Source organism: Musa acuminata, chromosome BXJ3-5 (genome assembly GCF_036884655.1).
Source record: "Musa acuminata AAA Group cultivar baxijiao chromosome BXJ3-5, Cavendish_Baxijiao_AAA, whole genome shotgun sequence".
In the NCBI taxonomy this organism is placed as follows: Eukaryota; Viridiplantae; Streptophyta; class Magnoliopsida; order Zingiberales; family Musaceae; genus Musa; species Musa acuminata.
Window position 1 is genome coordinate 38,323,766 of NC_088353.1, and position 121,896 is coordinate 38,445,661.

Consider the following 121,896-nt stretch of genomic DNA (forward strand, 5'->3'; position numbering starts at 1 on the left):
TGAACATTATTTTTTTAATATAATTTAATAAATTATTAGTTTAGATCATTTTAACGACTATAAGACCATTATAATAATATAGAATAAATTCAAAATATCTTATAAATTACAAGACCTTTCTTATAATTAACATCCCATAAATCTATTGTCCCAAGCCACTTTGCCAACTACAAATCAAATAAAACTTAGAGATAGTTACAAATAATATTTATCAACTTTGTTTAATCTTATTTATGTAAAAATAATTTAATAATAAAATAATAATTATTGAATATTAGTCAGCATAAAAAAAAAACTCATATGAGAATTGAAATCATGATAAACATTAATCATGTCTTCATATGAAAAATAAATATTATTTCATAATTTTGAACATATACATGTGAATAATCGAATAAATATCCAAAAATAATAATTAGATTATATTTATTATATATAAAATTTTAATCAATAAGTCATATAAGAAAACTATAAAAGAAAACCATAATTTATAGTTTTTTAATTCTACATATAACCTTTATACAAACCAATCTTATTTAATTGGGCAAACCGGCTAAACATCAACCTAATTAAATTAATCAAAAATAAAAACAATCAAAATAAAGTTTTCTCAATTTTTTTTAATTTTTCATATTTGAACACCTGTTCGCCCTTTCCTTTCACTTCTACGAGCGCACCATTGCCTATAAACACTAAATTATCAACATAAAGTGCAATAATAATTATGTCTAAGCTTCCTTCTCTTTTAGTGTATAAAGTTATATTTCCTTTTACTCTTTATAAAGTATTTTGCATTGAAATAGCCGTCAATCTCACTATATTATTCGTGCGGTGCTTGCTTCAACCTATAAAGTAAAATCTTCAACCCATAGACTTTGGTTTCCTAATCTTTAATAGTAACTGATGGCTGCTTAACATAGATATTTTTTTTCAAACTTCATTCAAGAATACTGATTTCACATTAAGTTGATACAACAACTATCCAAACCATTAGAATCAAATTCTTGTTTAAACAAACTTTCATTTCCAATAACATGACACTTTTCACATATTTTTTCCCACTCGAATCAAAAGAGCCAGAAAATGTTCAGCCTTTTCATTCCTCACTTTAGTGTCAAGATGGTTCAATTTTAAGCTTTAGCAAGCATACTAATTCAAATCGACCACCAGCGTTTTTTTTTAATATTTTGCCGGACAAATTGGCACCCAAACATACTAGCGGACATTGCATCACATCTAGACTACAGGTCAAGTAGTGTAATCGCATTTTGAATGATAAATTCTCAAAATATCTACAGATAGCTCTATCATTTTCACATGGTAAATTTATAAATATTGAATACTCCAAAGATGAATTAAATTATCGACTTATTCATGCAATCATTTTACTATATGGTTGTAAGCATTAAAAGTTATAATATACTATTATTTTATCAAAAAAAATTAATATTAATATCTAAAATTAAATAATAATAATATATCTAAATATTATGATATGTACCTTTGGATACTACTTACAGGATTACTATAATCGATGGATTTAGGAATAAAAAGAATTTGAAAGAAGATTTATAATCTCTCATTAATTAATTTACGTGACTAAAAGGAGCTAAGAGAATATCTGTAATTTTTCAATCATATTATATATCTACACATCCGCATACTTGTGTATTCACGTGTCCACGTATTTAATTATTATATATTTTTTTTTAAATCTCTAGAAGATCTTATCTATTTATAAGCGAGAGATTTACGATAAGTAACTAGGAGAGTCCTTTCTATCAAGATCATCACCTAAGCAATATTATCATAATTGAACCTTCTTTTTACTAGCTAATAACCATCATTAAATTAGATAGACAATATAATCTAATAGTGGTTCCAAATACCTGAATATTTTCGTACTCATATGCCCTAAAAAACTGTGCCACTCCTTTTCCTTTTTCAGATATAAAATTAAAGAAAAATCAACTAGTTGACGGTAGAATTGGCTTTAATCTAACACACCATCCACTTGTTGATCTACTACGTTACGGAGTACCTATCATATTACATGGATAAATAGATAGCCCAACTCTTCAATGAGATGGCCCTTTCCATGCATTCTACCGATGATTGACATCATTCCATGCTATTAGAGTTCATTTACTGGTAGATGGGTTGCAGCCATATCTTATAAAGCACATATATTATCAGACGATGAGAAAGGAGGCCACGTAAATGGAGGGTGGCTGTTAGCATTGAGGTAGCCATGCACGTACGATATCTATCATCCGGTGTCTTTTTTTTGTTTGATATAGTTGGACATAAAATGATTTGCGATCGGCATCGGCATCAAATACAGTAATTGAAAACTAATTCAACCTAAAAGCGTAAAAAACAATAATAAATATATATATCCAATGTTTAATCCCATAATATATTCTAGTACATATTAGTATTAATAGCTACCGTAGAGTTTCAAAAAAGCATATTTACCATTACAAATGTTATTACAGATTATATATTTGTTTCTCCAAATATTAAGATCATGTCTGCGCAGAAAAATAGGCTAATCACTTTTGGCCATCGTTATCACTATGTGTTTAAAGTATAAATAAATAAATAAAATACCTAAAATATTATCATTAACGTAAACTAAAGTTTCAGACATATAAAAGCTGAAGGATAAAATTTATATTTAGAGGAATAAATTTGAAAATAGTTCTACAGGTATAAATTATAAGATAGACAATGGTGATGATGATGATTATTATTATTATTATTATTATTATTATTATTATTATGTAGTGTTGACTGTTGAGAGCTGGACCTTCCACTGACCATTTTTATCTACTAATTGATTTTGTGGATCGACTGTCACCCTCTCCTCCATGTTTGTCTCCCATGGTTGCATTTCCTTTTTCCACCGGCACATTTGAACCATAAGTTTAGACGACACGTCCTTTAGGACCCGTGCACACCAAGATTTTGTAGCGAACAAATTTGAAGTAAAATATTATTCTTTAATATAAGAGTAACAAGAACGATCCACGTATAGAAGGTAGAATTATTTAAAAATATTTATATGTGAAAGATATAGATGAGTTAAAAGTTAATCCCATGTTACTAAAAGATTAGAGGAGTCGAATTAGATATATTGTATATCTCAGTCGGTTTAATATGTTCTATTTTCGAACCCAACCATTTTGGCTTGAATCCTTTTTTTTTTTTGGAAAAAAAATATATAGAGTAAAATATAATGACTTGTAAATCAGATTCTTGGATTAACTAGAATGAAGTCTGATTTGTCATAAATAAAAAATAAGAAATGATTTTTTTTATTTTATGTATTTTTAGTACTAATTTATAAGAATAAATATGATACTTAAAATCATAAGTTATTATGAAACTTTGAAAAAGAGTTACTACAAGTAAGATGGGACTTAAAATAAATATATTTAAAAAAAACTAATTTAATTTTATTCTTAAAGATTAATCATAGAATCTATTTATTTACTAAAATAATTAATAAAAAAAATATAAATAAAAAATTACATATGGTTTTTATTTATTTAAAGAAAGCCTATGATAGAATTTTTTTAAATTTATAATGAAAGATTTTTAAAAAAATTATATCCACTAATTATATTGATGTTATTAAGGATATATGTGATAATGTAATTGTTAGTATTTGAACTATATGAGCATATAGGATTACATCATAGATCTATCTTAGCGAGTTTCTTAGTGTGGAATTATATTAGAAATATGTATTAACTTTCTAGTTTTTCATTAATAATGGATGAGCTTATTAGTCATTTATTGGACAGACGTATGTTATTTATTGATGATATTATTTTAATTAATAAGAGTCCAAATAAAGTTAATTATAAATTTTATTTGTGAAGGCAATCCTTATAAATTAAAGATTTTATATTAAGTATAACTAAAACTGAATAAATGAGATATAATTTTACTAATGCTAAAGAGGAGAATATAGTTAAGTTCAATACGCAACAAGTTCTTTCAAGTAAAAGTTTTAAATATATTGGATCATATTAAATAGCATAAAAAGATTAATGAAGATATTATTCATATAGTAAAAAAATAAAAGTTAAGAGACATTAAAAGTCTTTGTGATATTAAAAGAAAAAATTTTAAAGACAATGGTCAAATCAATAATGTTTTATGGATTTAAGTATTGGATAATTGAGAAATAATATATACAAAAAATTTGTCTTATTGGTATAAGATGTTAAAATAGATTTGTAGTCTTTAGAAAAGATTAAAAAAATAATATTTTTATTTATAAATAATTAGATATCATTTTAATAGATGATAAAATAAGATAAAATTATTTAAGATAATATAAATATACTCAAGATACTTGTGGATGTGATCATTATAAGAAGTGAAATAAATAATTACTATTAGTGATATGAGAAAATATAAAGAAAAACCTAAAAGTTATTAATGGAAACTATAAATAAATATTTAAATACTCTTAGCCTAACTAATTAGAATTTAAATAGTAAAAATCTCAAATAATTAGAATTTATTACTTCTTTTATTAATAATAATAATAATAATAATAATAATAAAAGTGATGATCATACCTTGCTATAAACATCCAAAGTCTTAATTCATCAAGACAGTTGACATCTTCAAGACAAAACGATTTGAGTTCAATTGAATTTTTGTCCAAAATACAAATTTTGGGTAGAGGTGCTCATATTCGTTTTCTTATCTTTCTTTCATTTTCTTTCTTTGGATTACAAAGCTGTTGTCTTTTACTTATTTGGTCAATTTGTAGTGCCAACAAAAGTCGTCCAAGCCTACTAGAATTGAGCATCAATTCGCTTGTATTGCATTAATTGGAAGTCTCTTATTTAACATTTTGTTTCTAGCAGCAATTTAATGGCGAAGAAAAAACTGAAACTTGGGGCTACTTCTAATCTCCTTTTGCCCAACTCTAGCTGATCAGAAACAAGCTTTTTTACATATCCAGGCTTTTATAGTACTGAATCTAACTCGTGAATTGGCCTTCTGCAACTGCTTCAGCATTCATGGGATGAACACTAGCAATGGGTTTTGTAACTCATGTTTATGTTACTTCAACTGCTCTGAACTAGTGGTTACTTGCACAATAGCAGAAAAGAAACTACACTTCCCCCAATAAATTTCTACAACCAAGCACACATCTCACATTTTGACTACATTGTGTCCTTTTGCATGCTTCCGCTTTCTCTGCTGATATCTCTGAGATGAAAGGTGGGGTGCTGGAAGTTCTTTTAGTGAGTGCTGAAGACCTCAAGCATCTTCATTTACTTGGTCATCTCTCTCTTCCACCATCTCTTTATCTGTGTCTATATTGATTGGTAGAGGCTTGTGTGTGTGTGTGTGTGTGTGTGTGACAATTAATGGATTTGTGTGCTACAGATTTGAAATTTCCCCAGAAAGAAACAGTAGCCTAACCTGCCTGGTTTTGTTTTGTGCAGGATCATCAAAATATTATGTGATTCTGCAATGTGGCAACCTAGTCTGTACTAGCAAAATCAAAGAAGGTGTGTGCTCTTTTTTGTTAATTCCTTCTCCATTAATCCACAGGAATGAAACTCTTGCTCTTTATCAAAGTTTTGCCTTCAGAAAATAGTTGGCCAGCCGTATTGTTTTCTAGTTTGTCCTTAGTCAGCCTCAAGCAAAAATAAGGATATCTCTATAAGGCATCAAAACTCAACTCTTCACCCAAAAAAGGAAAGAAAAGAGAAAAGATAGTCTCATCTCATCTACCTTTCAACAGCAGATGTCATTTGTCAGTCAGTACTTAAGAAACAGACATTTACTAGAACCTTATGCTAATTTGTTTCTGTTTATCAGCTAATGCAATTTTTTATTTCATTTATTAGGATTCCATTTGGATGTACATGATTCTTCTTATATTTGGTGTAAGATGTAAAAGAGATTGTATTATTCTGCAATTTTTTTTAAGACAGTCAAGTTGGTCAACACAGCAATATTTATACACTTCATATCTCAATAATTAAGATTAACACAGTTATTGTTTATAGGCTAAGGATGTTAATTCTGTATTTGTCAGCATGCATTAATATGTACCAACAAAAACATTTTAGTTACATTTACTGCCCATTAGAATGTGTCAGCCTTAAGACATCATATGCTAGTGGAAGATCTAGCCAATAGCATTTCTAATAATAAAATCACTCAGGAAAGGTTTGGTAAAATAGCTACCTATTGTAAGTGGCAATTAACCATAAGATTCCATGGTTTTATTGAACATCATACTTCTTTTATTGAAGACCACATAAATCATTTCATACAAATGCAAGGCTGTGGATAAGTTCCATAGCATATTCTCTTGTCGTTAATTTGAAACTAGAGATTTTTGCAGCATTATGTATCCTTCTTCAAATGCATATTTCAAACATGTCTAATGGAATTTTATCAATTCCTAACAAAAATTCCTCTTAAACGATATGATCAAACCATTTTCTATTTGCTTTTTTTATTCCTTTGGACAGAAAAGAAATTTGTTCAAACAACTAAATAAAAAAAATGAAACATTCACCTTAAAGAGTAAGTCTCATAGCATCACCTTGTTAAGACTTGTGCCTCTTTAATACTTCTCACCTGTGTTACAGGAGAAGGGGAAAAGGTTTGGTGGAATGAGAAATTCACACTCAAGCTATCTTCTTCAGAATGGAAAAACATGATGATGCTTAAGCTGAGGATGATGAAAAAGGACAAGTTCTGCGATGACCGCTCTGTTGGTGATGCCATGTAATATTTTTTCAACCTCACACAAATATTTCATACATCTTTACCAAGTACCAAGCTGCAAACTTTAAAATCTCAGTTCCGTACTAACACTGATCGGTGGACAGAATGATATCACTGGCAAGAAGATGATGACAGTCATCAAATGTACACATTGTCATTTAAATCATGGTTACACAACATATCATGATTTCATGCTTATCGATTGTGATGCAGAGTCTGACTAAGATTTGAGTAATTATGTACAAACTAGTTCCAAGACTTACTCCTATAAGCATGATGCAGAGTTTATCTGAGAGGTGTCCTGAAAGAAGGAAGTGAGAAAAGTTGCCTAGAGCTAAAGCCAGCTCCATACAATGTAGTCCTTGAAGATGGCACATACAAAGGCGAGGTGAAGGTTGGCCTTAAGCTCATCTCAGATGTAAGTACATAGGTGCAGAATCAATAGAAAGATAAACAGAACATTTTAAAGTCAATATTTTGATTTAAATGATGCAATTAGTTCTATGTGCTAACATATGGATGTAAATAGTTGTGTAAAAGTTGATCAGGGGGTAAATAGAGAGTTTCTGGTAAGCCATATGCAAGACTTATATGCATGTACATATTCATCTCTTCACTGCAAAATGTGCATAACAAAGAATGAAATATGCATATCTCTGCATGCTTTCTTAGAGTCCATCTCAAAAGGATGAATGAGAGGTAAGTTGACAACCATAATCAAACAGATCCATTCAGATTAATATTTAATGAGATGTTATTGATTTAATCCTCTTTGATAGGAATGCAAAATAAATCTCATAGAGAATTAGCATTTTCAAATGCATTCCTGGTTTATCTATATAGTAAAGGTTATCATATATAGTGAAAATTCTGCAATGGTATATGGAATTTATGATTGCATCTCTATGGCATATGTCAGTAACAATTTACAAACTTTTCTCAAGCAGCCAGTAATGTCCTTGTTTTATATATACAGGTAGAGGTGGATCTGCAAACAGAGAGAAGAGGATGCACAATAACTGAGAGACAACCACGTTCAATATATAGAATCATCCTCAATTATACTCTGCAGAGAATACCATGGGCAAGATTCCTGTTTCTCCACAATCATGCTACTAATGCAGACGGTAAGACAGATTAATAGATGACTCACCAATTTGGGCAAATCTTGATTCACAAATCCATATTGTTGTAATCAATGGAAATATTTTCAGTATAAGCATAGAAAATTGATGAACCAAGATAATCTTATTATAAGTACAACTTTGTTTGAATAAATGTCACTCTTCATTGTTTTTAAACAAATTAATTCTTGGACCAAGCATTTCCAGCTGGTGATAGCCAATGGCAGAAAATGCCACTATCATGGAAAATTAGCCATGGGAAACTAATTGATTGTCCAGCTTAGAAGTTTATTTAAGCCCTAAATGAAATTTCCATGTATAATTTGCATCGATAAGAAGAGTTAGGAGTTCTATTGTGCAATCACAGTGATACTACTTACTCTTAAAACCCCCTATAGGCAATCCTTTAGCAACTACTAATTAAGGCCACTGTTCCGAATTATCATATATAAACTAGATAACTATGAGCAACATATATTATCAGCAGGTTCTTCTTTTGAATATTTATATTGAAGATTTTACCAATGGATGTGTATGGAATCCCTATGGAACTAGGAATATCCAATTTTATATATATATATATATATATATATATTTATATATTTATATATATATATATATATATATATATATATATATATGTGTGTGTGTGTGTGTGTGTGTGTGTGTGTGTGTGTGTGTGTCTGTGTGTGTGTGGAAAGACTCAACTTCTATTGAGCAATTAGTAAGTTTTTTCAACATAAGGCAGTCAGTATTTAAATCAAAAGGCTAATTTATGCAACTCCCAAGCATATTTGATTTTTCTTTACTTTGCAGTCATATGACTGCACAACCCACACCCAATCAACAAGAAACTCTATCACGACCAGCACGACATATTAACAGCAACAAGTAAGTTGGTTTCCTAACTCACATCAAAGGATTGGCAGGTAGATGGTCAAAGTATAGAAGTACAAACATTGTGTTTAAAGATGTTCTCATTGCTCCTATTATTTTAGAAAAAGTGGGACAAAGAAATGCACAAGAATCTAAGGGAATGTGATTCATGTATCAATCCCAAAAACAGCATAGTTCATAATCAATGCAAGGTTAATATATAGAAGACTCCGACAAAAAGTCTTACAAGTAACTTAATCCTTCCACCTCCATATGTCTTTCACTTGCTCTCTGCTGAATTGGATTAATCCTTGTGGAATTCTCCAAGTAGCCAATGGACAGCTCATCAAGCCACCTCACCACACGTGGTGCTACTCGGAACTCATAGACCGGCCTGTTGCTTGAAACCACAACAGAACTCATCCCAGCACTGGCAGCAGCCACCACTGTGGAATCCGAGTTCCCAATCACAATGCAATGTTCTGATTCAAGATCAAGGAGCTCCGCTGCACGTTTGAACATCTCAGGGTCCGGTTTTCCCCTGCCCAAATCCTCTGCGGCCACCACACAAACAAAGTAGCCTTCCAAACCAGCAGCTTGAATTGCTTCTTCAACGCTCCTTCTGGGGCGTGCAGAGACCACTGCCATTGGCACACCGTAATCCACAAGTCTGTTCAAGAACTGTTGAGAGCCGGACCGCAAGCAATACTCACTGCCACGCAGATGCCAGTATATCTCTTCCTTCCGTGTGGCTAATCTTTGAAGCACCCAGGGATCTTTAGACCATCCAAGGACCTCTGAGATGGCCTCTTCGGTCTTCATTCCCTTGATTGACCTCAAGATGACATCCATCGGGAACTCTTTGCCCTCCTCTTCACACAATATAAACCACGCATGCGGCTCCAATTCAGGATCATCGTCATCCACAATGACTCCTTCCAATTCGAAGATCACTCCCATCGACCTGAAGCCTGTTGGTGGTGATAGCGGATCCGGCGACGAATCATCGGCCACGCTCGAAAGTGACCACAGCCAACTAAGGTTAGCTGGCAGCGCATGCCCCAAATCTGGAGGTAGACTATCCTGTTCCAGCTTATGTTCTTCCTCAGCGGGCTCTGAAGCATTCAGCCCACAAACTCGTAAGCTATTCGCAAGACTTCTTCTCGGACATGGCTTCGATCCAGCATCACTGGAGACAGTCCACTTCTTCCTCGTGCTGCTGCCGTTTCTGTTGGGAATTTCAGCGAACGGGTTGTGAGCAAGAGCGGGGTTACATGCAGCAGCCCAGCAGCCCAGCAGCCAGCCATCGCCGAGAAAGAGCAAGACGAAACCCTTGCAAATTCCTTGAAATCTTCCAAGATCAGCCTTGCGAAAGCTTCCACCCTTCAAACCCTTGACAGGCTCTCCCGCGCCTGTCTCGCCATGAAACAACGTAGGAAAGGACGACACTTGGCTATCAAAATCGAGTTCCTCGAACTGCTACCGATTGATATCTTGGTCCAAAGCCGACCTTGCTGTGATGGGCCTTCTGCGACTCGTACAGCCTGCATTGCAAGAAGTCTCGACTCAGAGCGAGAAGAAAAAGATGTCTTTTGAGTGTGTCGATCAAAAACGAGAAATAGTTAATGCAACATCTTATACCAAATAATGATCAGAATTAGTACATCAATGATTGATAAGGGTTGTCACAAAATAAATCTGTAATATGAAAACATTAAGACCAAGGATTTAGACATAATCTATCTTAGATCGAGAATAAGTACCTTTATTTGCAATGCTTATTTCGAATTGTATACGTGGATGCCTCCAATCCGTGCTTTAAGTTAGCCCCCTTCGCCTCTCTCTCTTACCACTTCCGATAAGGCTATCGTAACTGACGGAGTTATGTTCTCAAACATGTTAAAGCACAATAAGCCCAAGAGGGGAGGGAGGGTGGAATCTTAGATATTTTCTTCCATCAAGGTCAATATCTAAAATTTTTTATATCAATAAATATTGATATTTAGATTTTTTTTATTAGAATCTAATCATTATCTTTAATAAACTAAAGAAGATATAAAATAAGCATTCAAAATCATAATAATAAAATAAAATTTTATTTTTAAAATAATTTTACTTGATTGGATTATAAGTTTTGGAAAAATTAATTTATACGTGCATATTTTTTTAGAAAAAATATCGATATATCCATTAAATATCATAATATTATAATAAGTCAATCTATTAATATATGTCATTTGTGTCATTTGTGTTATAGTTTCTTTTATATACTATAACATCATCAATCCGATCGAATACGGCTCATAATAACTTATATAACTTATCTGGTTAAAATAATCATATTATCAAGTACAAATATAATATATATATATATATATATATATATATATATATATATATATATAAATTGAATAGCAAAAGCTATGATTATTTATGAAAATAATAATATCAATTATAATAACAACTTAGACAAGCATCATCATATTGTTAGGAACGAGTTGGCACTAAAAGAGGGGGTGAATTAGTGTAGCGGATAAAAGCATATCGGTTCGAAAAATCTTTATACGATAAAACCCGTTTCGGAAAGATATTAACTTTGAAAGCGTATGGAAGGGTGTGCAGCAAAAGTAATGAGGAAGTACAACGGTTTGTAATAAAGATAAACAGCAAAATAGAAATGCAAACCATTTTATAGTGGTTCGGTCATCGTGACCTACATCCACTCCACTTATTCCTCTTCCTTCGAAGCCACTAGCATCCACTAATGATCTTTTTTCAACGGACGAAGATCAACTACCCTTTTATAACACTCTTCTCCTTTTCGTAGGTTTAGGAGAACCTTTTACAAGCACACACTCCTATCTAAACAAAATTCTAAGTTTAAGCTAGAGGAGGGGATCTCTCAAGTAATTTCTACAGCATTTTCTTACTTTTAAGTTCTTTGTGCTTGTGTATGTTAACTAGGGATGAGAGGGGTATTTATAGGCCTCAAGCTGATTCAAACTTTGAGTCTAAAAATATCTCATCCTGGGTCTTCAATGTACGACTGGTGCCACCGCTTGTAGCCTGACACTCGGTGGTACCACCTCCCAGTCTGGTGGTACTACTACCTAAGAGACTATGTCTGGGCAGTACCATCGCCCGATAGCCTCGGAGACTGAGTTTGGGCGGTACCACTGCCCAGACTAGTGGTACCATCGCCTAACATAATCTCAGAGATTGTGCCACGACGGTTCCATCTGTTAGGTCACTGTTTGGACCTTTCACTTGGCCCAATATAACCCAAACTTGGGCCTAGTTAGCCCCTAATTGAGTTAGTCTAATTAAATTTTAAACCAACTCAATTATACTCTAAACTAACTCAATCTAAACATAATTGATTATAAGCGAATCCTTTGTTGTCCGGCATGTCATTGGTTCTTCCGGCGCTTTGTTCGATCATTGAGTGCATCGTCCTCTCCTTCGATGTATTGCTCAATCAGCATATTGTCTTCTCATAACATCTGATCTCCTTTGCGTAATATCCAATCTTCTTGGCTTAATGCCTAAATTCATGGATCGAAACCTTCTATCGACATGTTGACCGATCCTTCAGCTCAACGTCCAATCTTTTAACATGTTTACTCTGCCCAGCATCTAATTCCTCCTATTTTAATCGATTTGTCTCCTCTAATCGAAACTAGTCTTGCGTCACTCAAATGCATATTAAATAAACACTATCAATTGGTTTCATTATCAAAATCTGATATTCAACACGTATATATTATGGGTTAAAAAAAAGATTCATTATAAAAATATGTCCTTCGTGTATAGACTTTAGTTAATGAATCAATAATAACTAAAATGGTGCTAGGTTCCCAATTGATACTTTTTGTTTTTATATTTTTTCCTCTAACAAATAAGTAGTTTATCTTAATGTGATTGGAATGACTTGAGCACTTATTATTCTTTGAAAAAAATTAATATAGTATTATCATAAAATATCATCAAGGACTTGGTAATTAAATCGATGATACAAAGTCTTCAGATGAAATTCTATAACTATAATGCTTAATTTGTAGCCTCAAAATATTTCAGAAATTCAACTTTTGATGATATAATAATATATTGCTTAGTATTATTTTTGTAAAAGTTATCCTGCCGAGTACAAAAAAAAAGATATACCTTAAAGTGGACTTCCTATTATCGTGGTAACCCTTAATTAGCTTCTAAAAATCTTGTCACTTTTAGTTAATTGGACCTTATATAAATGAGCATATAATCTTTCATCCCTTACAGATATTATATTATTTTTTTTACTATTTTTCAATACTCTATTCCTAGGTTACTTGAGTATCTACCTAATATTCCAACTACCAAATTTGAACATTTGGTAGACTTCTAATTACACATGTACGAAATATCTTTCCTCTGATTTTTTTTCTCAAGTCATTTTAAGACACTGGCTTAAATTAAAATTTTCATATTTAATTATAGGTGTACCATTCACTTAACAAAGCTATGTATTAAATCTTTCTAAAACTTAGTCAATATTTCTAAAACTTAGTCAATATATCTTTTTTTGAGACGGTTCTAGTAATTTTTGAAATTGATCTCTTTGCTAATAATATAAGTTATCTATGCTAATACTATAAGTTATCTCAGTCATATCAACTATATAAATTTTTTTTACGAGAAAGTTTCTAATTTCGTGCAATAAACCAAGATCACTATTAATAAGTAGGATATACAAAACTAAAATAATAAACTTACTCTAACTAACCTTTTAGATATGTACATTGATCAATAACATTTTTATTAAGTATGCAGAAAGTAATATTATCATGAAACTTTATATATTATTATCTAGAAACTTATTTAAGGTATTTCTTAAGTTTAGAAACTAAATTTTCTTTTCTCCTTTTTTTCGAGTTGCTCCATATAAATATTTTTCCTTTTTGCGAACGCTTTTAGTTGTTCTATATAAATTTTTTCATCTAAATTTTTTTCAGAAAAGTTATTTTCACATTCATCTAATATAAATTAAGATCATAATAAGCTAGTAAGGCCATAACAATTCTTAATGAGTTATTTTTTGAAACTAAAGAAAATATTGTATTATAATCAATGTTTTCTTCCCGAGTAAATCTTTAGCTACAAGTTTAGCTTTATATCATTTTATATTATCTTTCGAGTACAGTTTAGTCTTAAAGACTCATTTACAATGGACTCTTTTATAATTATTAGATAATGCGATAAGTTCCTAAACACCATTTTGGTTCATTAATTTTAACTCTTTTTTTATGATATCATATCATTTTACAAAATTATTACTATTCAAAGCCTTTGAAAATATCAAATGGTCATTTTTTTTATTTTTATATTATAATCTAATTCTTATATATATGCCACATAATTATTAGAAATGATGTGTCTCTTTTCTCTTTAACATCTATCGATTATGGTTATTCTACAAGTTCATCAAGAATGATATTTTCATCATATAAAAGTTTTTCAATACCATCATGTTATTCATTTTTCTTAATTTGTTCAGTAATTTGAGGAACAATGACTTTTCTCCTATTGGTTTTACCATTTTTCAAAAATCTTATATTATCAAACTCAACTATTCTTGTACTATAGTTAGGAGAATAAAATCTATACTTCTTAGATTTTTCTGGATAATTAATGAAATATCCAAAAATAGTTCTTGATCTAACTTCTTTTCATATTTGTTAAAAACTCTTATCTCTCCTACACAACCTCAAATATATAAATGTCTTAAATTGAATTTCTTACCAATCCATGACTGAATGGAGTTGATTATACTGATTTATTGGGGACTCTATTCAAGATATATATAGCAATATTTAGAGCTTCACTCCACGTAGAGTTAGGTATAAAGAAAAAAACTCATCATACTTCTAACTATATCCATAAGGGTATAATTGTACCTTTAAACAATATGACACTTCTGATAATGAATATTGAGTATAAATATCTTATTTTTTTAAGAATTTAGTAAACGATTTTTTTTAAGAATTTAGTAAACGAACAAGGATTTCGACTTAATTCATCATATTGATCATAGAATTTATCACCCCTATCTAACATCAGAATTTTGGCATTTCTATTTAGTTATCTCTCAACTTCATATATGTACACCTCAATGATGTCAACATCATAAGATTTTTCATGTATCAATTATATATATTTATATCTTAAAAAGTCGATAATAAAATATCTTTCTCTATTAAAACATAAAATGTAGAGCAATTCACAAATATTAGTTTGTATAATCTCAAGGAGTTTTTTTCTTCTTATAATATTTTTCTTGATGTGTTTGGTTTACTTTCATTTAATGCAATCTATACACATATAAAAAACAGCAAGGTTTAGATTTTTTAAAATTATATCTTTTACTAGTCTCTCAATCTTTTCTTTCGAGATATGTCCCAAATGTGTATGCTACAAGTTGGAGGAATTTTTATTAATGGAACTATGTTTTATTCCAATATCCAATTACAGGGTTGTCAAAGTTTCTTTTAACTCAGGATTCAAATTAATTCCATATAAGCTATTATGTAGAATGTAGAACTAACTTTTATTGAACTATAAAAATATTAAGTTTTTTAAAACCAAAAGAAAGAATGTACCCTAATTTATCCAATTTAGAAATAAAAACTAAATATTTAAAAAATAAAGGAATGTAAAAAAGTATATTTAAGAGCCATCATCAAGTGATTTTTCTTGAGATGTAAGTAATAAGTTCTTGCTACTGCCACGTTTGTTTTGAGATAATTTTTTTATAATAATAAATCTTTTAATTATTTTTAACTTCTGAATTAAAATAAATCCATACAAATTATTAGTAATATAAGTCAAAGAATCAAAATATATTTGCCAACTATTAGAAAGGATTTCAATAATGTTTGATTTAAAATATACAAAGGTAAATGTTCTATCTCAGTTTTTGAACCCAGCATTATATTTAACATAATGATTCTTCACATATTCTTTCTTCTAAAACAAACGTGACACTTTATTGTGAATATTTTTTTTCTGAGTAAAATTTTTAAATCCAATGAGCTTCTTTGGTGGATAATACTTTATCTTTCTTTTTTTATTACTAGATCCTTGAGAACCATTGAAAATATCATGATTTTTTTTTGCTTTAATCTTAATTCCTCCTCCACACACTTATTAGTTAATTCATTCAAGTTTCATCGATTTTTATTTATATTATAATAGATCTTGAATGACCCAAATTATGAAGAAAATGAATTAAAAGTAAATTACATAAGAAAAGACTCCAACATTGATACATTAAGGTATTAAGCTTAGCAACTTTATTTACCATATAGAGAATATAATTTTTAATTCCTCTAGTATCATTATATTGAGCTGAAGTTAATTTTTTCATCAAGGTATCTTGAAATGCTTTTCAATAATTTTTAAGTATTCCACTATACTATTTGTTAATAAATTATTGATATTATTTGTAATTATTATTCTTATGAACATCAAATTAAATCTATTAGATCTTTTCTAAATATTTATTTCATTTACTTGTTTCATAATAATATTAATAAGCAATACAGGATAATAAGATCTAATTCTCAACTATAAACTAGGATGTTAGATGCTTGAGTATATAAGAAAAGAGAAAGAATTACTGAAATTATAAAATAAAAATAATATTAATGATTTTAGTTTTTAAATTATGATAAATTATTGATATTATCTACATTTCTTGCTTGAGTAAAATATTGACATATCTATTATTTACTTAAAACTATAATTATGAAGAGCTAATACTACCCGTATATCTTAGTGTTATTACCTTTAGGTATATAATCCTAATTTACGTGGCTACTAAAATAATATTATCCTTCCCCACCATATAAGTAATTAAAGAAGAATCTCCTTTAAGATTATCAAAATCTCTTAATTATGGGTGTAATTCATGTTATTTTGATGATCATAAAATTAATAAAAATATAAAATAAATAATAGATCATTTATTATAACATACATCTATAAGTCTACTAGGCCATTTTGGTGGGTACCAATCATATAAAACCTATAGATATAAATTATAAATAATATTTATTTAATTCTTAATTATATTATTATGTAAATTTTATTTAATAAAAAAATCAATAATTAAACATAAATTTTAATAAGCACAATAAGATAATAGCAACAATCAAGAATAAATATCATGCTTTCATGTAAAAAATAATAATATTTTATAATAACCACATAAATATCTAAAATAATAATAATCAAAATTTTTAAATAACATAAGCAATTAAATTTGACAATAATAAATTATGTCACATGGATAATAATAAAATATCTATCATTTATTTTCCATTTAATTTTGATAAAATTATTTATCAGATTTAATGACATTATTTTTTTATTATTAAATTATCACTGTTGGAAGAATAATGTCATAGCAGAAGGGTAAAAGAATAAAGGATATTAGCTAAAAATAAGCAACATAAAAGGGTAAAATTGGAATTTTGCTGGCCAAGGATGTTATTTGGAAATAGGCAACTCATGAGGACAAAATTGGAATTCTAATGATTGAGGACATCGGTCAAAAATAGTTAATTTTGAAGGGCAAAACTGGCAAAATGGAACCAAAGGATATAATTAGAAGGGGTAAAATTGACTTTGGGTGGAGTGGAAACCGTAAATCCCAAGGCCCTCCGGTCTCTGCAGCAGTTTTTGATGTGTTCCACAACCGGCTTCCGCTGACGCTCCTGCCAGCCACCGGCCACGCACGCTCTCCGTGGCCGTCCGACAACTTCCAACATTGCGGCGCATCCTTATAAGGGACCGTCGTCCGCTGCCGCGCAGCAATCTCGTCACCGCGGCCACTCCGTCGTATGATCGTCACGTGCCACATCCCATCGATCGCCGCCGTTGCATGGTCAATTGTGGCCGGTTCCTCAATGCGACGCCCGCATCGACGCTGAAACCCAAAGCAGATCCTTCACCGATATGGCTACCGGTTTCCTGACCCGTACCACTGTCTACTGCTGCCTAAACTTCATAGCCGCCAGTGCCGGCACACATCAGCGGTCGGGGTCCTACTACCGTGACGCTCGAGCCGTTGTCGGCAGTCGCCCACAGCAGGGGCGCCGCACACCAGCAGAGTAGCCATAGGAGACCGTCGCCCGTCATAGCGCCGCCGCATGCAGCAACGCTACGACCCAAAGCAGCCGTTGCCCATGGCCGGGCCAGCGACCACAGTAGGTCGTCGACCGATCGCTGGGCTGCCTCCGACAGCAGCGATGACCCCACCACATGCAGCAGGCCGTCGCACCCCACTGCAGCGACTGTCGACCAATCGTCGCACCTTCAATGACAAAATGCTGCTGACAGAAGTCCGCGGTTCAAACAAGCATGGCTTTCTAACATAGTTTCACCCGCGTTGCATCGTTTGCAAGCACACAATGAGCACGGAGGGGTAGACTTACCAATCGAACGTTAGATTAATTCAAAAACAACGTTAATCCGATATTAAAATAATAATTTAAAAGATTAATATGATCTAAACTTTTTTTTATGATTTAAGATAATTAGATTTCATTAACTTATGATCTGGATACCAATTGTTAGAAAATAAATCTTAATACGAAAATATTAATGCGAAGGATTCAAATCTAATCTATCTTATATCTGAAAAAAAAAAAAAGGCTCTTTATTCTGCATGCATATGTCGAATCATATACCTCGATGTTATTATGCCTTCAATCCCTACATAGAGCTACACCCCTTTGCCTCTTTCTCTTACCTTCTATAAGGTCATTATAATTGATAGAGTTGTGTTCTCAAAGTGTATATAAAACATAATAAGCTTTGCTTCTTTATAGGTGAGAGAAGGAAGAATCTTTTCTCCCCAAAGTACAAGACGAGCTTTAGGAGCAAGAGCTCGGGCTCCTTTCTGTCGACTCAGTGACATCCACCCTATGACTATTAAGTCTCTGGGTCAGAGATCGAGTCAAGTCCTATAGGGTTTCTGCGATTCAAGTCGATCAAGGACTAAGTTCTAGAAATGAAATTTTTGATATTCCCTTTCATTAAGATCTCAGAATAAAATTTAATGATTATCTTTAATATATCTTCTCAGTTAGGTTATGGGTGACAGATATAATTTACAGTCGTGTCTTACTCGATTAGAAGAATGTGGAAACAACATCTCGATGTCCAAAAACCTCGTGTCAGGAACTTTTCAGTAACTTGGCCACTAAATCATGGCATGACAGGTGACGAGGAAGATGGGATAAGGCGTAGATGTTAGTGTCAAGAGACATATAGGCAGGTGGAAGACGTCTCAGCCACTTCTCCTGTGGGCAATCTTTGCAGCCATCATGAGTCCCACTCGTAATGCTTCTTGTCTGCTTTCATATGTAGCGGCCATAGAATCATCCTTCGAGGGTTGATGTCAACAATACTCTCCTACTCTTAGCTTCACTTTCTTCCTTATCTAATGGGCATATGATCTCAGAACTCATCATAGAGGCAGTCATTTGCACATGCAGATATGTGTGCAGTTTGATATGGATAGTAATTACGATAAGACTCGACTGACGTCAGCCGACGCCTCACGCCTAGATCGACGCGACTGTACTCGGTCAACCGAATCGGAACACTGGCCGAGACACATTAACACATACTCAGGCTCGGTTCTTCACGCCACGCCAACCCCCATGTCAAACGCTATCAGCCTGCCTCCTGCAGGCGGGCACATCAAGTAACATCAAACTCTCCTATAAATACCCTTGCATCCTAAACGGAAAAGCAGAGACAGAAGGGTGGAGACAGAAGGGCGAGATACACACAAACACTTCTTCATCCGAAACCCCCTCCACATCTTCCTCTAACTTGATCATCGGAGGGGTTGGGTCGAGCTTCCCGACCCGACCTTTGTGCAGGTGCGAAGCTGAGGGTCCCCGCCAGACGCGCGGACGACGAGCCCCTGCCCGGAGGAGACGGCGACCCCGTCCCAATCGGACCATCACACCGGACTTGCGGGCTCGAGGCACACCCCGGGAGATCCCCGTCGTCCGGACCCGAACCGAGCCACGTTGGCCCCGAGGCCACGGCTCCCAGGTTGGTTACCGCAACATTTTGGTGCTAGAAGGAGGGCCCGGAATGTCGGGTGATCACCCGAATGGCTCACATTGCCCGAGCCCACCTGAGGGCGGCTTGCCCGCTTGAGTCGTGTCCCTCGGCCCGAGCCATGTCCCTCGGTCGTAGACTGCCAAGCCCACCTTAGGGTGGCTTGCCTGCCTGAGTCGTGTCTCTCGGCCCGAGCCACGTCCCTTGGTCATAGATTGCCGAGTCCACCTCAACGCGGCTTGCCCGCCTGAGTCACATCCTTTGGCCTTTGCCATATCCCTCGGCCACATATTGCCGAGCCCACCTCAGGGTGGCTTGCCCACCTAAGTCATCCTTCGGCCTTTACCAGATCCCTCAGCCACAGATTGCCTAGTCTACCTTAACGCGGCCTGCCCGCCTGAGTCACATCCCTCGGCATTTGCCAGACCCCTCGGCCACAGATTGCCGAGCCCACCTCAGCGCGGCTTGCCCGCCTGAGTAGTGTCCCTCGACCCGAGCCATGTCCCTTGGCCATGGATTGCCCTAGTCCACCTTAGCGCGGCTTGCCCACCCTGAGTCGTGTCCCTCGGCCCGAGCCATGTCCCTCGGCCATGGATTGCCCTAGTCCACCTTAGCGCGGCTTGCCCACCTGAGTCGTGTCCCTCGGCCCGAGCCATGTCCCTCGGCCATGGACTGCCCTAGTCCACCTTAGCGCGGCTTGCCTGCCTGAGTCGGGTGCCTCGGCCCGAGCCACGTCCCTCGGCCATGGACTGCCCTAGTCCACCTCAGCGCGGCCTGCCCGCCCAAGTCACATCCTTCGGCCTTTGCCTAATCCCTCGGACATAGACTGCCCGAGTCCACCTCAGCGCGGCCTGCCCGCCCGAGTCACATCCTTCGGCCTTTGCCTGATCCCTCGGACATAGACTGCCGAGCCCCCCTTAGGGCGGCCTATTGCCCGAGACCACGCCTGTGCGGCTTGCCCACCTGCGTCGTGCTACTCAACCGCATGACGCTCGAGACCACGCCTGCATTGTCTGCCTACTTGCATCGTGCTCCTCGACCGCATGATGCCCGAGATCACACCTGCACGGCTTGCCCACCTGCGTCGTGCTCCTCGGCCCCATGCTCCCCGAGACACACCTGCGCGGCCAGCCCGCCTGCGCCGTGCTCCTCGGCCCCATATTTTCGAGACACACCTTCTCGGCCAGCCCGCCTGCGTCGTGCTCCTCGACAGCATGATGCCCGAGACCACACATGCGCGGCCTGCCCGCCTGCGTCGTGCTCCTCGGCCCCATGCTCTCCGAGACACACCTGCTCAATCAGCCCGCTGCGTCGTGTTCCTCGGCTCCATGCTTCCCGAGATCACACCCACGCGGCTAGCCCGCCTGCATCGTGCTCCTCGGCAGCATGATGCCCGAGACCACACCTGCGCGGCCTACCCGTCTGCGTCGTGCTCCTTGGCCCCATGCTCTCCGAGACACACCTACTCGGCCAGCCCACTTGCGTCGTGCTCCTCGGCTCCATGTTCCCGAGACACACCTACACGGCTAGCCCGCCTGCGTTGTGCTCCTCGACTCCATGTTCCCGAGACACACCTGCACGGCCAGCCCGCCTGTGTCGTGCTCCTCGACGTCATCTTCCCGAGACACACCTGCACAGCCAGCACGCCTGTGTCGTGCTCCTCGGCTCCATTCTCCCCGAGACACACCTGCACGGCTTGCCCGCTTGCGTTGTGTTCCTCGGCTCCTCGACCCTATGCCCCAAGACCACACCTGCGCGGCCAGCCCGCCTGTGCGGCCAGCCCGCCTGCGCGGCTTGCCTGCTTGCGTCTTGCTCCTCGGCTCCTCCACTCCATGCTTCCCGAGATCACACCTGCGCGGCTAACCCGCCTGCGTCGTGCTCCTCGGTTCCATGCTCCCCGAGACTGTGCCTGCGTGGCCAGCCCGTCTAAAAGCTAAAGTCATGCCTCGGACTCCCGTTACAACGTCCGACGCATAGCTTCTTTCCGGGGGGGAATATGATATGGATAGTAATTACGATAAGACTCGGCTGACGTCAGCCGACGCCTCACGTGTAGATCGACGCGACTACACTTGGTCAATCAAACCGGAACACTGGCCGAGGCACATTAACACATACTCAGGCTCGGTTCTTCACGCCACGCCAACCCCCATGTCAGACGCTATTAGCCTGCCTCCTGCAGGCGGGCACATCAGGTAACACCAAACTGCCCTATAAATACTCTTGCATCCTAAATGGAAAAAGGGAGACAGAAGGGCGGGATACATACAAACACTTCTTCATTCGAAACCCCCTCCACATCTTCCTCTAACTTGATCGTCGGAGGGGTCGAGTCGAGCTTCTCGACCCGACCTTTGTGCAGGTGCGAAGCCGAGGGTCCCCGTCGGGCGCGCGGACGACGAGCCCCTGCCCGGAGGAGACGGTGACCCCGTCCCGATCGGACCATCGCACCGGACCGACCCCGCGGGCTCGAGACACGCCCTGGGAGATCCCTGTCGTCCGGACCCAAACCGAGCCGGGTCGACCCTGAGGCCACGGCTCCCAAGTTGCTCACCGCAACACAGTTCATCTTTACTTTGAACATGATGTGCTGTGACTCTTCTGCATCATAAATTCTGCATGTCTTATTCTAATTATTGAAAGGTGCTTGTAAAAGTAACAATGAACAAGAAACAATCATTTCTTTTGCATTTGCATCACCTTCAAGATTAAGACATGAAACAACTCAATGCTGCAATCATGTGGACAGGCCAATTGATCTCATTTGCTAGATTCCAACACAGTGCTTTCTCACAATGAAGCAATAGGTAGAAGTGCAAACATGCCCAACAAAAGGAAAGTATAACCCCTTATACATTTGTAAATATTTATGTATATCAAACCTAAATAAAGGTAGGTTGTTATATAACAATCATCATAATTTTTTTATCAAAATTAATGTGAAAAAGATTTAAATAAAGGGACCCTATCATTATCTGCCCAATCTCACACTTTGTTTTGGGGAGGTTGCTTCTCTCTGGTCATCTTCACCATGAATGTTTCCATTCATGTTTATCCAAAAGGGAAGGGAGTGGTGGTTCCACCAGATGATCTTCTAAGCACAACCTGCCTGCCAAATTGGCCAACAAGTGGCAGAAGTTGCACTCTTGTTTGACTCTTTATATATATATATATATATATATATATATATATATATATATATATATATATATATATATATATATATATATATATATATATATATATATACTTGATGTCTGTTACAAATAAGGTCTTCTGGTTTAGTCAAGAACAATCACCCTTACCAGTCTGTTACCTCTTAGAACTCAAAAAATGAAGTGGGTATCAAAAGATGGTGATTTTTTTTTCCTGCCTTGCAAAATGTAATCAGATTTGGAGGATCTAATCTGCAACTGAATATGTAACTATTTAGTCAACTAGAAGACATGATGTATTTCATAGAAAATAATATAAAACTATTTATACCTTAATATAAAACTATTAGATATGCTTTAAAGCCACTGAGTTCTTAGCAAATAATATAAACCTTAATGGATTATGTGAAACCGTTGATTGTGAAACCTTTACTGTCTTTAAGAGACAGTTCAGCAGCTGTTTGGGAGCATGCTTTAATCCTATAATATTACATAATAATATTTATGCTGCTGTTCCAAGCATTCCTCGTCAAAAGTTGACTTCAACATCTGTATCTTAATATCTTAAACTGAATTTGATTCTTTTTATCTCAGTTCTGAACCAATAAGTTATAAAGCTACGACTGCAGCCTCTTTTCCTGACAAAAATCTAGATTTGTTCTTACAGAAATCTTACTTTAGACTATGGATGATAATATCTCGTGTCCTAAAACTTCTCATGGGATTTCTCTCAATTATACTCTTACTCAGAATCATAATCCGACTTATGTATGCTAAAGCTCAAGATATTTTGTAGTTAAATGTAAGTTTGGCTGCATGATATGATCGGCATCGAGGGAAGGTGGGGCTGAAACTGGAAGCGTACTGTGGCTGTGTTGGTGGACTTCTGGAGCCCGTGAGGCAGAGGCGACACAGACGCCGAGACTCCCCGCGTCATGTTGCGCTGCAAAAGCTGCGCCGGTCTCGCCCCCACCGAGTCGCTGCAAGCGATGACGCAGGCCCCGACGCCCCCATTTAAGCCTCTCTGTGGGCGCTCCGAACTCGGAACACTGGGAGAGCTCGACGCTTCGCGCCGGGTCGGGACTCGGATCGGCGTGGCTGGCTCGGCGCCGCTTCCCTGGCCCGTCCGTCCCGCATCGGACGGCTCGGGTGGCCTCGCCTCGTCGCCCTCGGCGATGCCCTCGCCGCCCAGCTTCGAGAGCCGCAATACCGGCCTCGCGAGTGGATGGATAGTCGTGGGACCCACTCAAGGCATGACAGGTAATTTCGTCGGTATTTTGTTCATCGGTAGTAAAAGTTTTGCTGAGCCGACGGAGCACCCTCTCAACACGACGGACGGCGCAGAAAGCCTGTGAATGCATTCGATCTTGGCTCTCCATCTGCCTTAAGATCTGCAAAAGGATGGAGTTGGACGGTTGATATGACATCCGCAGGCACCGCTTTATCCATGCAATTTGATTGCTTAGATTACATCGAGGTGGACCTTAGCTGGCGGGGCCCAAAGAGACGGGCCACCGCTCCAGTCCCCTCGCGTACATTAAAGCTGGTGGGTCCCAGAGGCGGCGGGAGTCTGCTGCCTCGGAGCGAGCAGCAAAGACGTCGAGAGCCAATCATCTCAGGTTCGTTCCTTTGGATAATATCGCTCACTCTCTTGGGCGATTTCTCGGAAAAAAAAATCAATTTTAGATTTTTATAAGAACGTTCTAATTTAAAAAAATTAGATAATATATATTTTTTAAATGATCATCCTACCTTTATAAACCATCACTCTTGGATTACCGAAATCTCTCTTTTGTTCAATTGATTACTCTATATGTAATTTAACCTTGTTATTCCCTTCTTTCTCTCTCCCCCTCCTTATGTTCATAAGGGATGGCTCCATTGGCTAATCCTTCCCTTGATCATTTGTGCATTAGTACTCGAGTTGACCTCATCGACGATCTCTTTTCACGTATGTAAGTAAGTTTTATTGGTCATCCTCCTCCCCTCTCATAGTCATATATGACTCCAAGTGGATAGATCTTATCGATCGTCTTCTTTCCCTTTCTTAATCGATTGCTCCCCAAACTTTTCTCTGTATATAAATATTCTTCGTTATTCATCATCTTTTTTGTTCGAGTGGGTCTCTTGGTCTAAAAATGATGCAAGATGACAAAAATGACGTATAGAGAAGGAGGTGACAATGATTTGGACGGGGTAACATATAAAATATTTTACATGGTAGAGATATTTTTTGAGAAGTTTTCAGCAGTACTCGATGGAAAAAATTTAAACTTAGGGGATTTTATGAAAATTCGTCTTTTTTTTAATATTTATTTAATTTGTATTTTGTGTTCTTAAATAAAAGCTGGTTTTGTAATTATCCTATCAGCACCGTATCTACCGTACTCCGCACAGTCTCTCGCTCTCCTCCCCGCTTCTCTCTCTTTCTGCACTCTTGAGACGCGAGAATGAGCAAGAATAGTAAGACGGCAGCTGTTTCCTACTTCCGTTCTCCTTGATTTCTCTCCCTCATTTATGACTCTGAGCTCTGTCTTCTGCTTCTCCCGCTGACCCCTTTCTTTCTCTAGAAACATTTGCACGGTTAGAGGAGAAGAGGAGGAGAGGGAAGTTCAAGAAGCTAGGGTTTCCGAGTAATCGTCCGGGGATTTAACTGCACGGTTTCCTTATCTGGACCCGTCCACCAATCCGCTCCGAGCCTAGGGTCTCCCATTCTTGCGAAAGAAGGAAGCTTTCGAGCCTCTCGCTTTCTCTGCACCGTGTGTTGGCGTTTTCTGCGTTAAAGAAGAGAAGAGGAGAGATAAAAGAGTGGAAAAGAGATAAAGGTGGGGTTTTGCTAGTTGGATGAAGCTGAAATGACCTTTGCCACTGCTTATCTCTACCGCTTCTCTGTCTTTTCAGCTAGGCATCGTCTTCGGGGCTCCTCCTCCTGATCCGAGCCCTAAAATTCGGATCTTGGGTGGTTCGGGTAGGTTTTTCGCGTTTACAGTGTCGAGAGAGGGAGGGACAGCTCCTGCATGGACGGGAGAGATGCCATGGCCATCTCCGGCCCATCCTCGTATTACATGGCGCATAGAGGAATTCCTGGTCCCGGTGCTGGTTCGCAGCCTGGGCTGCATGGAGCGACGCAGCCCGGGGTTCGGTCGATGCTAAACCCCGGCTCGAGTCTGGCCGTGCCGTCCTCCGGGGTTAGTTCAGCAGCGTTTCAGGTGGAGTCTCCGCCAGCGGTCTCATCCCACGGCGGCGGCGGAGGTGGTGGCCAGGGCGAAGGAGGCAGCCAGGTGGAGCCGGTAAAGAGGAAGAGGGGAAGGCCGAGAAAGTATGGGCCAGACGGGAGTGTAGCTCTGGCTCTCTCGCCTATTTCGTCGTCCGCTCCTCCAGACACAGTGACTGGGTCAGGGTCTGGCGCTCCTGCGCAGAAGCGGGGAAGAGGGCGGCCGCCCGGCACTGGAAGGAAGCAGCAGTTAGCATCATTGGGTGGGTTAAAGATCTCTCTTTTGGCTTTCGTTTGCGAAAGAAGCTCGCTACCTTCTTATGTCCAGTGCCTCTTTGTTGGATGAGCCGAAAGATGCAATGCTACTTTTGTCTGATATGAAGTATGAATCATTTCAATTTGAGCTTTGAGCTTTTGGAGATTCATGGTTCTATTACCAGTGCTAGTACGTATGAGAATCTTAATTGCAGCAACGAAAGGAATCTAATACCATTGCCGTATATTTGTAGCTGCTTCAAAAGATAAATTATTTAAGGCGCTGTGTCTGTGATCAGGGAGATCACCATGTCGTCTCTACTTAAATAAGTTATCGCTCTTTTCCTTCCGTCTCAGGAACTAATTGGTTATGGTGGATACTGTCAGGTTCAAGAATATTATAATAGCTTTTTGTTGGGCATGAGGGAATGTTTTCTATTATTTAATTGCTGTAAAAATTGTATGAAGAATTCTTTGAGTTTAAATAATCGTGCAATCATTCTAATGGTTCATAAGTTAAGGGATGCTCATTAACTATACTTTCTAGAACATTGGTTTGGGTTTATTTTTAAGTGGTTTATCTTTATATGCCACTTGAACTGCCAGATTAGCATCTAAAACCTTCTTTGCTTGCTGCCTTTCGAAAGGTGAATGGGTTGCCGGTTCAGCTGGAATGGGTTTTACACCACATGTCATAACAATTGCAGAAGGAGAGGTATGAATTTTATTGATCTTTTTTAAAATGGACTTTGGATCTATTGGTTATGATTTGACTTCCTAGTTAATTCCCAAAACCGCAGATAATTCCATTATTTGTGCTTGTTGAAACACATTGCTTATTTGAATCAAGACAAACATTGTTTAATGATTTTTGTTTCCTGTGGACTGGTGAAATAGTTATTGTCTGCTTATGTTTATGTGCAACTTTTTATACCCTAAATCTGAAGCATGTTGTGGTAATGTCATCTACTTTAGGTACCCAAACCCAACTTGAGTATTGAGTATGTGTTTTTCTTCCTTGTACCCATTCCATCCAATTAATGGTTACACTAATTTGGCTTAAGCAGGTCAGGTAGGTGTGAGTAACCAGAAGAGCCTGACCTATTATCTAGGACTGAGAATGGTAGGTGCACACAAAATTTACCATATTTGAACCAAGGCCCAGCTAGTTACATAGATAACCTAAACTCATTGAATACTTGACTCGGTTATTTTGTTCTTATGCTAATACCCATTTGAAACTTGAGTAACTAATATAGCTTAAAAAGGTCAGTCAGGCACTAGTACTTTAAAAAAGCCAACCCACTGACATCCCTGACTAATGAATGGAAGTTTTGTACTTTACTTGCCACTGTTGTTAGGTTCAAGTATTAAGCTCTGTGAATTTAGCTTGATTTATGTTGAAGCATTTTCATATCTGCTTTTATGTGTAGCATAGTCCTCTGTGATATTTTTTCCCTTGTTCAACAGACATGGTGGTACATGGTTATGATATTTATATTAATTGTTCTTATGCAGGACATTGCTGCAAAAATTATGTCATTTTCACAGCAGGGACCAAGGGCTGTCTGTATCCTCTCAGCAAATGGTGCTGTGTCTGCTGTGACCCTTCGGCAATCTGCAACTTCTGGCGGCACAGTCACTTATGAGGTTAAGTTCTTTTAATTTTTTTTCCTGGAGCATTTATGTCACTTTTTATATCAATTCTAATATTTTTTTAAGCACTGTTGTGGTTTGCTTATATGACTTAAACTTGGAAGACGCATTTTACAAAAGTACTGATAGTGTGCATATCTTGTAGTTGAAATTAGAAATGTTCAAAAGTTTTTGATAGTGGATATGCTTTTGTCCTCAAATGTAAGTTCAATTTACTGAGTGAATAATCTGTGTCGGTTGCTGTTTAAATTGGGTGATAGAGATGAAGTGCTTTGAGTACTACAAGAACAAATTGTGAATTTTATACATAATTCTGGAAAGAAAAGAACCTATACCAGTTTATGCTCTAACGACAGGATCTGGTGTAACTTGATGATTTTGTTACAAATGGCTTGTTAAAAGTATTATTATCCTTTCCTTTCTAAGAGACTCACCTGACTTGTAATAATTCCAAGAACCTCAGTGCTTTCATTTGCAAGATATTTTTGACCAGTTATCTATGTCATCAATGAAGGTAGTTCTCGTAACAGTACTTTTCTTTTGATACTGCAGCTTGAAAATGAGAGTTAATGGGATGGCTTCTGTTGTATGACATAAGATAATATTTTGTGATTATGTTATGATCTCTATTCTTCAATTATACTCTTAAAAAGAAGAATGGTACTAAATATTGATATGATCTAGAGAAGTTAAACTTGAATACCCAGGGAAATAAAAGGAAACATTTATTTAATTTTATTTGGCACATTTATTTTAATTTTAATTTCGAAAGACCTCAGTCTTTCGAAATATTACTGGTAAATAGTTTTGATTCTGCCCATCCGTTTGTGAAAAACAACATTCACTGGTAGAAGAAAAAAAGGTGCACTATTAGCCAATTAGTATATCCAGTGCCATCCCAAGTGTCTGCTCCATCAATTCATTTTAACTCCTAAGATTTACTCAGGGTCAGATGAGAAGGATTTATTTAGATGTTTGCATGGCTCTTTACTGGAAAACAACCTTAACATTAATATCGTTACCTCTAAGCGGCAAATTATTAAACTGTGGTTGAGATTGATATATTGTATTAATTAATTAACAACCTGGAAAAAGCCCACCGGAAGGTAAAATAGTATAGCATGGCTATATGCACAAGCTGGCCCTTTGCTTTTATGTGCAAGTTGATATAGCTGTATCTTCGTCTAGTCTCAACAATTCAAGGCCCAAGTCTCATAAGGAAAGCGACTGATTTATGACAAAAGTGACACTTGACACCTCTAAATCTTTCCAATGTTTAAGTAGGTCAATATCTGAGCTACCAGTTACTTTCTTATGATGCAAATGGTCTTGACTTGTGCAAACCCTAATTGCATGTTTACCTTAATATCTCGAGTTACCTGCCCTCCCTTTTATTTATTGTTCCCTCCTTTTCAAATTCAATGCTTTTATGAAGTTGAAGAATAATGCAAGAAAAATAGGAAATCGAATATGGAAGAAATTCAGCATTTAGTGAACTTAAGTTGGATAGTTATACTATAATTAACAAGAGATTCTTATTCTTAATAAAATCGGTTGAAACTGCAATAGTGTAATGCTACTAACATGTTGTTTTTGCCCACTGTCATCACAAAATTTTCCTAAATGAGATCTTAGATTGATGGCCATTTGGAGGTTAATGAAGTTTCTTTCTACAACACCACATGTGTTTGCTTTGTGCTTTTGAAGCTTGTTGTATTCTCTGTTTCCAACATGCAATTTTAGTTTTGCCTTGCAATATGATCATAATGTGTTTAGGTTGTAAAAAAAAGGTACAGGGGAACTTTAGCTAAGTTGTTGATCTCCACATTTTCCTGAGTTCATGCTATTTAGCTTATGCAGAATTTTGAACTTGACCAGGGCCGTTTCGAAATACTCTGCTTGTCTGGCTCGTACATGCTGACTGACAATGGTGGATCCCGTAGCAGAACTGGTGGACTGAGCATTTCACTTTCGAGTCCTGATGGCCGGGTAATTGGCGGTGGTGTGGCAGGGCTGCTCATAGCTGCAACCCCTGTACAGGTAACTGCTGTAATCCTTAATAACATTCTCAAGTGTTGGTGTTGTCTGTCCATGTGTGTTCTTGGTGGTATTTGAAGCTCATCTCATACTGATCCATTCCTAGGTTAGCTTTGCCAACATATAAGGCATACAGTGTTGCAACCACATTTTTTCACTGCTGTACCTCTAAATTTGCTTTTCGCTTACCGAGAGATTAAAATGGAAAAAAAGAATAAAAAGTGTTTTCAAATCTTTAATCACATGGATACCTCTGCAATTGAACTCTAATTTTTATCTTCTTTTTCTCGGTACACTGTTCTTACTCCAATGTCAGTTACTTATCTGTTGTATAATCTGCACCTTTGTAAAGGTAATTGTAGGAAGCTTTATTTATGCTGGATCAAAAGCAAAGAACAAAGCAAAAGTCAGCAATGAAACAGGTGCTGAATCTGAACTTCATCAGGTTGGGGATAAGCAAAGTACTCCATACAGTGCGCTTACCAGTCAAAATCTTACCCCTTCTCCGGTCATGGCGGGATGGCCCGGTTCGAGGCAGTTGGATATAAGGAATGCCCACATTGATATCGACTTGACACGAGGATAGCTTGTAATTGTTTACTCAAGTCAAAATGGTGTTTATATGGGTCATCAAGTAGTGACTTGAACAACCACAGGTAGCAACATTCCATGAGACCTGCAGAACTCACATTATTTGCCTGTTTAATCTATCTTATTCTAACATGCTACGACCTCCAGATATCACCCCTCTGATGCTTGCCAGAAGTATTTGTTTTTTTGACTTAAAACTTCTGTATTCAAAGAATCTGGGCTGTGTATCTGCTTAAACTGGCAATGACATGTTATGCTTTGTCATGCTGCTACTTGTGATGGATTGGGTCTGTGCTGTCAATGTGTTGTCGAAAGAGACTTTCCAGCTTAAGTAGCTATTTCTGATGATGATGATGATGATGCACCTTTGTCATCTGTTTGACTTTTTGAAATTGATTGGACAGGCTTTCTGAAACGTGAAATTGTGTTAATATACAAGGCAAAGCAAACATAAATTGTGTTAATATACACTTGTTTCTGTGCAGTTCCTGTGTATTAAGCCAAATTTGTTTTCAGAAAGCTTAACAAACAAGAATTTATGTTGGACTTGTCTGTAATGTGTGTCGCAGGATGAGATTTTGGTTCCTTTTTTCTCCATGTAACAGGAAGAAACTAGATGTAAAACCAGCTGCGTAAACAACAAAAACAGGATGGGATTATAGCAAATCTGATGGGTTTTATGATGGACCTCTAAGCAACTTCTATACGGGCAGTATGCTACATCAAAATTTTCCTGTGATCTGATACTGCCATCTGCAGGCACTTGCTCAACAAGCAAGACAGAGTAGCCCGAGATCCATAGAACGACCGAGCTACTGGAGTGGTTGTCAACGTCCTTAATTAATGGTAAACCAGCATCGATGTTTGAAGACTCCTACACATAATATCACACAGCTTCATATTTCTCAGAACCAATGCACTGCAGATATTGTCGAACAAGAGAATTGGCATTCTGCCACACAAACGACAGGTATAATTATGTGCTTGGCTGTGTAAGAAACAAAATATGCCAATAGAAAAAACGATGGCAAGTCTATGGAAATTGTGAGCCAGTATGACTCGAGCTTGCTGCTTATAGCAGCATATCCAGAGAAGCTGGGTCGAATCGAAAGGATTCATTCTGTAATACGCAAAAAAAGCTAAGCAAAACCGTATTTTACGTACATAAAATAAAATTTCTCATCTAAAGATCAATTATCTGAAGTGCTTTCTTTCATTGGAATATTCAAAAGCCAGAGATCTAAGACGATTTGAATAGTCATGCAATCATTGTCACGTAAATCTAACAAAGGATTTAGTAGCAAATGCTGGAGCTATACCAAGATGATTTCGTGCAGGGGTGGGTTTGACAACGTAGCATTGTGTTGGCAATGAGCCCATGCCAGATGAAACAACCATCTTGTGACTGACTCTTCTTTATGATCAGCAACATGCCAAGCTAAGCTAGCAAATTATTGATGCAAGGGGAAGCTAAAACTTTTTAATCAAACATAAAAAATGATACATATAGAATTCAAAACACAATCTTAAAATATGTTTGAAAAATCACAAATCCTAAAAAAAACCCAATATATGCTTTAATGTTTTCATACACCTAAAATAACCTTTATTCGGGTTGAAATTTCCATGGTATTTAAATTAGATTTAGGATTTGATCATGTTGATCCTGACTCACATTGATTTTCTCGAGTCTCTCTTTGTCAGTATTTGTCATCTATTCTTATGGCTTAAATAATTGATATGAGAGTTTGAGAGCTTTAAATCTCTTGATCAAAATTTAGACCAAGATGAAAATAGTCTATCTGAAAGGTATGAAATTTGGTATAATTCACTAAAGTTAGTTCTGCTCCTATGAATTTCATGAATTGGGTTCTAAAAGATGTGAATTGAATCATTAATAGGTAAATAGTCTACCATCTTAAAGTTATTAAAATCAGAAGCATTGAACCTAATAGCACCTTCAAATTGTATTTATCTTGTAAAACTTGAGTTTCATATTTTTCTATATATCTCATATAGGTTATATGAAAAGTAGCAAAGGATTTTTGAATCCACAAAGGAATTCAGTCTCTTTAGGAGATTTACCAAAATCAGAAGACTTAGAGGGTAGTTTTCTTACAGTAGATATTAGACCTAAAATTATAAACTAGGCTTCTAGTTGTTCAAGCCACCTAAAAAATCTGTCCCACTAAACTTTTTAGGTTTAAAAGACAGAGTCATCAAAGGTTTTAAAAAACAATAGATATTAGATCTAAAATTATAAACTAGGCTTCTAGTTATTAATAAATTATTATTTATTAATAGAGCAGAAAAATAATTTGAATAGAATTTTTGTTTCAAACATCTAAATTATTTGTTATGCAGTTGGTTCAGAGCAACCAAATGTTACAAACAATAGTTTAACACAATATATGCACAGATGTAATTGGATCAGAATTAACAAATGTAAAATAAATTTTATGGACTAAGATGTAATAATTCTAATTTAAAACTTATTATTCTAATTCGAATTTTACTATTTAAATTACAAAATGCATTGAGGTCAAAAATGTTGCAATTAACAATATCTGTCATGAATCTGTATTTAGAAAAGTGTGAGTTTCTGTTTATAATTGATATTGCACAGCTTGAATATAAATCAGTAACTTAAGATTTCAAGAGGTCTAAGAGTTCAAATCCGAATCTGGACAAAATAAAAATAAACAGCTCAAATAGAATTGGACAGAAAAAGATTAGATTAGGTTTTTTTAATTTGAAAAGGTTTGTAGATATATACCAATAATAAGATGAGATTTTTTTTTAACTGATGAAATAATAAGATTAGATAAGGTTTAAATCCAAAAATACAGATTTCAGAATTCTAATCAGATTAAAAACAATCAAGAACAATTAATAATAATAATAATAATAATAATAATAATAATAATAATAATAATAATAATAATTTTTATGAAATGATAACCTAATTTTAATTTAGCATTAATAATAATAGTAATAACAATAATAATAATAATAATTTTTATGAAATGCTAACCTAATTTTAATTTAGTTTGTTTTAGAAAGTAATCAAACACATACAAATATTAAATATAAATAAATAAGTACTTTTTTATTATCGGGCAAGCATTCTATTTTATTGACTATACTTACATTGTTAAAATATGAATATATATTAATCCTCTGAATAGAACCAAAATAGGTATGATTGTTAAAAATAAAAAGAAGCACAAAAATAAGAATCCAAAAATATGACAAATGTGATAAGCGTATCCCTTAGACTCTCATGCTGAGAAAGTTATATATATATATATATATATATATATAAATTGTTTGCACATGTTGAGTTAGGTCACTCCAACATAAAGAAAGTTCAATAATAAATATTTTAGTTCATGTACTTAAACCCATTAGGGTTATATTTTGAGACTCTCATGATATATAACTCAATTTCGTAATATCCACTACAAAGAGAAATTTTTTTTTAAGTTTTCCTAAAAATTCATCCAGTCAATTTTTATCGACGATCGGGTGGTGAGATTTTTGTTAGATCATGCTGATTATTAATAGAGATATTCTAGGCTCTATGATCTTCATTATGAATGAATGATGGAGATCTAGTTTCGAGGTCTTTTTTATAAGGTTTTGACTTCTTAAATAGCAGTTATTCATTGATTATTCTATCACCGATCAATTTCCTTCGACTTTTTACTGAGTAGTTTTCAACCATTGGATTTCGTTAAAATTTTATTGGTAGGTATAAGGCTTTTGGTTATGCATTCTGAATAGTGAAGATCAGGTTTAGAATTTTTTGAAGTATCTCTTTTGTTGCTTCAACGAAGACTATACTGTTGGTTTTCTAAACAATTTTATCTCATTCAACATTTGTTATTTGTGGTTCAATTTAGCTGATATTTGGTAACCATGTTCTAGACTAGTGTTTCTTTAATATGAACGGTAGACATTATGTTTGGATGTGATAAACACTTTCTAATACTTAACAGTAACTACCCTCTATGATTTCCATATTTGTTTGATGAGTATTTGTGTTGTGGGTTTTGCATTTGTTATGAAATAAAATTATTTATGGATTTTTGTTGCTGTGAATAATATTTACATAGTGCAGATTTTAATTTAGATCAGAAGAGGTCTCATGGTTTTTATCTTTCATATTGAAGGAGTTTTTCATGTTAAAAATTATTTATATTCTTATATATTTGATTGTGATTTAATTGTTCATTGCTCATATACTCAATCAAAATAGCACTCCTAACATATTCATACAAATATTTGAAAATATTTTGATAATTAATTGTCTATATCCACACATATATATTTTATTTAAAAACAATGAGAGATCTTCTCTTGGCAAAAAAAAAGTTGCATTTACTTATGTTCTTATCTCAAAAACCCGAGTCTAAAAGATAAAGAGTGGGATTTTGAGCATCAATAAATTTGTAATTTTATAATATGTAGAAGATAGTGTCTTGAATCACATTATTAATAAGACAAACGCAAATGTGTTCTGACGTAAACTTGATTTTTTTGTATGCTTCAAGAACTAGTAATAATAAACTATTTTTGCTTAAACAAACTATGCGCTTGTAGTTTAAAGAAGGAAGCTCTATTTTTTTTATCACTTGAATGAATTTCAAAGTTGTTTTGATCATTTGTCTGTATGGATATAAACTATTGGTTGGAGGCTTAAGTAATACTGATCATGTTAATGCGGTTGAGAGTGTTGACTCTTCATATTTATGATATAAAAGGTTGAATCATATCAGTATAAAGGGATTTTATTATCTAGCTAAGAAGAATATACTTTTAGGGTTGGAAAGTACAAATCTAGATAAGTGTGTTCATTGTTTGGCTAGGATATAGAAAATGGTTTCTTTCAAGCATATCTTCTTTCTAGAAAGAATGAGCTACTTGAATTGGTATACTAATATGTTTATGGTCCTTTGAAGCTAAGGTCATTTGGTCGTACACTTTACTTTGTGATATTTAATGATGATCATTTTAGGAAACTTTGGGTTCGAAGTCAAAGGATAAGGTCCTTGATGTATTCAAGGAATATTAAGCTGTTGTTGAGAGAGAAACAGGGAACAAATTAAAATGCATCCACATTGATAATGGTAGAGAATATTGCAAGCCCTTTGATGCATATTACAGGAAGCAAGGTATCAGGGATCAAAAGACACCTCCAAGGACTCCTCAATTGAATGGTCATGCATAAAAGATGAATAGAATATTGATGAAGAGAGTCATATATGTGCTTACGGAAACAAAATTGCCTAATTCTTTTTGGGATGAGTTTGTACACTATTGTTCATGCTATTAATCTAACTCTACTATTGCTTTACAGGATGATGTTCCTAATAAGGTGTGGTATGGTAGAGATGTGAGATCCAAGTTAGATTTTAATATGAGATAGTGCATTGAAAAATCGAGGGTGACATTACATGTAAAACAAAATAACAAAAAAATAAAATCATAGATTTTTCATAGAAAATGTTTCATTGTCGTGTGAAGATTGATGCGTAAAAATCGTAAAACCAAAAAACTATGCATATATGAAAGATGTGTTACGTAAGGAGATCGTATTTCCCTAAAATCCTATAGATCTATGGGAAAAAATGAAGAAGGTTAACTATCTTCCTCTATGGCAATGATCCACATGGCAGAGGCTGCGAAGACGCTTCTCAAATCACTATACAATTCTCCTTTTCATGCGCACCACACAATCAAGAAGGGGTCAACCCTTCTTGTTGTCCACACATCCTAAATTGAAGTTATTGGCTGAGGAGGAAAGGGAGAAAAGAGTATAAGAGGTGGTAGCCAAAGGAGGTTGAGCCTATGACACTATAGTTCCCTCATATTTATAAAGGTCCTATGTCAACTTAACCCTAATGGATCCTACCATATTGGGTACTAGATCTCTATCCAACTACCCAAGCTTCTTGGATTAGTAGATCTCTACCAAATAATCTTTCATTGGCTCTTATTGGATCTTATTTATAAGATCAAATAATTTAGGGACTTATTGGATATCCAACAAGATAAGAACTCCAATAGATATCTCATATCCGAACTTCTACTCGTTATAACACCTACCATATGTGTGTGATCCTCTAGGCTCAATATTATACTGGACATCAGTCATACCTATCAAAACTCCTTCTAACTCAGTGAAATATCATCTCCATAATAATTCACTCAACTCATCGACTATGGACGTACTAGGCCACCACGTCACAGTCCCTAGATGATACAAAGGAATCTAATCCATTAGACCTATATATCCTTAGTCACTATGTATTTATAATCTCTCATCCATTTAATATCACAAAGATCGTATACTAGGCATGATGTTGTCAAGCCCAAACGGAATCTGCTCGATTCTCGTTCTAATCGGATTCTCTTAGATAACTTTTTTTCTCTCAATCTGAATGACTATGGTTAGGGATTTTCTTGAGCAATAATACACAGAATATTCTTCTCATAACACCGAAAGTGGATTATCCTCTATCGACACTCAACAACTCTCGTAAGATTAGTTACCATTCTCAATAATCGACTATGTTATATCTAGAACTTCCAAGCTTATAAGTCCAATATTAAAGAGTGGAATACTCATACTGGATAGCATTGGTGTCTTAAGTCTAAGGACCAGATACACTATTGGGATGACAGAATCGCTATTTGACAATGAGGTATCATCAACCATCAAGCATTTCATGAATGGATCGATTAGTGAACTCATTCTCCAATAAACACCTGGACTGTATCCTTAGTGTTCTCACATGAGCAACTATAAGACTAGTCACCTCCATTATATATATGGGTATACAACACACAAATTTATCCAGTTATCTCGATGTCCCTCTTGAGTAACCTATGATCAAAACTATTTATGATATATATTTTAAAAGTGAATCAGTCTCATTATCATCTCATTACGATCCAATTTTCATTATACAGATCAATGAATATTATAATATATGAAACAAGCGATATAAAGTGAGAAAAATATCAAATAAATAATAAGAAAAAAAATACGTTTCATATCATACGTGTCATCACTCATCTAATTAGCTTCCACGGCATATATGACTAACAATCTTCATTGGGTATGACGGAGATGCGTGTGGTTACAAATATTATGATGCAGTTTTTTTAGAGGATCAAACAATTGAAGATATTGGCAATACAAACAGAAAAGTCAAAGCCTCAAAGGAATAATAGTTTAATTGATTTAGATCCTACTCCTATGGTTGATCGAGGTGATGTACAAAATCATGATCGATATAATCGAGATGAACATGAAGTCATAGATCAGGTGGATACTCTTATTAATGGAATGGTTGAAAATGAAGTGCCTGAAGTTGCTCACAAAAGGTCTACCAGAATGCCTACCACTCGGTACTCACATAATTATTATATTCTCTTGATAGATGATTAAGAGCCAGAATGCTATGAAGAGGCTACTAAGAGTGAGCAAAAGGACAAATGATAACCATACTTTTGAATTAGTCAAACTTTCTAAAGATAAAAAAGCCTTGAAGAACTAATGAATTTATAGGGTGAAGCACGAAGAGAATTCATTTAGTCTACGATAAAAAGCTAGACTAGAGTTTAAATGCTACAGTCACAAGAAAGACATTGATTTTGGAGAGATTTTCTCACCTATGACAAAAATATCCTTAATTTAAGTGATCAAATGGATGTAAAACGGCTTTTCCATATGGTAACTTAGAAGAGAAAATTTACATAAAGTAATTTGAAGGCTTTATGATAAAAGAAAAACAGATTTATATTTGTAAATTGAGAAATGACTTGTATGGTTTGAAACAAGCATCTAGGCAGTCGTATAAGAAGTTTGAATTTATTATGGTTCTACAAAAAGATTACTTCTAATAATTATATTTTTGTACATAAATTCTTTAATAATGAATTTGTTATATTATTATTGTATGTTGATGACCTGCTTATTGTAGGTCCTAACTGATCGATGATTGATAATTGAAAAAAAGAGTTGAGTAAGTCGTGAAAGACTTAGGGCTAGCCAAGCTTATTCTTGGGATGAAAGTTATTCACATTAAATGAGTTTTTCAATGTGATTTTTATCTTTTACATTGAATGAGTTTTGCATGTAAAAAATTATCGATATTTTTATGTGTTTGATTGTAATTTAATTGTTCATTATTCATATATTCAAGATAGTGCTATTAATATACTCATAGGTGAAAAAAAAAATATTAATTATCTATATTCACATATATATTTTTTTATCCGTCTTTCTAAACAGCACACATAATAAAAATAACAATTGAGAAAAAGTTAAAAAAAAAGGTAAGGTAGAGAAGGGCAATATAGTAATTTTAATTTTAATTTTTTTTTGGTTAAATTGTTGTCAGAAAGGACACATTCTTGCATAGAAAATTTTCTTGCAGTTCAAGCCATATTGTTCTCGATGCTTAGATCTGTCTATAGATTTATAAAGGATATCAGAGGATTGCTAAAGCTTCGTGATGTCAACCTTTGACAAATATTAGCTTTGTGCTTTCCCAAAAACATTTTGCAGATTGAGGTTAATAATTAATAATTCATAGTAACTAATGGTATATTTTAGTCAGACAAAGTAGGATCAGCATGCAATTACTGGAATATTAGAGGAGTGCCAAATCATGTCAGCAAACAATTCTGTACGTATCCGTCAAGCTCTAATTTGTACACTTTTCTTTCAGTAATATGGTTAATGGTTAGTAGAAGTCCTAAAATTGTGCTTGGACTCGAGCATTTCTTCTTTATGCGTGTGATGCATGCTCCTACATTCTTCTTTTCTTATGATGGTTGGTCATATTGCTTTTACATGCCTCTAGTTTTAGTGCCTTTGGAATTTTCAGTGGTAGGAACGCTCGCTTAGTTCACTCCAACATTTATATCATAGAATGTCTGATTTATTAGAAAGTGTGTTTAGGAAGTATTTGAATACTAATGCTTTCTTTAATAACAACAATGATTGAACATATAAAATAAGAGTTCAAAAAAAGATCCGATTGGACTAATTTAATACAATATACCACAACAAGCCTTAATAATTATATTTATTTTAGATAGGTGGGTTATGACAGATGAACCAACCATGGATTTTCTTGTAATTAAAAATTATCAAGGATATAAATATGTATATATTTATTTATTTAATTATTTTGTACATGGAGGCGAGGATGGCGTGGTTAAAATATTTTGTACACCTACTGACATATTTTGTACATTGTTAAAATATGAATATATATTAATCCTCTGAATAGAACCAAAATAGGTATGATTGTTAAAAATAAAAAGAAGCACAAAAACAAGAATCCAAAAATATGACAAATGTGATAAGTTTGTTTTAGAAAGTAATCAAACACTTACAAATATTAAATATAAATAAATAAGTACTTTTTTTATTATCGGGCAAGCATTCTATTTTATTGACAATACTTACATTGTTAAAATATGAATATATATTAATCCTCTAAATAGAACCAAAATAGGTATGATTGTTAAAAATAAAAAGAAGCACAGAAATAAGAATAAAAAAATATGACAAATGTGATAAGCGTATCCCTTAGACTCTCGTGCTGAGAAAGTTATATATATATATATATATATATATATATATATATATATATATATATATATATATATATATATATATATATATAAAGAATCGATTAAATTGTTTGCACATGTTGAGTTAGGTCACTCGAACATGAAGAAAGTTCAATAATAAATATTTTAGTTTATGTACTTAAACCCATTAGGGTTATATTTTGAGACTCTCATGATACACAACTCAATTTCGTAATATCTACAGAGAGAAAAATATTTCTAAGCTTTCCTAAAAATTCATCCAGTCAATTTTCGTCGACGATCAGGGCGGTGAGATTTTTGTTAGATCATGCTGATTATTAATAGAGATATTCTAGGCTATGTGATCTTCATTCTGAATGATGGAGATCTAGTTTCGAGATCTTTTTTATAAGGTTTTGACTTCTTAAATAGCAGTTATTCATTGATTATTCTATCACCGATCAATTTACTTCGACTCTTTACTGAGTAGTGTTCAACCATTAGATTTGGTTAAAATTTTATCGGTAGGTATAAGGCTTTTGGTTATGCATTCTGAATAGTGAAGATCAGGTTTAGAATTTTTTTAAGTTTCTCTTTTGTTGCTTCAACGAAGACTATACTGTTGGTTTTCTAAACAATTTTATCTCATTCAACATTTGTTATTTGTGGTTCAATTTGACTATTATTTGGTAACCATGTTCTAGACTAGTGTTTCTTGAATATGAACGTAGAGATTATGTTTGGATGTGATAAACACTTACTTTCTGATACTTCACAGTAACTACCCTCTATGATTTTCATATTTGTTTGATAAGTATTTAAGTTGTGGGTTTTGAATTTGTTATGAAACAAAATTATTTGTGGATTTTTATTGCTGTGAACAATAATTTCATAGTGCAGATTTTAATTTAGACCAGAAGAGGTCTCATGGTTTTTATCTTTCATAACGAAGGAGTTTTTCACGTTAAAAATTATCTATATTCTTATATATTTGATTGTGATTTAATTGTTCATTGCTCGTATACTCAATCAAAATAGTACTCCTAACATATTCATACAAATAATTGAAAACATTTTGATAATTAGTTGTCTATATCCACATATATATTTTTTATTTATTTTTTCAAACAAAGTCGTATTAGAGTTAAGTTATTATTGTTTTTACTTGTTTGAATTATGGAGGCCAATTTGGGTAGAATAGTCTATTTAGATGGCACAAACTATCACAAATGGAAAAAGAAAGATGAGAGATAAAAAAAGTTGTATTTACTTATGTTTTTATCTAAAAAACCCGAGTCTAAAAGATAAAGAGTGGGATTTTGAGCATCAACAAGTTTGTAATTTTATAATGTGTAGAAGATAATATCTTGAATCACATTATTAATGAGACAAACACAAATGTGTTGTGGCATAAACTTGATTTTTTTATATGCTTCAAGAACTAGCAATAATAAACTATTTTTGCTTAAACAAACTATGCGCTTGCAGTTTAAAGAAGGAAGCTCTATTTTTTATCACTTGAATGAATTTCAAAGTTGTTTTGATCATCTGTCTGATATGGATATAAACTATTGGTTGGAGGCTTAAGTCAATACTGATCATGTTAATGCGGTTGAGAGTGTTAGACTCTTCATATTTATGATATAAAAGGTTGAATCATACAAGTGTAAATGGATTTTATTATCAAGAATATACTTTTAGGGTTGAAAAGTATAAATCTAGACAAGTGTGTTCATTGTTTGGCTAGGATATAGAAAATGGTTTCTTTCAAGCATATCTTCCTTCTAGTAAAAATGAGCTACTTGAATTGGTATACTAACATGTTTATGGTCCTTTGAAGCTAAGGTCATTTGGTCGTACACTTTACTTTGTGATATTTAATGATGATCATTTTAGGAAACTTTGGGTTCGAAGTCAAAGGATAAGGTCCTTGATGCATTCAAAGAATATTAAGCTTTTGTTGAAAGAGAAACAGGGAACAAATTAAAATGCATCCACATTGATAACGATAGAGAATATTGCAAGCCCATGCATATTCAAGGAAGCAAGGTATCAGGGATCAAAAGACACCTCCAAGGACTCCTCAATTGAATGGTCTTGTATAAAAGATGAATAGAATATTGATGAAGAGAGTCAGATATGTGCTTACGGAAAGAAAATTGCCTAATTCTTTTTGGGATGAGTTTGTACACTATACTCTACTATTGCTGTACAGGATGATGTTCCTAATAAGGTGTGGTATGGTAGAGATGTTTCCTATGACCACCTGTGTATTTCGTTATAAATGTTTTGTACATATCCGGATCCAAGTTAGATTTTAAGATGAGGTAGTGCATTGAAAAATCGAGGGTGGCATTACATGTAAAACAAAATAACAAAAAAATAAAATCATAGATTTTTCATAGAAAATGTTTCATCGTCGTGTGAAGATTGGTGTGTAAAAATCGTAAAACCAAAAAACTATGCATATATGAAAGATGTGTTACCTAAGGAGATTGTATTTCCTTGAAATCTTATAGATCTATGGGAGAGGATGAAGAAGGTTAACTATCTTCCTCTATGGCAATGATCCACATGGCAGGGGCTGCGAAGACGCTTCTCAAATCACTACACAATTCTCCTTTTCATGCGCACCACACAATCAAGGGGTCAACCCTTCTTGTTGTGTAGCTAAATTGAAGTTATTGGCTGAGGAGGAAAGGGAGAAAATAGTATAAGAGGTGGTAGCCAAAGGAGGTTGAGCTTATGACCCTATAGTTTCCTCCTATTTATAAAGGCCCTATATCAACTTAACCCTAATGGATCCTACCCTATTGGGTACTAGATCTCCATCCAACTACCCAAGCTTCTTGGATTAGTGGATCTCTATCAAATAATCTTTCATTGGCTCTTATTAGATCTTATTTATAATATCAAATAATTCAGGGACTTATTGGATATCCAACAAGATAAGAACTCCAATAGATATCTCATATCCGAACTTCTACTCGTTACAACACCTACCATATGTGTGATCCTCTAGGCTTAATATTATACTGGACATCAGTCATACCTATCAAAACTCCTTCTAACTCAGTGAAATATCATCTCCATAATAATTCACTCGACTCATCGACTACGGACGTATTAGGCTACCACGTCACAATCCCTAGATGATACAAAGGAATCTAATCCATTAGACCTATATATCCTTAGTCACTATGTATCTATAATCTCTCATCCATTTAATATCACAAAGATCGTATACTAGGCATGATGCTGTCAAGCCCAAACGGAATTTGCTCGATTCTCGTTCTAATCGGATTCTCTTAGATAACTTTTTTTTCTCTCAATCTGAATGACTCTGGTTAGGGATTTTCTTGAGCAAGAATACAAAGAATATTCCTTTCATAACACCGAAAGCGGATTATTCTCTATCGACACTCAACAACCCTCGTAAGGTTAGTTACCATTCTCAATGATCGACTATGTTATATCTAGAACTTCCAAGCTTATAAGTCAAATATTAAAGAGTGTAATACTCATATTGGATAGCATTGGTGTCTTAAGTCTAAGGACCAGATATACTATTGGGATGACAGAATCGCTATTTGACAATGAGGTATCATCAACCATCCAACATTTCATGAATGGATCGATTAGTGAACTCATTCTCCAATAAGCACCTGCATTGTATCCCTAGTGTTCTCACATGAACAACTATAAGACTAGTCACCTCCATTATATAGATGGGTATACAACACACAAGTTTATCCAGTTATCTCGATGTCCCTCTTGAGTAACCTATGATTAAAACTATTTATGGTCTATATTTTAAAAGTGAATCAGTCTCATTATCATCGCATTACGATCCAATTTTTATTATACAGATCAATGAATATTATAATATATGGAACGAGCAATATAAAGTGAGAAAAATATCAAATAAATAATAAGAAAAAAGAGTACGTTTCATATCATACGTGTCATCACTCATGTAATTAGCTTACAGGGCATATATGACTAACAATCTTCATTAGGTATGACGGAGATGAGTGTGATTACAAATATTATGACTCAATTGAAAAGAAGCTTGTCCGTGATGCGGTTTTTGTAGAGGATCAAACAATTGAAGATATTGGCAATACAAACAGAAAAGTCAAAGCCTCGAAGGAATAATAGTTTAATTGATTTAGATCCTACTCCTATGGTTGATCGAGGTGATGTACAAAATCATGATCGATATAATTGAGATGAACATGAAGTCATAGATCAGGTGGATACTCCTATTGATGAAATGGTTGAAAATGAAGTGCCTGAAGTTGCTCACAAAAGGTCTACCGGAGACTAAATGCCTTCCACTCGATACTCACCTAATGATTATGTTCTCTTGATAGATGATGAAGAGCCAGAATGCTATGAAGAGACTACTAAGAGTGAGCAAAAGGACAAATGACTACTGTAATGAAAGAAGACAATCATACCTTCGAATTAGTCAAACTTCCTTAAGACAAAAAAACCTTGAAGAACTAATTAATTTATAGGGTGAAGCATGAAGAGAATTCATTTAGTCCACGATAAAAAGCTAGACTAGAGGTTAAATGCTACAGTTAGAAGAAAGACATTGATTTTGGAGATATTTTCTCACCTATGATGAAAATATCCTCAATTTAAGTTATTCTAGGTTTGGTCCCAAGTCTTGATTTGGAAGTTGATCAAATGGATGTAAAAACGGCTTTTCCGTATGGTAACATAGAAGAGAAAATTTACATAAAGCAATTTAAAGGCTTTGTGATGAAAGAAAAAGAGAATTATGTCTGCAAATTAAGAAATGACTTGTATAGTTTGAAAGAAGCATCTAGGCAGTCGTATAAGAAGTTTGAATTTATTATGGTTCTACAAAAAGATTACTTCTAATAATTATATTTTTATACATAAATTCTTTAATAATGAATTTGTTATATTATTATTGTATGTTGATGACCTGCTTATTGTAGGCCCTAACTGATCGAGGATTGATAATTGAAAAAAAGAGTTGAGTAAGTCGTGAAAGACTTAGGGCTAGCCAAACTTATTCTTGGGATGAAAGTTATTCACATTAAATGAGTTTTTCAATGTGATTTTTATCTTTTACATTGAATGAGTTTTGCATGTAAAAAATTATCGATATTTTTATGTGTTTGATTATAATTTAATTATTCATTATTCATATATTCAAGATAGTGCTCCTAATATACTCATAGGTGAAAAAAAATGATAATTAATTATCTATATTCACATATATATTTTTTATCCGTCTTTCTAAACAGCACACATAATAAAAATAACAATTGAGAAAAAGTCAAAAAAAGGTAAGGTAGAGAAGGGTAATATAGTAATTTTAATGTTTTTTTTTTTGGTTAAATTGTTGTCAGAAAGGACACATTCTTGCATAGAAAATTTTCTTGCAGTTCAAGCCATATTGTTCTCCATGCTTAGATATGTCTATAGATTTATAAAGCATATCAGAGGATTGCTAAAGCTTCGTGATGTCAACCTTCGACAAATATTAGCTTTGTGCTTTCCCAAAAACATTTTGCAGATTGAGGTTAATAATTAATAATTCATAGTAACTAATGGTATATTTTAGTCAGACAAAGTAGGATCAGCATGCAATTACTGGAATATTAGAGGAGTGCCAAATCATGTCAGCAAACAATTCTGTACGTATCCGTCAAGCTCTAATTTGTACACTTTTCTTTCAGTAATATGGTTAATGGTTAGTAGAAGTCCTAAAATTGTGCTTGGACTCGAGCATTTCTTCTTTATGCGTGTGATGCATGCTCCTACATTCTTCTTTTCTTATGATGGTTGGTCATATTGCTTTTACATGCCTCTAGTTTTAGTGCCTTTGGAATTTTCAGTGGTAGGAACGCTCGCTTAGTTCACTCCAACATTTATATCATAGAATGTCTGATTTATTAGAAAGTGTGTTTAGGAAGTATTTGAATACTAATGCTTTCTTTAATAACAACAATGATTGAACATATAAAATAAGAGTTCAAAAAAAGATCCGATTGGACTAATTTAATACAATATACCACAACAAGCCTTAATAATTATATTTATTTTAGATAGGTGGGTTATGACAGATGAACCAACCATGGATTTTCTTGTAATTAAAAATTATCAAGGATATAAATATGTATATATTTATTTATTTAATTATTTTGTACATGGAGGCGAGGATGGCGTGGTTAAAATATTTTGTACACCTACTGACATATTTTGTACATTGTTAAAATATGAATATATATTAATCCTCTGAATAGAACCAAAATAGGTATGATTGTTAAAAATAAAAAGAAGCACAAAAACAAGAATCCAAAAATATGACAAATGTGATAAGTTTGTTTTAGAAAGTAATCAAACACTTACAAATATTAAATATAAATAAATAAGTACTTTTTTTATTATCGGGCAAGCATTCTATTTTATTGACAATACTTACATTGTTAAAATATGAATATATATTAATCCTCTAAATAGAACCAAAATAGGTATGATTGTTAAAAATAAAAAGAAGCACAGAAATAAGAATACAAAAATATGACAAATGTGATAAGCGTATCCCTTAGACTCTCATGTTGAGTTATATATATATATATATATATATATATATATATATATATATATATATATATATATATATATATATATATATATATATATATATATATATATATATATAAAGAATCGATTAAATTGTTTGCACATGTTGAGTTAGGTCACTCGAACATGAAGAAAGTTCAATAATAAATATTTTAGTTTATGTACTTAAACCCATTAGGGTTATATTTTGAGACTCTCATGATACACAACTCAATTTCGTAATATCCACTACAGAGAGAAAAATATTTCTAAGCTTTCCTAAAAATTCATCCAGTCAATTTTCGTCGATGATCAGGGCGGTGAGATTTTTGTTAGATCATGCTGATTATTAATAGAGATATTCTAGGCTATGTGATCTTCATTCTGAATGATGGAGATCTAGTTTCAAGATCTTTTTTATAAGGTTTTGACTTCTTAAATAGCAGTTATTCATTGATTATTCTATCACCGATCAATTTACTTCGACTCTTTACTGAGTAGTGTTCAACCATTAGATTTGGTTAAAATTTTATCGGTAGGTATAAGGCTTTTGGTTATGCATTCTGAATAGTGAAGATCAGGTTTAGAATTTTTTTAAGTTTCTCTTTTGTTGCTTCAACGAAGACTATACTGTTGGTTTTCTAAACAATTTTATCTCATTCAACATTTGTTATTTGTGGTTCAATTTAGCTGATATTTGGTAACCATGTTCTAGACTAGTGTTTCTTTAATATGAACGGTAGAGATTATGTTTAGATGTGATAAACACTTTCTAATACTTAACAGTAACTACCCTCTATGATTTTCATATTTGTTTGATGAGTATTTGTGTTGTGGGTTTTGAATTTGTTATGAAACAAAATTATTTATGGATTTTTATTGCTGTGAATAATATTTTCATAGTGCAGATTTTAATTTAGATCAGAAGAGGTCTCATAGTTTTTATCTTTCACATTAAAGTAGTTTTTCACGTTAAAAATTATCTGTATTCTTATATATTTGATTGTGATTTAACTGTTCATTGCTCATATACTCAATCAAAATAATACTCATAACATATTCATACAAATAGTTGAAAAACTTTTGATAATTAGTTGTCTATATCCACATATATATATTTTATTTATTTTTTCAAACAAAGTCGTATTAGAGTTAAGTTATTATTGTTTTTACTTGTTTGAATTATGGAGCCCAATTTGGATAGAATAGTTTGTTTAGATATCACAAACTATCACAAATGGAAAAGGAAAGATGAGAGATCTTCTCTTTGTAAAAAAAGTTGTATTTACTTATGTTCTTATCTCAAAAACCCGAGTCTAAAAGATAAAGAGTGGGATTTTGAGCATCAATAAATTTATAATTTTATAATGTGTAGAAGATAATGTCTTGAATCACATTATTAACGAGACAAACGCAAATGTGTTGTGACATAAACTTGATTTTTTTGTATGCTTCAAGAACTAGTAATAATAAACTATTTTTGCTTAAACAAACTATGCGCTTGTAGTTTAAAGAAGGAAGCTCCAGTTTTGATCATCTGTCTGGTATGGATATAAACTATTGGTTGGAGGCTTAAGTCAATACTGATCATGTTAATGCGGTTGAGAGTGTTGACTCTTCATATTTATGATATAAAAGGTTGAATCATATCAGTATAAAGGGATTTTATTATCTAGCTAAGAAGAATATACTTTTAGGGTTGAAAAGTACAAATCTAAACAAGTGTGTTCATTGTTTGGCTAGGATATAGAAAATGGTTTCTTTCAAGCATATCTTCCTTCTAGAAAAAATGAGCTACTTGAATTGGTACGTTAATATGTTTATGGTCATTTGAAGGTAAGGTTATTTGGTCGTATATTTTACTTTGTGATATTTAATGACGATCATTTCAGGAAACTTTGGGTTCGAAGTCAAAGGATTTGAGGAAAATCCTCTCTCTTAATCTGTATATAAAAGGGATATGTTAATGTATTCAAGCTAAAGTTATTTCAATAAAACTTCTTCATTTCTTATTCAATAAAGATTATACAATAATTATTCATATCTTCTATTCTTTTCTTCATAGTATCAGAGCTACTTGCTTAGAGCAAGCTCTCTTCTCGCTGTCGACTCATCTGTTGCTTCTTCACCTCCAGCGATAAAAGAAAAAGCTTTCTACTACTGCTTTTCCTACTGCTTTTCCATCGTCAGGCCATTGGTGCGATAAATCTTTCCTCCTCGACGAACGACAACTATCTTCTCTACTGCCACTCTGCACCAACGTTCGTTCCCTTCCGCTGGCGTCTCTGGTACTACACTCACCAGCATTGCCCCACCTTTCCTCCTTTGCTGTAGCCTTCTTCTCTATTGTAGCATCGTTGCAGCTTCCTCCTCTACTGTACCTATATTGCAGCTTTCTTCTCTCTCCTCTGCTGCACCTCTATTGTAGCTTCCTCCTCTATTATAGTATCGCTGCAACATCGTTGCAACTTCATCCTCTACTGCAACATCATCCTCTGCTGCAACTTCCTCTTATACTGCAACTTATTCCTCTACTATAGCATTCCTCTTCTACTACAGCTTATTCCTCTACTACAGCATTGCTATAACTTTTTCTATTACTGTAGCTTTCTCCTCTACTGCAGTTGTCGCCATCACAGTCGCAACAACAACAACAGAAGCAGTGATATGCTTTTGCCCTACTCACGAAGCCTCTGACTCGTAAATCATTATTTGCATCGATCCAAGATTAGTATCCTTGACATGAGCACCATCTTGCGGGGGCATGATAGAAGATACTCTTTTAATCTGTATAAAAAGGATATGTTAATATATTCAAGCTAAAGTTATTTCAATAAAGCTTCTTCATTTCTTATTCAATAAAGCTTATACAATAATTATTCTTATCTTCTATTTTGTTCTTCATAAGGTCCCTGATGTATTCAAGGAATATTAAGCTTTTGTTGAGAGAGAAACAAAGAACAAATTAAAATGCATCTATATTGATAATGGTAGAGAATATTACAAGCACTTTAATGCAAATTACAGGAAGCAAGATATCATGCATCAAAAGACACCTCCAAGGACTCCTCAATTGAATGGTCTTGCATAAAAGAGATAAACAGAATATTGATGAAGAGAGTCAGATATGTGTTTACGGAAGCAAAATTGCCTAATTATTTTTGGGACGAGGCTTTGTACATTATTATTCATACTATTAATCTAACTCTGCTATTGCTTTACAGGATGATGTTCCAAATAAGATGTGGTATGGTAGAGATGTTTCCTATGACCACCTGTGTATTTGGTTATAAATGTTTTGTACATATCTTTTCAATAGGGGGTGGCGTTACATATATAATAGAAGAACAAAAAACATAATCATAGATTTTTCATATAAAATGTTTCATCAAAGATTGGTGTGTAAAATTCATAAAACCAAAAAACTATGCATATATGAAAGATGTGTTACCTAAGGAGATCGTATTTCCCTTAAATCCTATAGATCTATGGGAGAGGATAAAGAAGGTTAACTACCTTCCTCTATAGCGATGATCCACATGGCAGGGGCTGTGAAGACGCTCCTCAAATCACTACACAATTCTCCTTTTTATGCGCACCACGCAATCAAGAAGGGGTCAGCCCTTCTTATTGTCCACATGCCCTAAATTGAAGTTATTGGCTGAGGAGGAAAGGGAGAAAGGAGTATAAGAGGTGGCAGCCAAAGGAGATTGAGCCTATGACCCTGTAGTTCCCTCCTATTTATAAAGGCTCTATGTCAACTTAACCATAATAGATCCTACCCTATTGGGTACTATATCTCCATTCAACTACCCAAGCTTCTTGGATTAGTGGATCTCTACCAAATAATCTTTCATTGGCTCTTATTGGATCTTATTTATAAGATCCAATAATTCAGGAGCTTATTGGATATCCAACAAGATAAGAACTCTAATAGATATCTCATATCCGAACCTCTACTCGTTATAATACTTACCATATGTGTGTGATCCTCTAGGCTCAATATTGTACTGGACATGAGTCATACCTATCAAAACTCCTTCTAACTCAGTGAAATATTATCTCCATAATAATTCACTCGACTCATCGACTACAGACGTACTATGCCACCACGTCATAGTCCCTAGATGATACAAAGAAATTTAATCCATTAGACCTATATATCTTTAGTCACTGTTTATCTATAATCTCTTATCTATTTAATATCACAAAGATCGTATACTAGGTATGATGCTATCAAGCCCAAACGAAATCTGCTCGATTCTCGCTCTAATCGAATTCTCTTAGATAACTTTTTTTCTCTCAATCTGAATGACTTTGGTTAGGGATTTTCTTGAGCAAGAATACATAGGATATTTCTCTCATGACACCGAAAGCGGATTATCCTCTATCGATATTCAACAGCCCTCGTAAGGTTAGTTGCCACTCTTAATGATCGACTATATTATATCTAGAACTTCCAAGCCTATAACTCTAATATTAAAGAGTAGAATACTCATATTGGATAGCCTTAGTGTCTTAAGTCTAAGGATCAGATACATTATTGGGATGATAGAATCGCTATTTGACAATGAGGTATCATCAACCATCTAATATTTCGTGAGAGGATCGATTAGTGAACTCATTCTCCAATAAGCACTTGCATTGTATCTCTAGTGTTCCCACATGAATAGCTATAAGACTAGTTACCTCCATTATATAGATGGGTATATAACACACCAGTTTATCCAGTTATCTCGATGTCCCTCTCGAGTAACCTATGATCAGAACTATTTATGGTCTATATTTTAAAAGCGAATGAGTCTCATTATCATCTCATTACGATTCAATTTTCATTATACAGATCAATGAATATCATAATATATGGAACGAGCAATATAAAATGAGAAAAATATCAAAAAAAAAAAGAAGTATGTATCATGTCATACGTGTCATCACTCATATAATTAGCTTACATGACATATATGACTAACAATCTTCATTGGGTATGGCGGAGATGAGTTTGACTACAAATATTATGACTCAATTGAAAAGAAGCTTGTCCGTGGTTTTTGTAGAGGATCAAACAATTGAAGATATTGGCGATACAAACAGAAAAGTCAAAGCCTCGAAGGAATAATAGTTTAATTGATTTAGATCCTACTCCTATGGTTGATCGAGGTGATGTACAAAATCATGATCGATATAATTGAGATGAACATGAAGTCATATATCAGGTGGATACTCCTATTGATGAAATGGTTGAAAATGAAGTGCCTGAAGTTGCTCACAAAAGGTCTACCGGAGACTAAATGCCTTCCACTCGATACTCACCTAATGATTATGTTCTCTTGATAGATGATGAAGAGCCAGAATGCTATGAAGAGACTACTAAGAGTGAGCAAAAGGACAAATGACTACTGTAATGAAAGAAGACAATCATACCTTCGAATTAGTCAAACTTCCTTAAGACAAAAAAACCTTGAAGAACTAATTAATTTATAGGGTGAAGCATGAAGAGAATTCATTTAGTCCACGACAAAAAGCTAGACTAGAGGTTAAATGCTACAGTTAGAAGAAAGCCATTGATTTTGGAGATATTTTCTCACCTATGATGAAAATATCCTCAATTTAAGTTATTCTAGGTTTGGTCCCAAGTCTTGATTTGGAAGTTGATCAAATGGATGTAAAAACGGCTTTTCCGTATGGTAACATAGAAGAGAAAATTTACATAAAGCAATTTAAAGGCTTTGTGATGAAAGAAAAAGAGAATTATGTCTGCAAATTAAGAAATGACTTGTATAGTTTGAAACAAGCATCTAGGCAGTCGTATAAGAAGTTTGAATTTATTATGGTTCTACAAAAAGATTACTTCTAATAATTATATTTTTGTACATAAATTCTTTAATAATGAATTTGTTATATTATTATTGTATGTTGATGACCTGCTTATTGTAGGTCCTAACTGATCGATGATTGATAATTGAAAAAAAGAGTTGAGTAAGTCGTGAAAGACTTAGGGCTAGCCAAGCTTATTCTTGGGATGAAAGTTATTCACATTAAATGAGTTTTTCAATGTGATTTTTATCTTTTACATTGAATGAGTTTTGCATGTAAAAAATTATCGATATTTTTATGTGTTTGATTGTAATTTAATTGTTCATTATTCATATATTCAAGATAGTGCTCTTAATATACTCATAGGTGAAAAAAAAAATATTAATTATCTATATTCACATATATATTTTTTTATCCGTCTTTCTAAACAGCACACATAATAAAAATAACAATTGAGAAAAAGTTAAAAAAAAGGTAAGGTAGAGAAGGGCAATATAGTAATTTTAATTTTAATTTTTTTTTGGTTAAATTGTTGTCAGAAAGGACACATTCTTGCATAGAAAATTTTCTTGCAGTTCAAGCCATATTGTTCTCCATGCTTAGATCTGTCTATAGATTTATAAAGGATATCAGAGGATTGCTAAAGCTTCGTGATGTCAACCTTTGACAAATATTAGCTTTGTGCTTTCCCAAAAACATTTTGCAGATTGAGGTTAATAATTAATAATTAATAGTAACTAATGGTATATTTTAGTCAGACAAAGTAGGATCAGCATGCAATTACTGGAATATTAGAGGAGTGCCAAATCATGTCAGCAAACAATTCTGTACGTATCCGTCAAGCTCTAATTTGTACACTTTTCTTTCAGTAATATGGTTAATGGTTAGTAGAAGTCCTAAAATTGTGCTTGGACTCGAGCATTTCTTCTTTATGCGTGTGATGCATGCTCCTACATTCTTCTTTTCTTATGATGGTTGGTCATATTGCTTTTACATGCCTCTAGTTTTAGTGCCTTTGGAATTTTCAGTGGTAGGAACGCTCGCTTAGTTCACTCCAACATTTATATCATAGAATGTCTGATTTATTAGAAAGTGTGTTTAGGAAGTATTTGAATACTAATGCTTTCTTTAATAACAACAATGATTGAACATATAAAATAAGAGTTCAAAAAAAGATCCGATTGGACTATTTTAATACAATATACGACAACAAGCCTTAATAATTATATTTATTTTAGATAGGTGGGTTACGACAGATGAGAACCAATCAAGGTTTGCCGTACCGGACTGTACCGCCCGGTACGGGCGGTACGTATCGGTCCGACAGGCCAGCGGTACGCGGACCGCTCCGTACCGTACCGACACTGTATCAGTGCACAGTAACACTGTAGCAGTGTACAGTAACACTGTAGCAGTGTACAGTGCTCGGTACACGTGAGTGTACCGCTCGGTACACCTGGGTGTACCGAGCGGTATACCGTACCGTACCGATACCGAGCCCGGGTCGAAACGCCAGTACGGTACGGTACGGCGAACCTTGGAATCAACCATGGATTTTCTTGTAATTAAAAATTATCAAGGATATAAATATGTATATATTTATTTATTTAATTATTTTGTACATGGAGGCGAGGATGGCGTGGTCAGCGGCTTAGTGACCGCAATCCAATTTGTGTGGACTGTCCATCACACCGTCGATCACATCTACTGTCGCATCTTAGCCATCCATTAAGGAGAGGCCTCGGGATGTGGGAGGGGCCATGGAGCCCACATTGACAAATTGGCTATTAGGATTCACTCTTATTTCTTCTTTGACTCTCTCAGTGATAATTACATATTATATTCCTTTTTTGGGCATATGAGCTGTTCGAATCATCATATGAGCTGTTCCATATCCCAATTTTATGGGGAACACAGATAATTACATATTATATTCGTTTTTTCAGCATATGAGCTGTTCCATGTCCCCAATTTTATGGGGAACAGAAACTAATGATATGCTATAATATTCTTCTCCCTCCCCCATGGACGACACGCACTTGCTTCTTTAATCGACCACGGAGGAAGCGTTCTCTTCTTGCTTTCCTTTGGTGGATGACGTCGTGCTCTTATCGACAGAGACGCCAGCAGCGTCGTGAGTCAGCCCGCCCTTCTCGGACACGCCACTGTTGGACCGAACCGCCCTTGTAACATTCCAGGAGTGACATGGCAACCTTGCGAAAGCCTTACCTTCCGCTACTTAACTCGTGGGTAAATGGAAACAATTCCACCGCCTGGTCATGCGCCTTCTCGTTGCCCGATCGATTCATCGGGAAAGGGTCAGAATTGGAGTGCGAGGAAGGGAAACGGAGATCAACGGCTTCTTGTTTTTACCCACTTTCGTACATCCGTTTTTGATTCGGTGAAGAGATGGAGCCCGCTTGGGTCCACTTTCCATTGCAGTCTGGAATTAAATCGTATGGGGAGACTCCTAACGGCTGAGCTTTCCAAAACGGAATTCCCTTTCCCTCTAAGAAACGGCATGTTCAACGTTCGTTCCCTCTCTCACCTTCTATATATGAAATTGGAAGCATCGAGCTCCCACGCGCAACTCAGAGAAGGAGAACACAAATCGTACCCCGAGACGACGCCATCGGATGGCAATAGCTACGAAAATCCCCACAAAAATCCCCCAAACCCTCGTCGCCCGATACCTCTCCTCCGCCTCCACCCTTGCCGATCAGCTCCCCGAGGCCCCCTCGCAACCACCGGCCCCGACACTCGACCTCTCCGACACCCGGCAACTATTCGCCTCCGTCCCTACCGCCACCCTCCTCCGGTCCCTCGCCAACCTCTCCACCCTGGCCGCAGGGCCGATCGTCGACCTGGGCGCGGCGGCGCTGCGGGCGGCTGCCGCGGCGCCGGAGGGCCGCCTCCTCCCGGCCGCCGTCCTCGGGGTGGCCCGCGCGACGGTGCACCGCCACTTCTGCGCCGGCGAGGGGTTCGAGGAGGCGGGCCGCGCGGTGGAGGCGATGTGGGCGGAGCAGGGGCTGCGCTCGATCCTGGACTACGGGATGGAGGACGCCGAGGACAGCGCCGCCTGCGACCGCAACCTCGACGGGTTCCTGCGGACGGTCGAGATGGCGTCGTCGCTCCCGCCCATCTCCGTAAGTAGTTTACTTTTGGAACAAGGAATTCATACTTGGTTAATCGTGGAACGACACCTGTTGGTTCCAGACGTTTCAAACGGAGAAGCGTGTTTTGGTAGAACGGAATCTTCGTAGTATAAATTAATTTGGGAAACGCTTCTCTACTTATGGTCGTCAATAATTTGATGGTCGATTCAAATTGAGATGATGGAGATGCTATCGTTTCAAATTCTCATTCAGACCACCTATGAAGTTGTACGTAGTTTTCAACCATTACCGGATCAAGAGGGGTAAAGACCATTGGAGAAGGAAAATAGATTAAAACATGAAGAGAAAAATTCCAGTTGAGTCCAATCACTTTCATCGATCGCATCGTTGAAGTGAAGTTTGAAGTGAACCAATCAAATCCACTAATTGCATTGTCCAATAATTTTTGTTCTTTCCTCTTCGCATAATATACATGATTACTATTGTTCACATCATAATTGCAATGGTTCTACACATAATGGCGCTTCATGTTTATGAAAAAAGAAACTGAAAACCTTCATAATAAATGATAATTCTCTTTCTATTTCCTGCAATACTAGCTTAATTATCTGAGAGATTTAGAGAATGCGTTGAATTCAGACATAAGACTCCGAGCAAGTGATAAGTTCCAATTAGTCTTGTTCAGCTAATTTCAGAGTACCAAAAAAAGATCAAAATACTTGCTGAAATGCCAACTAGCTGATTAATACTCCCAGTGTTCATGTCATGTATTCAAATGACGATGATTTATAGTTCCAAAGGACTAATGATGCTAACATAGTTTTTATGATCAGGCAAGTGTGTGCGTGAAGATTACAGCACTTTGCCCCATCTCCTTGCTCGAGAGAGCCAGTGATCTATTGAGGTGGAAGCAGAAGGACCCCACATTTCTGCTTCCGTGGAGCACCCATTCATTTCCCATTCTTTGCGACTCCAGCCCTCTCTATCTCACCCCTTCAGTGCCAGATCCTCTGACAGAGACCCAAGAGCTTGATCTCCGATTAGCCCAGCAAAGGCTGTCAAAGATCTGCCATAGGTGTGCAGAAGCTGGTATCCCGTTGGTGATCGATGCAGAATACGCCTCGCTGCAGCCTGCAGTTGATTACTTCACGTACTCAGCAGCAATACAGTTCAATCATGGAGACCAACCTATGGTCTACGGGACAATCCAGGCTTACTTGAGGGACTCCAGGGAGAGGATGGTAAACGCCGTCGAGGCCGCGGAGAGACAGGGGATCCCTCTGGGGATTAAACTAGTGAGAGGCGCTTATCTAACAAGAGAGACCAATCTGGCTCTATCTTTGGGTGTGCCGTCTCCCATCCACGGGAGCATCCAGGAAACACACCAGTGCTTCGACAATTGTGCTGCCTTCTTGCTGGAGAGGGTCAGGAGGGGATCCGGTGCAATCCTGCTTGCCACCCACAACGTTCGATCTGGTAAGTACAGAGAACACAGGGAGTTGGAAGTGTAGATCTTGCGTTGATGGTGTACCGCTACTGTGTCACAGGGCAAGCCGCTGCAGCGAAGGCAGAGGAGCTGGGAATCGGAAAGGAAGACCAGAAACTGCAGTTTGCACAGCTACTGGGGATGGCGGACGGGCTCTCTCTAGGACTCAAGAATGCAGGTTTCCAGGTGAGCAAGTACGTGCCTTTCGGGCCGGTGGAGCAGGTAATTCCATACCTCCTCAGGAGAGCCGAGGAGAACAGAGGACTCCTTTCCACCTCCACTGTAGACAGACAGCTCATAAGGTTTGTGGACTTGGTTACTTTGTTGGATGTTTCCTACTTCAAACTTGTAACAGCGCATTGCTGCATGTACTACAGGAAGGAGCTCATGAGAAGACTTGCAACTGCAGTTGTTGGGAGGACTTGAAATTACACAATTTTTTTTTATTTCTCTTTTTTTTTAGAAAAAAGAAAGATGGGGTTATTATCACCCCATGACAAACATGTTACTAAAGTATACTAAGAGAATGTATGAATAGCGTAAGTAATAGAAGATTCGATATTGTCATTTCCTAAGTTGAGTAGTATATGAAGATTTAATTGCAGACACATATGCCTTAAAAGATTGTTGTTTAGAGGTAACCGAATGCTTACAAGCTAACTACTTACTGCAAGATAAGGATTTACATTACTGAGTCAAAGACCAGAAACCAAGATTAGAGCATAGCCAAGACTGCTTTGCGGTATCCCCTCCGGTCACTCCCATCATATTCTCTCCTTCAGTCCCTTGTCTCCTCAATCCTCATAAACATCACAGCTTTATTTTTCTTGGAGTAACTCTTCCTCCTCTCCCCCCTTTAATCCTTTTAACCTACATTTTCGTTCTCCTTTGTCGATCTTCATCGACACATATTGAAGATCAACCATGGTGAGCTCGCTTTTCTGTCCCGAACACGGGATGAAAGAATATGTCAGTAGGTGTTCCTCAATGGGGATTGATCATGTTTTGTGTCGTTTGATATATAAGGCGAATTCTTCGTTGGGGACGGCAGTGAATGACGAGTGCAAGCTCAAGTTCTTGGAGCTGAAGGCCTAAGAGGAGCTTCAGGATCATCATCCCCAAGATCGTGGAGAAGCTTGGCCAACCAAAGGAGAGCTACGAAGACTTCACTGCATCGTTGCCGGGACGAGTGTGTTGGGTACATGGCCCCTTAATTCAGCATACGGTAGACCTTAATAACGGACAGATTATATCAATTATTAAAATCTATTTTTTAATTTTTAATTTTTTTTTTGTTTTGATCTATTTTAATTAATGTGATTTTGACCATAGACCACTTAGGTCTTTATAGTTTACTCATATTTAAAATAATATTTATATTTTAAAAATATAGCACATAAGTTCCTCCCGTCAAATTTAAGTTATAGACGTTAGAGTCTGCTTATGTGGTATGTTGATTCATAATAAACTATTAATATAATGATACATATAATTTAAATTTAAATAAAAGGTCTATTTTTGTCTTTGTGATTTTAGTCATAGATCACTTAGGCACTTATGGTTTTGTTCGTGTCTAAAATAATCTATATATTTTTAAAAATATAACATATAAGCCCTTCCTATCAAGTCAGAGTTAACAGATGTTAGAGTTTGCTTATATGCTGACTCATATGAAGCTATTAATATAATAGCATACGTAATTTAAATTAAAAAATTGAGATCATCATCAATAATAGGAGGAGCGTCATCATGGAAGTGACCACTAGCTATAGCATCAAGATGTTGTTTCCTAGTAGGGTATCATACGCACACAGCCCCTCCCACATTAATAATAACAATGGTCTCTTAGTCCCTCTTCCTCTTCTTGGGCGTCTTCATCCCCACGGCCTCCCACTTTGTCTTCTCTTACATTCCCACCTATCACGCTTACCATATGGTGGTCCAACTCCCCTCATCTCTACCTTTGGCTTCTCCTATCTCTATCTCTTCTCCTTAGACTATCGCTATGGCAGCTGTTGCTTCTTCTTCCTCGATAAGATAGATTTAAAAAAAAAGACTTAAATTACATATGTCATTAATTAATAATTTATTATGAGTCAGCATATCACATAAGCAGCCTCTAACGTTTGTAACTCAGACTTGACGAAAGGAGTTTATATGCTATATTTTTAAAAAATATAGATATTATTTTAAACATAAATAAAACTATAAAGATTTAAGTGATCCATGACCAAAACCACAAGGGCTAAAATAAACCCATTTTTTCAAACCTAAATTACACGTATTATTATAGTAATAGTTTATTATGAGTCGACATGCTATGTAAGCAAACTCCAATGTTTGTTAACTCATACTTCACGGGAGGGACTTATATGCTACATTTTTTAAAATATAGGGGTTATTTTAGACACGGGTAAACTATAAAGGCTTAAGTGGTCAATAACCAAAATCACAAGGGCAAAAATGAACCTCAACCAATTTTCTTTTAATATAAACTTGTGGCGATTAGGACAAAAAAAAGGGGGAAGCTGGTTGGGAGAAACCACAATAACGACAGTGAAGAGCAGAGGAACAAGAGAAGAAGAGAAGAGAAAAAGATGAAGACAACATGTATAAAAACCACAATGTGAACATATTTTAGGCCAATTATGACTTTATATATAAAGCTTAGTTAACTTAAATATGATAATATATCAATTGAACAAGTTATATTAGTATGGTATCTAAGGAGGAGTTCCCTCTTCTAAACTTACTAAACTAAGACTACATATGTCATAGATAATAAATCATCAAAAGAGTCATATCAAATGTACCATTGCTATAATTTTAAATTAGGATGAGAATTGAAAATAAACCTTTTTATATTCTGATATAAGTTCTCGCTTGGTCAAGTCGTGATTCCTAAGTGATATCCCTTCATTAGGAAAATTAGATAGATCAAATTAATTTCATTATATTGAGTTGACATTCAAAATTGATCGTATCAAGAGGATAAGGGATCTCTTTATCTGATCCTTATATGATTTGTAAATCAATTTAGTTTCTTACTATTTATTATATAATATATATATATATATATATATATATATATATATATATATATATATATATATATATATATATATATATATATATATATAAAAGTTATGATCCACGAAATAAAATTGAAGAACTAATGAGATGAATGACATTATGACATTTCATCAATTCATTAGCAATAAAAATGTTATCATGAACATTACCTTGTTGGACAAAGGTAGATTGTTCTTTAATTAGTAACTTAACTTATCCTTGTTGTCCATTAACTAATATCTTAACTAGGAGCTTGTAAATTATATTATCATTGGATTTGAAGTCTATTATCATATTAAGATTATCCACCTTAGATATAAAAACTAACAAAGTTCTACCCGAGTTATTGTTTTGCCAAACAGGCAATAAAAATTAGAAAAAAAAACCTTGCTATACCTTGAGGTTTTCCTATTAACTTTTATAATATTTAACGTTAAATCCATTCAGACTTCTTTCAAAATCCATTTGATTAAGAGCAATATGGATATCCTCAAGAGTAAACTTATGACTGGTTGCATTTCTCTCAAAGTTCTTTGAGTTCAAGAGGGAAGAAACATCATTCTACAATATAGTTAATATGAAATGAAGCAATCATAAAAACTATAAAGAATATAGTTATTACTAGAGATACAATCCCTATTATCTAACGTATTAACTTAATTTTCTAAAAGTGACCACCTTATGGAAGAAAAAAATGTTCCTATCTCCATGGAATTAATACAATCTTCCTTGGTAAGGAATTTGTAGACTTTTAAGATTTCATATGAGTTTCTAGCTTTGTATCATCTATCAATGAGAAAGATAATGATTGATATTAGTTAACTTATGTAAAACTTTACTAAGGGGTTCATCAAGGAAATATCCTATACCATACTAGTCATCTCTCTAACCTTAGTAAATTGCAACCAAGAACTTCTAAATCTAAACATCCTACACGTGTTTTCTTTTAGAGTTGCCAACCCTAATTAATAAGAGAGTATGGTGAACCATAAATTGATCATATAAGAATAGTTAACTAAGACATTATCAAATCTAGTTAACACTCGAAATTTACTAAGATGATTGGTGCACTAAGTATATTTGCTATCATGATAGTAAGATCAGACATTGAATAAAAAATCATGATAGATTGAGATAATAGGAAAATGGCCTCACTTTATCATCAATAAGTAAACTACATAGATCACTATAAAAATAACCCATGGAGCCTACAATCTCCAAGACTAAATGTTGAACTCGAAAATTTTTTTTATATGTAAGCAAAGTTCATAGTGTAAATAATAAAAAAATTTCTTACCTGACTCTTCTATTATTAGGTTTGAACTTAAGAACTTTTATTGACCATATGTGCTTTGAAGTTGTACTTGTACTAAGATACCAAGATTTGATCGGATCTCTTGTTTGTTGTTAGAATTTACTCTTTTAGTCTCAACCTAGTTTTCTTTTATATGAACCACATGTTGTCCTCCTACAAGTAAGTCTCCATATTCTATGATAGAAGAATCATGATAAATATAAAAATAATTATTGAGGTTTTTGGGAGTCAACGTAGCCTTGTCGAAGACCTCCTCAACTTTATGAGCCTTCTTCTTCTTCTTCTTTGCATGCAAATAAAAAAACAAGTAGAGATTTTATTCTTCTTCTTCTTTGCATGGCAAATAAATAACCTTCTTTACAAACAAGATTGATGACTCATAAGAGATCTTCATTTATTATTCTTTGAAATGCTTCCATCTTGTTCACCAACTCATCAAGAGTAAAGCGACACCAACTAAAACTTGGTTATCATCCTTAGTTGAGAGCTCAAATCTATTCGTAACAAAAACCTAGAATTAGCCTAGAGGAAATTTGATATAAAAGTATTGGGTTGAAGAAATTCAAGTGACAAGCTCAAAACTTAAATCTAAGTGGAGCAATCTCAACCCCCTCTATTAGGGGTTAGAAGTTGACTCGTTACGAGAGTAAATTCAAAGGACTAGCATTTGATTAACTAAGGGTCCCCAATGATCACTTCAAGGTGGACTAAAAGAGATATGAAAGCAAAACAAACCAACTATAAGATGGATTATTTGCACTCTAATATATGTTTTCCAAAACTTGGTTAATTTAAGAAATTTTAATGAAAAATTTTTATAAGCTTTTGGAATTGAGAATGCATCCCTTGATGTAAACTTACAAATGAGTGAAGCTAACAAAATCTCCTTTTTTTTTCACATATAAACTATTTATCTTAGCTTCCATACGATAAGCTAGCTTGAAATCCATATTATCGGAGTGAAAAAAGATAAAGGAAAGTTTGAGAAAAAACCATAAAAAAAATCACACATCTAAAAGCAGAAGAATAGATAGGGTCATCTCCTATTAGTTAGTTGCTCTATTTTAGATATTTTCTAAAAAAATAATATTTTAGATATTATGATTTTTTTAGATATTAGTTTTAATATAACATTTATATTCGTTAGCTTTAATTTAGAAAAAAAAGAAATTATGACTAAATATAGTTAATATTAACTAATTAAATTAAACAGATATATATATACATATCTAAATTATTTTTAACATTTTTTTATAATTATGATGAGGTTATATAAGATATATAATAATAATAATAATAATAATAAAGGGTAAATATGTTAAAATAAAATTCTTCATTTGATATATATATATATATATATATATATATATATATATATAGGTTAAATAAATGTTTGAGCAGCTTATTCCACGTTCGTCGGCTTTGCGGTCCGGTCGTAGTTGTACACCGCGTTACGGTCTCTCTCTCTCCTCGACTTGCTCTATCGATCTATCTATAAATATACACCCGCAAGAAGAAATCGTTGAATCCGTCCCTTCATCCATCCCTCTCTCCTCTTCCCTTCTCTAGGGTTTCCAAATCCACACGCTAATTTAGGTTGCGAATCCATCTTTCCTGTCTTTACTTTGTAAGGTTGTTTTGTTTTGTGTGGATTTCATGCGATCGTGTTTGAATTGCGGTGAATTTTTCCTTTTTTTTGTGGGGGATCGTGCAGATAGGACCTAAAGATGTTGGAACAGTTGCTGATCTTCACGCGGGGCGGGCTGATACTGTGGGAGCTCGGCAACGCGCTCAAGGGCTCCCCGATCGACGCCCTCATCCGATCCTGCCTCCTCGAGGAGCGCTCCGCCGACGCCGCTTTCCACTTCGACGCCCCCGGTGGCGGCGCCGCCTACACCCTCAAGTGGGCCTTCGACAACGACCTCGGTCTTGTCTTCGTCGCCGTTTACCAGCGCATCCTCCATCTCCTTTACGTCGACGACCTCCTCGCCGCCGCCCGTCGCGAGTTCTCCCAGATCTATGACCCCAAGCGCACCTCCTATGGTGATTTCGATGAGATCTTCCGCCAGCTCCAGAAGGAGGCCGAGGCTCGGGCGGAGGAGATGCGGAAGTCCAAGCAGGCCGGCCGTGTCCCCGTTGCGCCCAGCAAGAAGCAAGCCCCTGGTGGCGCCGCCAGGGGCTCGGGGAAGCAACGAAGCAGTGGTGGCGGCGGCAATGGTGGTGGTTCCGGGAAAGATGAGTCTGATGGCGATTCAGGAAAGGGGCGTTGGTTAGCGAATGGTAGTTCGAACGGGCAAGAGAACGGAATTAAGGAGAATTCTCGCGCCCCAAATACTGTTGTAAAGGGAAAAGAGAACGGAGCCCCAGACATTGGGGCTTTCGATGTAAATAAGCTACAAAAGTTGCGATCCAAAGGTGGGAAGAAGTCGCATACTGGTGGCGGTGGCACTAAGGCTGCCAAGGCAGAGCCGACGAAGGCTGTGAAGAAAAATAGGGTTTGGGATGATTCGCCTTCCGAGTCAAGACTGGATTACACGGATCCAGCGAATGAGAGAGGGGAAGGGCATGCCGAGGTTGTGGCAGCAGATCAGGGAGAGAGCATGATGGATAAAGAGGAAGTCGTGAGCAGCGACAGTGAGCATGAGGAAGATGAGGAATTGGAGAACGAGAAGCCTGGCATCAAGAAGAAGGGGTGGTTTTCGTCTATGCTTCAGAGGTAACAATTTCGACTTGGATGCCTTCTTGTTTCAATTTAGTGACTATTTTGGTGTGCATATTTCACCTGTTGGTTTGTACTGTCAGTTGCTTTGATGGGATTCATCGTCTTCCCTGTTTAAATAGGCTATTTATGATCGTAAGGGCTTTTCCAAACACATTACTCTTAGTTACTCTGGACATGACTTAAATGTCCCAGATCTTTCTATCTCTTTGTATGGTTCCTTATCAACTGATGCTCATATAGCTGAATAGTTTTCTTGTATGTTAAATGTTGCATGTGGAACTATTGTTCTTTTTTATATCAGCATTTCATCCCCTTCTGTAGTAATGTCTTATTATTTAATTTAATAACTCATCTTTTTTTATAATCCAATGTTGAGCTGTAGATTGAATATTTTGATTCTTTTCTTGTTGCATCATTCAAGTGTTACCCACCATATTTGAAATTTCATTTTCTGTAAATTCAATGGATTAATTATTATCATCAACACATTCAACAATGTATTAGGATGCCTGACAGAATTGCCCTAGCTGTTCATTTCAGTGCGTTGGTCATATTTTATCTATTAGAGAGATAGATCAGCTTTTTTGTTCTTTTATTCATCAGAATTGCCAGATTGTTTCGTGAGACTTTATGGAGAGCTCAAATGTCTATCATCCCTAACTCTATGTAGCAGATATAACAGATCACTTTTCTGGAAGAGAAAATTGTGGGGTGGTGCACAAGGTTGCCTTTTGGTTCTTGTTTATTTTTGCTTGATTATCTTAGAGCTAATCATTAATAAGGACAAGAGTTTCAAGCCACTCGAGGAAATAAAGAATCTCAAGAAATATATTTCAAAGATGTAGGACAAGTTTCAAATAGGTTTTTTCTCTTACTAATGGGATGGATACTACTATAGCAATAACAACAGGCCATTCCAATTGTTTTGGGATTGAGCTAATCATCTTCTTGGATCTGTTCTTGCCATTGTAATTTGTTGAGGGCAGCATCATCAGTTAAGTTACTGGAACCTGCTGATTCATTTGTTTGGGACCTGGCATGCTTTAGCATAGTCCATGTAGGTCCATCTTTCCTTGTGATGGATGTGGTGTCTCTGGAAATGATAAACATGAATCTGATGATAAATTATACCTCTTCCTTTCAAGCATTGATAGAGTGTTTCAAATTCCACTGCTCTTATTTAAAGTGGGAGATCTACATAACCTTCAAGCTTAACTTGGTATAGAGGTTTCTTTAGAAAATATTTCTTTTAGATATATGTTTGCTAACTTATATGAGATCCTAGAAACCATGTTTTGGCTTACTGCAGATTTTCTTCTCTGTCAAATGATGGAATTAAGGTTAAAATTACATTGCATATAGCATCCATTCATAGTTGCACAACATGGATACTCTTTCTGGTGCTTAGTCTAGAATTCCATGTCTACATTCATCAAATTAATGTGCTTGTGGTGTAAATAGTATTATACCCACCATAGTACTTCTTAGTGATAAAAAAACAGAGACTTTGCAATAATTAGTGATCATACCAGTGATTTTGCTATTAAAACAATCTTCAGATCCACAGTGGTCTTTCAGTTTGTTTCTTTTACAACTTTAACTGCTAACTCATACAATCTCAGGCAACTGCAATTGACAATTAATAATTTGTTTGGTGAATTCTCTTGGTTTCAGCATTTCAGGCAATGCTGTGTTAGAGAAATCTGATTTGCAACCAGCACTGAAAGCTCTCAAGGACCGGTTGATGACTAAAAATGTGGTATGTGGCTATGTGCTTGGTCTCATGTGCTTGCTGCTCTTTTGCATGTACATGAAATTATGATGCTTGTTTGAGCTGGGTTTGCTACTGACTTTGGCTTAGAGTTACTTTATCATGGTACTTTTAGGCTGAGGAAATTGCTGAAAAGCTTTGTGAATCAGTAGCAGCTAGCCTTGAAGGGAAGAAGCTGGGCTCCTTTACAAGAGTTTCTTCAACAGTCCAGGTTTGTTGACCCTGTTGCATTCTTTGTGTGTGTGTTTTCTGTTGCAGGTTCCATTTAACGGCAGGTGTCCTGCAGAACCTCATATGTTAATGTTGGATAACATTTGCAGACAGCTATGGAAGAGGCGCTTCTTCGCATTTTAACTCCAAAGCGGTCCATTGACATTTTGCGGGATGTCCATACTGCTAAGGAGCAAGGAAGACCTTATGTTGTTGTTTTTGTTGGTGTCAATGGAGTTGGGAAATCTACTAATCTTGCCAAAGTAAAGCATATTTCTTTTATATGCCAAACTCAACTAGTATTGTTCCATATCTAAGGTATCTTTTCTCTTTTGTAGGTTGCATACTGGCTTTTGCAACACAACATTAATGTCATGCTGGCAGCATGTGATACATTTAGGTCAGGTGCTGTTGAACAGCTCCGCACACATGCACGCCGACTCCAGGTATGCTATGTTTCTCTCCTTTTATCTTATTTTATTCATGGAGTGGTGCTACTGTTCTCTTAATCTTGTTGTTTTTTTACTAAAGAGTATGCCATCTTTCCTTCGTTTATTATTGTTTGTTGGTAGGAGCTTGTTATATGCATAGAGACTGTCAAAGATGTTCACCAGACAACTGTCTAGCCACTTTCAGAAAACATGTTTGAATTGTCACAATACCTGGTGTCTTTCTACCAAAATAGCATTGACTGGTGAACCTTTCTTCTCTGGTTTTTGTGTTGAACACTAGGTTAATATTTAGGAGATGTATTGCTTTCTGGTCAAGTCAGGTAGTCCAATGATTAAAATTAAAATAACATTAGCCAACAGACTTTGATGCACATGTACAAGTAATATTCTGATTTTGGTGCAACACGAGCAATATTACAATTTCAGTGATAAGAAAGTTGAATGGAGTAACATTGTGATACCTAAAATGCTTTGCAGATTCCTATATTTGAGAAAGGCTATGAGAAAGATCCTGCAATTGTAGCTAAGGAAGCTATCCAGGAGGCTAAATGCAACAATTCAGATGTTGTTCTTGTTGATACAGCTGGCCGTATGCAGGTAAGATTGCTTAGTTGTTTGAGGACCATTTAATTTTCTGAACACTTTGGAGTTGTATTTTCTGTAACCTTCTTCCTCTCACATATAGGATAACGAGCCACTCATGAGGGCACTCTCCAAGCTCATCAATCTCAACAACCCAGATCTGGTTCTTTTTGTCGGAGAGGCATTGGTAGGAAATGATGCGGTGGATCAGTTAACAAAGTTTAACCAGGTACTACTGTATGTCAACTATTTTACTCCTGAATATTGCTGGCTATTTTGCAAGAATACCTATTTCAATCTTAAATTTACATGTTTGGACTGTCCATATTACTTTGTTCAACATCATTGCAGAAATTAGCGGACCTGTCCACAGTTCCGAACGCCAGGTTGATCGATGGCATCCTGCTCACCAAGTTCGATACGATTGACGATAAGGTTGCCATCATCAACTGTTTGCTGTAAAAGTTGCTTTTACATATAGCGTTTGTTACCCATTCTCTTTTGGCTTTTGTAACTAGTGGAATTTTTGTGCAGGTTGGAGCAGCTCTTTCCATGGTTTATGTTTCTGGAGCTCCTGTGATGTTTGTTGGTTGTGGCCAGTCCTACACAGACCTTAAGAAGCTCAATGTCAAGTCCATTGTCAAAACTCTGTTGAAGTGAATGTAATCTGTTTGCTCTCTCATCATCGTTTGCTACTCCTGCATGAGTTTTAAATCTCCCATGACCTCATTTCCTTGACGTTGGAAACATACGAATTATATAATATCTTTAGGTTTGGATTCATTATATTGTTGCCTCTTTGTTAACAGAATTTACTTCTATCTTTAGGTTTGGATTCATTATATTGTTGCCTCTTTGTTAACAGAATTTACTTCATTCTTTTGGTATCAGAAACTATTTATGGCTACAGAATCTTTGCTGTGGAAACTACATTGCAACTACTTACAATTAACTTTGTTCACTACATTGGATTACCGTCTACTGTGTCATTATTGTACAACCCACAGCGACAATACGTTGGCACCACATTCTGCTGCCTCTTTATTACACCTCATTGTCAACTGCACAACCAGAGTAAAATGTGAAAGAGGAAAGAGAAAGGTGGTATAATGGTTACATATCATAAACATGATATATCTATAGATGTATAGCTCATGCACACATCCAGGTATGTCTACTCGTATCATAAGAGACGAAAGGAGTTGATGCCTATGGGGAGTGCCAATGCCAATCACTCAATTATGAATGAATTGAAACTCTGGTTGCCGAATTGCATTCCACTTGCACATGCATGTCTTTTGTGGTTGCACTGTATCAATAGACCAAACTTTCCCTTTTTTTTGTTTCTTTTGTTTTTTGTTTTGTATTTTGTGGGGCGAAACTTAAGAAAGTTTCAAATGGGTACCCAATAGCGATCGTACTATAATGAGAGGATTGTTCGACCTCTCCGTCATCGCACTCAACTTCTTACATATAGCTATATGAATAATTTTTAATGGCTGAGTTCTACAAAGCAAATGTTTACATGATGGTTGTAGTGAAAGAATTTATTAGATTCATCACGAGAATATCAAATTTTTTAGTGCCAATATCTAGTACAATTTATATGAGCGTGAAATTAACATTTAGTAATAGAAAAAACTTTTAATAAAAAAGAAGTAAAATTCGATCGATGAGTTTGTTCTATGGGTACAAGGTTAGGGATGACAGCTGATTTTGCTAAATGCAATATTGGAAAAAAAAAAAGATTGGTTCTTAAAGAAAGACTTTAGCTTACTTAAATTATTGTAAGGCCTTAACTATTAATAGTAAGATTTTGAGATCAAATTTCATCCTCACCATTTATCTTAAAAAAAAAAAGATATTGAGGAAAATTTATATCTTAGGAAAATGGCTGCTCTTCTTCTTCTTTATTATTATTATTATTATTAGAATAACGATGAGTTTCCATGAATTTATTAATAAATGAGGTAAGCCTCCATTTACTTGTGTCTTACGGAAACCAGTGGAGTCAGCAGCGTGAAGAAAGGAAAAAAGAAACAGAAAAAGCTGGCTGTCGAAACAACAAATGCAGAAGCGGACAATTGGATTGTTTGTTTCGTAGCTGATTTCATTCTTCCTTGATTCAATAAAGAAAGAGAATATTTTAAAGGTGTCGAAAAGTTTATCTCTCGCGGATGGCCAATGAACCTTTTTGACAATCGCCTGTTGTCATCATTCCCAAACCTGACTCGCTGTGTATGTGGCATGGCCACAATGTCAGCCAGAAAAGTCCAGCGTTCACTCCATCCTCCTATCACGAATCTCCAGAGGGTCCAGCTTGCGTCGGCAGTGTATGAGGATAGCAGAGTCCCTACGGTGTTCAGAATGAACAATGGAACTCGACACCTTTTAAAGGTACCAGCAGGTGACAGGCTCCCCCTCCCCTTCCTTTTCCCACCTTCAGTGGTTCATTTCATTTGTTAGAACTCACCGGAGCCAGTCATCGATCTCCTTCCTCTTCAGATGGCACAGGTTTGTGTGCATCATTCTTCATGCTACTTTTGGTAGCATGGATGTAAATGTTGTGTATGTGTTGCTTAGCTTTCATCTCTGTTAATTTTGGGATCCACTGGTTCGAACAGCAAAAGGTTGTCTTGAAGGTTCTGGCCATGGTTGATGACAAAACCAAGCAGAAGGCCATCGGAGCTGTGGCAGAGATTTATGGTATGTTCCTGTTCTACCTCATATTCCATCAAGCATCATCATTCCCTTTCATATGATGGTAAATCATTGATGCACTAAAGTAGATCAAGTAGGAGCCTTTCTTCTGGTTGGAGCACCAATCAATATTTGAGTTCAGAAACTGCAAAAGGATTTCTAGCTTATTGCACATGTAATTAGGATAGCAGGGATGTTAATGAAGAGTTCAGACCTTACAACAGAGGTTGCACATAAAAACTTTACAATATTGGTTTAATTACATCAATCAAAATATAAATATAGCCTTTGATTTGGACTTTTGGTAAGTTTTCTTTTCTTTTTCTTTTTTTTCGTTTTTGGTAAAACCAATCCATGGTTTTATCAGATCCTCTGGCTTTTCACCTACCAATGAAATCTAACATTAAATAGATTACTATTTTTGCACCAGAATAAGTAGTACAAGAAAAGTTGCATCTCTGCTACCAACAAAATGAGAACAAAACAAATATTATAGAAAGAATAATGAAAAATGAACTCACAGTCAGTAATATGGTCTTCCATCTTAGTCTATTTTCACTAACTTAGCTGATTTCTTCGAAGAAAATTATTTTGATAATGCAAGATATAAAACTAAATCGTCTGACATTACCTCCATCAAAGTGGCGCATAAATTTACCAAGAAAACTTGTTTCTTTCCCAAGATATGAGCATCTTAGATTACTGAGACATGTAAACTATTATGGGCTATCCATTAGATACGATGTGATTCTTGGCTCAGGCATTGATTTCATAGAAGCTGATCTGAAGGAGCAGAAGATGACCATCATAGGTGAGATGGACACAATTGCCATAGCTAAGAAGTTGAAGAAGATGGGAAGGATCGATATAGTATCAGTTGGACCGGCTAAAGAGGAGAAGAAAGAAGAGAAAAAAGACGAGAAGAAAGAAGAGAAGAAAGAAGAGAAGAAAGAAGAGAAGAAAGAGGAGAAGAAAGAAGAGAAAAAAGAAGAGAAGAAATGAATGATCAAGTGGCAGCACGTCAGCATGGTCTTTCGTCACAATAAACCGAGGAGCTATCCTATGTCTCGTTAATGGCATCAAGAAATCGTCAACATCTTGCATCAAAACCATCCTCAAATCTTTTGAGTTGCACATCATAAGAATAACCCCCCCCTTGGAAACATTTTGCTGTAATGAAGAGCATCCGTCTTTGAAATAGCCTTGATATGCTCATGCGTTGCTTACATAGTGTCCATCTATGAATGATAGGCAGCATGGATGTCAAAACTCTCACACAGTGTTCTTGGCAGCAGATTTATACAGCATTTTCTTCCTCCTCTCTGTGTTTACGTAGGTCAGTTTGATTCAGCAGTAACCATGAAAAGAAAAGGAAAAAAAAATATTAACCCTAATCACAACAAGCTTCATAAAGAAATTGAAATGCACAACTGAGGCAGCCACTACAACCAGACACAAAACAACAAGCTCAGACGCAATCGAATTTATCTGTTCCTTTTTGCCCAGATGCAAACAGCTTGACAAATGTTGTGCTCGAAAATGACAGCTTAATTAATCTACATTTTCCAGGTTGTATGTGCAAACCAGTTAAGATTTGACATTTTGTATATATATATATATATATATATATATATATATATAATACACATGTGTAAACTTGTCATTCATCATGGGCTTGTCTTCAAGTTCAGATACCTGATTGAATTATCAGAGAAGCCAGCAGCGAGGTGTCTGATCCACCGACTAGTGTTTAGCCCTCGAGAATAAGAAGGATCTGCCCTCTTCTACGGTAGCAAATGAAAGATCTCTTACTTCAAATCAATAGGAAAATGATGGCTATAAAATGGAACTTCCTGCCAAACCATCCAACACCAACAGAAAAAAAGGAAGAAGAGGAATTATTTATTCTTTATGCAAGTAAATTGATATATAGATTTATATAACTTTTTTTTGCAGTGATAAGCAACGAAAGTGAGATTAAGTAATGTAGCTGACACCTTCAAAATTTGTAGGATAAAACCTAAACCCCTAATAATCTAAGGCAAGTTAATTTGATGATACATCCATAAACAGGTGGCTAGAAGTGATTCACTTGATCTCTAAGGGTTTCTTGACTTGCATTATATGCCAACATCACAAAGCAAATCAGTGTTAACTAATGTAGGATGGTAAGATTGTGTATGAGGTTATATCCAAAACAGGATGTTTCTGGTCCTAATCAGTTTGGTTTGAAGCATGGAGAACCCCACGAACTCTGCCAAGGACAGACATACATACGTAAGTCCACCAACAAGGGATCAACAACAACATGCCATTCCCCCCAGAAGTGCTTCGTTCCACTCGACTACTCTCTGATCTAATCGCAAACAAAAAGAAATAGATCGGTGTGTCGGCCACAAAATCCATTAGCGGCCGACGACACTAACCAGAAACTTATTGCAGTTGTTGGAGTGCCGTCTTCGTGGACATCATCAAAGTTGGCTTCGTGCTGCACGGTTACCCACACGAATCCATCTCTGTGAGAGTCTCTCAGATTTTGAGATGTGTTCTTGAGTCGACGCATGAAGCAAACCAAATAAAAACAGCACAGATGTCGGATGAGCTGTTGATAAAAACTATCAAATGAGACCAGAAGATATTGTGTAGGGCAGCACAAAACCATGACAGATGTGTTTCACAAGTCATAAGAATAAAACATAAAATTACTTTCAATCTTGAACTCTAACCTTGTTACAAAGAGATACAAAATGTTGACAGTCTAAATCGGCAGTAAACATAAAATCTGTAATATGTTGTATTAAATACGAAAATAATTTTTTATGTAAATCAAATAATTAGAGCTGATTTAATGATGCATACCTTTTGATGTTATATGAAAAAATGATCTTTGTTTGATGTATCGTCTTTAATCTAAGATCGATGTAAATATGCAAAAAGGAACTAGATCATTCTATCTCTTTCTATCCTTTAAAGAATTGAGAGAAAAACTACAATTCCTTAATTGAGATAATCTTTATATTTCTTCTTATGTTCAGTCCCTAAAACTTATGTCTATTTATAGGTGATTTTTCTTATGTTCAGTTCCTCTATTTATAGACGAGAACAGAGAGTTCAGTTCCTCTATTTATAGACGAGAACAGAGAGTCTAGAATAAATAATTAGAAGAGTTCCTCCCTGTAATTCTATTGAGGGAAATCCTCCCTCCTAATTTGTATAAATAGGAGAGGAATATGTTAATATATTCAAGCTAAAGCTTCTCCAATACTTCTTTAATAATTCTTTTAATCTTCTATTCTCTTATATTCTATTCTTTCTCCCCACATAGAGTCACCTTGAAGGCAATAAAATGAACCCTGCAAAAAAGATGAACTTGCGATGGAATCGAGTGGCATCTACCACCTGACAAATAATTATATTGATCACTCGATGAAAAGAGGTAACCCATACATGTATGCACTTACACAAAATAATCTGCTTTATTTCAGTTCCAAGTTCTTGCTCGATCCTATACCTACAATCACACAATAATTCCTCTATCAGAAGGAATAAGAGTAGGAACCAGAAAAAGAGGTATTAACAATTCTAGGACTGGTAAGATTGGATACAAGTTAAAGTGGTCTTTGTAAGTGATGAGATTTGCTGCTAAACAGAGGTGACCAAATCTCCCAGAACGACCAACATAACAAAGTCAGAAACAAGCCTTAAAATTGTAACAATTCATGGAAAATTCCAATTTGAGAATGCCATGCATAAGACAACCTATGATTGTTGATGCAAGCAACCAAATAGTACAAATTATGACTTCTTCCTCTGAGCACTTCAAGTTAGAAATTATGGACTGCTAGCCAACTTAAATAGAGTAATAGCATATATACAAACACGTACGATTGTAGCAATACCCAATGGAGTTCTTAGGGAATATCAATTCCCCTAGCAAACAGATCTGCAAAATCAAGGGAAAATCCTTCAGAAACCAACAAAACTTTTGCTGGTCTTTTGCTTTTCTCTTTCCTGCTAGATTTCAAAGGTTTAATAGTTTAGGCTTATTTGTCAGTGGAAGTAGGAAATACAAAACTGTTCTTTACTCCAAGAGATTGCTTTCTTTTATTCCAAGAGTATAAAAATAAAAAGAAGCTCGCTACCATAGAATCCTCTCCATTTAAGTTTCCTCAAGTTAGTGATATGCAGCATTTAGGTGGTGGCAAATCACGCAGAACTTTGTTTGATACCAATTTGCTTTCTTACACTGTTCCACAAGCGTTTCTTCAGTCGACTAGTATTCATGCATATATATAGTAATTAAGTTAACCACCTCATATCAGGTAATCTGAACAACTAAAAGTATTGATGTAAGCCATAGTCAACATTGACTTGTAAGTCCGGAGAAATACAACAGTCACTAACAAAGGCTTTTAGTAAGAATCAATTATATTCCATCATCATTCAGTCCTTTTTCAAATCACAATTATAATGTTGTTGGGGTGATGGCTCGTATTCAGCCCATGTGGGCTTTATCAGCCCATAGCCAACATCCCCTCTTAACCTAACCCTAATTAAGATTAGGGGGGTATGGTGACTGCGTTTTAGAGGCAGATTAAAGCTATAAAAAGGTAGCAACGAGACAGATCTTTGGAGCCACGAGATTCCAAAGAGAAGAAGAAGAACAAGGCAGAAAAGGAAGAGAAAGAAAGGGAAGAAGACAAGGACAATGCAGAGAGACTGTTCTCAATCATCTAGCAGTGTTCTCATCTCAGGTTAGATCAAATCTACAGTAGGCTCTTGCTGTGATTACTTGGGAGGTTTTAGATATTGTGGGCAGTGACATGATCCTTGTATCCCAGTTATTCTCTTGTGGTTGTTGCTAGGGTTTTGGGCAAGAGATTGAGATTTGTACATTCATTATTCTTATAGTGGATTATCTCTAGTTTGCCCCGTGGTTTTTACCCTTCACATTGAAGGGGTTTTCCACGTATATCTTGGTGTTCTGTTTGATTGTGTTTCCATTTTATTCCGCTGCGTATTTTGGTCTTCTAGTATTTGTTCATATACAAAGGTTATTCCTGTTTATATCCCCATCAACTGGTATCAGAGCGGGGTTTTAGTAATTTAATTTTTTGTATTTGAACATGGAGGCCAGTAATATTTCTCGCATGATTAGTTTGAATGGAAATAATTAGATGATATGGAAACCAAGAATGGAAGATCTCTTGTATTGCAAAGATTTGTATGGACCTTTGCAGGGGGATAGTGCAAAACCTACAACTATGACAGATGATGAGTGGAAGAGGTTAGATCGAAAAACAATTGAGTTTATTAGACAGTGGCTTGATGATAGTGTCTTTCACCATGTTTCTACTGAAATTTCTGCATATTCTCTTTGAAAAAAATTGGAAAGTCTCTATGAAAGAAAAATAGTTGGCAACAAAGCTTTTTTGATCAGAAAACTTGTGAACCTAAAATATAGAGAGGGTGCTTCTATTGCTGAGCATTTGAATGAAATGCAGAGTATTACTAACCAGTTATCCTATATGAAAATGTCTCTTGATGATAAGTTACAGGCATTGTTACTTCTCAGTTCATTACCAGAAAGTTGGGAGACATTGGTGGTTTCCCTCAGTAATTCTGCACCAGATGGTATTGTCACTATGAGTCAAGTAACAAGCAGTTTGTTGAATGAGGAGTTGAGAAGAAAGAGTTTAGCAACATCTCAGAATGATTCACAGGCACTTATCTCAGAGAACAGAGGAAGGTCAAAGTCTAGAAGCAGTTCACGTATGGGTAGGAGCAAGTCAAGATCAAGAAAAGATATTGTTTGCTATAACTGTGGTGAGAAAGGACATTACAAGAACCAATGTAAGCAACCTAAGAAGAACAAGAAAAAAGGAAAAGAAGTGGAGTCTACAGAGTCAAAGAATAATACTATAGCTACAGTGCAGGGTGGTGATTATTTGATTTTGTCTCCTTCTGATGATATTTTTTCTTGTGTGTGTCAGGATCTTGAGTGGGTGATTGACACAGGTGCTTCTTATCATGCTACACCACGGAGGGAGTTTTTTGCTACATACAGGTCTGGAAACTTTGGTGTTGTCAAGATAGCAACTATGGCACAGCAGACATCATTGGCATGGGTGATATCCATTTAAAGACCAACCTTGGCTGCAAGTTGGTACTTAAGGATGTGAGGCATGTGGTTGACTTGAGGCTGAATTTAATTTCAGTTGGAAGACTAGATGATGAAGAGTATAAAAGCAGATTTCACAGAGGGCCATGTAAGCTCAGTAAGGATTCTCTTGTTATAGCTAGTGGAAAGAAATATCATACTTTGTACAGGTTACAGGCTAAAGCTTATGGTGAGCAGTTAAATGCTACAGAGAAAGGCTTCAGTATGGAGTTGTGGCATAGGCGATTGGGACACATGAGCGAGAAGGGGCTGCAAGCTCTTTCCATCATTGGCATGGGTGATATCCATTTAAAAACCAACCTTGGCTGCAAGTTGGTACTTAAGGATGTGAGGCATGTGGTTGACTTGAGGCTGAATTTAATTTCAGTTGGAAGACTAGATGATGAAGAGTATGAAAGCAGATTTCACAGAGGGCAATGGAAGCTAAGTAAGGGTTCTCTTGTTATAGCTAGTGGAAAGAAATGTCATACTTTGTACAGGTTGCAGGCTAAAGCTTATGGTGAGCAGTTAAATGCTACAAAGAAAGGCTTCAGTATGGAGTTGTGGCATAGGCGATTGGGACACATGAGCGAGAAGGGGCTGCAAGCTCTTTCCAAGAGAGAGGTATTGCCAGATCTCAGAGGTATACATATAAACCCTTGTATTGATTGTTTGGCTGGTAAACAACATAGAGTTTCATTTGCTAGTGTTGCTTTGTCTAGAAAAATGCATGCCTTAGACCGTGTTTATACAGATGTATGTGGTCCTTTGAGGACAAAAACTCCTGGTGGGTCTGTTGATGTTCTTGGTATAAGTGGTACACTTTATTTTGTCACTTTTATAGATGATTTTTTTCAGGAAAGTTTGGGCTTATGCTTTGAAGACCAAAGATCAGGTTATTAATGTCTTCAAAGAGTTTCATGCCAGGGTTGAAAGGGAGACAGAAAAGAAATTGAAATGCATAAGATCAGATAATGGTGGTGAGTATACGAGATTGTTTAATGACTATTGCAGGTCACATGGAATTCAACATGAGATGACAGTTCCTGGTACACCTCAGCATAATGCAATTGCAGAGAGGATGAACCGCACCATCATGGAAAAGATCAGATGTATGCTTTCACAGGCCAAGCTACCCAAAAGGTTTTGGGATGAGGCTTTGAGGACTGCAGTCGATGTGATCAACTTATCACCATGTACAACCCTAGATGGTGATGTTGCAGAGCATGTATGGTCAGGGAAAGATGTTTCCTACAGGCATTTGAGAGTGTTTGGTTGTCGCGCATTTGCACATATTCCAAACAATGAGAGGTCCAAGCTGGATGGTAAGTCTAAAGAATGTATTTTTCTTGGTTACTCACATGATCAGTTTGGTTACAGACTTTGGGATCCAGAAAAGCAGAAGGTGTTCAGGAGCAGAGATGTGGTCTTCTTTGAGGATCAAACCTTTGAGGATTTAAAGAAGAAGGCACCAGCCAAGACTTCTGTAGAAGGATTAGCAGATTGTGACCCAGTTATTCCTCCAGTATATCAGGGTGATGGGGGAGATGTGCAGGAAAATAATGTAGAGCCTGATGTTGATTTACCTGTAGGACATGTTGAGCAAGAAGAAGTAGGAGAGCAAGTTCCCGCAGAATCTCAGTTGAGAAGATCTTCTAGACAACGTCAACCTTCCAGAAGATACTCTACAGATGAGTATGTGATGCTTACTGATGCAGGTGAACCAGAGAGTTACCAGGAAGCAATTGAGAGTGAGCAGAAAGAGAAGTGGTTAGTTGCTATGTAGGAATAGATGGATGCTCTTCAGAAGAACCACACTTATGATTTGGTGCTGCTACCAAATGGAATGAAGGCATTGAAGAACAAGTGAGTTTTTAGGTTGAAGACTCAAGAGTATTGTTCTCAACCAAAGTACAAAGCTAGATTGGTTGTGAAAGGCTTTGGTCAAAAGAAAGGTATTGACTTTGAAGAGATATTTTCTCTTGTTATTAAAATGTCTTCTATTCGTGTTGCTCTTGGTATTGCTGCTAGCCAGGACTTGGAGGTTGAGCAGTTAGATGTGAAGACAGCTTTCCTTCATGGTGATTTGGAGGAGGAAATTTATATGGAGCAACCAGAAGGCTTCAAAGTCAAAGGTAAAGATAATTTTGTCTGCAAGTTGAAGAAGAGCTTGTATAGGCTAAAGCAAGCTCCAAGACAGTGGTACAGAAAGTTTGATTCATTTATGACAGAAAATGGATACAAAAGAACGGCTTCAGATCATTGTATGTACATCAAATGGTTTGGTGAGGATTTTATTATTCTCTTACTTTATGTTGATGACATGCTTATTCTTGGGAAAGATATGTCTAAAATTGACAGGTTGAAGAAGGAACTGAGTGAGTCTTTTGCAATGAAGGACTTGGGGCCAGCAAAGCAAATACTAGGCATGCAGATTTCTCGTGACAGGAAAAACAAGAAGATTTGGTTGTCACAAGAGAAATACATCGAGAAGGTATTGGAAAGATTCAGTATGAGCAATGCTAAGCCATTTGGTTCTCCTCTTGCAGGTCACTTCAAGTTGTGTTCAGAACAGAGTCCGTCAAGTGATGAGGAGAAGGAGAAAATAAAAAAGGTTCCTTATGCTTCAGCAGTTGGAAGTTTAATGTATGCAATGGAATGTACAAGGCCGGACATCGCATATGCAGTGGGTGTTACTAGCAGATTTCTTGCAAATCCAGGCAAAGAGCACCGGGCAGCAGTGAAGTGGATTTTTAGATATCTCAGAGGGAGCTCTAAGGTTTGTTTAAGCTTTGGAGGTGGACCACCTGTGTTAACAGGTTACACAGATGCAGATATGGCAAGAGATATAGATACGAGGAAGTCTACTTCAGGTTATGTACTTACTTTTGCAGGGGAGCTATGTCATGGCAATCCAGGTTACAAAGGTATATTGCTCTCTCTACCACAGAAGCAGAATATATTGCTATTACAGAGGTATGCAAAGAAATGTTATGGATGAAAGAATTCTTACAAGAATTGGGGCTAAAACAGGAAAATTATGTGGTGCATTGTGACAGCCAGAGTGCCATCCATTTGTGTAAGAACCCAATGTTTCATTCCAAGTCAAAGCATATAGATGTCAGATACCACTGGATTCGAAATGTATTTGAAGAGAAGCAGTTGCAGCTTCAGAAAATTCATACAGATGACAACAGAGCAGACATGTTGACGAAGACCTTACCAAAAGAAAGATAGGAGATATGCCGACAGTTGGTCGGTATGGCTTCACATTGAGGAGTCATGGGACAGCCTCCCTTATGGGCTGAAGGGGGAGGTTGTTGGGCTGATGGCCCATATTCAGCCCATGTGGGCTTTATCAGCCCACAGCCCACACTCCCTCTTAACCTAACCCTAATTAAGATTATGGGGGTGTGGTGGCTGCGTTTTAGAGGCAGATTAAAGCTATAAAAAGGCAGCAACGAGGCAGATCTTTGGAGCCACGAGATTCTAAAGAGAAGAAGGAGAACAAGGCAGAAAAGGAAGAGAAAGAAATGGAAGAAGACAAGGACAACGCAGAGAGACTGTTCTCAATCATCTAGCAGTGTTCTCATCTCAGGTTAGATCAAATCTACAGTAGACTCTTGCTGTGATTACTTGGGAGGTTTTAGATATTATAGGCAGTGACGTAATCCTTGTATCCTAGTTATTCTCTTGTGGTTGTTGCTAGGGTTTTGGGCAAGAGATTGAGATTTGTACATTCATTATTCTCATAGTGGATTATCTCTAGTTTGTCCCGTGGTTTTTACCCTTCACATTGAAGGGGTTTTCCACGTATATCTTGGTGTTCTGTTTGATTGTGTTTCCATTTTATTCCGCTGCGTATTTTGGTCTTCTAGTATTTATTTCTATACAAAGGTTATTCCTGTTTATATCTCCATCAAATGTCTAATTATTAAACTAGTATATGTATTAGTAGTATTAGGGGAAGAAAAGAAGGAAGACCGAAAATCAAAAGAAAATACTAAATAAGTATTTTGTCTACTTTTGTGTCTCCGAAGAGAAAATACTTTCTCCTTCCGATCTTTATTGCTCAAAAGAAAATACTAAATCGGATTTTTTTTTGGCTCTAATACCGCTGGTTGAGGAGAGAGAGAAGTAAAATAAATAAAAAAACAAAGATCAATCAAATAATGTACCAAAAAATTAATGCAAGATTAATGTGGTTCGACAAATTTCACTTACATTTAAACAGAAAATCAAAATTTTTACCATGTACAAATCAAAATCAATCCATCTCCCTTGAGTTATCCTTACTTAGTATAAATTTTCATGCACTTCATCTCATATAAACCTCAAAGAATTTATACATTTTCTTTCACCCAAACCCTAAAGAGTACCTCTTTAGACACCATAAGAAGAAACTCAAGTACACTAAAAGTATTCTTCATTTTTTGTTCTCCCCATGAAAACCCAAAGATACATAAGATATTCATAGAAGAACCAAACCTTAATTTTCAAGATTTTCTTCAGAACTCTTTGTAATAGAATTTCTTATCATACTAGGACATTAAGTCCAGAAATCCTAAAATATTTACTAATCCCAAAAAATAGCTAGAAGGAAAAAAGTTTGAGGAAGTAACGGCAAACCTACGCAAACTAGATTCCTGCATGCACCATTGGGGAAGTCATGGAAGACCTAATTCGGATGATCTTGCAACATTTTAGCATGAACGTAGAAGCAAAAGAACAACTAAGTTCAATAATGTTCTTTGCTAATAGCTCAACCTGATTAACAAAGTTGCGGTTTGATTGATTTGAAGCCTTAAGAAATAGTGCATGTTTCCATCATTAAAAAGAACTACAAACAACTTAAAATATTTAAAATATTAATTTTTAAGAACTAATCTTTGATAAAAGAGTATTAAGGCAGTGGACCTTCTGCCTTTCCTCCACAAAAAGAATAGTATTGAGTTATTCCCTTGAAGGTAAGTTCGTCCATAAGATTGACTATATATGGTTTAGAAAGATACCTGTCTTTAAAATCCTTCAGTCACAGTGAAGTGAATGTTTCTGAGAACAGTAAAATCTCTCCGTTAGCAGGAAGGAAACGTATAAGCTGCTCTAGAGACACAAGTTTGTCTGCCTACAAAAAGAGAGATGCATTTTTTTGTATGGAAAAATATGCAAGTTCATATATTTTTCTCTGCAAAAGACATAAACAGGAAAATATGTACATGTAAAATGGACAGTTTGTTCTCAGAAGGAAGTCATATTTCCCTTTGAAAAAGCCATACAGCAAAATGAATTAATAACTATGAAACATACATAGCACAGCATTTCTCGCATGTAAAATTATCCAGTGGCCTGTAGAAGCTACTTGAAAAATGCACACAAAACATAATTAGTAAGGTATACACTCATAACTTATACCAAATACTAGATGCCAAGGATTGTCTACACTTGTAATATAAAGGTAGATAAAGGTATCACATATAGTTGCATTTGGAATTAAGATTAGGAGAACTGCAGCACATTAGTCAACTACAGAATTTAGAATAAACAAGATAGCACCAAATACTTCCCAAATGGACAACCAAGGAAAAAAGACTGTAAGCTAAATGAAAAAGGTGGCTTTGAACTCATCAATATTGTGAATCATGTAACAAGAGATCACGAGAAGCAATAATAGTAATCGAACGAAGAAATGATCATAAATTACTTGAAAGAAGAGCACGTTAAGAAAGTAAAGGACATGTCAGATAAGAATAAACAGTGAAACACACATAAAATGGCGATAAATTATTGATGTATGTATAACTCGGTAAAGAAGTAAAGAGAGACGTTAAAATAGAGAGAGAAGGAGACTAGAGGAGAGAAGATGTAATTCTTTTTATTCAATCAAATGATTCATCCGTAACTCGTATACTTTTAGAAATCTAAACTATAGCTTCTACAATACCTAAAATGAGTGTAATTAATACAAAAAGAACCCTTAGGTTAGTACCTAAAATGACTATTTAATTTTTAACATAATTTTTAAAAATTTTAGATCAACTAATTGATGACTTTCTATTAATTTTTTTTGTCTAGAATAAACTTTTACGAAATCCTTATAAAGCTAAATGATTCTCTATCATTCTCCCTCGATGAAAATGAACTTGATCTCCAAGAATAATCTATAAGGTATTAGTCCAATAAATCTAGCACAAAGTCACGAAGTTCCTTCAAAGTAATCCAAGTTAAGGATTTTAATACCATTCCACCGGTCCACCGATATGTAGACCTCCTGCTACCGAGCAGCATCAATCTTTTGGCCCCGTATTGGGTGATACGAGATTGTATCAGGCGGTAACAATCAAAATAAAGCTCTCACGGAAGAAGAAGTTATTGATAGAAGATAAGATTTTCCTAACTATACGAGGAAATTTCTCTATTCTGTTGAGGAAAATCCTCTATTCTGTTAGGAAAATCCTTCCTCCTAATTTGTATAAATAGGAGAGGGAACATGTTAATGTATTGAAGCATCTTCAACTATTCAATAAAGCTTCATTTAATATTTGTTTTTATCTTCTATTATTTTTATCATGGTATCAGAGCCACTTGCCTAGAGCAAGCTCTCTTCTCGCTGTCAATTCATCATTGTTCTTACTGTCAATTCATCATTGGTGCGACAAATCTTTCCTCCTAGGTAAATGGTAACTGTCTTCTCCATTGCCACTCTGTGCCAACGTCCGTTCCCTTCCGCTACGGCATCTCTAGTGCTACTCATCAGCTCTGCCCCACCTTTCTTCCTCGTTGTAGCTATTTTCCTTCATCTTCTGCTACAGCTTCCTCTTTTGCTACAGCTTCCTCCTCTGTTGCAGTTTCCTCCTTTGCTGTAATAGCATCACTGCAACATTGTTGTAGATTTCTTCTCTACCGTCGCAGCCGTCGTAATCGCAACCACGACCAACGTCGTTGAGAAAAGCGAAGCTTCGCTCTTGCCTTCGGCCAGCGACCAACGTCGCTGAGAAAAGTGAAGCTTCACCCTTCGGCCAGCGACCAACGCCGTTGCATTCCTAAGAGGCTCCGTGGTCAATCCTCATCTTCCTCACCGCGGTAGTCTTCGCTGATCTGCCAACATTCGGCAGACTTAAGGAGAATGAAGGGAACGCCTATGCCATCACAGAAACAGCAGCAGCAGTAGCGATCTACACTTATCTTACTTATGAAGCCTCTCGCTTGTAAACAATTCTTTGCATTAATCCAAGATTGGTATCCTTGTCAGGAGCACCATCTTGCGGGGGCATGATAGAAGATAAGATTTTCCTAACTATACGAGGAAATTTCTCTATTCTGTTGAGGAAAATCCTCTATTCTGTTAGGAAAATCCTTCCTCCTAATTTGTATAAATAGGAGAGGGAACATGTTAATGTATTGAAGCATCTTCAACTATTCAATAAAGCTTCATTTAATATTTGTTTTTATCTTCTATTATTTTTATCAGTTATCTCCCTCATACCTTGACTCCTTCGCTTCTGGTGTCGACCTCCCTCGTCGACCTCATCGTCAATAACCACAACCACTTGAAGAAGCCCTCATGGAAGAAGAAACTACCTCCGTCTAACCTTGACTCCTCCGCTTCTAGTCTCGATCTCCCTCATTGACCATGTCGTCAAGAACCGTGACTGCTTGAAGAAGCCCTCGCAGAAGAAGAAACTACCTCCCTCCAACCTTGACTCTTTTGCTTTTGGTCCCGACCTCCCTCGTCAACCTCATTGTCAAGAACTGCAACCACTTGAAAAAGCCCTTGTGAAAGAAGAAGCTTCCTCCCTCCGACCTTGACTCTTTTGTTTTTTTGTCCTGTCGCAACTCCCCTCGTAGCGATGTCTTCGAATGATGGAACTCGACCTACCATCGCCTTCATCTCTCATTTCTACTGAAGATGCCGAACTCAAAGAGTTTTATATATTTTTTTTATGCATACTGCTTGGTATGCCCCTGCGTACCATTCGATACCTTGTACCATGCCATACTAAGCAAAGCTCAATGCACCGATACAATATAAAATTAAAAATCTTGATCTAAGTGGTATTAGAAGCTGGATAATCACACTACTTGACAAAAAAGTATTAAGTAATTCTAGCATATATCTAAGATAACGTATTTGATGACACTTCTCCATATCAACCTTACGGAGAACAACATAAAGCGGTTCGATTGCTATTATAATTTCATTCACAAACTCCCAAAATCTAGAAGATAGAATTATCTTCTTTACTTTTTTTTCATCACTTGATTTTGAATATCGTGAATCTGACCAATCCTACAACATCAGTATTGCCTTGAGACTATCTCTTTTCTTAGATTGACTTTAATCGATGAAATTTATAATGAACTAAATGGTGTTGAGTTAGAGTATCTCACCATTTATAAGCTTTTACATCAAAGAGTGTATCCAATAATGATTGTATATAAGCTTTATTATGGACTGTGCCCTTGCCACACATTGTCTTACTAAAGCATAATCATCAAAATAGAGAAACTCTTCATTAAGCTGGTCTTCTTGAAATTAGTTTCATAATCAATCATAATTTAAACAATGTATTATGGCTCAATCTCCTCTATCATAGTATCCATTAGGTTCTCTACGTAGTTTGTATCTTGAATTTTATTTGAAGCATTAACTGACTTGTGAAATATAATTCTTTAGTTGTAATAGAAAAAAAAATTGATGATGCACATTTTTGTAGGTTCGATCTAACTATCACTTATTAGTGTTATCTCATACTCATCCGACTACTTTTTGAAGGATTTGGTCCAAGCATTTAGTTTTGTCACATCCTCATCTAGATAAATATTATGTATCTCCTTTGGTGTAGGAGGTTAGATACTCGTGTTAGCCTTTTAGATTGAAGACATATACTCTGATAATAGGGGCCTTGAGTTATGTGTGTTGGAATCTTGTTAAAGTTGAACTACTTTGTTATTGTTTTATCAATATCCCACTTCTTTTCTTTTGGATAAGCATCATCAATTCTTGTCTATTTTACTAATTGTAGAAGATAAGTTTGCGGATCAATATCAATAATTTCAAATGCTGCCCTCTTGCCAAGTCCTCTCATGAAACCTCGAATTTAACCCTATCACATACTAATAATCCTACTCAATTGAGGGGTAGTGATTACCTTATGCTGTCACTCATCTAAAAGTGGTGTAGACTCACTACCACCGCTATACTCTTATTCTAAATTAAGTCATCGATGTCTCATTGCTTTCTCATATATATAATGATACTCTAGTGATGCACGAATATTAATGATAAGATTTAGGTCAACATCATCACCATAACTTTCGTATTAATCATATATGGGTTCCTGCAAAGTCTGCTTGTATTCTTCTTGTTCTTTGAGCTTTCATAATTTATCTTAAAGTACTATATGGATCTTTTTATATTTTGTAACATTGGAATACCCACCAACCAAATGTTACTTTAGTTAAGTGATTCATCCACCTTGACTGATGTAGTCAATATGAATGCATTGTCAATGATGTCGGTTATTGTCCAAACAGTGGGCATGATCCCAAGCATTATCATATGTATATTCCTTTGGTACCGTGTTCCTATAAATATTTATCAAATTAGTAAATTATGATTAGCCCTAACTATCATCAAATTTGAAATAACAAGCTATGATTATATATAATGAATTATACTTTATCTAATATAAACATGTGTTTGACCCTAAAAGACATCAACTACATATAATTGACCAAACAACACTAATTATGCTAATCACATATTAAAAACCTAGGATAATGTCTAATTAACCCTACTTTGCCACTAACCATATGTGTTTGACCCTAAAAGACATTACCTACATATATTGAATATTGATGAAAACAATATTAGATCTGCTAATCATAGCATTAAAAACCCGTGATAATGTCTAATTAATCCTATTTGGGCACTATAAACATGTGTTTGACCCTAATTTACATTAATTACATAGAATTGACCCAATACAAGTCTAATATCAATGAAATTAGCATTAATTCCACTAAGTACAGTATTGAAAACTGTATTATTACCTAATTAGCCTTATTTTACCACTATAAACATGTTAATCACCCTTGATAACTATATATATTAGAGATAATCTTGTTATAAATTAATAAAGAACTAGTACAGGAATACATACTTTTTTTAATAGAGTAATTCTCGAGGTGTTAGATAGCTGTAAACCTCCCAAACGAGTCTACAATCACCAAATTTCAGCTTTGATTAAGTTGAAGAGTGAGAAATAGTGAGAAAGGAGTTTACAATCACCAAATTTCAACTTTGATTAAGTTAAAGAGTGAGAAATTGTGAAAAATGAGTCTGAAATCACCAAATTTCAGCTTTGATTAAATTGAAGAGTGAGAAATTGTAAGAAAGAGAGTAATTTGAGTAAGAATGAGTTAGAAAAAGTGTAAGAATAAAAGAGATTGAAAGAGGGGAGAGAAATGAGCTTTTAAACTCATTCAAATGATGTTAATGGTCAAATTGACCATTAGAACTAGTTAAATTAAGGTTGTAGGATCAAATTGATTGAACTCTGACTATTACCGATCGGTACAAGTTGATAATAATCAAATTTCAGACATATCACCAGGAGGGGATGTATTACTCGATATACCCCCTCGGACACAAACCACTTGGTTTAGGGTGGTCCACATTCCAATCACCCATCAGACCAGTACATACATCTCATAACATATCGACTCAAGTGAAATGACATTTCTCAGTTTAAGCCTATCAAAAATTGAAAGGCTTGACCCGTCTTAAGCATTTTTATGTACCGAGCATTATTAGTAACACATGATCACTTAAAATCATAAAAAACATTACGTTTCAAGGTATTACAGTTTTTTTTTAACACTAGTATTATTTTGTTTAAGCTTTCTGATCTTGTTTTAGGCTGAATTACCTATATTTGAATATATATATATATATATATATATATATATATATATATATATATATATATATATATATATATATATATATATATATAAGGTTTGACTATATATATCTAATTCATATAAGGTATTAGGCTATTGATACTTTTAGGTATATATAAATAAAATAGAGAGACAATCATAGAGAAAAGTCAAATTATTAGATCTGATGGGACTAATAAATTTTATGATAGTTATGATGAGCTCAATCATAATTCTAGTTCTTTTGTAGCGAAATCTTTATGCTTAGTGTGTTTTTACTAAACATGTCACATAAGAATAGAATTATTTAAAGGTAAAATCGTACTCTTATAATATAATTAGGAGCATAATGAGTTTTTTTTTATACTCAAATCAATTGGAGGTAACACTCTAAATATGGTTCTGTATATCTTGAATATGATTTTTGGTAAGTCAATTCCATCAATTTATTTAAAGTTATGGACTAGTAGGAAACCCGATTTGAAATATTTATATATTTTTAATTGTTCTGTAGAGATAAGAATATTTAAAGCACATGAAAAAAAATTAAATTCAAGGACTATTTTTAAATATTTTATTATTTATCTAAAAAATTTTAAAAGGATACAAATTTTATTATTCTAAACAAAGTATGAGGATAATTGAATATGGTAATGTATGTTTCCTAAAAGAATAGTGAATCAATAGGAGTTTTTAAATATTAAAATTTAATTTTGATATTAAGGAAATATAAGTTCATATTTTTTATCATTTTATATTCGATAGATTATTGTTTCTCAAATCACTAAAAGAATTGATGTGGATCAATACAAAAATAATATTAATGAACTCCCACATGATATTGATGTCATCACTAATGATCTTATATAATAATTACAATCAATAGCTTTAAGAATATCTGAAAGGAAAATATGATTTACTATTTTTTTATTATATAGCATATCTACAAAAATCATATTATGATATAAGAATCAAAAGATCCTTTATTGTTTTCATAAGTTATGAAAAGTAATGATTCTATAAAATGGTATGATGTAATAAAATAATAATTAAAATCAACGGATAAAAATGATATCTAAGAACTTATCAAATTTTTTAATAATTATAAAATAGTCTATTATATAAATATGAGTCAAAAAGTAATATCGAATAATATAAAATATAGACGTATGGTTAAATATTTTACTCATAAAGAATGCACCGATTATAATAAGATATTTTTTCTAGGTTTTTAGATAAACTCATTAAGAATCATTATAATATTAGTTGTTCATTATGATTTTGAATTATATTATATGGATATGAAAATAAGTTTTCTATATGAGGATATAAATTTATATGTATTAACCTACATGATTCGTAAAGAAAATTAAAAAATATAAAATTTAGTATATAAATTTAAGAAATCCATTTATGATCTTAAATAAGTCTCTAAATAATGATATATAAATTTTCCTAATATCGTTACTTTCTTTAGAATTTAAGAAAATACTATTGATCTATATTTGTATTTGAAGGTTAGTATAAACTAATTTATTATATTAGTTTATATGTAGATAATATTTTGCTTACTAGTAGTGATCTTAAGTTATTATACCAAATAAATAAATTTCTCACTAAGAATTTTAAGGTAATTAATATAAATAAGGTAGTTTATATTATTAGCATTGAGATATTTAGGAATAATTATCAAGATTACTAAGATTGTCTCAAAAATAATATATTTAGTATATAGCTTTACTCAGCAAATGGTAGAATTAAAAATTTTAGTCAAAATAAGTATTCTTAAAATGACTTCAAAAATAATTTATAAAGAAAATATTCTTTATATATACGCAGTTAGAAGTTTATTATATGCTCAAGCCTATACTAGACCCGATATCAATTTTGTAGTCAGAATATTATATATATATATATATATATATATATATATATATATATATATATATATATATATATATATATATATATATATATATATAATTAGATCAACTTAAAATAATAATATTTTCATATGTTAATTCTATAAATTAGATTGATAATAGGAAGTCTACTTTATGTTTTATATTTATTAGTTGAAAGGATAATTTATAGAAAAAAATAAGTAATGCATTATTGTATTATTTATAATAGAAATTGATTCGTGACAAACTTTGAGGCTACTAATTAGGCTTTATGTTTATGAAAATTTATCTCAAGACTTAGTATTGTTAAACTTAATTACCAAATCACTTAAAATACTTTGTGATATACTGTAACAATTTTATTTTGTAAGAATGACAAGTACTCTAGTAGTTTTATACATTATGATATAAAGTACTTTATGGTCAACAAAAAAGTTCAAAAATAATTAATATCAATTAAAATTTGTGTTTCACTATATTGATTATTAATCCATTCACTTAGGACTTATGGCCTATAGTATTCGAAAAAAAATTATGATGTATATTTGAGTGAACATTATAATTAATATTCTTATTTATGTAATTAAAGTTATTTATTTTTATTGTCCTGTTCACATTTATGTATGCATATATTATGGTCGAGTGTGATAATAGGATTGTCTTGACAAGATAAATTATATGGATAATTTTAAATTATATTAGGAATGACTAATAGTGTTGTATTACATTAATAGTCAAATTTAATATGATATTATTATATTTATTAGATTTATTAGTTTATTTTATAAAATTTGTGTGTACGTGTGAGATATTTTAAAAAAAATTTACAATACAATTAAGTAAAATTATTTTTTAAATAAAATTTTATTTTCTTTATTTTAATTTTAAATTCCTTTTATATCTTACCAATTAATGAGTCATGTGAGAGAATCTTAGATTATAAGGCTTTACCTAATTAAGTAAGACGTATTATAGATATAATTGGATTCTAATTATGATTATCAATCAATAGAAAGAAATTCCAATTATAGTATGATTCCGTAGGAGATACCTTGATCGGAGAGATTTTCCTAATTATTTATCCTGGATCCTCTGCTCTCACCTTTAAAAAGATAGGATCTCTCATGAATAAAATAGCCCATTATTGAGAGATTACAAATTTTCTCTTATTTCTCCTTTATCTATAATCCATTGCTTATAGCAGTTCGGTAAAAAATAAGAAGAGAGGAGAAGACAAGTCTAATTCATCTTTTAGATCGATATCGCAGCCTTCAGATTTGATGACAGTGTAATTATAGATCAAATAAAAGCTTTTCGAGTAGTATCAAAAAGGTAAATATTGTAGATTTAATATATTATTATTTAATTTTAGCTTCTGACATTAAAATTTTTTGTATAATAATAACATAATCATAATTTTTATGTTTTATAAATATATCTATATGTATAGAAGACTTAGAACTTCATAAGATTCGGACAATTGAAATATTTTTTTTTTTGTGCTTGAGTTAGTATCCTTGCTAAATTCAAATATAAAAGACTTGCGAGGATGTGAGAAAACATTTTGAGTGTTTTTTACTTTGGGCTATAAAGCATGAAAAAAAAAGAAAATTTTTGGGTTTATATAAGAGGATTAGAAAGGAAATTAATTTTCATTCGTGTAGAAAGGAAATTAATTTTCATCATCGATGTGATAAGAAATATCGAACCACATAATACTGACATTTTTATAATTTTCATTTAATTATTGATCTTTTGTATTGTTTTTTTTTACCTATATTATCTTTCAATATATTTTATATTATCTTTCTCCTACATGTCTTCGTTGAGGCATATGACAATTGTGCTTAACCCAAAAGAACTACTTAACCTTTGTCAAGTTCTGGCAAGCCATGACCAGCTTACAATCTTTACTAGCATGCTTTTCTTTAAAAATGAAGCATGCAGGAATAGTATTGCCTTCGAAGCTGTCAGAGTTAAGATTAGATATACATCAAGTTATTGTTTATTGGAGGTAGTTATTTTTACTAGTAAATTCATTCCAATCCCACCTTAGCTATTTACAAATTTTTGTTAAAACAATAATTTTTTTAATTAAAGTTTTTTAATCAGATTCATAAAAAATTATCGATGCTATGGTTCTTAGATATTATAGATTAGAAAATTTAAATTACTTTTCTTTTTATAAAAACATGTGAAATTTAGGATCCTCTAATTACATTAAAAATCTCAAAACTTGCAAGACTAAGGTACAATTGTCTGCTTATTTATAGATTTGCAAACACAAATATAATAAATAAGCCAATAGGTTCCTCCTTCTATATGTTAACTTTCAGAGTTTCATAAAAGAAAAATCATAATTTAATATTATTATAATTAAATTATTATGATTTCTTCAAAAACTGGCTCCAAATTCTGCCAGGAACCATAGAAACTGCATGTAGTTTGCAGGCTATTTTTGTGTCCACTTAAAATAGGACTAGGAATTGACAGGACATAATAGAATAGATTAAATTTCTTATATTAGTTCTCATCCTTCTCTTGAATGATAGAACTTTTCTCTTCCCTCATGACAGAAAAGAAATTGAACCTATCCTGTGAAATTTGTATATTTATCCTGCTCTTATGGAGAGTTTAGTTCATTCAAGAGAAGAAAAAAAAACATATATTTATTCTCACAAAGTTCATATTTACCCTTATAAATTTTGAGACAACATATTTGTTCTTGTAAACATTAAAATTAGCATACATCCAGAAAATTGAGATCAATCATATATAATTATGCTTAAATATAGCCAATTCAAATTAAATATATAATATAAATTTTCTAAATACTCTAATATTTTATAATTGTAATAAGCCTTTAAAGAGTATTAATGTCATTTAAGGCTTTAGGTAACATATATGCAAGTTTTTAGATTTTGTAAGGGCATATACAGCCTGCATATATATGCAGAGGGAGGGATATATAACGAAATTCACTTATGTTATATATATATATATATATATATATATATATATATATATATAAAAGAAATATAATAATAAAAAATAAAATAAAATAAAATCCTTTTCCTCTCCTCATCAGTTTGACTGAGTCTTGTGGTCTGAAACTTGCATCCCTCCGGTTTCACCTCCTACGTTTCCTCCCATTCTCCCATATTTCTTCACCCACTTCATGCAAAAGGTTAATAATCTTGGTTTTCGCTTGGCTTCCTTCGTTTGTGATTGATTGCAGGAAGAACTCCTGGAGTTTGGTTCCTTCACCATGTCCTTCAGTGGCACCCAGGACAAATGCAAGGCATGCGAGAAGACTGTCCATTTCATCGATCTCTTGACCGCCGATGGAGTCACCTATCATAAGACCTGCTTCAAATGCAGTCACTGCAAGGGCACTCTCTCGGTACGTCTCGATCCAGAATCGGCAGAGGTGGATATTTTCGCATTAATCATCGCATGCACTCTACTGTTTAAGATGTGTCTGTCTCTCCCTAGATGTGCAACTACTCTTCCATGGATGGTGTCCTCTACTGCAAACCTCACTTTGAGCAGCTCTTCAAGGAGACAGGAACCTTCACCAGAAAGTTTCCTACAGGTGTTCATCGACCCTTCGTCTCTGATCAGATACATGATGCTTCTTCAGTGATCTAATAGCGTTATATGTAGGATTATTAGATTTTCAGTATTGATGCTAGGTTCATACATGATCTCAGGTACAAAGTCTGGAGAGAGGAATGAACAGGTGAGGCAATTCGATCATGCATGATTCAAACTCTAAGCAGATGGTTATCTGATATGACCTTGATCTTACCAGTCCAAGGCACCAACCAAGATCTCCTCCATGTTCTGTGGAACTCAAGACAAGTGTGCCACCTGCAAGAAAACAGCATACCCCTTGGAAACGGTCTGCTCTACCCTCCCATATTACACGATAAGTAACCACAGGTGAGAGACTTGACGAGGCTCGTTTTGCTGATGCTGCTTGTGGTGGCAGATGACCATGGAAGGAGAGTCGTACCACAAGACCTGCTTCAAGTGCTCCGTCGGCGGCTGCATGCTCACGCCTTCGTCCTACGCCGCGCTCGACGGCATCCTCTACTGCAAGCACCACTTCGCGCAGCTGTTCATGGAGAAGGGCAGCTACAACCATGTGATCCAGGCTGCTTTGGAGAAGCAGAATGCTGGGGAGCAGCCGCCGTCGTCCGAGCCAACGCCTGAACCCACCGAGGACCAGGAGCAGACATAAGGGCGTGAACACAGCGAGAACATTAAACCTCGTCTCTTCTGTTTGCCTTCTTCCTCTCCCTCTCACGAGAAAAGATTGGTGTGTTTCTTCTTTGTTTGACTTAATACCGTGACAGATGCAACAAAGGAAAGAATGGTCAACTTCAATTTACTTGATGTGTTTCATGCTTAATATAACGAATGATCATTGGAAATAAACGCAGCACAGAAATCTGTGCTACTTGTATGCCTAAGAAACAGTTCTTTTCTTCTACTAGTTGAGGGAACATGATTGACCAAAAAATAAATGCTACTTTTTCATGCCACACTACTTTTACGTTGAGAGTTCATAAGTTTCATACGGATCGCAGATGACTTTACATTGAAAAATTAACTAAAATCTTTTCATGTGAGTATTATTTACAAGTTTTCTTAAATTAACTCAAATTCTTACGTATAGATCTTAATTTTTCATGACTGACTTTGCATCCTTTGGGGTGAGAGCTATAGCATACGATCTCTGATGTCTAAAATAGAGTAGTAAAAACCCATGAGACAATGGTGGAATCCTTAGGGTAGTGAACTAACTACATTCTATGCATCAGATCCAAAGAGGTTTCAAGTTGACCAGCCAGAGACCTTTTATCTAATAATGTTGCTCATCAGTTTGACCCGTGGATATCCAAGTCACATTACCCAAGTGAGGTAAGATGGACTACGTAACTCAGGTTAAACCATAGTTTGACTAACTGAAGAAGATGAACTACCCCATAATAAAGTTAAAGAAAAAGATTAAAGTTGGATAGGTTAAATGATTGAAGTTAGATTATCCAAGGGAACCTGATGAGATATGTACTATAGGTCAACTATAACAAAATATATTTTTGCCTACGTATGTAAATGTCTACATGTTACTGTAGTATCTCAACTGCAGTATTATATTGTTTCACTCCACCATCGTCAATCGTAAGAATACATCATGCTTCATTTTACAAAAATAACTATAGTAATAGATCATGTGAAAACAATCAGATAATTTTGCCCAATGGAAATAATTGCAATAAAAGATAGATTTTTATGGAAAATGATTATGTTTTATCCCACAGACGACAACTACAGTAATAAATTATATAATATATAAGATGATTTATCTATGATTACACTTTACAAGTAATTTCATAAAAGACTATTAGATTCTTTTATCAAAAATAGGGTTCATATTATTAGTTCGGCAAGCCTTATATAGTCTCGAGAAAATCAAGCTTGTTATCTTCTATTATAACTACAAATAAGGGCTTGGGTTTTGAAGCTAGATCACCACAAGAAAACTTAATTGTTTACTTTAGGTTTTTTTTGTTTAATAGTTTCATGTGTTTTATGGTCTAAGAATATTTTCATAAGACATTTATAATTGTCCTTTTTATAGTAAAGTTTTACTCTTTCTTCGTCCGTGGATATAGGTCAATTGACTGAATCACATAAATCTGGGGTTCTTGTCTCTTTTATTTTTTTGCTTTATTGTCTTTATTGAATTACCAAATTACCATTTCTTAGGGCCAGCTCTAACACATATATAATTAATCATAGCCAACTTCAAATGCAAATTTTCATATAAGTTTGTGGTAATATAATGTGAACAAAATTTTACAGAATAATTTTTCATCTGATCCCTCAATTGACAGCACCTGAATAGAGAAATTAATGATAGTTAGACAATCTTAATTTCTATACAATGATATAAATGTTGAGAAGGAAATACAACATAAATCACATAAAATTGATCATTTTATGAATAACAAAAAATATCATCACAAAAAATTATGTCCTATACAAGCTACATTATTTTTTTTTTTTAGCAACATCACTTGGTTGAAAAAGAACATCATTTAACTTCAATTTTACTAATACAATCTTCAAGATGTTTTTGTTAAATTTGGGTTAGATAGAACTATTGCTAAACACACATCATTTGAATTCAGTTTCATGAAGTTTTTCTAACTTTAGTTCTAGATTATAGTTCTCTAGCTTTACATCAATAATTACATATTTGCTGTTCATAATTTTATGATGGTCAATGTATATTTTTCTAAAAAACGAAAATTTAAATGCTTCTTAAACAATATATGACGGGTATCATCAAAATAAAATAACAATGACTCACATACTTTCTTTTAGTTCCTCTTCGTGTTTCCCACGCTATAGGTTCTTTCTCCCATTCCGAGATCTAGAGAAATGAAAGCCAAAAAAATTAATTGCATAACCTCCATTTACCTAATACGTGATCCTTTATATACAATGAGCAACAATATGAGATTTATTTTTATATGACAAACAACAAGATAGTAATATTCTCAAGAATAAGAAAGAAAAAAAGGTTCATGGAAATTATTTTTGGTGAGTAATTTAGTATGAATGAATGTTCAGAAATGAAGTAGATCAATAACTCACAAGAAAAAATCTTAAAAGAGTGATAAAGCATTATTAGTTAATTTGCTCGTTCACCATCCAAATGCACGAAATGATGATATATTAGGCACCAAACTCACTACCCACCATCCAAAATGGTTTTGGCTATCAGAATTCTTATCCCTAAGAACTTTTTATTACTAAGAAGATATAACAATCTTTTGGTATAAATAGTATGCTTAATAGTGAAAAGATCTCTAAAGTCTAAACCTCTAAAATTCTTAGGAAAGATAGCTCTACTCTAAGGAAAATTTCTAAAAGCCTTGATGATGTGCAAACGTATTTTGTTTGAGATATTCATATTTATTAAAGAATGCATGTGTCTTAAGTTAATCACCGAGTTGTTGATAACAATTTTTCTGGCTTGAGAAAAGAAAAAATTGGATCGATCTTGTATTCGACTCGGCTTAGAAATTTATCTACCAGAACTTATGGAATCTTTTAGAGATTCTACTAGTTGATAGGAAAGAATCTAAATGTTTCATAGGCCAATCCCCAATAGAGATACCCAAGAAAGTATAAATTCTATGTTTGTCATCACTACTATAATTGGGTGGAAAATATAGATTAGATGTAGATATATTAACCTTTAGATTTGTGATTGAAGAATATAAATTGCTTAATTGATGGAGTTGCATGTGGCTTTATTTGCTCTAAAAATCAGTAAGACGTGATCGACAAGCATAAGGTGACTAATAGTAATCCCTTTGATTTGAAAAGGGAAAATTTTATTTCGAGAAACCATATGGTTGAATATGCTAGAGAGAAGTTATTAGGTAATAATGAAAATATAAGAGGGCAAAGGATCACCAAGATGGATCTCTTTGTATCCTTGGAATCAATAAGAGAGATGAGATACAGGCATAAATCCAATTAATGGAACATTGTGAAAAACGATATGTCAATAAATTATATTAAAAGCTTTAGCAAGATCAATCTTGATGAGAGTAAGAGGTTTAAAGCTTTTGGAAAAGATCAATCTTGATGAGAGTAAGAGGTTTAGAGCTTTTGGAATGCCTCGGGTTAACTCATTGGCTATAAGAATATTATCATGAATGTTTCTACTTGATATGAAAGTCAATTATTTTTAAGATACGAGATTGTTTAATAGGGGGTTTATGATAATTGGCAATAACTTTCGAAAGAAGCTCGCAAAGAAAATTATAAATAGCAATAGGTCAAGAATCTTTTGTTTTTCAATAGTTATCTCGTTTTAGATAGGGAAGACAAGGAAAGTTCCCTCCTAACCATAGGGAATGTGAAAGGGACTATGGAATTTGTTGAAAGCATCAAGTAGATTAAATTTGACTTTGTCCGGAAGAGAGTTTTAAAAGCTCGACAGCAAAGGAATCTCGTAAGGGATTCAAGATTTCGATCATCTTAGAGATTTATAAAAGGAATGGACAATTTAGTAGGAAGAGGAAAGTTATTGACAACCTCCTTAGATTGCTAGAGAGTTCCATAATAATATGCAAAGACAACACCAATGTCCTTATTGTTAGTTAAATTAGATCCGTCTTGAGATTTGAAGGCAAAGCATTTTATTTTTTTCACTTTTAAAATAGTTAATTTATGAAAATATGTTATATTTTTATCCTCATCACCAACCCATGGGGTTTTAGCTATAGTCCACCAATAAATTAGATTTTATTAATTTAAAACTATAAGTTTATTATTAAGAGATTCAAGCACAAGATATCAACATCATCGATAATTGAACCTTTGTGTTTAAGGTCTAATTGGAAATCAAAGTTTCAATATTGAAAAGGTTACAATGAAGGGAGGACATTGGACAAGGTTGATCATGCCTAAGAAATCATTTGTTTTGGATAATATCAATGAGACTAGAGTCTTCGTCCTAGTGAGTCGAAAAGAAGAGGATTATGATAAGAGAAGATCTTGGGATCTATTTTTACACGAAGTAAAACGAGCTAGAAAAAGAAGAACGATTAAAAGAAAAGAACCTTCCACCGATTTTATTAGAGGCATTAGAGACACATTAGAATCACTATATAAAAACAATATATTTTCACAAATTTCAACTTGAGCAAGAAATTTCGAAAAATCATTGCTAAAGGAAGGATTAAGTGCTAGCAAAAAAAGAGGTTTGGATCTCTTTGACAGTAAACAATTTTATTCCTTAGCTATACTTAAATCTTTTTTCTTTTCCTACAATAAGGAAGTCTTTATATATTTGAATACTTTTTCTATAAAACAGGGTTTCCAATAATCATACTTGTTAAACAAAAAAGTCTTGTGTATTTATATTCCTAGTTCCACTAGTCAAATTTTAAAAAAAATATTTAATATATGATTCTTGAGTGAGAATAATCCTTAGGAACCAGTGACCAATAACATAATATTTAATAGTAATACTCCTTTTACAACTAGTTAAATCTCGAATGGATTCTGCTAAGCTTTATAGCTTAGACTTGCTTTACGCTCCAAAAAGAAAATTATATTTTTTAGATTTTGATAAGGGATAATTTGATCGGTTGAGCATTGGTGTGGCTCATAGCGTACCTATAAAGTTTCGTCCTTTTCAGAACAATATGAACTCTAAAAAGTACTCTAAAAGTAAGAGAGATCTGACGAACTTATGAATCCTTGGTTCTTGTACTCCTGTGAGACTAAATGACCTGACTTTTAAATAGAAAAGTTTTTCTTTAGGTTTTTGGAGAACGCTGAGTTGTGTGGAAACGCTTGTCGAGCTTCCTGTATATGCTACCAGCCATGCAATTTAGGGACGGAGGAAAAATCACGTGCTCCTGGAATTTCCATCGCGTACTTTGGAGGTCGCTCTCGAGACCAAATCAGTGCCTCGTCACCTTCTGTGGGTCCCACGAAAGTTTGGTCTCCCTGAGTTGATTGAGGGCCCACCCCGGCGATGAGAAAACTTTGGGGGTGGGGTGGGGTGGGGTGGGGTCCCCAAACGAAGTACTATCCAAACTGCTTTTCCGCACGTGCTTCGTGACGAATCTTGACGCAACAAGGGCCAACGAAAAGGAAGGGAAAGTAACGGGGCTTCCCCCACCCCACCCCCCCTCCTCTGTTTATTTATTTACTTATCTATTTATTATTTTCATTTTTTTGACCCGTTAATTCCCCCTCTTCTTTTATCGCATCTTTTCTTTCTTTGGTTCGTCCCTTCTCGTCCCGATCGCAAACCCCCGCCCCTTCTTTCTCCCGGCCCCGTTCCTCCTCCGCTCGCCGCCGTCGTCCGCCGCCGGCGATCCCCTACCCGTCGTGCGAGGTAACGACTTCTCTGCCCCTCTCCTTCCTCTCTCTCCCCCTCTCTCTCTCTCTCTCGTTCCTCTTCTCTCCCCTCGCCGTTCGCTGCTCCCGCTTCGGGCCGGGCGCAGCACCCCTCCTCGCTCTCTCTCTTTCCTTCCTCGACCTTATGCAGCCGTTCTTTTCGGCTGCCGAGCTGCCGGTTGAATAGGCGATGACTCTGACGCCCGTTGATCGACGGAATTACAGATTCTTGGACGGTGCGGCAAAATCTTCCGCGACATAGGTGAAAACAATATAGGGTGAGGAAGAAAATAAGCGGTTTTGGAGCAATAAACGCTTGTAAGTTCGATCGGACTTCTGATTCATTATGAATCTTTTGAATGTTCTCCTTCTTAATGTTCATTATTTTTAGAATTGTTTGTATCGAAACAATTGATGTAATGGACAATCTTATTCTTCACTTCATCTTTTGCTCGAATTGTATATTTTACAATATAATGACATTTTAGACAAATTAGACCATCCATCCCTTTGGGGCTAAATCTGAGCCCTAATTTCACCTGCTTGTCCGGCTCCCTATATAGTATTGATTCTCCCTGAAGAATGAGCGAGATTGCCTTTCGGGCTTAACTTGAAGATCTCCACACCTTTTAATAGAGCATCAATAGCTGAATCACTTGTCTACGAATCAGGGCCCAGCTATTGCCAAAGAGTGTCTGCCTTTTGCGGGATTGCATAGATATATCATCATATAGGCTTTTTTTTTCCCCCTTTCTCTTAGACAAAATTATCGTAGTTCCGTTTGATGCATGGATTTTAAGTATGTTGGGCATTATACTAACAAGTAACATTCGCTATCACTGTAAAAATATTTTAATTAAAGAATACTTAGCAGCAGCAAAATTAGTGTACCATTATCAGCTCTTCATCGGACATGTAAATTCTGGATGGTATGAACAGTATTTAAGATCATGATCTATTGTTTTATTATTTGTATAAACTAGAAAAATCTTTGGTTGGATCGTCATATATGGGCTCGCATAAGTGCCTAATTAGGTAGTGAAACATAGGATCCACATCAAATTTTCATGAATTGTAGAATCTTCCATGTTACTAAACTATCTCTTATTATCATATTTATCATTTACCAAGTAGGTGTAATGGAGTTGTTGAACAGTATGTTACTTACATCTGAAGTGTTAGATGCCACATTTGCAGTTAACATGAATCTTTCGTTAGTCACATTTCCTCCTCAAATCTTCACAGGATTTGAATTATAGAGTTTCTCATGTTCAATCTACACGGTCAGTGTGACAAGAATGTAGGCTTCATGTCCACAATATGGCAGTTGAGAGAAGGGAGTTCTGTCAGTGTAGTGGATCACGTTGGCACCATCAATGTGGAGAGGTAACATAGCTCCAGTGAGGCAAGTGGTGAGAATAAAGGTCTTCTTGTATAAGGCAGTGGGGAAGATTGGTTAGGCTTTGCAAGACACATTGTGCTTGAGAAATGTCCATTACGGGGAATGGTGATGTCGATACGGTGATGTCAACTGCCCAATTTCAGTGCTCTGGGAATTTAACGAATGAGAGCTAGGAAAGAAAGAAGAAACTTCAATTTTATTATGATGAACTGATAGAGCCAATAATTGTTTCGGCAAATAAGAGAAGGAATTTTTACATCCATAATCACATTGAATGACTTGAAATCAAAGGTTAACACAAGTACACAGTTCCGGTAAATAAAGAAAAATAAGGAAAAAGATAATAGCACTCTTTTTTTATTCATAAAGCCATAATGACTTGTATAAATAAAAAGAAAAATCATTTAGCCATCTAGGAAATGCTTAAGAAACTTTGGAGTGAAATTGAGGTAAAATATTGTTGGCTAGCTGACACCCAGGTTTATGTTTGTACAAGAAGAGCATAACCCCATGTGGACCCTTGAAAAGTTAGGAAGTTCCTAACTTTTTATAAGCTGGAGATACATTCTGGTATGCTCATCACATCTGCTTCGTCAACACTAACCTTGATTTATTATGGTTAAGTAATGTATTTACATACTAAATTTGAACATGCTTATTACTTTGGCCTCATCATTTTCCTATTACTTTATCCATCTCTATAACCACCAAGGAAGAAACAAAGAGAAGGAGAAGAGAGGTGAAGATTGAAGAGTACGAGAATGTAAGGCTGGAGGAGGAGAGGTAATTTTCTGTAGCATGTAAGAGGAAAGGAGAGAGGAAGAAGAAAAACAATAATAGAAAATTCATTTAACCAGTCAATAACTACGCAAGAACTGCTGATTGACATTAATGTAATTTATGAAAGTTAAACGAGTTTATAGTGGTACGAATAATATTTATGATTATGGAGAGGTATATAAGTAATTCATGTCATTTGGTACTTGCAGGGTAGACCTAATTTTCCCTCTAAGGAGACTGATATTTTGGATTTTAACATGGTATACATGAGTATAGTTCTTTTACAAATTTAGCTAGTGACGATTGATAGTTGGAATTATGCTTGAAGCACCTTTTTTTCAAAATAAAAGCAACAAAACTTGAGGTGTACAGTCTTTTTTTTTCTAATTTGGGGAAGGAAGGAAATAAGATATGCACAAAAATGCTATTGACGCATGGGACAGGGGCTAATAAAAAAAAAAGGCAAGGAAAAGATGCTTGAGAAGAAAATATGCTAGAAACAAAGTGCAAGAAAAATGGTGTAGGAAGGAAGAAAACTACATATTCATGTGTGTATTTGTTGTGTACGCACACAGCCATACACCAATATATATGCATTTTTTGGAGAAGTGGGATAAACATGATTCTAAAAGATGCTATACTGCACTAAAATTGAGTAAATTCAACTTACAACCAACAAAAACCTTGAATGATTAATCTTTCTTGGAGTATGATGGATCATGAATTCTTAACAATCATTAGATATTCTGCCCCGTTTCCCATCTAGAGATATTCACATATTTGAACATCAGTAGGAGTGTAAGATCTAGGGCCTTCTTTGTTTGCTTCAATCAGGTTTTATGATTCATCCTTACTATTGATATGCATGATGTGTTTATTTAGTATTTTTGGCAGTTTTAAATTGTCTCTGAATTTATGCCACTTTTAACACTTCCTTTTTAGTCTACTTCTGTAACTACCTTAAGATAAATCATGCATGTTCATTTTGTAAGCTGTGCCCTGCCTACTGTTAGTTTATGGTACTTGTGAGTTTAGCTTGACACTTGGTGAATCGAAGTATCTAATCAAATGTCCATCTTTTCAGATCATCAATTTGGTAAAGATGGCAGACACCAAATTCATTGGCAAAAGATGGGAGGAAATGGAGACTGATGTCTTAGTGAAGATATTTAAGGAGTTGAACATGATCCAACTGGCTCCAGTTTCCCGAGTTTGCCGTTCATGGCGCTTGGCTTGTTCAGATCCATTCATATGGAATACCCTTGATCTAGGGCTTCTGCAGTCCAACTTTATCCAGACAAGAGCATCACCATACATATGGGTGGACGAAAGATCTGATAAGAGGCTGACTCGAATATTGCGGGTGGCTATGGCTCTTAGTCGTGGAAACATTACATCCATGATATTTCATTTTAATTTATACATGAAGGATGACCATCTTAGTTACATATCTGAATGGTAATATCTTGCCTTGCTTTTTTAATTTATTTTTTAATTAATTTAATTGATATCAGTTAAAACTTTCTAGGTCTCCAAATGTTATTTGCTAAGTGACATATTGGCAAATTTGTTTGATCCTATTAGTGGCACTCGGCTCACCTATAAGCTACCAACTATGGCCCACATACTATTCAGTATATTGGTTATCCTTTTTCCATGTACAGCATGATTGAATGGCTAGCATCAACCCATTTGAACCTGCAGGTTTTCCGCATCTCTTTTCAGGACAAACAATATCTAGCATGGAGCTTCTAGGGTAGATTTTACCTTTGGTTATGCATAACTGTGGTGAATTTCAAATTCTCTAGGTCAATTTTTTTTTCGTAATTTCTATTAAAATTGAAGGATAGCAATCCATGGAGATCATCAGATATTGTTGTTTGATTTATAACACATTTAATGGTTTATATTTTGAGTAGTCACAATAAAGTTCTTCATTTGCAACTTGGGTGATTAAGGTTCAACTTGTAAGAATAGCTTATTTTTTCCTTCCTAGCTTTTACATGGCTAAAGACGCATCCTCAGTATGTGTTGTTACTATGACTTTGTCAGGTCACCTCATCTTAGAAGACTAGTTATGCCTGCTTGGAACCGCATCACGAAAGTCGGAATATGCCAAGCTATCCGGAGATGGGAGAATCTAGAATCACTTACAATGCCCAGCATTGCCCATCCTCCATACATAATGGAGGAAATAAGCAGGAGCTGCAAAAATTTCTCACAACTCAAGGTTATGGGTACATTTGACATGCACTTTGCATCTGCCATTGCCACAAATCTTCAAAAGCTGAAAGTATTAAGTCTGCGGTGCTCGATAATTACGAAGGAAGCCTTGTTGTATATCTTGAATCGCATGGATAATCTGGAGGTGCTCAATATATCCCACTGCCTTCTGCTTGAAGCCCTCGCAACTTCTGGACGGAAGCAGGTTCGTTCCGAACTAGACCAGTCCATCCTTCAGAAAGCTTCACGGATACGAGAATTCTTTCATTGCCAAAGCAGCTCATGCACCACATGCAAGAGAATGATTGAAGACGAAGGTCTGATGAGATGGTATCGGTACGAGGACTGGTTCTGGCGTCGGGATGAAGTGAGCACCCTTGATCTCGGAGACTATGGAAAGTTGTTTGGCAAAAACTGTGTGAACAGCTTGACTGCATAGTGATAGTAGTTATTCTAAGAATTTAAGTTCATTTTTCAGAAGCTTTACAAACATTTTCGTAATATTGTAATGAACAATAATAGTTTTGACTGATAATTTGTTGCAGTGTTCTCCAGCTGTATCAAGTGAATGCTAACGGTGATCAGAGCTTGCATTATTTTTGGGACCGGTAATAGTGAAAGCCCTTTTCAAGTGTTAGTTTTCCTGATAAGCTAAAAAAAAAGGAGAGAGGGATTTTTTTTTTCCGATTTATGTGCTTTTATCTTAAAATAATTATACAACAGGTTTAAGGCAGCACGTGGAATTCACATGCGACGGAAATCATACTCTACAAATAGCATCTCAGTGGAATTTGTCACGTGCTTTGTAAACTAAACATTATTTGTGCTTTAAAATACCCTTGTATCCGGACGAGATACAAGGGTATTTTAAAGAACCTGATAGCATACCCTAAAAGCATCGGATCACAACCATTATGACATGCCCTCACGACGTGGCCACATCCTATTGGGTAGTGACAAGAATTCGGGAGCCTCCGCCTTCTCCAATTGGATGCTTCCGCGTCGCGACGGTATGAACGCAACATAGACGCGGACAGGACGGGAATGTAAAGGCACGGTTTAGAAATCGACACCTCTTTTGATCACATCTCGGCCGTCCATCACAAGATGCAATAGGGAACTCAACTCACGTTACCCTCATTTCCTATTCGTTTCGTACTCCTCACCGACTCCGCTCGAGAGCAGGGGAGAGAGAGCGAAGGCGGTGGCGGTGGCGGAGGCTTGGGAGGTGGCACCTTCTTCACGGTGCTGGCGATCGTCACGACGACGCTCTACCAGGTGTCTGTCGGGGTCCTCCATCGCCATCACCGGAGTCCGAGATCTCGAGTGTGGTAGAAATATTTATTATTGGTATGAATAAATCAAAATAAAAGAAAAAAATTCAGTCGGTCAAACTAAGGTTTGAGAGAGTCTTGTAATATTAAAAAAAGAAATAGATTATGGCTCGAGGAGTAAATTTATAAATAACAAATAAACTTCACTCTCAAGCTCAAGGAACAATCTTTTTAAGACATTTCAGCTCCTTATGCATGACACTCAAAGACCTCAATCTATTCTCCGACGATGCTCCTTTTAATAAAAGTAAAAAGAATATAATTATATCAAATCAAATATATGATCGATCCTTCCTAAAGAAAGATAATATTTTGACTTGATTTGAATAATAGTATTTTTTATAAATAATATTCTTTTGTTAATAAAATTTTATCCTAATAAATATAAATATTTATAATCTTGAATATTTATAATTTTTAACCTTAAAAAGTGTCTTTTAAATAAAGAGAATAGAAAAAGAAGAAAGAAAGATAATATTTTAAATATAATAAATAAAAAATAAACTACCTTTACCTCAAGGAGCAAACTCCAAAGACGAAGAAGTCTCACACCTTCTCGCACATACATAATGCGATAATTTCATCGGTAAACAGCTATAGTTTCATACCACTTATACTAACATGGGAAGTACTCAATTTACTGATCTGATCTATTCTTTGACATAACAATGTCCAAGTATAAGAAAAAAATAAATATATGATTATAATTATAATCATAATTGTAGCAAATTAAATAACAATGCCCTTTTGATAAGTCCAAGTATAAGAAAAAAAACAAAAATTATAATTGTATCAAATTAAATATATGATTTGTCATTTCTTCGAATAAAATAATATTTTTAACTTTATTTGAAGAATAATCTTCTCTTCTTTTTTGATAGACTTCTATATTCTCGTGGATATAAATCTTGAAGATCTTCAATCAATATCTATAATCTTTCATCACAATCATAATTTAAATTCTTTCTTTTTTTTTCTCCTTAAGTAACCTAAAAATTATGAAATTTACAAAAATATCTCTAAACTAATTAAATTTATTCAAATAAAATATAAATTAAATATCTTCCATATCGTACTCTTTTACTACATAGCAACTTGTCTCAAGTTCATATAATTACGATATGAATTGATCTTGATTATAGATTATTTTGGCTAAACCAAAGATTTTTATACCAAATCCGATATAAACATGTACTCTCGATTTTCTTAATAGATGAAAACGAAAGAAAGATAATAAATAAAAGATAATTACTAGATTCACTCTAGCTCACTGAGCGAATTACTATGATGAAAGTCTCGTATCTCCGTACGTCTTACACATCCCCCAAGGTCCTTGAATAATTCTATTCAAAAAATAAGGAAAAACTCAATTTATCCACTCTGCGATAAGAGATTATAATGTTCTAGCAAGGATCAAGTACAAAAAAAATAGAAATAAAAATATAATTAAATCAAATCAAATATATGATCTATTGTTTGAAGATGATAATACTTTTGAAAACATAATCTTTCCTTTTTATGATATTATTTATTGATAGACTTCCATCCTCCTAGATACAAATTTTTAATATCTTCAATCAGGAGATCTAGTTTTCAATTATCATCATCATTTGACTTGTTCCATTTGCTTTCTTTCTTCCTTTGAGTTCAATAGAAATGACCTGAAACTTACAAACGTTCCTCCCAATTTAAGGTTTTAGTCTTACTAAAACATAACAATAGAATCCCCAATGCTAAAATATCCTAAACTTTCTGAAACCCACCCAATCTTTCCATGGCCTTAGAGCTAATAACATTAATTTTTTATGATAATTCATTTATTAATAACTTCCATTCTGTAGGTATGGAATTTTGTTTTAAAAATTCGATGGATCCTATCCATTTGGTTGGATAAATCCAAGTTCCTAAATGGTTGGTTCGTACACAAATTTTGGTAACACAGGATTCAACATCTCACATCAAATGCCCTGCATCTTTCAGAGATCCAATGGTGTTTCATCTAGTGGTCAGCCTCTCAACATAAATGCTGAAGTCCTTATTTCTAACATCCTTGATTGCATGTTTTGCCTTCTCTTAAACTTGACCTATAGATCTGTATGTTGCCTTCTCAGGATGTTCTATGCACCTGGTGGACCATATGCCACTATAAATGATGGTAAAGCTGCAAGTAGAGCATTGACAAAGATGCCATTTGAACCAAAAGATCTGACTGGTGATATACCTGGACTTGGGTGCCTGTGACCGATGGATCTGGTGGCAATACCTCTGAAATGACACAAACAATCACAGAGATAAAAGGGTGTCTGACTAAACCTCTTTAATATTTCTTTTGCCCATTGCCTCCCGTGATGGTACTTTTGACATTAATAAGATGTGGTTCCTTCTTGCTTTAATCTACTCCTTGCAAGGTAAGCAATGGCTAAATAAGTTTCCTCAGGTATAACAGGTGGTGAACGAATTGTATAAGATGGAACTTCCACCATACATGGACATCAACGTAGCAAGCATAGAACAAGGAGATATTTGCCAGATAAATAACAGCTCAACAGTGAAACATATTAAACTCTAATTTTGCCAACTTATTATCCCTTTTTCTTCTCATCCTTTTCTCTAGAGCAGATTTCCAGTATGACCAATTTTTGCATATGATGTCGACATAAAACATAGCATCTCCAAATCAGTGCCTCAAATAAAAACAGAGCAGAAGGCAAGTTATTTGTTATGCATAATGTTTCTTGGCATGCAAATAATGCAGTTGCAGGATAAGAAGAAAGGATTCAATTAACATACGGAACATTACGATTACACTTACAGGGAAATAATTACCAAATGACGTATGACATGGCATGCACAAGTTTTAAATAATGGTATTTCCACCTTACATGATCGTCACTGTGGCAAGCCGAGGAGATATTCGCCGAATAAATAGCAGCTCATCATAATATACACTCAACAGTGAAATACGTGAACTCTTATTTCCCCAACTTATTAACCTTTTTGCTTCTCATCTTTCTCTCTAGCGCACTCAGCTTAATTGTATGGACAGCGGAGTGGGGAAGCATTACAATGTTTCATTTCCAGTACGTCTATTTTTGGCATATGATGTCAACATAAAACACAGCATATTTAAATCAATGCCTGAAATTAAAAAGAAAAAATGAAGGCAAGTTCATTGTTTGTAAAACTTAAATGTTATTGGCATGCAAATGAGACAGATGCAGGGAAAGAAGAAAGGATTCAAATTTATATACAGAACATTGAGATTTACACTTGGAGGGAAACAATTACCGAACACACGGTAATATGTTTCACAGAATACTTACCTGATCTGATCAGTACCTGAAATAACAATGTAGTCTGTCTTACATCAACTCAGTGCCTACAGGATCGACAAGGAAATGTAGCAGAAGAGCTTTTCCCGTGATAGCATGGAACTTCAGCTTCCACATCTGCATAACATTAAGCATTTTAGTCCTAAAAAAATAATGTTCTTCGTATCCAGCAATAAAATAGAACGATTGGCAAGAACTTCATAGATACACAATAGGTCTCCTATGAGTCGAATCTTTCAAGATTCTTTTACAGTCACCAATAGAGAATGTAGTACCATCCTGTATTAAAAGGTTTCTCAGGAACATGGTTGTGCAGCAGCCGACTATTATAATAGATGACTGGGGTCCTAAAATGAAGCTAAAGAACTTCAAATATGTGATTAAATTATTAGGTGTGCATAAGATAATCGACAAATTAGAACCTATGTGGCAAGTAAACATGGACATAAGACAATTGATTCAGATGCCCATGGCATCTTCTGTGATCAAATTTTAAGGTTACAGAGTTGTTTTTCTTTTTCTTTTTTGCATAAAAGAAGAAAAGACCACTGGTACATGCCCAACCACTTCAAGCTAGTCTGAAAGAAAAATGATTTGTTCATATCAAGGATTGAAATATTGTACCGTATCGAAGTTTCAATATTTTCTTGGTACGGTACGGTATACCGAGCGGTATACCGTTATATATATATATATATAATATTTTATTCATATATCTATTTATTTATATATCTATATATTTATATATAAAAGTTTTAAAAAAATGTGCGACGTCGTTGAGAAAAACAAGGTGACGTCACCTTTATATATATATATATATATATATATATATATATATATATATATATATATATATATATATATATATATATATATATATATATATAATTTGGCGACGTCGCCTCTCACTTCTCCCCTAGCGGGGCGACATCGCCGAGGTGACGTCGCCTCGTTTTTATATATAATTTTTTTTTATATATAAAAGATTTATATATAAAATATTTTTATAAAAGGTGATGTCACCCTTTTCGGCGACATCAACTTTATATATATATATATATATTTATATATTTTCCCTTCTCCGAGCGACGTCACCTTTTTCGACGATGTCGCCTTAAAAAAAATAAAATAAAATAAAAAATTTATACACACACACACATATATATATATATATATATATATATATATATATATATATATATATATATATATATATATATATATATATATATATATATATATATATATATATACCTTCAATGTCGTCTTTAAAAATAAATATATATGTCAGTGATTTTAAAAGCATTATGCGCCAAAAGACACCAACGTCTAAAAACGCCCAAGGCCCTAGGCGCTCGCCCAAACGAAGCGAGGCACTAAAATATAAAAATATATAATATAATTATTTAAATAAAAAATATGCTATTAAATTAAGAAAATTGGGTACCAAATCATAATAAATAAATCATAATAGTATATTTTTATTTTTTAAATAAAAAATATACTATTAAATATATAAAAATTAATAGTATTAAAATTAAAAATAATATATTATTAATCTAATAAATAAAAATACTATTATTAGTATACAATTAGTAGTATACTGTTAATATATTGTTAACAGTATAGTGAGAAGAGTGTGAGAAGACAGAGGCTGCTGAGGCAACGGCTACGACACCAAACAACAGCCGTAGTTGGAGCAGGAGCGGGAGAGGCAAGCAGCGGTGACAACGGGAGTGGCGAGTGACAGTGGGAGTGGCGAGTGACAGTGGGAGTGGGAGCTGCGAGCGGTAGCGGGAGCGGCGACAATAGCGGCGAGCGACAGCAACGACGAGCAGCGATTGTGGTAGCGGCGAGCAGCAATTGTGGCAGCGACGAGTAGCAACAGTAGCGACGAGCAGCGACAGTAGAGAGCAGCGACGGTGGAGAAGAAATCTCGGCAGCAAAATCGCATGTTATGGTTGGGGAAGTCGGGGAAATCACGAGAGGGTGCATGATATCAGTGATTTAGTTGGTTCAAAGCATTGGAGACCAACCAGACCTAAAAATCTGGTTCGGTCGCCTGGTTTAACCTAGGCGCTCGCCCGAAGCGCTTGGCACTTGGGCTCGGGCGAGCGCCCAGGCAGCGCCTCTTTGAAGCGAGGCACCTGGACATGAAGCAAGGCACTCGGGCCTCGCCTCGCCTTGCCCGAACGCCTAGGCGAGCGCCCGAGCGCCTATTAAAATCACTGATACCTATACCGTCCGGTAACGGGCGGTCCGTGTACCGATCAGTTGACGGACCGATACGTACCGCTCGATACGGGCGGTATTATTCAAAACTACGTACCTTGTATATATATATATATATTTATTTATTTATAAAAAAAAATATCACCCGGTAGCGAGTTGTCCGCATACTAGTTTACTGTCAGACTAGTATACCGCCCATATCAAGCGATATCATTCGAAACTATATACCTTGATTCATATAGCCTGCCATTTAACAGTATTGTTGAGCATACAAACTGAAACCAACTGAATGATGGTCAATCCAGTCATTTGAATGCACAGGGCATAATAATGCAAAAATGCTTTTACCTACCTTAAGAAAGGACATCAGGTTGAAAAGGAAATATAGGACAGAATTGGCCCAACACGATGTAATTCTGATTCCAGTGACAATTATAGAAAACATATTAGTATGCAATGTAGACAAACGTTCGACTGATGATAGCCAAATGGGTGGGACGACATTATAAACACAAGTAAAACAAGAGAGAATCTAGTGAATGGTTAAGTGCTCTTACATCCTTGTAGATGGGGCTTTCTGTGAATATCTTGAAGGCTTCAACTGCACAACACCAAACCACAATGAAACATCAACTAGTAGCCATTACCAAAGTCATCATCACATCTGTCTGAGAGTGGTTTATAGACCCTGTTCACTAAATCCATCACTGAGCAGGCACCTTCACCAAGCATGTCTATTTTCAAAGAATATGAGCAATAGATTTTAGTACACTTACATGATGGAAATCGCATCACTGCAGCATGAGTGTATTCACTATCTGCAACATTGAGATTGCAACCTGGTTTATCATTATACCAGAAGTGTAAGATATATTTGCTTCATCACAGTTAAAATGTTTCACAATTTTCACAATATAAAGTTAAAAGGAAGAAGCATATGATAATTATTGCATTTTTTTACTGACAATATTATGTCTAAAACAATTTAAATTATTGTTCAAATCAAGTTGTCATCTAAAACAGAAGCCAGGCACTTCATAAAGCTAATTGTGTTTCATTGGAAAAATAATGTAAATGTAATCATTCATATAAACTGCTGTTCCCTTCATTCTTAGATTTTGGAACTGATCAGTCTTTATCAAGCCAAATCCAAATGAGTTTTATTTGAGCAAAAAAGCTGATTCTTGAGGCCATCCACCAGGGGCCAGACCAGAACCATCAGAAACTTCACACCTAGTAAGGTTTTAATGAATGTCAAGTAAGGTTTTAATGAATGTTCTGAAGTGATCAGGACAGAACCTTTTAAAAGATATGAAAGTCCTCATCTATGTAAGAAGTATATATAACCTTATATGACCTCACAATAGAAGCAAGAGGAAAGAGGATAAGAATCATAGAACATCAGATAATATTATATAATATGCACGCAAACACACAAGTTATCTAAAACCAATGACAATTAAGTCTTAAAACCATGGTGAAGCTTGCCAAACTAGCTTCACTCCAAAAAGACAAAATACATCTAGTACCAAAGAGTTGACCAAAAATTTGGTTAGTCCAAAGTAAAAAAACAATGATTTGGCCTATAGCATAACACTGCCAATGTTGGTCCCAAGTCCGAACGAAAAGTTAGAGGGTTGCATTAGGTCACTAACAACCAACGCAAAGCTATTTTCAGATCTCATAAAAGTGGATCTTAACCGATTTCAGTATAGAGCTAGGTTGTCATACTGAAGTGACGCCACCTTCACCACCTAGGTGTTCCAAATTGAAAACGGTGGGCTAGGAGGTCGCCCAGAAGCGACCCATCACATCGACGCTCGAATATGGTGCTAAGTAGGCAAGGATTCTCTCAATATTCTGGATCAATAAGAGTAAAGAAATTAGTCCAAGAATAGAGGGTTAGGTTTGCAACTTGGAATATAGGAACACTTTCAGGGAAGAGATTAGAATTAACAGACATTATAATCAAAAGAAGAATAAATATTATGCTTACAAGCAAGGTCCGCCATACCATACCATACCGGAGTTTCGACCCAGGCTCGATACGGTACGGTACTGGTGTATCGGACAGTATACCAGGGCGTACCGATAATTTTATATTATTTTTGTATACTGTAGCAGTGCTACAGTGTAGCACTGTAGCACTATAGCGGTACCGGGCGGTCCGCATACCGAATACCTGTCGGACCGGTACGTACAGCCCGGTATGGGCAGTACGCTTCGGTACGGCAAACACTGCTTACAAGAGACTAAGTAGGCATGAAAAAAGTCTAGAAATATAAAATTTGGTATATTTAAAAAGTTAAACACAATATAGTGTAGGAATTTTTGTTGATAAGGACATTAAAAACAATGTTGTAGATGTAAAAAGATTTAGAGATAGAATTATGGTTTTAAAATTTGTGAAAGGATAAAATGTTTTGAATGTTATTAGTCCTTATGCACCTCAAGTCGGATTAGATGATTAAACCAAAAGGAAATTTTGGAAAGCTTAGATGATGTCATTCAAGAAATGTCTATAATAAAAAAAACTTATAATTGGAGAAAATTTTAATAGTCATATAGGAAAAACATATAATGAATATAAAGGGGTGCATAAGAGCTTTGGTTATGAGGAGAGAAATGAAGATGGTGGTATGATTTTGAATTTTGCAACTTCGTATGATCTTATAATTGTAACTACTCACTTTAAGAAGAGAGAGAGACATTTAATTACTTATAAGAGTGGTCACAACTGTAATCAAATAGACTATTTTCTCATTAGAAAGATAGATAAAATTATAAGAATTGTAAAGTTGTACCTGCTGAAGGTTTAACGAATCAATTTATATTGGTGATATTAGAAAATGGAAGAAGAAAAAGATAGTAGAAAAAATTACTAAGACTAGATACTAAAATTTTAAAGATGATAACTAATAAGATTAAGAGCTTAGCAAAGGAGATTCTTGGTGAAACTACAGGTAGACATACTCTTAAGAGAGAGTTGGTGGTGGTGCGAGGAAGTTCAAAAAATAATTTTTACTAAAAGATCATGTTTTAAAGTTGAAAAATTATAAAAATAAAAAATTTAAAAGATATAAAGAATATAAAAAAGAGGCTAAAAGATAGTTATCATAATAAGATATATAGCTTATGATAATTTTTATAATAAATTAGATACTAAAGATGATGAAAAAGATATATATTGAATTGCTAAAGCTAAAAAAAGAAAGTGTAAGGATTTAAGAAATATTAGGTGCATTAAGGATGAAGATCAAAGAATGTGTATAAATGATAACGAGATTTAGAAAAGATGAAAAAAAATATTTTTATAAATTATTTAATCAATATTCCACATAGGACTTAGATTTAATGATAAATAATAGTGGTAGATTTAATAATCAAAGATTTATTCATAAAATTAGAGCTAATGAAGTAAACGATGCATTAAAGAAGTTGAAAATAGCTAAGAGTGTAAGGTTTGATGGTATCCCTCTTCAAGCTAAGAAAAGCCTAAGGGACAAAGAAGTAGCTTAATTACCAAGCTTATTTAATAAAATCACAAGATTTGGGAGGATGCCTAATGAATTGAGAAAAAGTTTTCTAGTATCAATTTCCAAAAAAAGGGCTGACATACAAAATTGTTCAAATTAAAGAGGAATTAAAATTATGAGTCATACTATGAAACTTTGGAAAAGAATTATTTAAAGTAGGATAAGACTTGAAACAAATATCTCTAAAATTCAAATTAGTTTTATGCTTGGAAGATTAACCATAGAAGTTATTTATTTATTAAGACAATTAATGGAAAAGCATAAGGAGAAAAAGAAAGATTTACATATGATTTTTATTGACTTAAAGAAAGCTTATGGGTTCCTAGAGATTTATTATGATAGGTTTTAGAAAAGAAAGGTGTATCCACTAATTATATTGATGTTATTAAAGATATGTATAATAATATAACTACTAGTATTAGAACTATAAATAGTGTGTCTAGTGAGTTTCCTATTAGCATATGATTATACTAAGGATCCACAAGTCTCTATCTTTTTACATTACTAATGGATGAACTTACTAGTTACTTATATAATAGACCTCCCTAATGTATATTATTTGTTGAAAATATTATTTTAGTTGATGAGAGTCTAAGTGAAATTAATTATAAACTTGACCTATAGAGGCAAGCTTTAGAAACTAAAAGTTTTAGGCTATATAGGACTAAAACTGAATATATAAAATGTAATCTTAGTGAGTCTTGAAATAAGCAAGAGAATATAGTTAAATTGGATGAACAATAAGTTTCTCTAAGTAAAAACTTTAGGTATCTTGAATCAATTATTTAACAAGATAGAAAGGTCGATTAAAATATTATTTATAGAGTAAAAACAGGATAGATTAAATGACGAGGGGCATCAAGAATCTTATGTGATCATCGGATACCTTTGAGATTAAAAGAAAAATTTTGTAAGACAGTTGTGAGACCAACAATACTTTATGGATTTGAGTGTTGGATGGTTAAGAAAAAAATATATACAAAAAGTTTATTTTGTTGAGATGAGAATGATGAGATAGATGTGTAGAGTTGCTAGGAAAGATAGGAAAAGAAATACTATTATTCATAAACAACTAAGAATTAATTTAATAAAGGATAAAATGAGAGAAAATCATTCAAGATAATACAGGCATGTGATGAGGAGACCTTCGAATGCGATAGCTAAAAAAGGTAAAATAATTAATGTCAATGATACGAGGAGAGGTAGCGGAAAATCTAAAAAGACTTTAATAGAAACTATAAATAAAGATTTAAGTACTTTAAACATAACTAAACATATGACTATTTACAGATCTCAATGGTGGCAAAAGATCCATGTAACCAACCCCAAATAGTTGTGACTTACGACTTTATCATTATTGTTGTTGTGGTATTTAGCCTATAGCATGTCTACCTAATTAGCAGCACCTAATCACTAAAATAAGTTATGGTGGCCAAGATCACAACACAAAATGACTGGAACACCAAGGTAGAATGCAGAAAGAAAGCATGTAAATCGAAAATTAAACATACCTTGTGTTGCCTGTACAATGTCTGAACCAAAATCCAGAGTCAAGTTCCATAGACTAGCTAATGCATCTTCTACAGCATGTTCTGGTGCAGTCTTGGAAATAGACATCAGAAGCATGCACTCAACACCATAGTTGAACTCCTAATAAATCATACAAAGCAAGAATGTTTCCAGGTACCAGTACAGAAGACTTGTCAAATAGTATGTAATGCTGGAAGTAAATTAATTGAGAACTGCTAGATGATAAATCTGGGTAAGACAATCCAAGGAACTATGGGTATTTTATGACATTTTACAACCATAATTCAACAGATATAAAATTCAACTGCAAGTAGTTTCACAAGTGTCCTAGAACAGTTGATAGTTCTTCACAAGTGTGAAGCTACACATACAGAATACAATCATTAAAAACAAATATCTGTTCCTGAACAAATCCATCAATATTGAGATAACTAATGAAGGATAATAATATCAATATTTGCCAAGTCATAGATTTTATATTGAAATTGTTCCAAGATAAGATCTGAAAATTTGTTATCAAATGTTTTAATAACTTGTGCTGCAGTACCTGCCATACAGCCTCCAACTATATTAAGTCCAGAACATCCACTTACAAGTATTAACGAGGAATATCACAAATATGTATCAACCATCAATCACTTTAGTCTTCAAGTAATGCTAGGCCATAGAAATTAGTTGCATTATTATCTGTGACATACCGACCCATAACTTGAGTAAGGTTGGATGTTTATTTTGGTTGTGCTATGGTCATATGGATGTATGTAATCCATCTCAGATAGAGCAATCAAAGATTTTACTTTTTCACATGGTGTCAGGCCATGACTGGAGTGAGACCAGGCCATAGTCCATAGGACTAATTCCTAACAATTCAAATAATCAAAGCCTAACATTCCCATTCTGGGAGGTTACAATTGTACCAGAAAAAGGTCATGAAAGTGGTTCCTAGGTTCCAAAGTAATCCCAGGGATTTATAGATTATCAATAACTTTCCATCTTTAGATGTTTGAAAGTTGAAACAATCAATAGTATTCCACAAATTAATTTTCCATGCTTCTTTTAATAATTACGGTTTTGTTGTTGTTGCCTTATGCTTCTTTTGATCTACTACACAAATTGCTTGATCTTAGATGAATTATAAGAGGTCTTCCCGCTGATCAATGATATTAAGCTGCAATTTATATCACAATCCAATGATTGGAATTATCCTTGCCTTTCTCTTGAATAAAATTTTTGTATTGCTATGAAAGTGTATAAATTTAGAACCACAAATTGTACAAATTTATTCCTTACTCTTACAAAGTCAATGCTTTTTAATTGCAAGCCAAAGCTATGAAACCCAACATTTCTGTCTTCTGATGTACACCTCTTGTGTTTCTAGTTTCCAAACTAAAATAAATCTAAAAACTGGACTGAATGCCCAAAACCTTGAATCATCAGTTATTGTTTAGAATTTATCCCTTCAATGAAGGAATGCATGCCATACATTCATAACGTTCTGTAGAAACTGTTTAACCTTCAATTCTCACTTATTTGACCTCTTGCTAATAACCTGATCTGAGTATAAATTGCATCAAGTCTAAATCATCAATATCCAAGTAACCTACTTCCCACTGCAATCCTTCCATTTCATTAATCTCTCACAATGTAATAACATGTTGTACTATGAGAAGTAACTAAATTTCAAGAAAGGCATTATAACTCTTATCCGGATAGTTCTGGAGGTACTTCATGACATGCTATAGCTTTTGCATATCAAATCCTGACTAAACTGAGCCAAGAAAATGTTCCTGTTGTGATTGTCGATAGCTTCACCAGATATCATTTTTCATAACCAAATAGCTTTTGTCATTATGCTTACAGCTCAAAAATAGCACATAACTACTACCTTAAATATATATAATCCAACAAGATCAAACAGTTTGAGCAGGTAAATGATTTACATAACTTCAAGTTCACCTAACCTCTCCCCTCCGGAATATGGGAATGATATCATCCTCTACTTCAGATTCATAATCGACAGAAATTGATCCCTACAACAGCCAAAGAATTATAAGTGTTACTAGTAGTAGCTTCAAAATACAAGTACTTTCATGATAGTCAATATTGATTTAAAGAAAAATGAAATAGGAAATGGAAAGGTGATTACATGTTAGGGCATACATAGCAATATGGAGTGACATGTTCCTTAAGAATTCTGGAATAGTAGGAATTTGAGTAAAATTTGGCAAGATCTTCTTTTCTTTGGAAACGCATGTATACTGCATGAGTAAAATTATCAAGATTTGGGCACTCTATACGACCTGCGATAAAAGAGACTATAAGTCACCATGGTTATGTTTTACAGATCTCTCTTATGATTGTTGTACATGAAAAGGAAATGGTATGCTTTCACCAAGAAAAAAAGAATTTGCACTATACTTGATAGAACAATATCATCAAGCTGATCTAATGGTACCCCACCTATTTTTTAATTATTTATGAAAAGAGATAAAGAACTCCATAACTAATTACATTACTATCCAAAGAGATCCAAAATATCTACTTAAGAGCCCTTGTGGTCTTCTAGTCATGTGATAACTAATGAAAAGACTTGATTAAACATTCCACACTAATGAAATAACTTTTGCTCTTTGAAATTCTTTCTACAGCTGAAAGTCTTTTTCTTACCTTGTCAGTTCCTCTACACCACATCAACAAAAAAAATGATGCATACAATTTTGACAAGATAAAGCTTCTAAAACTTGTGTTTGTGTTGGAGCTACCATATTGATCATCCTCAAAAGTGAGTGACACTGAAGTGGCTACTAATTAACAGGAGAAATTAATATTCTCATGGTTCAGTCTAATTTTTTTGACAAATAAATTTAAAAATAAAAAAAGGAATCAATCAACATTCTTTGGTAATGCCACATCACGAATGTTATAGGCTACAAAAAAAAAAGAACAAAAGTTACAAGTAACCAGCACATGAAATAGAAAAGAACTATCAGATGTCACCAATAGTAGAAACAAACACAGGTCTGAGCATGGTACTAATAAAAAAAACATATGGAATTAAGACAACATTTAACAAGGGAAGCATCAGAAGTCTGACCTAATGATATTGCAATTATTCCACTCATCTGATATTGAGATGTGTAGAGATAATCAAGCATGTCCTTTTCCTCAACATCAGATAAATTTTCCTTTGCTCTCAATAGAAGAATATGCTCGACGATATTTCTGTAGGAGTTAATAAATTACATGCTTCATGCATTTAAAATCTCTCTAGAGCATAAAAAAGTTATATTTCTATCATTAGAAAGCTGAAAGTAACAGGCACAGGCACAACATCTTAAGGCTCAATGTTTAAAACCCAGATACATTTTCTGGATGCCTTAGAAGCAAACACATTTTAAAAGGATATGACAGTAAACTTATTGATTTTATTTTTCCTACAAAGATACTCTACTCAAGCATCCAGAAACCACAGGATTTGTAATATTTAATTATTAAATTAAATAAATCAAGTGCAACTTTAGTATTTTGAGAAAAAAAAAAGAGGAATGCAACTATAGTACTAAAACAGATGGACAAGAAATTTTCGAGAGCAAAATTTTCTCCATTCTTAGAATCGTTGTTCAACAGAACAACGAGACTGAAGAAGATATAATATGAAGAGTCAGAAGGGGATGATCAGAGTGGAGAGAGGTTGGAGTGTTTGTGATCACTGTTTGCTTTTTTTATTATAAAAACAGTGTAGACAAATATTTAAATTTTGGGCAGAAAGAAACAAATATATCTTTAGTGGATTGTATTGCAAAGACAAAGATGCTAAGATGGAAATGGAGTATTATCTGGAAAGAAAGACAAAAATTGAATTCATGAAGAATTAGAGGAAGTGCCAACAAAAACTAAAATGAGGGAAATTAGTTCAAAGGAGACATAACAGCATTGGTGAGGCAAGCCAACAAGAAAGACAAAAATTGAATTCATGAAGAATTGGAGGAAGTGCCAACCAGAACTAAAACGAGAGAAATTAGTTCAAAGGAGACATAACATGGTGAGGCAAGCCAACAAATCAATTCATATTAATGGTGTAAAAGAGGTTGAGGAGGGTTTAGGATGCTTAAATAGGAAAAAAAAGAAAGAAATGTTCAGTTAGTTGGTAGCAAAGATTGAAATATCGTACCGTACCAGAGTTTCGAGATTCGCTCGGTACGGTACGGTACTATATATTGAGCAGTATACCACTCGATATATATATATATATATATGTAAAAAAATTTGCGACGTTGCCGAGAAAAACGAGGCGACATCGCCTTTATATATATATATATATATATATATATATATATATATATATATATATATATATTTATTTATATATATATATTTATTTATATATATATATATAAATATACCGAGCAATATTATTAGACATTGAAGACCTCGGTTGTTAGTGATATTGCTCACAAAAAGGACACTTGCATAGAAAAACTAAGAAAGAATCTGGTGTATGTTAGTTCAATAGAGATAATGCACTTAATAAAACTTAATGGCGAAGAAAGAACCATGCACAGCTAGTTGTCGTGATCACCATTGTTGTTATTGTTGATGTTGTACTATGTTCAAGAGAAACAAAATTATCATACATCATGATGATCCAGAGCAGCATGTGTTTTCTAAATGCCACTGAAATTACACAAGAATTTTGCAATCTTGATTCAGCTGTGACCATGACAATTGATGCAATCTTACAGGAAGGGATTTAACATTGACACATAAGCTCCCCCCTGGCTAACAATATAGAACCAACAAACTCAAGAACTTTGCTATATTTTCTAGATCCTGATCGTTATTAATAATTTTGGCAAGCCAGAAAAGGTTAAAGAAAAAAGGATTTATTCATCCTGCTACACAGCATCTTGTAAATTCATGATGTTTTCATCTTCCTTCCTATTTACCTGGAATTCATTTACAAATATATTTATAGATTGCTTTCTTCTAGTGAGATATCTCATTTTTATCTTCACAAGTCAAATCTGATCATTGTATGAAGCTTGCTTAACAACAAACATAGCTCATAAGTTTAAACTAATACTATCTCAACCGATTTAGAGATGAGCTAAAGGTGCAGATGCTGATGATCAAGTTTATGATATCATGTTTAAGGACCTGAGCTCAAGAAGATATCAGTACTGCTCCAAGTTGGCCAACTGATCTATCCCCCTTGCAGGTCTATTGAACACATTTGCAGGAGAATTGAAGTCATAATACTGGAGCAGACGAAATTGAATAGGATCATGATGAGATTCACTGTATGTTGCAACTAAGATGTACGTCAAACCTTTATTATTGTATCCAACTTAAATATTATTGTATCCAACTACTGCAACTCCTGAATAAATTCTGAAATCACTTCAAACAAAGAAACCGTAGGCATGTCTAACAGCTACATTTTCACATCAATCGAACAACGACGACAATTTATGCAGCCATTCGCTAACCCAACCGGGTCATAACCAGGTTCCACCTTTCAATCCGACAAAATGTAGAGGACAGCAATAATGATAGAAAATAAAAGAACACGATCCCTTAGAAAATCAAGAATTTATCTAAAGGAAGAAGTACGAAAGAACGAACCTCTTCTTAACGTATCCATCCACCGACGAACCATTACCGGAATCCAAATCATCACTGAGCGAAAAATATATTATACCACTATTCCATCGCTTAGAGCTCACTCTCGAACCCACAGGCGATCTCAACACTGCACGAGGTTCAAATTGTAAAAGACTACAGACAGTGGAACGAGAGAATCTCGATCGATAGAGCAGACTCACCGTTGATGGATCTTCCCCAGGTACGCAGTCCAAGAAATCGAGCACAAGAGTGGAAGAAACCACTGGGGGAGATCGATGCTAGGGTTCGATGTAGAGGATACACGAGGAGGGTTGGGGTACACAGAGCCATTCTTGGCGATGGAGCGATGTCCTTCGCAGGCTCAAGAGCGGGATTTTTATTGCAGATCGGCGGTGGGTAGGGCGGCAACGGGTGGACGGGAGAACGGTGTCCTAAATTACTCGACAGCCCCTACTTAGTCGATAATTTACGCGAGTAGACGCTGAACGAAGACAATAAGATATAAATCGGTGGGGACAGAACGGTCCACAAAGACCGATTGATACATAACGGTCCTTCCCCCTCTTTGTTTTCCTATTTTATACAATAATCGTTTCCTCCTCTCAATTTCCGGATTCCATCCGATCGGATTCAAATATCATCTGATCAAGTTCGAAACGAACTTAAATAGAAA

The 121,896-nt window shown here is 35.0% G+C and overlaps 8 protein-coding genes and 1 pseudogene across 15 annotated transcripts; 6 read left to right on the top strand and 3 right to left on the bottom strand.

Annotated features, from left to right (window-relative positions):
- Positions 1–8,921: 8,921 nt before the first annotated feature.
- On the bottom strand, positions 8,922–10,654 carry LOC135637579 (5-amino-6-(5-phospho-D-ribitylamino)uracil phosphatase, chloroplastic-like). Its single transcript, XM_065150196.1, has 2 exons — positions 10,544–10,654; positions 8,922–10,324 (listed from the first exon to the last, which is right to left on the bottom strand). Exon 2 carries the CDS (start codon positions 9,738–9,740, stop codon positions 9,024–9,026), a length of 717 nt encoding a protein of 238 aa, XP_065006268.1. The 5' UTR covers positions 9,741–10,324; positions 10,544–10,654; the 3' UTR covers positions 8,922–9,023.
- A 14,764-nt stretch (positions 10,655–25,418) lies between these two features.
- On the top strand, positions 25,419–31,070 carry LOC135639133 (AT-hook motif nuclear-localized protein 9-like). Of its 4 annotated transcripts, XM_065152909.1 has the most exons (7): positions 25,419–25,516; positions 25,624–25,878; positions 25,955–26,530; positions 27,170–27,237; positions 28,041–28,172; positions 30,057–30,218; positions 30,568–31,070. In XM_065152909.1, the coding sequence occupies exons 3-7, from the start codon at positions 26,071–26,073 to the stop codon at positions 30,799–30,801; spliced, it is 1,056 nt and encodes a 351-aa protein (XP_065008981.1). In that variant the 5' UTR covers positions 25,419–25,516; positions 25,624–25,878; positions 25,955–26,070; the 3' UTR covers positions 30,802–31,070. The 4 variants fall into 4 exon arrangements, with proteins under 4 accessions (XP_065008981.1, XP_065008983.1, XP_065008980.1 ...); XM_065152911.1 differs by having other exon boundaries at positions 25,471–25,878; positions 30,661–31,070; XM_065152908.1 differs by having other exon boundaries at positions 25,475–25,878.
- Positions 31,071–55,387: 24,317 nt separating this feature from the next.
- LOC135638082 (proline dehydrogenase 1, mitochondrial-like) lies at positions 55,388–58,027 on the top strand. Its single transcript, XM_065151032.1, has 4 exons — positions 55,388–55,996; positions 56,800–57,442; positions 57,514–57,754; positions 57,830–58,027. Exons 1-4 carry the CDS (start codon positions 55,487–55,489, stop codon positions 57,876–57,878), a joined length of 1,443 nt encoding a protein of 480 aa, XP_065007104.1. The 5' UTR covers positions 55,388–55,486; the 3' UTR covers positions 57,879–58,027.
- Positions 58,028–63,293: 5,266 nt separating this feature from the next.
- LOC103985930 (uncharacterized) lies at positions 63,294–68,359 on the top strand. Of its 2 annotated transcripts, none has more exons than XM_065152217.1 (10): positions 63,294–63,435; positions 63,554–64,555; positions 66,236–66,320; positions 66,448–66,543; positions 66,653–66,805; positions 66,881–66,988; positions 67,472–67,591; positions 67,680–67,805; positions 67,928–68,011; positions 68,111–68,359. In XM_065152217.1, exons 2-10 carry the CDS (start codon positions 63,567–63,569, stop codon positions 68,234–68,236), a joined length of 1,887 nt encoding a protein of 628 aa, XP_065008289.1. In that variant the 5' UTR covers positions 63,294–63,435; positions 63,554–63,566; the 3' UTR covers positions 68,237–68,359. The 2 variants fall into 2 exon arrangements, with proteins under 2 accessions (XP_065008289.1, XP_065008290.1); XM_065152218.1 differs by lacking the exon at positions 63,294–63,435 and adding an exon at positions 63,442–63,466.
- Positions 68,360–69,931: 1,572 nt separating this feature from the next.
- On the top strand, positions 69,932–71,502 carry LOC135638166 (heavy metal-associated isoprenylated plant protein 39-like). Its single transcript, XM_065151146.1, has 3 exons — positions 69,932–70,090; positions 70,201–70,282; positions 71,037–71,502. The coding sequence occupies exons 1-3, from the start codon at positions 70,082–70,084 to the stop codon at positions 71,276–71,278; spliced, it is 333 nt and encodes a 110-aa protein (XP_065007218.1). The 5' UTR covers positions 69,932–70,081; the 3' UTR covers positions 71,279–71,502.
- Positions 71,503–71,682: 180 nt separating this feature from the next.
- LOC135638411 (DEAD-box ATP-dependent RNA helicase 12-like) lies at positions 71,683–83,130 on the bottom strand (annotated as a pseudogene).
- Positions 83,131–92,498: 9,368 nt separating this feature from the next.
- LOC135638088 (LIM domain-containing protein PLIM2b-like) lies at positions 92,499–93,678 on the top strand. The gene is made up of 5 exons (XM_065151036.1): positions 92,499–92,687; positions 92,780–92,879; positions 92,998–93,026; positions 93,099–93,188; positions 93,279–93,678. The coding sequence occupies exons 1-5, from the start codon at positions 92,553–92,555 to the stop codon at positions 93,528–93,530; spliced, it is 606 nt and encodes a 201-aa protein (XP_065007108.1). The 5' UTR covers positions 92,499–92,552; the 3' UTR covers positions 93,531–93,678.
- Positions 93,679–99,068: 5,390 nt separating this feature from the next.
- LOC103985654 (F-box/LRR-repeat protein At3g48880) lies at positions 99,069–104,188 on the top strand. Its single transcript, XM_009403416.3, has 4 exons — positions 99,069–99,227; positions 99,455–99,547; positions 102,496–102,869; positions 103,464–104,188. Exons 3-4 carry the CDS (start codon positions 102,514–102,516, stop codon positions 104,071–104,073), a joined length of 966 nt encoding a protein of 321 aa, XP_009401691.1. The 5' UTR covers positions 99,069–99,227; positions 99,455–99,547; positions 102,496–102,513; the 3' UTR covers positions 104,074–104,188.
- Positions 104,189–107,038: 2,850 nt separating this feature from the next.
- LOC103985653 (uncharacterized) lies at positions 107,039–121,580 on the bottom strand. 4 transcript variants are annotated; one of them, XM_065150415.1, is made up of 10 exons: positions 121,424–121,580; positions 121,224–121,350; positions 118,693–118,820; positions 117,759–117,898; positions 117,560–117,628; positions 115,580–115,718; positions 111,309–111,371; positions 111,090–111,133; positions 108,292–108,417; positions 107,039–107,362 (listed from the first exon to the last, which is right to left on the bottom strand). In XM_065150415.1, exons 1-9 carry the CDS (start codon positions 121,551–121,553, stop codon positions 108,331–108,333), a joined length of 927 nt encoding a protein of 308 aa, XP_065006487.1. In that variant the 5' UTR covers positions 121,554–121,580; the 3' UTR covers positions 107,039–107,362; positions 108,292–108,330. The 4 variants fall into 4 exon arrangements, 2 of the variants coding, with proteins under 2 accessions (XP_065006487.1, XP_009401690.2); XR_001977981.2 differs by lacking the exon at positions 107,039–107,362 and having other exon boundaries at positions 108,191–108,417; positions 111,090–111,220; XR_001977980.2 differs by lacking the exon at positions 107,039–107,362 and having other exon boundaries at positions 108,191–108,417; positions 111,090–111,227.
- Positions 121,581–121,896: the final 316 nt, after the last annotated feature.

Excerpts from the sequence above, each read along its gene's own strand:
- LOC103985654 (XM_009403416.3), top strand. The coding sequence starts at position 102,514 with ATGGCAGACACCAAATTCATTGGCAAAAGATGGGAGGAAATGGAGACT. Across the intron at positions 102,870-103,463 it reads CTTAGTTACATATCTGAATG|GTCACCTCATCTTAGAAGAC; the intron begins GTAATATCTTGC and ends TGACTTTGTCAG.
- LOC135637579 (XM_065150196.1), bottom strand. The coding sequence starts at position 9,740 with ATGGGAGTGATCTTCGAATTGGAAGGAGTCATTGTGGATGACGATGAT.
- LOC135639133 (XM_065152909.1), top strand. The coding sequence starts at position 26,071 with ATGGACGGGAGAGATGCCATGGCCATCTCCGGCCCATCCTCGTATTAC. Across the intron at positions 27,238-28,040 it reads TAACAATTGCAGAAGGAGAG|GACATTGCTGCAAAAATTAT; the intron begins GTATGAATTTTA and ends GTTCTTATGCAG. Across the intron at positions 30,219-30,567 it reads TAGCTGCAACCCCTGTACAG|GTAATTGTAGGAAGCTTTAT; the intron begins GTAACTGCTGTA and ends ACCTTTGTAAAG.
- LOC103985653 (XM_065150415.1), bottom strand. The coding sequence starts at position 121,553 with ATGGCTCTGTGTACCCCAACCCTCCTCGTGTATCCTCTACATCGAACC. Across the intron at positions 111,134-111,308 it reads AGTGATGCGATTTCCATCAT|TTGAAGCCTTCAAGATATTC; the intron begins GTAAGTGTACTA and ends GGTGTTGTGCAG. Across the intron at positions 108,418-111,089 it reads AAAGCCCCATCTACAAGGAT|ATGTGGAAGCTGAAGTTCCA; the intron begins GTAAGAGCACTT and ends AATGTTATGCAG.
- LOC135638082 (XM_065151032.1), top strand. The coding sequence starts at position 55,487 with ATGGCAATAGCTACGAAAATCCCCACAAAAATCCCCCAAACCCTCGTC. Across the intron at positions 57,443-57,513 it reads CACCCACAACGTTCGATCTG|GGCAAGCCGCTGCAGCGAAG; the intron begins GTAAGTACAGAG and ends ACTGTGTCACAG. Across the intron at positions 57,755-57,829 it reads GTAGACAGACAGCTCATAAG|GAAGGAGCTCATGAGAAGAC; the intron begins GTTTGTGGACTT and ends CATGTACTACAG.
- LOC103985930 (XM_065152217.1), top strand. The coding sequence starts at position 63,567 with ATGTTGGAACAGTTGCTGATCTTCACGCGGGGCGGGCTGATACTGTGG. Across the intron at positions 66,544-66,652 it reads GAGTTTCTTCAACAGTCCAG|ACAGCTATGGAAGAGGCGCT; the intron begins GTTTGTTGACCC and ends TAACATTTGCAG. Across the intron at positions 66,806-66,880 it reads AATCTACTAATCTTGCCAAA|GTTGCATACTGGCTTTTGCA; the intron begins GTAAAGCATATT and ends TCTCTTTTGTAG.
- LOC135638166 (XM_065151146.1), top strand. Across the intron at positions 70,283-71,036 it reads AGCTGTGGCAGAGATTTATG|GCATTGATTTCATAGAAGCT; the intron begins GTATGTTCCTGT and ends TTCTTGGCTCAG.
- LOC135638088 (XM_065151036.1), top strand. The coding sequence starts at position 92,553 with ATGTCCTTCAGTGGCACCCAGGACAAATGCAAGGCATGCGAGAAGACT. Across the intron at positions 92,880-92,997 it reads CACCAGAAAGTTTCCTACAG|GTACAAAGTCTGGAGAGAGG; the intron begins GTGTTCATCGAC and ends ACATGATCTCAG. Across the intron at positions 93,189-93,278 it reads CAGCATACCCCTTGGAAACG|ATGACCATGGAAGGAGAGTC; the intron begins GTCTGCTCTACC and ends TTGTGGTGGCAG.